This window comes from Triticum urartu, chromosome 3A, assembly GCF_056163025.1.
Source record: "Triticum urartu cultivar PI428250 chromosome 3A, HENAU_Tu73, whole genome shotgun sequence".
NCBI classification, from domain to species: domain Eukaryota; kingdom Viridiplantae; phylum Streptophyta; class Magnoliopsida; order Poales; family Poaceae; genus Triticum; species Triticum urartu.
The window spans coordinates 721,664,980-721,809,158 of record NC_141875.1 but is presented as its reverse complement, the minus strand read 5'-3'; the positions used below and the strand labels follow the sequence as shown (position 1 = coordinate 721,809,158).

The 144,179-nt window shown below is 44.7% G+C and overlaps 5 protein-coding genes, 1 long non-coding RNA gene and 3 pseudogenes across 8 annotated transcripts; 4 read left to right on the top strand and 5 right to left on the bottom strand.

Moving 5' to 3' along the window:
• Positions 1-11,603: 11,603 nt before the first annotated feature.
• On the bottom strand, positions 11,604-12,062 carry LOC147982171 (uncharacterized; annotated as a pseudogene).
• Positions 12,063-69,943: 57,881 nt separating this feature from the next.
• LOC147982170 (uncharacterized) lies at positions 69,944-71,125 on the top strand. The gene has a single exon (XM_087516224.1). It carries the CDS (start codon positions 69,944-69,946, stop codon positions 71,123-71,125), a length of 1,182 nt encoding a protein of 393 aa, XP_087372350.1.
• A 67-nt stretch (positions 71,126-71,192) lies between these two features.
• LOC147982169 (uncharacterized) lies at positions 71,193-75,352 on the bottom strand. The gene is made up of 6 exons (XM_087516223.1): positions 75,106-75,352; positions 74,595-74,877; positions 73,822-73,991; positions 73,529-73,653; positions 72,485-72,547; positions 71,193-71,198 (listed from the first exon to the last, which is right to left on the bottom strand). Exons 1-6 carry the CDS (start codon positions 75,350-75,352, stop codon positions 71,193-71,195), a joined length of 894 nt encoding a protein of 297 aa, XP_087372349.1.
• A 2,561-nt stretch (positions 75,353-77,913) lies between these two features.
• Positions 77,914-80,011, bottom strand: LOC125546198 ((S)-8-oxocitronellyl enol synthase ISY1-like). 2 transcript variants are annotated; one of them, XM_087514251.1, is made up of 2 exons: positions 78,658-80,011; positions 77,914-78,330 (listed from the first exon to the last, which is right to left on the bottom strand). In XM_087514251.1, exons 1-2 carry the CDS (start codon positions 79,820-79,822, stop codon positions 78,191-78,193), a joined length of 1,305 nt encoding a protein of 434 aa, XP_087370377.1. In that variant the 5' UTR covers positions 79,823-80,011; the 3' UTR covers positions 77,914-78,190. The 2 variants fall into 2 exon arrangements, with proteins under 2 accessions (XP_087370377.1, XP_087370378.1); XM_087514252.1 differs by lacking the exon at positions 77,914-78,330 and having other exon boundaries at positions 78,366-79,568.
• Positions 80,012-82,839: 2,828 nt separating this feature from the next.
• Positions 82,840-86,042, bottom strand: LOC147982168 (uncharacterized; annotated as a pseudogene).
• A 2,740-nt stretch (positions 86,043-88,782) lies between these two features.
• LOC125542192 (uncharacterized) lies at positions 88,783-90,928 on the top strand (annotated as a pseudogene).
• A 12,323-nt stretch (positions 90,929-103,251) lies between these two features.
• Positions 103,252-107,123, top strand: LOC147982167 (uncharacterized). Of its 2 annotated transcripts, XR_015600000.1 has the most exons (7): positions 103,252-103,530; positions 103,841-104,692; positions 104,920-105,012; positions 105,095-105,160; positions 105,250-105,714; positions 105,795-105,953; positions 106,362-107,123. It is a non-coding gene; the product is annotated as an uncharacterized LOC147982167 (long non-coding RNA). The 2 variants fall into 2 exon arrangements; XR_015599999.1 differs by having other exon boundaries at positions 103,252-104,692; positions 106,362-107,111.
• A 1,073-nt stretch (positions 107,124-108,196) lies between these two features.
• LOC125549412 (putative ascorbate-specific transmembrane electron transporter 1) lies at positions 108,197-110,719 on the bottom strand. The gene is made up of 4 exons (XM_048712830.2): positions 110,469-110,719; positions 110,096-110,144; positions 108,696-108,895; positions 108,197-108,567 (listed from the first exon to the last, which is right to left on the bottom strand). Exons 1-4 carry the CDS (start codon positions 110,631-110,633, stop codon positions 108,310-108,312), a joined length of 672 nt encoding a protein of 223 aa, XP_048568787.1. The 5' UTR covers positions 110,634-110,719; the 3' UTR covers positions 108,197-108,309.
• A 16,935-nt stretch (positions 110,720-127,654) lies between these two features.
• LOC147982166 (ervatamin-B-like) lies at positions 127,655-129,390 on the top strand. The gene is made up of 4 exons (XM_087517280.1): positions 127,655-128,053; positions 128,135-128,196; positions 128,448-128,623; positions 128,804-129,390. The coding sequence occupies exons 1-4, from the start codon at positions 127,655-127,657 to the stop codon at positions 129,388-129,390; spliced, it is 1,224 nt and encodes a 407-aa protein (XP_087373406.1).
• The last annotated feature ends 14,789 nt before the right edge of the window (positions 129,391-144,179 follow it).

Genomic DNA, 144,179 nt, shown 5'->3' with positions numbered 1-144,179 from the left:
AATGGTATATAGTCAGCAATCCGCAAAAACAAACCTTAGACAGTCTGCATTCACACATGCTATGCCTTTGTTCATAAATAATACGAGTCTCTTTGGTTTCCTCCAATCTCCTAAAAACTTACTTGTATTCTGTTTTTACATATGACAACTTATTGGCAGCCTATAGTGGATTTGGAAGAGCTGGGCAATTTATAATGATTACTAGGTCACACAGAACAAATGCAATTGTTAGATTCATGCACACTGTGTGGGGTTGTGCCATCACAAAAACTTCCCATGTCAATTTTTTTTTACCAAAACACCACCAACTAACTTGTCATGTTGATGGAGCACATTTTTTTTACTCGCAATTAAAAATATAAAAGGTTAACATCAAGATGAGGTATTGTCAAATGTTGCTCCAGGGAACAAAGACATTCAGAAATCAGTATTTTCTGAATCTAAAATCATTATTTTCCATCCATCTGTTGTTCATTCTTGTAAGGCAGAAGCATTACATGTGTTTGGTATTGCTGATCTGCTACTGTCGTCTGTAAAGTGTTATGCTTCAGTCTTCAAAACTGAGATAGTTTCCTTCAAAAGAGAAGAACAAAAGGTAACCATTTTGTTTTCCTCATCTCCATTGATTGGTAGTGCAAATTGGAGGCAAACGTAATAGCAGATAACAATGGAAACATGTCATTTTCAGCCAAATATTCTCAGGAAGTTAATGCCCAGAAGCAACAAACACTGCTATGATCCCCCGAAGCAACAAACGATTCCATGATCTCCAGAAGCAAAATATTCTGCCATGGCAGCACAATTTTGGATGATCAGTTTAACTTGCAATGTCCCATCTTCCTGTAGTTTAATTTTTTATTCCCGCAAGGGGGAAAGCATGGAGCAAATCTTCAATTCAGTTTCTGGTCAAGGAAAAACTAACACATCCCAACATTGACATCATTTGACTTGGTCTTAGTTCATAGCGTTCTGGGACATTACCCCCTTCGTCCTGTAATATAAGAGCGTTTTTGACACTAGGGAGTAATTGATAACCTCCAGCCTCTGGCCCGCACGGTTGATGATTGTTGATGTTGGCATGTTTCACAATTAATCCGATTTGGATTTGTCTGTTCTGTCTGCAACAATAGCCCCTAAAATGGGAGACCTTAAATCCATTATAGGATCAACTCCTATAATCTTTTAGGGGTTGCAGGGTGCTCCATCGTCTGAATCTAAGTATTGACTCTATATATTTCTTTCTACCTATACATGCGGGAGCGGGTCCATGCGACAGCCAATGTAACTGTAGTGCTGTTACATCAGAGGATTTGTACCCCTGACAAATAGACCCTGCCTGTCATACCGGCCGTGACCGTCACGGAGCCTGTGCAAGCCCCGGGGTGACGAGCTCAGCCATGGGCACGAAAATCGGGTGGACGACAGCTGAAACGAGAGCTGAGAACGGCTTGGCCCAGCCCAACTTGGTTGAGTCCAGTGAGAGAGGTTAAGGGAGATGGGACAGAGTGCGATGGCATCGATGACTTATCTGTAGCCTGAACTAACTTTCCCCTTCTACAGTTGCTCTTCCTCCCCCCAAGAACTGTACTGAATCCTGCCCTAAATTCGCTTGGTGTGACACCATTGAGTGAAGGCTGTGATACAAAAACCCGACAATTGGTCTCTCCAGGAACATATATGCAGTCCTTTAGGCTTCAGGTATACACAAAGTGTGGATTATTTTCGAGAGTGGCAAATATGGAGTTGGTTTCTCTTCTTCAATATATACTCCAAGTTGGGATCTAATCCCCCATTTTTATAATGACTCTAATCTTCTTAAACCCGACAATTAGTCTCTCCGGGGATCTAAATTTGAAGTTGTTGCATCGTAGTTCTCAGCTGTCACCTTTTGCCTGACATCAAACCTTGAACTCATAGGGGCCGTTGGAATCAGACCTTGAATTCTCAATTTCTGAAATTGGCACCTTGTACTAGTACACAACAAACCGTCGTTTGAATTTCCATATGTTTCTACACATGTTGCAATGTAGAATAAACTAGTTGAAAATAAACTAGTGCATTTGGCCATTATTTTCCATCCAATTGCCCGTTCATTCTTGTAAGGCACAAGTAGTACATGTGTTGTGTTTGGTATTGTTTATCTGTTGCTGTTATCTGTAAAGTGTCATGCTTCAGTCTTCTGAACTGAGGGGAGTTTCCTTCTCTGAATGAGATGAACGAAAGGCAACCATTTGTTTCCTCGACTCTGTCGGTTGGTAGTTCCAATGGAGGCAAACGTGATTTTCTGCCAACTATTCGCAGCAAGTTGATCTCCAGAAGCAACAAACACTGCTACGGCAGCACAATTTTATACGGCCAGTTTAACTTGAGCTGCCCCATCTTAATTATTGTTGTCCTGATATAACCTCTAGCCGAAAGCTGGCTCGTCTGATTGATTTCCCAAAATGATTGATGGTTGGAATTATCACTAGTTGGTATTGAAAGCCGATTTGTGATTCTTGCTCTGCTTGGCCTGTTGCATCGGTCATCTATAAACAGAGTGCTCTGCCCAGCCCACGCCTTCCCCTGTCTAGTGCTCAGTCACAGCGACACCACGCGTTCCCCTCGTCCGCCGCATCGGCTATTGGATGCGGGCTATCTGTCGTAAGTCGCAGCTGGTGCTCCGACTACACCGTCGACCGACGCAGCAACTGCACCGGCGTCGATATCCACTGCTTCCGCCGTTTGGCACTGAGTCATGCTAGACCAGGAGGAACTCACAGACGACGACCGCCACTTTGTCAAAGTCTGCTTGGGCAACACAATGTGCTTTGGGCTGGCTTTTCCTCAACATTTTCCCTCAAGTCATGGCTCCGTGGATGCGGCACAGGATGGCCCTTAGAAACTCTGCCACTGCTAGCCTGTCAACCCGAGCGGTCTATCTTTTTGATAATTCGTTCTACTCTATATATATATAAGAAATTCCTTTTTGGATATAGTGTTGTGTCACGCAAGGGCGTGTGTTCATACCACTATTGGTTCATATGGCGTGGCAAGATTCGTTGTTGTTATTGCTAGGGAATAGAGATGATTTTTTTTTTCTGTTTGTGAAAAGATATGATATGGAGTTTTTTTCTGTTTGTGAAAAGAGATAATATGAAGTTGAGTAAGGTGCATTTTCTCATGATATTATTCTCAGGAAAGGACCAACCACTATCGGCACGTCATTTTCCTTCTTACTGAATTATGTCGAGCCGCTTGGATGGGAGCCGTGTGTATCTCCGTCACCTGATGAAGTAATGATGGTGGCAAAAAGTTAACGGTGAGCCCAGCAAACCATCTTTTTAAAAAACTTGGTGAAACAGAAGACCGAGGAGAAGTGGAAAACGCTCCCATCACCCTCTCTGTGTTTTAGAGTTGCTTCATGTAGACTGTGCCTAGCAGATGCAAGAGGCCGTTAAGCATCATACTCTCCATTATCACGCAGTAGGCATCGACGCATCACTTCGTGTTGTCGTACTTGTACATCACCAAGAAAACTTGGGGGAAAGCTCTGTAAAATTGCTCATGGCTCCCTCTTTACTGAATTATGTCGAGCTTCTTGGATCGCAGCAGTGCGTACCCACGTCCGCGGGATGGTGGCAAAAAGTTAATGGTGAGCCCAGCAGACCAACTTTTCTGGCACCCGGTGAAACAGAAGACCGAGGAGAAGTGGAAAGCCCTCAAATCACCCTCTGTGTGTTTTAGAGTCGCTTCATGTGGACTGTGCCTAGCAGACGCTAGAGACCACGTTCCTGCACTCTATTTTGCCTCAATAATTTGAAGAAACAAAAGGCCAGCAACAAGCACCATCATATGCCTTGCCTTGAGTTCCTAAATCGTAGGCGTCTCTTTGGTTTCTTCCATCATCTCAACACCTACTTTGGCACTCTACTTTCTTTTTCAGTATGGCAACTTCATGACACATCATATACTAGTACGACATAAATGTGTAGGAGTAAAGATTTTGGAACCGTTGGTAAATTATAATAGCGAGGTCACACAAAACAAATGCAACTGCCACATTCATGCAATCCCCGTGTCAAATATTACAGAAACTGTTATTCATGCATTTCCTGTCCTCGTGTCTGTTTTTTGAACTCCGTGCCATGGGATATAGTTAGTATATTTTTCTCCGAAAGTGTTACTCTAATCTCAAGCACAAATGCACCCCTATGAACAGTAAATTCTAAAAAAATGTTAAAAATTTCAGAATCTAATTTATTTTTTCTGGATGAAATCAACAAGTTTCTGACATCCTTCAAAATTTCGCCTTGAAAAGTCATCTGTAGAGGTCTGTGCGAAAAAAATGAGTGCTTCAAAATGCGTCTTTTCTTAGTCCCGAATTTTTGTTTGTACAGGCCTCCACAAATGTCTTTCCAATGTGAAATTTTGCAGGATGTTAGAGCTTTCGTTGATGTTCATAAACAAAAAATCAGATATTTTTGATGGCCTTGGTCTTGAAATGTTGTTTTTTAGTACTTAAGAGGGGAAAAAGTAGCGCATCATTCAAAGTATATTTGTGCTATAAAGCATGATCCTATAGTACAAATCACATGATCCAACTATTTTTGATAAATCAAGTGAGCACCTCGCATTGTCCAATTAATGCGTCCCCTAGCGTTGTCGCCACGCCAGCAACTAGACCATAACTTTCCGCCGCCATTCTCTGGCTAGCCACCCGCCGCATGAGGTCCTCCGTGGTGACTGTGCAACCTGTGCAGCAAAGCTGCATCGGAGGCGGGCACCACGTCGTCGACAAAAGAAGCCAGGTCTGCAGTGGAGTAACCCACAGCGAGGGCCGTAGAGACAGAAGTAGTACTCGTGTTTGGTATTGCTCAGCTGTTGCCGTTGTCTGTAAAGTTCTATTCTTGAGAACTGAGAAAATTTTCTTCTCTCAGAAGGAACGAAAGGCAACCATTGGTTTCCTCAACTCAGTGGAAATGGAGGCAAACGTGATACATAATAACAACGGCAACATGTCACTTTCTACCAAATATTTCCAGGAAGTTGATCTCCACAAGCAACAAATGCTGCTTTATTTTCGGAAAGACCGAAAGCCATATATTAGATAAAATCAGCCCTTACAAGAACTTCTTAAAAAAATAGACAAATCCTTGAATAAATCAGCATTGTCATCCTATGCCATCCACCAAAGATACGCTGTGAGCAAAGCTCGTTGCAGTCACCGGGCATCCATCTCTGTGGAGCAATCTTGTTGAAACTGTTGGAACCAACACGAGGCTACACACGCGAGCTCGGTGGAGAGGAACGAAGGAGGGAGGAAGACGAACACAAGAATTTTCGAGGCCCAACTGCTTGCCTCTTTTCTTGCTTTCTTCTCTCCTTATTCACCTCGGGAGCCAAGCTCACCGTTACATGCATAACAAACCCACCTAGCGCAGCTCGATCCGATCGTGCCATCCCACGATCCGAGTCTGGCGGGTGACCAAAACAACCATCAGAAAAGATGCCTTGACGTGAACTCGCACGTCTCATGCTACATGCAAACAGACCTCAACATGCATGACTCTACTTGAGCACTATGACCCAACATGCACACGTCCATCCCCATGCGCAGCTAGCCCACTAGTACTTTGCTAACTTACTTCCATGCTAAACGTAACACCGGGTGCATGACACGACTAAACAAACCGCTGACTAAACCTACGACAAGATTAGAACTAACAGAAACCAATGAGCTTTTCTTTGCAGGGTGAAACCCAGGAGCTTGAAGATGCAGCGGCTGGGAACCGGAGGAAAAGAACATGGCGTGGCATCATCCCCTCCATAGGATGCCGTCAAGCACCTAGGCAAATAATGTACTTAAAAATACGAATGTACTTAAAAACCATGGAGAAACATCTTCCTTTCAGCAAGACTGTACTTAAAAATACGAATGTCGCGTCATTTGACTTGTGTTCACAGCCTTCTGGGCGGTTAATTGCAATGTTTGACAATTATATCACTGGTTGCTTATTGAAATCCGATTGGGGGTCATTTACATGCTCTGCTTGGCCAGTTGCATCTGCCGTCTATGAACAGAGTGCTCTGCCCAGATGCGGCCCTGTGGAGGGCTCAGCCACAGCAACACGTACAAGCTATAGATGGCGCTATAGATGGCAGATTGGTCGTCGCTTCTGCCCGCGCCGTCGATCACTACATGAACATGCCGGTTGTCTGTCACAATCGGCGCTCCAACACCGTCAACCCTCGCTTGAGCCGCATGCCATCTCCTCTGCTTCCACCTTCACCATCTCCACGAGAACTGCATATACTACGGAGTTGCTGGCCACTGTTGCTAGAAAAAAGGGAAGCAATCAGCAGCGTCACATACCGAGCCTTGAATTCCTAAATTCTAGGCGTCTCTTTGGTTTCCTCCATTGTCTCAAGTTCTCAACACTTACTTTGGCAATCTGTTTTCTTTCATATGCCTCTTGGCACATCATATACTCCCTCCGGTCCTTTTTACTCTGCACATTGGATTTGCCGAAAGTCAAACTTTGCTAAGTTTGACCAAATTTATATTAGAAATTATTAGCATCTATAATATCTAATAAATATGATATGAAAATATATTCCAAGATGAATCTAATGATATTGGTGTTGTTATGTGAATGTCTATAATTTTTTATATAAACTTGGTCAAAGTTGGATGAGATTGACTTCAGACAAACCTAATATGCAGAGTAAAAAGGACCGAAGGGAGTACTATTAAAATAGAGGATTTTGGAACAGTTGGGCAATTTATAGTACTTAGGTCACACAGAAAAAATGTGATTGTCTCATGCAGTCCGTGCCAATTTGACAAAAACTGCAATTCATGCATTCCCCGTCCCTAGTAGATCTTTAAGAACAAAACCTCTATGCCACAAGATATAATTAACATTTTGTTTCGAGCAACCAGCAAGAGCACCGGCTACTAATATAGAAGGGAAAAGGTGAAAAACCAATATATACAGAGTGGCACATGTTTTGAAGGGATCGTGACAAACCGTATAAATACAACTCAGCGTTAGCCAATGCCCATCGTGGGCAAGTGTCCGGCAAACGACCCTTCTCTCCGCTTGATGTCGTCAAAGGCCAACATCGCAACCTCATAGTGCGTCATGCGGTGGCCCGTAAAAAATATACATGTTCCTTTCCTTTCAAATTTCGAGATGGTATAGATGAACCTATCACTGGGCCGTCCGCGCCCTTTTTGACTCCTTGGTGATTAACTCATCCCATTAGTTGGAGAAATTGCCAGGGTCTGGCAGGAAACTCGTAACAGGAAAATCCTCGTGCGTCCAGGCGGAGACGTGGTTCCAGACTGCCACCAAGAAGGGATAGGCCTTGCACACGTGGGTCGCGGTTCCGGGGCCTAGAGACACAACTGGCATCTAGGATTGTGCGGCCATCCGTCAACCGCCAACATATCTGCCTTTTCTCAAGAAAACAATCTTATTTATGCTACAAATATATCCAAAAATTAAATATAAATGGTTAACATCAATGTGAGGGATTTTCATATTTTACTTTTGGGAAAAAAATTAGAACCCTAGAATTTGTGTGCAATTTCTTGATGGCACCGACTTTTACAGAAAAAATAGGAGGAAGGTCTTGTTCCTCAAATGTTCTTCTTACTTTAGAAGAAAAAGGTAGTGCATCATTCAAAAGTAGAGTTGAGCTGTAAAGCATGATCTTATAGCACAAATCGTCTGGCCAGCTATTTTTGATCAATCAAGCAACACCTGTATGTGTCAACGTAACTAAACGAATGACTCGTGCATTTGCGAGATCAGAATAATTATGTGTTATTGCATTGATGTTTTTAGAAATCATCATGACCAAAACATTAGGATAAATTATAATTAATGCATCTGCTCAACGACTTCATCCACGTCTTCTACGCCGCGTGGTCCAGCCACGAGACCGAGGACCGGAACCGGCATGTCAGTGCCGGCATGCTCTGCAACGTGCTCCCCGTCTTGGTGACCGGCTGCCCTGCGCTCGCTCACGTCTGCCTCCAGACCGGCCGCAAGCACTACGTTGGATCGTTCAACGTCATAGGCAAGATCCCGGCCCCCGATCCACCCTACACCGTGGACATGCCCTGCCTCGACCATCCCCAACTTCTACTACGACCAGGAGGACGTGTTCTTCGATCGACGAGGTCTTTTAAATCTCAGCCGTTAATATCTAATATTTACGGTCAGGATAATTTAGACTATGCGGATGGACGTGATGGCTTATTTGACTTCTATCTTAAGTATATAATAGATAATTCCTTTCTCATTTATCACTTTGTATGCTTGGGAAGATCACATGCTGTAATCTAGAATAAGCTGGTACAAAATAAATCGTTGTTTGGATTTCCATATGTTTCCATACATGTTAGTATAATCTAGAATATACCAGTAGTTAAGTAAACTAGCGCGTTCGGTGATTGTTTTCCATCCAGATGTTGTTCATTCTTGCAAGGCAGAGGTAGTACCTGTGTTCTGTCTGCTACTCCTTTGCTCATCTCTGGAAAGTGCTATTATGCTTCAGTCTTGAGAACTGAGGTAGTTTCCTTCACCGAGTGAGAAGGAACAAAAGGCAAGCGTTTGTTTTCCTCATCTCTGTTGATTGGTAGTACAAGTTGGAGGCAAACGTGATAGCAGATAACAATGGCAACATGTCATTTTTGGCCAATTATTTCTAGGGCTAGGAAGTTGATCTCCAGAAGCAACAAACAACTGCTATGGGTAGTACAATTTCAGATGATCCGTTTAACTTGAACGTCCCATCTTTGTGCAACTTTTTAATTTATCTTTTGCACGCATTTCCTGGAAGGGGAAACCATGGAAACATCTTCAATTCAGCTTTTCTTACAAGGAAAAATATCAATACTTAAAAATGAAAATGTGGCGTCATTTGATTTGTCTTTGTTCACAACCTTCTGGGAGGTTTAATAATTTCTTCAAAGATCTAACCTCTAGTCGAAAGCTTAATCGATTTCACTAAATGGTTGATGATGTTGGCATCCATGTTTGACAACTATCAGTGGTCTGGGTATTGAAATCCGATTTGGGATCGTGTTCTTGCTCTGCTCGGCCAGTTGCAAATCATCTATAAATAAATCAGAGTACTCTGCCCACACGTTGCAGCGCTAGATGTGACTCTGTCCGCCGCGTCGGCGACTGCTGCCAGCAACGTCGACCGCTGCACGTACACGGGCATGCGGGCTGCCTGCCGCAGCAGCTGCTCCGCCACCGTCGACCCATGCAGTAATTGCACCAGCCTCGAACTCCTCTGCTTCCGCCTTTGGCATTGGGTCATGGTAGACGAGGATGAACTCACGGACGGCATCTGCCTCTTTGCTTGTGCTGCTTTGTTTGTGCTAACTACATGGACCAGATGACGCAGAAACATACTAGTATATGTTCAAAAGTTAGTATTCTTGGTATGAAAGATGTACATGCTAGTGCTCTGGCATTATAGATTGTACTGGCGTTTTAAATCTTAACAAGTTTCTTTAATTGTTTATTCCCGGCCATGTAATTTACACCTATGCTCTTAGGAGATTGCTTGATTCCTATTACATTGATTGGACGCGCAGTCTACCTAACAGATATATCTTGGAAGGATGTAATTGTGGTTGTAATTTATCGCTGCTCCTACCACTGCCTTTTTTGTCATATGGTTACAAATGTAATAAACATGTTATGGAGATAGTCAGCAATCCGCAAAAACAAATGCCGATCGGTGTGCAGTCACACATGCTATGCCTTTGTCCCTAAATAATACGAGTCTCTTTGGTTTTCTCCAATCTCTCAACGCTTACTCTTGCATTCTGTTTTTCCGTATGACAACTCCTTGGCAGTAGTGGTCGTAAATCTCCGCTGTTCATTGCTACCACTGCCTTATTTTGTCATATGGTTAAAAACGTAATAAAAATGATATGGATGTAGTCAGCAATCTGTAAAAACAAATGATGATCCGTCTGCCGTCACTCATGCTATGCCTTAGTCCCTAAATAATACGTGTCTCCTTGGTTTCCTCCAATCTCTTAACACTTACTCTTGCACTCTGTTTTTTCGTATGACAACTTGGCAACACAATGTAATAGGAGAAAACACATATATTGATTTCAGAACTACCGGGCAGTTTATAATGGTTATTTGGTCACACAAAACAAATGTGATTGTCAGATTCATGCACTCCGTGTGGGATTGTGTTATCACAAAAACACCGTGTTGTCAATAAGATATTCTTCTTGTTGCCAAAACACCATCAAGCAAACTGTAATGTTGGTGGAGCCCATCTTCGTGCAGCTTTATTATTTATTATCTTTTGTACACATTTCCCGGAAGGGGAAATCTTGGAAACTTTCAATTAAGCTTTTATTACAATGAAAGACTTCAATACTTCAAAATGCAAATGTGGCATCATTTGAGTTGGTCTTTGCTCGCAACGTTCCGGGAGGTTTAATAATAAGGCTTAAAAGGTCAAACCTCTAGCCGTAATCCGGCATGTTTAATTAAGTTCTCTAAATTATTCCTGATATTGGCATGTTTGGCAATTATCAGTGGTTGGGCATTCAAATCCGATTTGCTATCGCGTTCTTGCTCTGCTCGGCCAGTTGCACCCATCGTCTATAAATAAAACAGGTCTTTTGGGGCGTGTTTGGTTGCCATTGTCAATAGTTCCTGCATCGCATGCACTTCTCAACCCAGTCTGGTTGAGCAAAAACAGGCCCTAATACGCCATATGCAACTTGATTGGTTGCCTGCATCCCTAGTCCCTGAATTAGGTAATACGCAAGTGCACTTTGTTTGGTTGGCTGCATTGGCCCTAGCGGCACATGAACACGACGTTTGGTTGGATACGGCGTACATGTTGTGCTTACCTTGTACCCTAGTTGGTGAGCTTACCCATAATGATCACACCTAGCACACTAACACCACAGCACAGCACTGGTGACGAACTGGGCGAAGATGATGAAGTTCTTCAGCTTCAGGCTAAACTGACGATCCACCTTAGCAGCTTCCACTTTGACAGCTCCAACCTTGGCACTGTCGACACTGCTGCCTCCGTGCTTTCGCACCCAGGCGGAGTAAGCTTGTTCTGCTGCCTGCTTAGTCTTGAACCCTCTATAGTTGTTATTGCTATACGATGCCACTTGTGCATTGGCTTCTTCCCATGAACTACAAACCCCTGGAACCTCACCAATGAACACGGCATACCACTTGCCCTAGCAATGCACAAGAGCAAGAGTTGAGGCAGCGAATCAATGGAGCACAAGTAGCAAGCAAAGTAGCACACAAACAATAATGGAGCAGAAGAGAAGTAAAGCATGCATGATCATACGACATAGCAAGTTCTTCCTAGCACTACCTTGGTCTTAACCTACCACCACATCCAAAAGAGGGTGTCGTCCTACCATCGCAAGTTCACCATCACCGTGAGGGGTTAGTATATACCACCTCACCAAAATATACAGACCATCAAATAGTTTTTGAACCCTAGCTACACAAAATGTCCGTCGTCATCGTCATCGTCATCGTCGTCGCCACCGCCATCGCCGTCGGGGATCATGCATGCTGACAGGCAGGACTACTCTAGTAGTAGTGCTTGCCCAACCAGCTCCTGAGCCACAGAACCCTGTGAGCGTCGGCCATGGCAACGAACCCAACACCCTGGGCCTAGTTGTCAAGCAGGTGGCTGAGAGCTGCCATGAGAGCCTCGTCGCTGAAGCCACCCTGGGTCATGACAGCGCCATACAGGTCAGGGTGGACATCGAGGGGCTTGCACTCCCTGATGGCTGTTGCCACCTCCTTCACCGCCTCAGTCATGCTGCAGAAGATATTGATCTCCTCCTCCATCAGGCCTCCTCTCTTCCTCTTCCTATCAACGGGGTCAAATGGCTTGTCGAAGGGCTTCGCAGTGGGCTTGTCAGGGCCATCAAGGATCTCGACGTCCGGGGTCCCAGGGAAGTCAGGCATGGGAGAACCAAGAGGCTCCCCCGAGCCCATGGCATGCTTCCCAGTTGCCAGCCCGAAGGAGAAGATGTGCTGCATCTGGTTGTAGTTCTGGATGGGTGTGTTGAGGAACTCAGCATCCCTTGGGTGCTCCTAAGAACGAAACACAAGTCTTGTTAGTTGCGATTAGGAGTAGGCAATGATGAAAAAATTCAAAAAATCCAGAGAAAAGAATCCTAGCTAGGTTTAGAATATTTATTAGTATATTTAGAATTAACATGGCAGGCTCTCATTGGCCGTGAAAAGTAGTCACACCCATAATTTAGTGAGAAATAGGGTGAAGAAAAATTGCAACGCAAGCGCATCATTGTATACGCCGATGAAGAGGACGTTAAGAAAATTCACATCTAAACGCTATATCCACACACCAAATCCCCTCATTGCATGATCAATGGGCGTGGCCACCTTGCCGACACGCGTTCCTCACAGCATATCAGTTTGTTTTTGTTTCTGTTTAGGTGCATGTTAATAAAATTACTTTGTCTATGGAAAAAGGAAAAAATGTATGAATAATTAAATATGAAACATAATAAAAGAAGAGAAAAAATTACTAAGTACATACAGTATATACATAATTCCGACTATTTGTTTCTCTTTACCACTTCATTATAGGAGCTAATCCAATGGGAGGCTACACCAGGATGATCTAATCTGGCAATGACTCGCGTTACGTTCGGCCAATATAAATCATCCCTACTAGATATGTGTCATCGTGTATTCCTCTGTTTGTCCACATGCGTTATCCTCCCATCTTTTTTTTCTACATCCATAGTTTTCCATACGATCATCTGGCATCCTAAAACAACACTTATTACAAAGAAGAAACACAATTCATATAACTGCACCGTATCGATGGGCACGGCGTGCCGCCGCGCGGGGATAAGCTAGTATAGTACTATTACAGAGCAGAGTCCTATATATGCCCACAGCCACACACATTCCCCTGCAGCCCACTGATCACAGTTCACAGTAACATACGCCATGGCCGACTGGTCGTCCCTTCCGTGTGACCTTGTCCGCCGCGTCGCCGACTGCCACCTGACGACCAACGACGTTGACTGCTACGTCGACATGCGGGCGGTCTGCCACAACTGGCGCTCTGCCATCGCCGAGCCATGCCCACTCGGCACCGGCGCTGACCTCCCGTTCCACCGCCGGCTCTTCCTGCGATTGTTCAAGGAGGAGAAGTACAAGGAAGACAGCGGCCTCTACGCAGGCACCGACTTCCTCTTTCGCCCTCGGCAGTGGGTCATGCTGGACGAGGAGGAAGGCGACGACGCTGGACGACGCCTCTTCCTCAACGTCTCCACCGGACGCTTCGTCCGCCGCCAAGTCCCGATGCTCCGCGATCACGTCCTCGTCGCCGCGGCCTCCGACGGCCTCGTCGTCCTCGTGGACACGAAGCGTCCGCACGCCTCCGTCGTAGTCAACCCCATGACCGGCTCGTTTCTGCGTTACCCTAAGATAATGGGATGTAGCACTAGCACTTCTCCAAGGAAATTTCCTCAGATCAAGGCGGCGGTGGGCGGTGCAGACACGTCGCTGGTCCTCTGGCATGAGAACTGCCAGTTCGATGGCGACACCGTGTGGAGTGCCGACCCGACTCGTGGTACCTTCCGCTTCATGGATGACCCAGGACCAGGCCCTCTCAGGTCGACCAACCTCGCGAGCATGGCCGCCCATGAAGGCCACGTCTACATGGTCACCTTGTGGGCCACCTTGTACGAGATAGTCTGGGATGATTTCTTCACTTACCAACAGAGAATAGTCCAGAGGCTGGACGAGTTCGTGTCTTGGTTCGGAATTTCGGATACGATCGGTCTGAATATCACAACAATTTCCTGGTGCACTCTTACGGGGAGCTGATCCTCGTCCGTCGTCCACGGCTCCGTCAGCAGACCATGCAGGTCTTCAGGGTCGACGCCGACCGCTGCGCCCTCGAGCCCGTTAACAAGATTGCCGGTAACCACGCGCTCTTCCTCGGCGAGAGGTCCATTGCTGTGAATGCAAGCAGGCTACCATCGATCGACAGCAACTGCATATACTACGGCACCGAAGACATCCATTCGATGCACTATGGCCTGCAAAAGCTTGAGGGTATTTACAGGTACGATCTCGCCGAGGGAAGCGAAGAGAGGATCTCGGGTCTGTTGGTGCCCGAGAGCGAGAGCTTTCTTGCCCGTCCTTTCAGCCTCGTTCAGGTGCTGGTCACCTACTGCGCCATCCTCCCTCATGTGGAAGCACAAGCCGTCTGCTCCCATGCTTCGCAATCTTCATGTGTTCCTTTTTAACCTACTGGCTAAGCTAGTTCGGGTCTTCTTTGTGACCAGTGTGCCAGGACTCTCAATCTCTCATATCTATTTCGAACAAATGCATGAGAATAAAGGAGATCGTTTATCATACTTGATATTTGAGGTAAATACACTGGTGATGCTTAAACTTGTCATTGATGTTTATTTTAGTGTTTGAACTTGAAAAATACATCGAACTGGTTCTAAAACTTGACACGAACGTGCAAATACGGTGCTAATCCTATCCATACAGGTAAAGCGCGTTGACGTGGCATCGTGAATGGCTGACATGGCACTGACATGGTGTAGGGCCCATTTATAGCTACAAAACTGAATTACTTGAGTACTATATATGACCCTATGACTAGTGGGGCCGCCTGTCGGTAAGTAATTAGTAAGAAATTTAACATAAAAATATACAAGATGGGCATCGAACCTGTGACCTAACAATTGGGAAATACCTGCGCTCACCATTCCACTAAACATGTTTTCAAGAGAATGTAACCCCATCATGCTTAATGTATGTGAACTGAAAACTCCTGTATACATAAATGGGTTGCAGCTTGTGCCCATTTTGCGCACATTATTTTGTAATGTAAAAAGTATGTCAATAATAATCATAATAATAAAAGCTAGATTTGAATATTCATGTGTTATATAATCCGTGAGCACACAAAATAAATATATAGAGGTTTGTAATAAAATATCTTACTTAAAAATGTTTCTGTAATTTTTAGAAATATTAAATTATTATTTTAAAATACTATTTTAAATATAATCCATGAGTGTTTAATTGTGTTTTAATAATAAAATTTAAAATATATTTTCTAAATAATAATTATGTTCTAAAAATAGTATTTTCTAAATAATAAGTTAATATTTCTATATATTACAGGATTATTTTTGAATAATTTGTTTTATTTTATAGGGTATACCTCTATATATTTACTTTGTGTGCACATGGATAATTGTGTGGCATGAGTACTTTCTTATTACACATGAATATTTGAATCATACTTTTATTATTACGATTATTATTTACGTATTATTTACTTTAAAAAAATAATGTGTGCAATATGGGCCGCTAGCTGCATCCCGTTTCAGGACACAGAAATTTCTGGTTAAGTATTATGCTTAAGGGGGCTAGTTTCACGTTAAAACTTGTTCTATTTGGTGGCTAGCGCAATCAGCGTGCAAGCATCAGGCTGCTGGTTCGATCCCTGTTTCTGTATTTTTCATTTTATTTTTGCTAAGGTACTGACAGGAGGGCCCATTAGTCATAGAGGCGTTTACTTATGTTTCGTAATTATAAGTGGGCTCCATGCCATGTCTGTGCCACATTAGCCACATACGGTGTCACCTCGACGCACTTTACGTCTACGGATGTGATTAGCACCATATTTGCACATTCATGCCAAGTTTTAGAACCAGTTTGATGTATTTTTTAAGTTCAGGCATTAAACTGAACATCCGTGCCAAGTTGAAGCACCACGGATGTATTTACCTCTTGATATTTTGTATGTGTGTTGATCAGACTTGTTCTCGCTATCAAATCCTCGTGTCCGTACGGTATATTTGACGTAAAATGTTCCACTTTTGTAGTGCAAGGAAGTTGCTTTTTATCAGAAAAATAAAATTGAGAAACGCCCTACAAACACTACCACAGGAAAAATATCTGTTGCCTTTTGTTCAGCTGTAACTGTAAGCCGGCTCATACCCTATATCTCTATACGCCGATGATAACCGAAAAAACACTTGGCGTAGCTAAGTCTGTCGGCCTACTCCGAGAAACATAGTCGGCCTATAGGGTGCACTCGGCGTACTTCCCTGTCAGGTAGCCATACCCCCTCCACTTGATGGCTCTGTGATGGCAGGCAACATAAGCCGAGTCAGTTTATCTAGAGTTATTTATCCAAAACCATTACATTTTGGGTTAGGGTAACCGGTCGGTACTAGATTTGAGCCATGTCATAAAAAACCACCGACTCTGAGACTAATCGGTAACGCGGAGCACTGACGGGCTGATTTGACCGCGGAAGCAGGGAAACCGACAGGTGGGACCCGCCTGTCGGGTCTACGTCGCGCGGGCTGACGGACGCCATTAGACGGAGGATGACGGCTGTTTCCGCGCCCGTTTATTAGGTCAGGCGCCCGCCGTTTCGTCCTCCAAATCCCCGATTCAGTTTCCTCCCGCGCGACTCATTCATGGCGACCAGCTCCGGCAATGGCGACGGCGATGGTGGAGAAGGTCTCAACGGCGGCAGTGCCTGTTCTTCCGGTGGTCGTCGCCCGCAATGCACTAGTAGAAAAAGGGGCTTTCGTTCGGGCCTGGCCAGCCCATTAGTCCCGGTTCTTCCACGAACCGGGACCAATGGATGCATTCGTCCCGGTTCGTGAGCCCAGGGGGCCGGCCGGGGCCTCGTGGGCATTGGTCCCGATTCATATGGACCCATTTGTCCCGGTTCTAGGCGCGAACCGGGATCAATGGGCCTCGCTCCTGGCCCACAAACATTGGTCCCGATTCTTGGCTCGAACCGGGACAGAAGGCTGAGCTTTAGTCCCGGTTCCAGCCTCGAACCGGGACAAATGCGTTGCCTATATATACCCCGTCGCCGCAGCAGAGCACTCCACAGTGCTCTGTTTTTTCTGGCCGGCGAGGAGCGGGCATTTGGGTGCTCTAGCTCACCTCCTATGCACACGAGGTGTTCGATGAAATGCCCAAGCCACGCTAGTTAAGATTTCTCCTCTCGAAGCTCGACCTCCAAGCTTCATTTTCCCTGAGATTTGTCTAGGTTTAGCGGTCCGTCACGTCCCGTCCCCGTCTCACCGTCGTCGATCGCCCGCGCCGATCTCGTCGCCTGCACCACCGTGGTGAGCCTCTTATCTTCTTCTGAAAGAAAAAAAAAGCTTACTTTAGATAGATACTTGTCTAATTTTCTTATTTTCATTATTGCTTGTTATTATATAGTGCGATGGTTTTGGCATCCGCCCCCGTTGGCCCTCGTCCTGGCTATGATTCGGATGTGGTATATATATATACACACACACACACACACTATATTTTATAACTATTTGGTTCATTTATTGTTTATGACAATTATGCCCATCAAGTTGACATATATTTTATTTATGTAGGAGGTAGTTGAACCAGAAATTCCAACCGACCATATTGTCGAGAGGTTAAATTTAGTTGAAGAAGAAAACAATTATTTGAAGGAAAAAATAAAAAAATTGAGGAGGAGAAGATGATATTGGAGTTGCATGTTGCGGATGTTGTCGATGGTCACAAGATCAAGATGGATGCAATGCGGTTGAAGATTAGAAAGATTAGAAAATATGCCATTCATACCAAGGCTTGGTATCATTATGCTGTTGGATCACTTTTTACCTTGGTTGTGATTATGATCGCATTTGTTTTGCATTGAAAGGTTTTACATAGTTTCAATGTATGGTTTAACTAGATGCTCTGGAGAGCTATATGTTGTTCAATGAGAACTATGTATGTACTTTGTTTTTAATGTGATGATGAACTTTTATTAATTTGGTCACTTATCTATTCATGAGAGCTATATGTACTAAATTGATGACGTGGCTTTGAATGGTGCATTTTATACACGAAGTGCATCCAGTTTTTGTCGTAAGCCTCTCTACTTTCTTGCACATGCTATGTGGGTGAAATGATGATACCATGCCAACTTTCAACCTTTTCAGAGTTCATTTGTAGTGTTTTTCAATTTCAGGGTCTTATAGCTCAAAATAATCAGTAAATGCATGAAAAATAACAAATGAAGTCAGAAAGGGTTGAAAATTGATGATGTGGTTTTGAATGATGCATTTTGAACACGGAAAAATTATGGAGTTCAAATAAGTTCAAAAAAATGAAACCCCTTTGTAACAGACGAGTTTCCGTATGAAACCCTGATACTTTGAAAGAGATTGTCCGTTTTGTACACGAAGTGCATCCATTTTTTGCCGTAAGCCTCTCTACTTTCTTGCACATGCTATGTGGGTGAAATTATGAAATCATTCCAACTTTTAACCTTTTCAAAGTACATTTGTAGTTCTTTTCAATTTCAGGGTCGTATAGCTCAAAATAATCAGTAAATGCATAAAAAATAACAAATGAAGTCAGAAAGGGTTGAAAATTGATGATGTGGCTTTGAATGGTGCATTTTGAACACGGAAAAAGTATGGACTTCAAATAAGTTCAAAAAAAATGAAATCCCTTTGTAACAGACGAGTTTCCGTATGAAACCCTGATACTTCGAAAGAGATTATCCGTTTTGTACACGAAGTGCATCCAGTTTTTTCCGTAAGTCTCTCTACTTTCTTGCACATGCTATATGGGTGAAATGATGATACCATGCCAACTTTCAACCTTTTCAGATTTCATTTGTAGTGCTTTTCAATTTCAGGGTCTTATAGCTCAAAATAATCAGTAAATGCATAAAAAATAACAAATGAAGTCAGAAAGGATAGAAAATTGATAATGTGGCTTTGAATGGTCCATTTTTAACACGGAAAAAGTATGGAGTTCAAATAAGTTCAAAAAAATGAAATCTCTTTGTAACAGATGAGTTTCCGTATGAAACCCTGGTACTTTGAAAGAGATTGTCCGTTTTGTACACGAAGTGCATCCAGTTTTTTCCGTAAGCCTCTCTACTTTCCTGTACATGCTATGTGGGCGAAATCATGATACCATGCCAACTTTCAACATTTTCAGAGTTCATTTGTAGTGCTTTTCAATTTCAGGGTCTTATAGCTCAAAATAATCAGTAAATGCATGAAAAATAACGAATGAAGTCAGAAAGGGTTGAAAATTGATGGTGTGGCTTTGAATGGTGCATTTTCAACACGGAAAAAGTATGGAGTTCAAATAAGTTAAAAAAATGAAATCCCTTTGTAACACATGAGTTTCCGTATGAAACCCTGATACTTCGAAAGAGATTGTCTGTTTTGTGCATGAAGTGCATCCAGTTTTTGCCGTAAGCCTCTCTACTTTCTTGCACATGCTATGTGGGTGAAATGATGATACCATGTCAACTTTCAACCTTTTCAGAGTTCATTTGTAGTGCTTTTCAATTTCAGGGTCTTATAGCTCAAAATAATCAGTAAATGCATGAAAAATAACAAATGAAGTCAGAAAGGGTTGAAAATTGATGATGTGGCTTTGAATGGTGCATTTTGAACACGGAAAAAGTATGGAGTTCAAATAAGTTCAAAAAAAATGAAATCCCATTGTAACTGATGAGTTTCGGTATGAAACCGTGATACTTCGAAAGAAATTGTCTGTTTTGTACATGAAGTGCATCCAGTTTTTGTCGTAAGCCTCTCTACTTTCTTGCACATGCTATGTGGGTGAAATGATGACACCATGCCAACTTTTAACATTTTCAGAGTTCATTTTTAGTGCTTTTCAATTTCAGGGTCTTATAGCTCAAAATAATCAGTAAATTCATAATATATACGAATTTCAAGGTCTTTCAGCAAAAAGAATTATCATAAAATAAAATAAATAAGTAATTCGAAACAAAATAATATAAACTTTACTAAAATATAGAAGTAGAAACAAAATAAAATAAAATTTAATAACATAAATAAAAATTTTGAAACTAAAATTATCAAAGTATTATTTGTTCAAAACTTTATAAGCAACCTCTAAAATTTATGAAACTAAAATTATATAAAATTGATGCAACTAAAATTATCAAAGTATTTTCTATTCAAAATCACTAAAGGCAAAAAGAATTTTCATAAAGAACTTTAATAGCAAAAAGAATTATCGTAAAATAAAATAAATAAGTAATTAGAAACAAAATAAAATAAAATAAATAAGTATTTTTTGTAAGTAGAAACAAAACAAAAAATAAAGAAAAAAAGAAAACAAAAAAACTGGGAAAAATAAAAAAATGCCACCTACTGGGCCACGACGGCCTGAATACGACTAGAAACCCATCCATGGGCCAGGATTCAGGCCCGTAGAAGGCCCAGTAGGCCCATCAGGCATAGCAGTACAATTAGGCCCGTAAGCCTGCAATGGAGAGGAGCTCGAGAGGGGTGCGGCAGTGGGGTTTATAGACCATTACGCGCCCCTCTCAACTAGCGAGGTGGGACTAAACTCCCACCACCTCCCCGCTGTGCAAGGCCTTTGGTCCCGGTTGGTGGTACCAACTGGGACTAAAGGGGTGCATTGGTATCGGTTCGTGGCACCAACCGAACCAATGCCCTCGCTTTAGTCCCGGTTGGTGCCACCAACCGGGACCAATGGCCGCCGCTTCCCGCCCTTTGGGCTGTTGAAAAGAGGCCTTTGGTCCCGGTTGGTGGCACCAACCGGGACCAAAGGGGTGCATTGGTCCCGGTTTGTGCCACGAACCGGGACCAATACTCTTGGTATATAAGCAGCACTTGTCAAATTTTTCATTCAATCCTTTGATCTGGCTCTCTGCTACCGAACGCCTCGACACCGACGAACACCTCGACGCCGACGCCGTCGCCGCTCCCTGCCTGCCCCGACGCCGCCGCGCCCCTGCCCTGCCCCGACGCCGACGTCGTGCGCCCCTTCCCTGCCCCGACGCCGTCGCGCCCCTACCCTGTCCCGACGCCGCCGCCGTGCGCCCCTGCCTCGACCTCGATGCCAACGCCGCCGCGCCCCTGCCCTGCCCCGACGCTGCGCCACGCCCCTGCCCTGCCCCGACGCTGCGCCACGCCCCTGCCCTGCCCCGACGTTGCGCCACGCCCCTGCCCTGCCGTCAACGCCGCCGCACCACTGCCCACCGGACAGGCCGGTACTCCCTCCTCCCTCCCAGCCCTCTCCTCTATCCTTTCTTCATGTATGTGATGATGGTGAAGTTGGTTCAGTGCATAGTTTCAGAGAATTGCATGTTTTCAGCCATGTCCACAAGGTGTTTGATGAAATGCTAGGGCTAGCTAGGGAACTTTGTTTTATGTGAAACTTGGCAGGATGATGTCTCCTTGGATGTTAGTGAAGATGGTCAAGTTGGTTTGATAAAAGGAAAAACTTGTTAGTGCAAGTTTTATTAAAATTTAGTGCTGGACAGAAACTACATGATTTTTTTTGGTGGACTTGCTATATGAAATTGGGGCTGCCCTTCTGGACTTAAGGGTTTAGTAGGAATGACTACAAGATGTAAAAAATTCAGAATTTTTTAGCAAGGAAAAATAGGGTTGTAGTTCAATGCCAAGATTGGACAGAAATTGAAAAATGGAAGTTGTGCTCAAAATTTTCAAATGAACAAAGTGGGTTTTTGAATAAAAATGATCTATAGGCATCAGAGGACTTCTCAAAAAATTTGTGGCATTTGAAAGGAATTATTTGAAATAGTTCTAGTGCAAAAAGGTCATTCTAGAGTTTGAAAATACTAATAAAAGAATTTTTTGAGGCCAAATCATTAAAAAAATAATTATTACTGATGTTTTTGTTCATAGTATTTTTTTGTCCATGTATGTATGTATAAATGGATGGATATGGATGTATATACAAAATATTCATATATGATGTTTTTTTGTTCATAGCAATTTTTTCCATGTATGTATAATTTATGTATGAATGTTCATATATGCAAATGTTACATTTAAGAAAAAAAATAAGAAAATCATATTTTTTTTATTCTTCTCTTCTATCCCGATAACTTCAACACGAGGGGGGGGGGGTCGATATACCCCCTCCCCGATAACATTATATTCCCATGTATGTATGTCGTCGTTGTCGATATAACCCACTCCCGGATAACTTCGACATGAGGGGCGGTCGATACATATACCCGCTCTCGACAGTGATAACTTATACCACGGGAGCACCCCCTGGCCCTCTCGCTCGACCAAAACTCGAGGACACCCAAACCCTAGAAACGAATGATGTCGGTCTCCTACCCCCTCCCGCCGCGCCCTACCCGCTCGACAAACTCTCTTGAGGCCACCCAAATTTACCAAGTTAAAAGAGTGTTGTCATCGAGGCCACCCCGAACCCTTGAAGCGTTGTTGAGGCCACCCCAAACCCCTGAAGCGTTGTCGAGGCCACCCCAAACCCTAGAGAAGCGTCGAGGCCAAGCCACTAATATGATTCCTTATTGTGCTTAGCTAGCTAGTTCTATGTTTGCCACTAATATATCCATCTGTCATGTTTGAATAATAATTGCCATGTTGTAAATATTTGCAGAAACTATGGATCCGCACCCCCTAGACGAAGCAACAGAAGCGGTGTTGGGGGAGATAATCGCACACGGAAGTGATGCCGTCTTGTCGTTTCTCAATGACACATGCACCGATGCTCTGGAAAGACATGATGAAGAAGCAGGCTACGATGTTGATCAAACAATGGAGGAGGAAGGACACCGTGATGACGGCTTCGATGACCGAATGGAGGGGGAAGGACAGCGTGATGACGGCTTCGGTGACCGAATGGAGGGGGAAGGACACCGTGATGATGGCTCCGGTGACCGAACGGAGTCCGGCAGTTATATACATTAATTAATTAAGCATGTGCTGACTATAGCTAATTGATGAATTAATTGTTTTTGGTATGTACACATATTAACTCTCTTCTTTTTCTTCTTTTCTAGCCCTCCGGATCGAGCAACACTTCGGTAATGAGACGAGGCCCGAAGATAAAGTTGCGCGCGGATGAAAGGTACACGATCATCGAAATTGATCGCGCTGGCCAACCGATTGAACCCCTCCGGACCAAGCAAAAATTTAATGCTCAGTGCGGGGTTCTAGTTAGGGACATGATCCCGATCAACATCGAGCAATGGTTGAAGCCTAAGGACAAAGACTCTCAGGTGTCTTATGCCAGCGATAGGCAAAAAGCTGATCTTTGGACTGCGCTGTAGGAAAATTTCACCTTCCTGCCAGAGGAGGATCCGGAGAATCCAGTTAAAAAGCCAATGATCAAGGCTTATGCTCTTAAGAAGATGGCTGAGCTATTCAGGAGGTGGAAGAATGAGCTGAAATCATCGTTTGTCGACCAAGACAAGACTCCAGAATTCATCGACCGATTTGAGAAGATCAAAGATCAGTGGCCCGCATTTGTCACCAAAAAGAAATCTGAGAGAGCAGCAAAGATGTCAGCGACAAACAAGAAAAATGCTGCAAAGAAGACGCATCACCATCGCACGGGGTCAGGTGGCTACCTGAAAGCCCGGCCATTGTGGGACAAGGATGAGAATGACCTCATTGATGAAGGGATCGAACCAGAGACGCGACACCGGCCAGACCGTTGCAGGACTTGGTTCTTCGGGGTTGGGGGAAAATTGGACCCTGTAACAGGGAAGTGCATTTGGACCAACGAGCAGCTAAACACACCCATCGAGAAGCTTCAGGAGTATATCGAAAAGGCGCAGCAAGGGACTTCGTTCCGGACAGAGAGAACGATGAGCTCATAGAGGCCCTCGGGAATCCTGAGCACCCCGGACAGACACGAGGCACGCCAGGCTCCCTTTCGTGGAAGGCTGCATTTCCCGATGCAGGCAGTTACAAACGCCAGGTGAGGAAGAAGAAAAAGGAGTTGACCCAACTACAGGCGCTGCACGCAAGGGTACAAGCGTTAGAGGAATGAGACGAGGCCCGCAGCACGCGACCTGCCGAAGCTGCTACACCCGAAGCTACCCCGCCATCTCAGCGGAGAAGCAACATGGCTTCCACGGAGCTGCTTCAGGAGCCTGTCTTCATGGCTCCTGCTAGCTACCCCGTGGATGCTATCACAGAGTCTCAGAATTGCCACCTTATGACGCAATGGATGGAGTTGAAAGTAAAGGCGGCTGTTGGCTTTGTTGCACCTCCTGAACCTGGCGTAACTTTTCACCGCCGGCCGATTCTAGAAGGATATGCTAGGGTGATGGTGGATGAAATCACAGAAGGATTTGATTACCTCCAGCTTGACCACCTTACGGGTGACGGGGAGACTCGGCTGGGTTCTTGTCTGAAGACTCCATGCCTATGGCGGAAGGAGCTCATCAACCTTACGAACTGGACGCCTCCGCCTCCTCCTCCTTGTCCGACGAGTCAGGGCACTCCGCCTCCTCCACCGCCTCCTCCTCCAGCGAGTGATCAGGGCACTCAGCCTCCTTGTCCGGCGCGTGGCGGCACTCCGCCTCCTTCTCCGCCTGCGCCGACTCACCCGAGCAGCCACCAGCCTCCTCCTTCTCCGACACGTGGCGGCACTCTGCCTCCTTCTCCGCCTGCGCCGGCGTGCCCGAGCAGCCACCAGCCTCCTCCTTCTCTGCCTCGCCAACAAGGGCGGAAGAGACCCGCCGTCGCCCTGGCTGCTCCGGCACGTTGTAATCCTTCTCCTCCGCCTCATAAGCAAGCACGAAAGAAGACAGTCGCAGCCGCTCCGTCTACTCCAGTGTCTAGTAGTACAGCCAGAGGCGGGAGGCAATACAGATTCGGTCCACCTCTCAAGCCTCTAGAGAAGTTACTATACAAGAGGACCGTGGAAGAAAACGTGAAGATTATGGAAAAAGAAGTGAAGGACTTCTTTGAAGGGGTGAAAGCAAAGAGACATCCACCTCCGGAGGAGAAGGTAGACTGGGTGAAAGCAAAGCGCACTATCGATGCCCTGAGGAAACCACCGAAGTCTCCGCTGAAAAACAACTATGAGCGCATTTCTGCAAAGGTATATATCGAAGCGGAGCGGTCGGGAAATACTATCAGTGATCAAAGGTTAGCAGAACGACGAATTGGGAAAAAAATTGCCCAGCTCGGTGAACAAGCGGACCAATCGTGCCCCCCGCTCAAGGTGTCTAGCGATATCATCGCTAATGATCCGGGGATGGTGCCCGGTTATAAAAATCTTGAAGATTACCTGCCTGATGATGTACATTATGATTTCTTGGAGGTGGAAGAACACCAATACCATTACGGGAAGCCTCTTGTCAAAGATGAAAAATCTCTAACAACGATGATGCGAAGATTCCATGATTGGTACATGAAAACCTGCAGAGAGTCTGGGGGGACGGATACTTTGTATCTGAGAGTTAAAGAGGAGCATGACCTCGTTGGAATTGATTTGTTGACTGTTCCATTTGAGGAGTTCTTCCAGTGGTTCAATCAAAAGGCCCTCGATAAATTAACGATCACTTGCTACTGTCTGTAAGTACTACTTCTGTCATTAAGTCTCTATATATAGCTCAGCTCTTTCATTGCATGTATATATGATTATCCTCACTATATTATGCAGATTGAAGATCGTCGAGTGCAGAAAAGCAGAAATGTATGATATTGGGTTCATTAACACAAATCTCATAGATCAATTTGAGGTTGAAAAGAACGCCGATGATGCTGAGGCCAACTTGCTCAAATCATTGATAATAAATCAAAACAAAGATAAAATACTCTTTCCTTACAACTTCGAGTGAGTGTTACTGTCTTGTGCATATTCGATTTCCCTTATTACTCGAGTGAGGTTATAGTAATGTAATTGATGAGTTATGCATGCGTGCGCAGCTTCCACTATATTCTCATGGAGATTAAGCTTGAGCAGGGACTAGTAACTGTCTTAGACTCGAGACGAAAATCTCCCGAGACCTATGCGGACATGACTAAAATGCTCGAGAAGTAAGTTCAATCGATCATTATCGCACCATATTGGCAAATTTTTGTTCATTTCCTGATATCAAGTAATTGTTTTCTTTGTCTCGCAGGGTTTGGAAAGTATTCACCGCACAAGCTCCGGGACTGCGGGGGGAGCTGCGATGGACATACCCAAAAGTAAGTAGTACTAGCTAGCTAGTTCCACGCATCTCGATCCCGTTGATTCTAGCTAATTTTATCAATGCCATTTATAATGCTTCATTATCAGTTTGATTGACCTCTATTTCTCGTAAAGTGTTGTGGCAGGAACAAGGGAATGGTTACTGTGGATACTACGTGTGCGAGTTCATCTACAACGCGACTTGCAAAGATAAGCGGGGCTACTCTAAAAGATAATTTGATGTGCGTAAGCAATAATATTCACAATTTCATTTTATTACACCATCATTTCTGTTGAGTTTCATTCATATATATGTATTAACCCCCTTCTTCAAATTAGATGTGGGAGATGCGGAATGAACTCCTACCAGAAGATCGCATGAAAGCAATTCAAGAGGAATTAGTGGGATTCTTTCTAGACCACGTCATCAATAAAGCCGGAGAATACCATGTGGAACTTGATTTCAGATGCTAGGGGATTGTAACAGATCTTACATATTGTATATGTATGTAGCCAGTAGCATCGGATATATAATATGAAAACTTGTTGTTCGACCAATCTCTCGGAGAAGGAGAGGTCGATCACTTCTCTCGGTATGCATGACGAACTTCTGTACTTAATGTTTCCTTCATTTTCTTACTAGCTAGCGTGTCGAGGGCCTCTCTATACGTATAGTACGTAGCGTCGACCAAGCACGAAGATAAGAGAGGACACTTCTCTCTATTAATTAATTAGCTACCAAACACAATATATGAAACACCTTAATTAACCATACAAAACCCCCAAATCCACCCCCCTTTCAGAAAAAAACAAAAACCCTAGCTCCTGAACAACTAACGCGTGGATGCCTATTGGTCCCGGTTGGTGCCACCAACCGGGACTAAAGGCCCTCATGCCTGGGCTCGCCACAGCGGCCACGTGGAGGCCCATCTGTCCCGGTTCGTATAAGAACCGGGACTAAAGGCCAAGGGCATTAGTAACGACCCTTTTGTCCCAGTTCCGCAGCCGGGACAGATGGGCCTTATGAACCGGGACAAATGGCCCTTTTTCTACTAGTGATGCGACCCCAATCGCAAGTTGGGCCCCAACCCCGATGGCATCTGCGAGCTGGATTCGGACTCGTCGGCTTGGGGAAAAGCTATCATGCCGCCGTCGTCCCAGTATGTGGAGGAGGAAGAGATGGCTGTGGTGCCGGCTGATTCGCTGGGGGAGGAAGTACCCCCCTTGCCTCCATGTCAACCCAGGTAAATCTTAGTGCAAAATACCTAGGGTTAGGGTCTAGCAATACTGCTTAGTTAGGATACCTAGTGTTAGTTCTAGTTGTACCTAGGGTTAGGCCTGGTTGATTGTAGCAATTTTGTGAGTTCCAATATTGTGTTGAATATGTCATAGTTTATATTGTGCTACTGAATGAGGAACTGCATTTTATTATCTGAATATTATACATAGATCTTAATGACATTTTATTATCCCCATACATAGATCTTAGTGAATGAGGAACTGCTTATGAATGACCATTTTCTGTTATTTTTGTTGTGTATATGTCATAGTTTTTATTGCTGTTATTCAGTGTTGTTTTTACTGAATATTTTTACTATACTGAAATTGTTGTTATTTTGTTTTGTCTTGTGTAGGCCTGAGGAGCCATGGTGTTTATATTTTCAGTTTCCTTCTAAAGATGCTGCCAGAAAGTATGCCCTTGTGAAGATGTATGAGAGACATCACTTATGGCAGTTTGCTTAATGTGATGGAAGTGATAACAGTATTTGCTACCCGAGGAAGGATGGCATAGGGCTGCAAGAAATATCTGTCATCACAAACAACACTGAAGTGGATGATATGATAAATCAATTTAAAACCAGTCAGGCATTGTGTTTGTATGTTAAAGAGGGGAAGTTAAATATGAAGCAACACCAGTAGAACATGAAGAAGTGGACCTAGCTGAAACAATTGTAGATTTAACAGTGGACCAACCTATTGTTTTTGTTGTTAATGAGTCAGGTGTTGTGCACAAAACAACAGATGATTATGTTGGCTCATCATATTTTGTTGGTACACAAGAAAGTGTGAACTATATGCCAATAAAATCAGCTCCTCCACCATGCCAGCTTCTTCTCGGGACACAAAATCACGCAATTGAGCCAGAGAAGGCACATGAAGAGGAGAAAAATAATGCATTGCAGCAGGTTAACACTCAAGTAAATGTTAATTATGCAGATTTCCAGTTTGATACAGATGAGGAGGAGCATGCAGCAAATGAGGACACATCTGATGAAGATGATGACTCAGTATTTGATGAAGACTTTGTAGCTGATCTGGACCTCCCAGATGCAGAAGAAGAATCTGATCCATGGACTATGAAGAAGAAGATAGTGTGGCCAGAGAGGAAGAACAGAGGAGGACAGTAGACAGTGATCTAAAAGAAACAATATCAGACATTAAGAGGAAGAGAGCTCAATAAATGAGTAGTACACACTGTGAGGGGGAGACAGACCCTGAAGATTTATATGACATAGACTTGGAGGAAGAGGGTGATGACTGTCAAGAGATTGCAGTTCCCGATCCCGTTGATAAGAAGGTAAAGAGGCCTGGGCCTACAAGCAGGTACCACTCTAGTGCTACCAGAAGCATGAATGAGGACTGGTATCCATCTTCATGATACAAGCTTTGAAGCTGATGATGATGGCAATGAACCAATGTCCTTTTTAATCCCCTCTGGTAGAAGGATCAGAGCTAAGAAAAGACCACCCAGGGTCTGGTATGATGAGGAAAGGCTACATCCAGAGCAACAATTCCAGCTCAGGCTTTGTTTCAGAGATGTTTACCAATTTAGAGAGGCTCTTGTGAATTTGCATGTGAAACAACTTAGAAGATACAAATATCACAGAAACTGTAGTGATATGATAATAGTGTGCTGTGATGGAGAGGGATGTCAGTTCCACATGGTTGCAGCAAAGATCGGTAATGAGCCCACTTTCTGCAGTAAGAAGATGATATTGGAGCACACATGTCCCACCCAATCTGAGAAGAGAAGGATTAGCTCAAAGTGGCTTGGCAACAAAATGCTTGAAACTATCACATCAGACCCCAACACAACTGTACCTGCTATAGTTGATAAGGCAAAGAGGCAGTTTGGTGTTGAGGTGCCGAAGATGATGGCATGGAGAGAAAAGAGGAAAGCAAAGGAGATTATGCTTGGAGATCACAAGAGGCAATACAAGAGGCCGAGAGATTATTTGGAGACTGTGAAAGCTACAAATCCTGGATCAAGATGCATTGTCAGTACAGTGAGTGGAAAAACAAGAGAAAATCAAACTACATGACCAAGGTTTCATGGTCTTTTTTCTGTTTGAATGCATGTGTTGAGGGATTTTTGAATGGATGCAGGCCATTCATAGGCCTAGATGGTTGTTTCATTAAGTTAACTAGTGGGGCACAAATACTAGCTGCTACTGGAAGGGATGCAAACAATAATATGTACCCCATAGTGATGACCCACAAGTATAGGGAATCTATCGTAGTCCTTTTGATAAGAAAGAGTGTCGAACCCAACGAGGAGTAGAAGGAAATGATAAGCGGTTTCCAGCAAGGTATTCTCTGCAAGTACTGAAATAAGTGGTAACAGATAGTTTTGTGATAGCATAATTTGTAACGAGCAACAAGTAACGAAAGTAAATAAAGTGCAACAAGGTGGCCCAATCCTTTTTGTATTAAAGTACAAGCCTGGAAAAACTCTTATATGATGTAAAGCGCTCCCAGGGACACATGGGAATATCGTCAAGCTAGGTTTCATCACGTTCATATGATTCGTGTTCGGTACTTTGATAATTTGGTATGTGGGTGGACCGGTGCTTGGGTGCTGCCCTTACTTGGACAAGCATCCCACTTATGATTAACCTCTATTGCAAGCATCCACAACTACAACAAAAGTATTAAGGTAAACCTAACCATAGCATGAAACATATGGATCCAAATAAGCCCCTTACGAAGCAACACATAAACTAGGGTTTAAGCTTCTGTCACTCTAGCAACCCATCATCTACTTATTACTTCCCAATGCCTTCCTCTAGGCCCAAATAATGGTGAAGTGTCATGTAGTCGACGTTCACATAACACCACTAGAGGAGAGGCAACATACATCTCATCAAAATATCGAACGAATACCAAATTCACATGACTACTAATAGCAAGACTTCTCCCATGTCCTCAGGAACAAAAGTAACTACTCACAAAGCATAAACATGTTCATAATCAAAGGGGTATTAATATGCATATAGAATCTGAACATATGATCTTCCACCAATTAAACCAACTAGCATCAACTACAAGGAGTAATTAACACTACTAGCAACCTACTAGCACTAATCCCGGACTTGGAGACAAGAATTGGATACAAGAGATGTACTAGGGTTTTGAGAGGAGATGGTGCTGATGAAGATGTTGATGGAGATTGCCCTCTCCCGATGAGAGGAGTGTTGGTGATGATGATGGCGATGATTCCCCCCTCCGGGAGGGAAGGTTCCCCGGCAGAACAGCTCCGCCAGAGCCCTAGATTGGTTCCGCCAAGGTTCTGCCTCGTGGCGGTGGAGTTTCGTCCGAGAAGATGGCTTGTTATTTTTTCCCATCGAAAGACTTCATATAGCCGAAGATGGCCACCAGAGAGCCACCAAGGGGCCCACGAGTTAGGGGGCGCGCCCAGGGGGTAGGGCGCGCCCCCACCCTCGTGGGCAGGGTGTGGCCCCCTGGTGAAGTTCTTGCTCTCAGTATTTTTTATATATTTGGAAAACGTCTTCCGTGAAGTTTCAGGACTTTTGGAGCTGTGCAAAATAGGTCTCTAATATTTGCTCCTTTTCCAGCCCAGAATCCCAGCTGCCGGCATTCTCCCTCTTTATGTAAACCTTGTAAAATAAGAGAGAATAGGCATAAGTATTGTGACATAATGTGTAATAACAGCCCATAATGCAATAAATATCGATATAAAAGCATGATGCAAAATGGACGTATCACATAACATTTGGAGTGGTTGGAGTTGAAGACACACCAAATTGGTCCTGGTTTTTGACTCAACTCAAGTATGCCCTAGGAGGGACTGAAGAGGGAAAATTTGGGAAGTACACATTCATGTCTGATAGACAGAAGGTGAGTTCATCTACATCTTCACTTGTCCCTAAATTTGTAGTATATCTTCTTCATTAATTTGTCCTGTATTTAGTTTAATTACTTCATTAATTTGTTCTTCATGTAGTCTAATTAGTTCATTAATTTGTTCTGCATTCAGTTTAATTACTAAATTAATTTGTTCTGCATGTAGTCTAACTAGTTCAACACTTAGTATAATTAGTTCATTAATTTGTTTTGCATTTAGATTAATTACTTCATTAATCTGGTCTGCATTTAGCATAATTAGTTCAACACTTAGTATAATTAGTTCATTAATTTGTTTTGCATTCAGTTTAATTAGTTTATTAATTTGTTCTGCATTTAGTCTAATTAGTTCATTAATTAGTTCAGCACTTACCCTAGTTGGTATGTGTCGAGGGGTAACGCGTCTTGTCGACACTTAGGTCAAGAGGGTCTAGGGTGACCCAAAAGGGCCAACATAGCCTAACCAACCTTTCATTGACCCCATCTACCCAAGATGGCATGTGTCGAGTGGTAACGCGTCTTGTCGACAGTTAGGTCAAGATAGCCTAGGGTGACCCAAAAGGGCCAACATAGCCCAAGCAACCTTTATTTGAACCAACCTAGCCTAGTTGGCATGTGTCGAGTGGTAACGCATCTTGTCGACAATTAGGTCAAGATAGCCTAGGGTGACCCAAAAGGGCCAACATAGCCCAAGCAACCTTTATTTGAACCCACCTACCCTAGTTGGCATGTGTTGACTGGTAACGCATCTTGTCGACAGTTAGGTCAAGATAGCCTAGGGTGACCCAAAACGGCCAACATATCCCAAGCAACCTTTATTTGAACCCACCTACCCTAGTTGGCATGTGTCGAGTGGTAACGCATCTTGTCGACACTTAGGTCAAGATAGCCTAGGGTGACCCGAAAGGGCCAACATAGCCCAAGCAACCTTTATTTGAACCCATCTACCCTAGTTGTCATGTGTCGAGCGGTAACGCGTCTTGTCGACACTTATGTCAAGATGGCCTAGGGTGACCCAAAAGGGCCAACATACCAATTAAATTGAATTAAATGAAAATAATAGTACTACAACAATTAAATTGAATTAAATGAAAATAATCGTACTACAACAATTAAATTGAATTAAATCAAAATAATAGTAGTACACCAATTAAATTAAATTTGTTTTGATAATTTCTTTCATTTTAACAAATTCAAAATCCTTTGCATGGTCTGCTGAATGCAGTCGCAACAGTCTTTCCAAGCTGCCCTCATAGGTACTGCTTGAGGCACATTTATGCCAACTTTTAGAGAGCAAGATTCAAAGGAGAGTACTTGAAGAAATGCATGGATGCAGCTACATATGCTTACACTGAACATGACTTTCAGTTGGAAATGGAGAGCATGAAGGCTGAGTGCAAGGCTGTTTGGGAGTGGATGTCAAGGATTCCTCCAAAAGCTTGGTCAAGACATGCAATGGATACTAACTGCAAAACTGATCTGGTGGTCAATAACTTAAGTGAAGTTTTTAATAAGTACATACTTGATGTAAGGAACAAGTCAATTGTCACTATGATCGATGGGATCAAGGACAAATTTCGGGTAAGGTATCAGCAAAAGAGAGAGGGTGGACTAGTTTCAAGATGGGAAATTGCACCAACTTATGCTGAGAAGTTAGAGATGAACAAGAGATATGCAAGGGACTGCAAATCATTTATAGCTGGACCAGGCTTTTCCATGTGAGTAGTGGGTACAAGGCATACTCTGTTGACACTAACATGAGAATATGTGGCTGTAAGAAGTGGGACATCTCTGGAATTCCTTGCAACCATGGTTGTTCTGCCATCTATAGATCCAAACAACTACCAGAGGACCATGTAAATGTGTTCTTCAAAAAGGCTATGTACTTGGAGTCATACAAGCCTATAATTTACCTATTTCCTGGTCTTGATTGTTGGGTGAAAACTTCAACTCCTGACATTGACCCATCTCAGATCAAAGAAGACAAGAAGGGACCAGCAGAAGAGAAAAGGAATAAAGGCGGGTTTGAGCCCCCTCAAGCAAAGCAGACATCAAGGATGGCTACAATAACTTGTAGTAATTGCAAGTTGCAGGGCCACAAATACACAAGTTATGCAAAGCCATTGAGGCCAGATCTGCAAATTAGGAAGAACAAACACATGGTATGTTCTTTTTGACTTCCTTCTCTGTCTCATCATTCATTAAGTATCACTGAAATTTATCCAACAAAAATAATTGCAGGAAAACAGGACATCCCCTGCATGGCAGCAAGGTGGAAGCTCAACATCTGGTACAACAACTCCTAGGGGTGCAGGCTCTACATCTGCTTCAAGGGGTTCATCTGCTGCTTCTTCAAGGGGCAACTCTACTAGAGTTGCTGCTACATCTGCTAGAGCTGCTAGTTCATCTGCTGGAGCTGCAAATTCTTCTCCTTCTGGTGCTGGTACTGCTGCTGCAAGGAGAGGTGCAAAAACAGGTGCAAGAAGCTTCAATCCTCCAAGAACTACTGTAGAAGCTTCAACTAGCCAGCCAACAGGAAATAGGTCCAAAAGGAAAAGATACATGAGCAATAGGATGGAGGGGTACTTCTATGCTAGTGGGAACTACTGAGAGTTCTTGTTTGACCATGTATCCAAGTGCATGTGTGCTCCATCAGGCACTAGAGCACTTTATCTATGCCAAGACTAAATTTGAACTTATGTAATGCTATGTTGAACCTATGTGTGGCACTAAGAACTACTGTTGTGTATTGCTATGTTGAACCTATGTATACATCTTGGTTTTATGCTATGAGGAACTAATATCTATAATTCTTGTGTACTGCTATGTTGGCTTGCATGATCATCATATATATATATATATATAATTCTATGCTTGCACTGCCATATTTACTCTGTACTGCTATGTTGTTTGCCTGATCATCACATTCTGTGCATAATAATAATGTTGTAAGTTCCTGGTATACTCATGCCATAAGTTACTAGTATGTCACCACATTCTGTGCCCAATAATTTGACTATCACACCAGTTTCACCTGGACTGATATAAATATAATACAAGAGACTGTATTGCAAATTAATTTCAAATTCATGCCATAAGTTCAAATTCTAGACTTGAAGATAAACTGCATAATTCAGTACAAATTTAACCATTACAACAGTACAGTGCACTTCTAGTTAGGTCTGATTATTCAGTGCAACAGAGCACAACTACACCAATACAATACCACATTACATAATTAAAACTCATCACAAATCTCCTTTAACTTCTTGATCTTGTCCTTGTAGCCATGCTTCTGTTTCAGCAAATCAAAAATGATGTACTCCAGCCTTTTCTTTTCTTCCTTTAGTTGGTCTTTCTCTGTGAGCACTTGGTCTCTCTCTACCACAAGCTTATCCCTCTCCTTCTCTGCCTTTGCCCTGAGTAATTGATGTAGATTTGTGCAACCATGGCCTGCCAGCTTCTTCTTCTCCATCTCCTCTTTCAGATCACTAAGAGCCAACCTAGCATTGCCCTGCTGAGTAATCGCCTCCTCCTTGTCAGCCACCATCTTTGCAAAATCAAGTTTGAAAAATCTCAGCTCTTCCTCCATCTTCCTCTTTTCTCCAACTAATTTGAAATTGTGGTCACCAAGCATAACATTGTCTCTCACCATGTCCTCGTTTTCTTTGTCATACATGCTCCACAATTCAGTTAGGCAGAACTGCAAAGCCACTGACCACTCAGGGTCTATCCACTCTAGATAGTTGCACTTTAGTTCAGGCTGAAATTCAGAAAAAATATTGTCAATCATACTACAAAAGAGATGTTCTCAATAAAAAATTGTAACCATTTAAGAGAAGAAACAATTATGAAAGCCTATAAAAATTAATATGTGCTGTTAATAAGAAATTATTGTCAATTTTAACAGCATATAACCTAAATATATGTTGTCAATAATTATAACAACAACTATATTGTGTCCACCAAATTATTTAATATAGCATAATTTCCTACTGGCATTAACAATTTTGTACACTACTAAATTATTTAGAGCATAATTTCCAACTGCCAGAGCATCATTTCCTACTGTCAGAGCATAACCACAAAATTATATCCAACTATGGGCAGTGACAATTCTTTACACTAATAAGTAGAGCAATATTTCCTTGTGGCAATTGAATGGAGCAGAAACTAACTAAGATTAACTAATTACAATACTAAGCAACATACCTTCTCCTGACCACAAGCAAGAAAACATCGGCCAGTGTCAGTAGATTGAAATGCTACTAGCCTGAGGCAAGGCTCTTGATGCAGACAGCGAGAGGAGAGCTCATAAGCAATGCCACTCCATTCATAGCATGGGATTGTCCTGGGAAGCTAAAACCCCAAGAGATTGAACAAATCAGCGAGTTGGTAAGAAATCCCCAAGTCAAGAACCCTAACCCTAAATGCTGGAATCCCCAAATGAACGTACCTGGCTAGTCACTCACTCATCGTCCAAAGAAGAAGAGCTTGACCCCTCGCTCCAAGAAACCATGGCGGAGTGGCGGACGGTGGCGGCACCGGCGGTCGTCGAGGTCGAGACAGAGCGGTCGGATGTGCTCTGGTGCGGTCTGGTCCGACCAGCGACCCGCGCGGCCCACTAATAAATGGGCGCGGAAATGGGCGTCACCCTCCGTCAGCTCGCACCACATAGACCCGAAAGGTGGGTCCCACCTGTCGGTTTCGCTGTTTCCGCGGCCAAATCAGCCCATCAGTGCTCCGCGTTACCGATTAGTCTCAGAGTCGGTGACATGGCTCAAATCTGGTACTGACCGGTTACCCTAGCCCCAAGTGTGGTGGTTCTGGGCAAATAACTCATTTATCTATTGTCATAGAGCATCTCCACTCGTTGGAGCCCCCAGGGGCGTTTCTTCTGCCGAATGAAGCCTGCGCCGGCGGTAATCTGGCCTTGGGGAGCAAAATCTCCCAGCGGTGGCCTCCCCAAGGAGCCACCTCGCCGCCACTTGTCCTCCCAGCATTGGTGGGGGGAGAAAAGGAGGAGAGATAGGTGGTTGGTGGGGGAGAAAAGGAGGAGAGGTGGGCGGTTGGTGGGGAAGAAAAGGAGGAGAGAGAGAGCGCATGGCCCTTTTTGCATGCAAAAGATCCTTGTCCAAAACCGGTGCTAATCGATGTCCTGGGGGCGTGACTGGGATCATTTTTGTCCGCCGGCGGTAAAAAAGGGCTCCTGGGGGCGTGGGTCGAGATGCTCTTATTTTTGTTAACCACAAAAATATCATCTCCCAAGTAAACTGAGTGCCTCAAGATTGGCACATGGCTTACTTTCAGATATATCCTGCGCACCCGCCATTGATGTTTACGATGTACATCACACAATTCTATCCTCCGCCTCCCAGGCACATGGCTTCCCACAGCCGCCTGCACCTCCATTTGCACGTGCTCTCCATCGGTCGGCTGATGCCTCCTCCACCACCTCAATCCAAACCCGACACCTCCACCACCGGCACCTCGATGACGGACGCGCCCCCACCACCTCGGCATCGGCCGCATCGACATCACCTCGACATCGGCGACCAGATCTACCCCATCGGATCAAGGTAAGCCACTCCATTTTCTCTTTTTTCCTATTACTTTATTATTAATTAGCGCTATATTTTGTATGTATGAAAAATATTAAAGCATGGAGCTTTTTTTTAGATAGTATGTTTGCATTCAAACCACAAAATAACATAAAGTCCTTGACCCAAACAAACACACCCTAACACACGCACAAAGAACCAGAATAACAAAGAGCACCCTAAAACAACCACTAAAACACGAAGTGTTGGGGAATGTAGTAATTTCAAAAAAATTCCTACGCACATGCAAGATCATGGTGATGTATAGCAACGAGAGGGAAGAGTATCGTCCACGTACCCTCGTAGACCGTAAGTAGAAGCGTTATGAGAACGCGGTTGATGTAGTCGAACGTCTTCACGATCCGACCGAACCAAGTACCGAACACACGACACCTCAGAGTTCAGCACACGTTCAGCTCGATGACGTCCCACGAACTCCGATCCAGCAGAGCTTCACAGGAGTGTTCCATCAGCATGATAACGTGTTGACGGTGATGATGTTGCTACCGACGCAGGGCTTCGCCTAAGCACCGCTACGATATGATCGAGGTGGATTATGGTGGAGGGGGGCACCACACACGGCTAAGGGATCAATGATCAACTTGTGTGTCTTGAGGTGCCCCCCTGCCCCCGTATATAAAGGATGGAGGAGGGGAGGCCGGCCAGCCCCTAGGGCGTGCCAGAAGTGTGGAGTCCTACTAGGACTCCCTACCTCCCATATGGAATAGGAAAAGGGGAAGGGAAAAGGAGAAGGAAGGAAGGGGGCGCCCCCCTTCCCTAGTCCAATTCGGACCAGACCATGGGGAGGGGTGCGGCCACCTTTTGAGGCCTTTCTCTCCTTTCCCGTATGGCCCATTAAGGCCCAATACGAATTCCCATAACTCTCCGGTACTCCGAAAAATACCTGAATCATTCGGAACCTTTCCGATGTTCGAATATAGTCGTCCAATATATCGATCTTTACGTCTCGACCATTTCGAGACTCCTCGTCATATCCCCGATCTCATCCGGGACTCCGAACTACCTTCGGTACATCAAATCACATAACTCATAATACAAATCGTCACCGAACATTAAGTGTGCGGACCCTACGGGTTCGAGAACTATGTATACATGACCGAGACACATCTCCGGTCAATAACCAATAGCGGAACATGGATGCTCATATTGGCTCCTACATATTCTACGAAGATCTTTATCGGTTAAACCGCATAACAACATAAGTTGTTCCCTTTGTCATCGGTATGTTACTTGCCCGAGATTCAATCGTCGGTATCTCAATACCTAGTTCAATCTTGATACCGGCAAGTTTCCTTACTCATTCCATAATACATCATCCTGCAACTAACTCATTAGTTACAATGCTTGCAAGGCTTATAGTGATGTGCATTACCGAGAGGGCCCAGAGATACCTCTCCGACAATCGGAGTGACAAATCCTAATCTCGAAATACGCCAACTCAACAAGTACCTTCGGAGACACCTGTAGAGCACCTTTATAATCACCCAGTTATGTTGTGACGTTTGGTAACACACAAAGTGTTCCTCCGGTAAATTGGAGTTGCATGATCTCATAGTCATAGGAACATGTATAAGTCATGAAGAAAGCAATAGCAACATACTAAATGATCAAGTGCTAAGCTAACGGAATGGGTCAAGTCAATCACATCATTCTCCTACTGATGTGATCCCGTTAATCAAATGACAACTCATGTCTATGGCTAGGAAACTTAACCATCTTTGATTCAACGAGCTAGTCAAGTAGAGGCATACTAGTGACACTCTGTTTGTCTATGCATTCACACATGTATCAAGTTTCCGGTTAATACAATTCTAGCGTAAATAATAAACATTTATCATGAAATAAGGAAATGAATAATAACTTTATTATTGCCTCTAGGGCATATTTCCTTCATGAAGATCTCTGGAGCTCCGTTGTCATCATCCCTGAACCTTGCGAGAAGACCCCTGCATCACAAGACTCTGGAACCAGACCCAAACAGGTCATCATTTTCAACCACATACGACATAATCACCGCCACGCTGCTCCCCCTTATCTTCCCTCTGATGCCAAAAAGATAAGGACACACATGTGCATCCAATACGCCCGCTCCAGCCTTCGTCGATTGTTGCTTTCTGTACCACTATATGCACCCCTTGTATAAGGATGTAGTGTGTATGGAATTGCAACTGAACACATTGGCAACTTATGGGTGGATTTTCACAGATAAGAGAAATGCATGTTCTACGCCTACTTCGCCTTGCTCGTCATCCCTTGAATAAATATTAGCAGGTTCGATAGGATCCTGTGGCAATCTTTGTTTACACAATGCAACTAAAATGAACATCCGATTTAAAAGAATTCTTGTTATTTATCCTTCATCAAGGTAAAAAAAACTTAATTGGAAGCACTAGATACTTGGGTATTGGACATCAATACAAAACTAGCAACACTTCTAACTAATCCTCTTCCGAAGAAGGATGCTAAGCATATTATCATGCATACTAACATGCATAACATAATCTTTGATACATTGACAAATTCAAGCACACATAAGTATATATATTTCTACAAAACATTCATTCCAAAAGACTAAATTGTAAGGCTCATCACATACTTCTAACTAAATAATGCATAACATGCATAGCTTAAATGAAATAGCTATTTTATTTACTAGGAATGGAGTTTAGCACCGCGACCAGCGTCGGGATAGAAGAATCAGGCAGGGTGTACAAGCATGCAGTAAGCATGGGATACAACAATGCAGGGCAGCTCAACCCCGTCACCACCATAACCACAACAGTGCCGAACAATGCGGGTGGAGCCGCTTGGGGTGGTCTCGGGGCCCGTCGGGACAGCGTGGGTGAGGCACGTGTTTGAAGAGGAGAGAGAAGAGAAGCAGGCTACAGATTCGGGCAAGTACAATAGTGACATAGCCCAAATGTTGTAATCTAGAATAAGCCAGAACCAAATAAAACTCCCAAGTTGTGAATGGATTGTTCGTGTAGTCATGTCTTCATTGTGAATTGTGAGCGCTAAATCACTATTTTCCAACCATCTGTTGTTCATTATTATAAGGTAGAATGTAGTAGCACTTGTGTTTGGTATTGTTGGCCTGTTACTTTTGTCTTCAGAACTGAGATCGTTTCCTTCACTGAGAAGGAACAAAAGGCAAACATTCGTTGATTGATAGTGCAATTGGAGACAAACATGATGACTGGTAACAATGGCGACATGTCCTTTTCTCCCAATTATATCCAGGAAGTTAATCTCCAGAAGCAACAAACATTGATATGAGCCATGATAGTACAGTTTTAAAATGATCAGACCAACAATAGGTGATAGCTAACTTGTACATGCTAGTGCTCTGTGATTGTATAGCATTGTTAATTCCAAAAAAGTACATGATCTCTTCATTTATTTATGCTTGGCCATGTGATTTACACCTCTGGTCTTAAAGAGATTGTTTGATATTGTCAAAAACTCGTTTGTCGCTTGCCGTCTAGCCATAGATGTATCTTCGAAAGATGTAATTGTGGTTGTAATATGCTGCAGCTCCTTGCTACTATTGCCTTCTTTTTCCATATGGTTGAAAATGTAACAAAAATTGTATGTATATAGTCAACAATCTGCAAAAACAAAACCCAAGAACTCTCCAATCATGCATGACGTGCCTTGGTTCGTAAATAATACCGCTCTCTTTGGTTTCCTCCATTCTCTCAGCACTTACTCTAGCATTCTGTTTTTTCATATGAGAACTTGGCAGCACAACTAGTAGGACAAAGCACACATACTGGTTTCAGAACAGCTGGACAATTTATAATGGTTATCAGGTCACACATAACAGATGCGGTTGTTAGATTCATGCATTCTATCTAGGGTTGTGTCGTTACAAAAACTCCATGTTGTCAATAAGATAGATTTTTTTACCAAAACGCCATCAATTAAACTATCATGTTGATGGAGCACATTTTTATTCACAGTTAGAAATAATAAATGATTAACATCGAGCTGTGTATTGTTGTTCCCTGAAGCAACTATTGTCTATCTATTGTTTGTTACACCAATATAACTCCTTTCTCATTTATCACTTTGTATGCTTCGGAAGATCACATGCTATAATCTAGAATAAGCTGGTACAAAATAAATCGTTTTTTTGGATTTCCATATGTTTCCATACATGTTATAATCTAGAATAAAGAAGTAGTAACTAGTAAGTAAACTAGCGCGTTGGGTGACTGTTTTCCATCCATATGTTGTTCATCTACTACCTCTATAAAAAGAAGAGAGGGGGAAGATCCAAACAATCAGACTCATCCATCAACAATATCTAATGGCCCTTAAAACTTCCATGGCTAACGCAACAAACCACGCATTAAGCCACTATCCATCCATCGATAACCCTGCCCCATTGTTCAGAAAAAAGCAAACAACGTACGCCCCCATGTCCGACCTCGACCTCTCGCCCCCTCCTCCTCTCGCGCCGTTCGCCGCCCCACCGTTCCTCTCGCAGCCGTTAGTCGCCTGAGCCACCAGCCACGCCCTTCGCCGCTGGAGCCGCCCGCCACGCCCTTTGCTACCGGAGCCGCCCTTCACTGGGGTAGCCCCATCACTGGGAGTCCGGGGACGAGGAGGACAACGTCGACTACGAGGACGAGGAGCACCGAGAGGCCAGACATTGTCTGATCCGCACCGTGCCGACCGTCGACTGGTTCGATGTTGAGGGCAACGAGGTATCCGACGCGCAGCCGCTCGAGGACCCCGAGGTGAGCGCCGCTCTGCTACCGGTGCGCCTATTTTCCCTCCTGCGTCCTTTGATTCCGTATGCAGCGAGGTGTTTGACGCTTGTTGTTCATGTCGCACGCGTGAAATGTCATGAGAGCGGTGACTGCCGTTTGCTGCTGATTTTGATTAGCTTCAGCGTCTTCTATTGGATTGGAGAATAGCGAATCTACACATCCTTATGGTTCAAGATGGCCATTCTTGGGCAAGGGGATACATATTTTGCGTTAGATCAGAAACATCAATTGTTTTCTTCCTTCATGCAAATTTCCATTGCATCGTAGAGAGTGCATTCTTTGGGAAAGTAGTGGCTGCACCCACTTTCGGTGCACCCACGGTGCACCCACGCAAAAAACATATCAAAACATTCCGAAAAAATATGAAACTTCGTGGAAATGATGATCAACAAATGTTATGAGGGCTTGCCAAATTTGGTGGGTCAAATAACATTCGAGAAGCGCTCTACAAAAAAGACAAAATTGCAAAATCTACTCAAACAATGCACGTACATTTTGACTAATTTTCAGTGATTTTGTCTTTTTTGTAGAGAGCTCCTCGAATGTTAATTGGCCACCAAATTTTTCAAGCCCCCATAACATTTGTTGATGATCATTTTCACAAAGTTTCAGATTTTTTCGAAATGTTTTGATATGTTTTCTTGCGTGGGTGCGCCATGGGTGCACCTTGCATCATATTGTGTTCGGTGCCATTGCCCACTGGACACCCATTTGCAAAAAATCTTGACCGGCCAAAATGGCTCGCCAAGTAGCAGATGCAGACCTCGGTGCCATTGTGTTCCAGAAATTGGATGTTGGAAATACCGGCATTTCAAAACGCGAGCACATAGTGAAGACGGGTCTGTCAACAACCTCCATCCTTGTTTGGCAAGGATAGCAAGATTGAAAAGGGCCATGTCACGGAAGCCCATACCACCAAGCGCCTTAGGTGTAGTAAGCCACTCCCAAGAGCGCCAATGCAATTTCCTTTTCCCATCTTCACGGCCCCACCACTCATCAGCAATAATCTGACGAAACTTCTCGCAAATATCAACAGGAAATTGAAAGCAGCTCATAATATATGTAGGAATAGCTTGAATAATGGACTTTAGTAAAGCTTCTTTTCCCGCTCTAGAAATTGGTCGTTCATACCATGCAAAAAATACTAGCCCAAGCACGATCAAGCAAAAACATGAAATAATTAGTTGGAGATTTTCCTATTTCGGTAGGCATACCAAGATAGTAGTCATTTAAAGCTTCATTTGAGATCCCCAACAGATTTTTAACTCGCTGTTTGACATGCTCCGGACAATGCTTCCCAAAGAACAAAGAAGATTTATCCTTGTTGACCAACTGCCCGGAACCCTGACAGTAAAGATTCAAAGTAGACTCCAAAACCTCCACACTATGTGTATCATTCCGTGCAAAGAAGATACTGTCATCGGCAAAAATAAGATGTGAGATAGGTGGGCCTAGTCGGCCATTCTTAATACCATGTAGCTTGCCGCAATTCTCCTTCTGAAACAACAGACTTGACAAACCTTCAGTACACAAGAGGAACAAATAAGGGATGATTGGGTCACCTTGTCGGATACCTCTAGAGGGTACAACTGGATTAGTAAGTTCTCCATTAACCCTGACAGCATAGCAAACATTAGTGACACATCTCATAACAAAAGCAATCCATCTCGGAGCAAAACCCAGCTTGGAGAGACAGCCATGAAGATAGTCCCATTGAACGTGATCATAGGCCTTCATCATATCAATCTTCATCACAAAGAATTGTTGCTTAGCTCGTTGTTTACAAATAGTGTGTAGGAACTCATATGCAATAAGAGTGTTGTTTGTAATCAAACGCCCAGGAACAAAGGCACTTTGTAAATCAGAAATAACAACGGGCATTAGAGCAGTTGTTTTCACAGCCATGCTACACTTTATCTACACCGACAAGCCGCCTTGCGTCGAAGACTATGTGGACTTCTTGGCATATCATGTACTACAACGACGGAAATGTGTAGGAGTAGAGATTTTGGAACAGTTGGATAATTTATAATAGTGTTGTCACACAAAACAAATGCAATTGCCACATTCATGCAATCCCTGTGTCAACTTCATGAAATTGTTATTCATGCATTCCTTGTCCTTGTTTCCATCTTTTCAAAATCCATGCAACAAGATATAATATATTTTTTATACCAAAACACCATCAAGTAGACTATCTCTTGTTGATGGTGCACATATAATCAAAATTACGATCTAAATATTTAGCATATGTTGTCAATTGTTGCTTTAACAACAACAAAAAAACTGCAACCCTAGAATTCTTTTGCAATACCTTGATGGCACATGCTTTTCTCTAGACTTGTTTAGGAGAAAAAGCTTCATTCCTCAAATTTTCATCTCACTTTAGAGGGGAAAAAAGCAGCACATCATTCAAACTAGAGCTGAGTTATAAAGTATGACCTTATAGTACTAATCTTATTACGCAACTAGTTTTGATAAATCAAGCAAACAACCATATCAATAAATTTGCGAGATGGGAATTATTATTTGTTACTCTCTCCATTCCAGAATATAAGAGGACCAATTTTTAGTCAAATATATATGCTTTTTTGCAAGGAACAGGAGCGAAGGTAAGGGGGGACGGGCGGGGGGCAGCCCCCCCCCCCCAATGGCTGCACCGTACTGAGGTACCGTAGCGTAGGTCCCAGGTAGATTAGGCAAGGCCAATTTTTTTGAGCAACTGCACCCTTTATTAAACGTTCAAACACATGGGGATAAAGATGATATCGGGCAAAATACTAAGCCACACATGGCGCCCGGGGCTAAGAGAGGCAGCTGCCTTTGCTAAAGCATGTGCCTCTCCGTTATGCTTCCTATTCTCATGAAGACACTTTACATCCTGGAAATGACTCCTCTCGTGCTTGATATCTTGTAAGATAGAAAAGTATCGGCAAGGAACTTCGTCTTGTATGTTCATCACTACCTCCAAGCAATCTGAGGCCAAACATATGGATTGAACCTGCAAATCCAAGGCGAGAGAGAGGGCCTCGCAACATGCCTGTGCTTCGAGTATAGTTGGGTCGAGGCGGCCTTCATAGATGATGGCCGAGGCACCCAAGTAGTTTCCTCGTTTGTCCCTGCAGATCACTGCTGCAGCTGCGCGGTCTCCGATCTTGGAAAAGCATGCATCAACATTCAGTTTAACATCATGGTGCTCAGGCGGGAGCCACGCATGCGAAGGTGAATCCCCCTGGCCACTTCTAGTCACATGCAGGTCCCTGGAAATCACATGCAGGTCCCCTGAAGTTACATGTAGGTCCTTGGGACGTGGTTTCTTGTACGGCATCATCTCGAGCTCTGCTAGAAACTTATCAACGAAAATATGGGTACTTAGTGGACTCTGGTACTGATCGTCATGGATGGCACGACGTCTCGCCCACCATATGGCCCACATTGTCACTAATACCCGTGCTAGGTCGACCGGACACTACAAGAAATATGTCAACTTATGACCTTCTGTCAGTGACCCTCAAAGAATTGGTCATAAATTTATGACCATTTTAGACCAATTGGTCAAAAGCTGTTCTGGGGGCTTCAAACCCTAAACCATTGCGACCATTTTGGTCAGAAAGGTCGTAATTTCCTTACACGAAATGGTCACAAAGCAAACAGTGCTAGTCCGCTGCCTTATTTCTAGTTGTTAATGACCAATATAGATGGTCATAACCTTGTAGATTGTGGTGGGTTGTGATGACTAGGCGCCATCTCATCAGTTTTGCCTATGTGTCATGTCCATGTGGCAGTTTTTGCCCTAGGTTGTGAAGCAACCTATATTTCTATCATTCCCAAAATTCCCAAAAAAATCTCATAAATTCTTTGGGTCATATCTTCATCAAATATGTAAAAATCCTTCCTTGCCTAGTTCAAAACTAATTCAACAATATTCATTTTCCTATTATGTTCACAACAACACTTTATGAAGGAAGTGCTATTTATATATTCTTGATTGCCCTACGAATTTTTGGGCACTCTTTCCTATCCAAATTATTACTGCATGACAAAATTCAGCTCCATTTGCCTAGCAAATCTTCCTCGGCAAATTTCCAAAGTTTTTGTCCACCTAGAAGCATTGTGAAGGAAGTACCTTTTTTATATCTCTAAATGACATGAAATTTATACAGTTTCTTCATATGCCCAAATTATCACCCTCCTCCAAATTGCAGCTCAGTCAAATCATTTATGTGAGCCCAGGTTCAATTTATATTTTATGGCCAAATTGGCACGTTGCAAAGCAAGTGTTATATAGACCCCTCCTATTACCCTCAAAATTTTCGGGCACTCTTCCATACCCAAATCATTGCCACATGATAATATTCAGCTCAATTTTCCTAGTAAATCTTTCTCGGGAAATTTCCAAAGTTTCTACCTCGAGAGAAGCTTTGTGAAGTAAGTACTAGCTAGGCTTACCCAAATGATCTGAAAATTTACCAGCGCATGACGATACCTAAGTAACTTACCTACACCAATTTTGAGCTCATTTCATTCATCCAATCTCTCTCACTAGTTTTCCCAAGTTTCTGTCCATAGAAGAGCATTGTGAAGGAAGTACTACTTTGGCATGTCCAAATGGTATCAAGTTTCTACAATGCTTTACTATGCCCAAATAACCATCATCCACAAAATTTCAGCTCAATCCATTCATTATTTTGAGCCCAGCTTCAACATTCATATTTTTGTCCAGCGTGGTACTTTGCAAAGCAAGTACCACCTAGGGTCCTCCTTTTGAGCTAAAAATTTGTGAAGACATTCTCCTTAGTAGATGATCATCCTCAGCCAAAACTCACGCCCATTGGCCATGTGCATTTCCCGTACCGCTAATCAAACACTTGGCTGCTAATTCATGTTTGAGCATCGATCGGTCTTCTCGTGAGAATCTTATGTTGTAATTTTCTTCCTAGCACCAACCTGGGGAGTGCCCAACCCACTAGACATGCCTAAGCCGCCCAGAACACACGGCAACATTACGGTCACGCGGTGACTACGCGACGGGCATGCGAGTTTACGCGCTCTAGAGTTGAGGCCCTCGGCCACTGCCCAAACCTCGACGTATCGCCACCAAACCATGTATTTATGATTAAATATGTCCTTATGTAACTAGAAATGATTTTTGGAAAAAATAAATAGCAAACTATGAGGCAGCTGCAGTTCAAATTTGACCCGCTTCCAACTGAATCGGCGGAAATTTGTCTTTTTCACGAGAGGTGGATCAAAATTTTTTACACCCAACCATTTTGTCAATTGTGCATTAAATATGGCCTAGTATTTTATAAAAATGATTCGGTCCAATTTTGCAACAATTATTTGGTAGTTCCTTCACAAAAAAACCTCCTTTCGGGGACTCGAAAAATGGAAAATGGTTTTTTCGTCCAACGAAAATGAAAACTTCCTTAGGCAACATTGTTTGCCATTCCAATATGCACCCTTGTGCACAATATGAGATCATTTGAACAAACTATGCCATGAATGTGGCCATACGATTGATCATTTGGCTTGAAAGCCATTGATCTCCACACATGATAGCTCGTTTCTGAGAACACTTTTTTAAAATAATTGCCGTATTACAAGTTTGTTATTTTTCCTAGGAACTTGGCCACATATGATGACACAATGCGAAGGTTTCCCAATTTTTTGATTTTCTTTTGAATTTTTTATACCCGTTTCAAAATGCGGTCAAAACGGCGGGAATGACCGTTCCTAGCTAGTGGTTGAATCTTGGAATTTTTTTGGTTTTTCTCTGATTAAATAGATACTTATGTACCTAGAAATGATTTTTGAAAAAAATAAATAGCAAACTATGAGGCAGCTGCAGTTCAAATTTGACCCGCTTCCAGCTGAATCGGCGGAAATTTGCCTTTTTCACGAGAGGTGGATAAAATTTTTTTACACCCAACCATTTTGTCAATTGTGCATTAAATATGGCCTAGTATTTTATAAAAATGATTCGGTCCAATTTTGCAACAATTATTTGGTAGTTCCTTCACAAAAAAACCTCCTTTCGGGCCCTCGAAAAATGGAAAATGGTTTTTTCGTCCAACGAAAATGAAAACTTCCTTAGGCAACATTGTTTGCCATTCCAATATGCACCCTTGTGCACAATATGAGATCATTTGAACAAACTATGCCATGAATGTGGCCATAAGATTGATCATTTGGCTTGAAAGCCATTGATCTCCACACATGATAGCTCGTTTCTGAGAACACTTTTTTAAAATAATTGCCGTATTACAAGTTTGTTATTTTTCCTAGGAACTTGGCCACATATGATGACACAATGCGAAGGTTTCCCAATTTTTTGATTTTTTTGAATTTTTTATACTCGTTTCAAAATGCGGTCAAAACGGCGGGAATGACCGTTCCTAGCTAGTGGTTGAATCTTGGAATTTTTTTGGTGTTTCTCTGATTAAATAGATACTTTTGTACCTATAAATGATTTTTGTAAAAAATAAATAGCAAACTATGAGGCATCCGCAGTTCAAATTTGACCCCCTTCCAGCTGAATCGGTGGAAATTTGTCTTTTTCACCAGAGGTGGATCAAAACTTTTTACACCCAATAATTTGGTCAATTCTGAATTAAATATGGCCTAGTATTTTAGAAAAATGATTTGGTCCAATTTTGCAACAAATATATTATAGGTCCTTCAGAAAAAACTTAGTTTGGACACTCAAAAAATGATTAAAAATAGCTAGAAAGATCAGAAATGCATACAAATTGGTGCTCATCCATAAAATGTGGTCTAGCTTGAGTGAAAATTTGTATAATGCCCTTTTGCAAAATATTTTTGATAGTTGCTTCACAAAATAGCTCTATCTTTAGTATTTGGAAATTATTTTAAATCACAGATTTCTGGGACCAATCAGAACACTTCTCACGGATCACCCCACTCTATGTGATCTGAACCGTCCATACCAGGCGAATCCAACGTCTCTCACTCCACTCCTCAGCGGGCCAACCCAAACCCTAACTCCACTCCTCTCCCCTCTCTCCCCCGATTCAGATCCACTCGCAGCCGCCACCTACCTCCCGCCCCCGATTCAGATCCTCTCTCTCTCCCCGATCCAGATCGACGCCGCCTTCCTCCCTCTCTCTCTCCCCGATCCAAATCGACGCCGCCTCCCTCTCTCTCTCTCGCTTCCCGTCGCCGGCGGCGGCGCCCTCCTTCCCTCACCCTCTCCTTCTCCCGTCCTCACGGCGCGTTCACCACACCATGAATCCCGGTGACCCACCCCGTCTCCGCGCCCGCCTCGGCAACCACCTCCACTACGCTGGCTCATCCACCCCTTCTCCCCGTCCCATCCATGTCCGCGCTGGCTCCGTCTCTGTCTCCTTTCGTGGGAGGTGACCCGCACCCGGCCCCGTGGCGGGGGAGGGGCGGCGGAGGCCTCGTGTAGATCCCATCGGGATCCCGTCAGGATCACGACGCGGACGCATGCCCAGACGCCATGACCCGTCTCCCTCCCTCCTCTAATCAGGAAGGAGAGGCCAGGCACCGGCCATGAACTCACTCTGCCCGGGAGGCCACTCGCCATCAAGGTCACCCCCACCCCCTCTTGGATCTGCTCTTCCTCCTTTCCCTTCCCTTCCCTAACGCGCGCCATTTTCTTCCTCACGCAAGGTTGCAGGCGATTCGATCAGGTCCGGGAGCTGGCAGACATGCTAACCCGCGAACCCGTCATGCAGCGCGCCTTCCTCCCCAAGGAGCGGCCTGCTCGGTCGTCGGTGGGTACGCGCAGTGGCCCGAAGGGGCGCATGCTCGCTCCAAGCACGAGGGGGGACGCGCCGGATCTCGCGGGGCAAGTGCGCCAGCGACCTGAGGTATACTTCCTTCACTTCCTGATCTGGAGACGTCCCTGTTTGAGCTTATACCAAAGAGACGTCCCTGTTTGAGCTGAAGTTTATATCCAAATAGGATGATTGAGATGTCACTTGAGCTACTAGACAGGCGGGATTAGTCTATGTGTGTACTAATTCAGCTACTAGATATAGATAGGAGTGTAGCATGATTACATTGACTAGTCTGTACGCGTAGGTACTACTGTATTTGGTTGGCGTTGAAGTCAACTTAGAAGACCAACGATTTTTCTACCTCAGTCAGGAGTATTATGCCTAGACAGAGCATGGTTTCTCAATCAACTTTCTTGCTGCACACACTACATTCTAAATAGATTTATTAACTTGATCTTAGAGCTATTTATGCAACAATATCACAAAACTGACAGTGATGTGAATTTGTTAAGGGAGGTAGCTGCTTTTATGTGATCAGAGGCATAAACAGTGCAGTTTTAATTTTCCAGTATGTCTTGAGGTAATAATGTCATGGAAGTCCTTGGTAATACTCATATGAGTGCTTAGTATACTCACATCATGGTCTACACGGTGTCAGTTATCAACTAGCTGTAACCCATATTAGTGCTTAGTATACTCATGAAAAGGGTTATTTCTCCACCTGGAGTTCACGGTTTATGCAGCAGCTGTTCTTCTACCAATCTGTTGCTCGATTGTGTTGCGGATTCATATGATATTGGTGTACACTCAATTTGGTTATTTCTTGCTAGTTCTGCTACTAGTTGCTGTGTAATCCTAGTACTACAGGTGGATCAATCTCCCCATCCCTCTCACCCCCGTCTCTGTCTCTGCAGGTAGGACAGGAGGAACAGCGACAAGCGACGGGATGAAGCCCGGCCATGGAAACCCACCGCAGCCTTCAAGACCTCGACGGCGGTCGGTGCTATGGTATGAATCCTTCCTCCACTTCAGGACCTCTACGTATGGCGGTCGGCAGCACGCGCGCGCATTGCACTCTTCCTCTTGCTCTGTTCCTGGGCTGATGCTGGCGGCGGTGCAGGGGATCCTGATCAACATGCAGTTCCCAGGGCCGCAGATCAACGCCGTCACCAACGACAACATCGTCATCAACGTCTTCAACAACCTGATCTGATATTGTTCTGAGATCCAGTGGCATCTCTATCCTCTTACAACTAATAACATTTTTTAACTTCTTTTGGCCGTGCTTTCACTTTCACTACAGACCAGATCAGTGGTGAACGAAAGAAACAAGTGCACAACTAGTATCAGTGGGCTTGTATTTTTCTTGTGTAGCTGCTCTGCACTTGTTGTACAGCAAGTTGATCACTATCTACCTTGCTAGGAATTTTCACTTTATATAAAAATTTAAGAGGCAAATGCTGGGAGTTCTAGTCTTGTCTGATGGCTAGGAACTCAACTCTGCTTCTTGTTGTTGGAGTTTCAGGCTTGTTGCATAGTTCGTAGCTTCAAGTGTACTCTGGCTTCTAGCCGCAGTGCACTACAAATTATTATAGAATTACAAAGTGTACACAACATTGCACCTTACACATTCTTCTCTTGTGAAATCAAATGCCATGACTGGGCATTCTTTTATCAACTTGTTGTACACTTGCTCTGCTTTAGGTTACTGTCACTAGTAGAAAACAGGGCTATGGTCCAGGCCGGCTCAGCCCATTAGTCCCGGTTCAGTCTAGAACCGGGACTAATGTGAGCATTGGTTCCGGTTCGTGCGGCTAAGGCATTAGTCCCGGTTCATCTAGACCTTTTGGTCCCGGTTGGTGGAATGAACCGGGACCAATGGGCCTCGCTCCTGGCCCACAACCATTGGTCCCGGTTCGTGCCACAAACCGGGACTAAAGATTAGACCTTTAGTCCCGGTTTGAGGCACGAACCGGGACTAATGGGGATGAGACCTTTAGTCCCGGTTCGTGCCACGAACCGGTACTAAAGGTCCCATTTTCAAACTATACCACCCCCCCCCCCCCCCCCGTGGATCCCCTTTTCAGTTTTTTTTAAAAAAAGAAAATGATGGAAATGTCAAAAAAATAAAAGAAAATAAGTTTCATATGTGATATGTGGTCTAGTTGTTGGGAAAATTTACAAATATGAATTTTGACTTTATTTACAAAATCTCTCTGGAATTTGTAAAATGGGCATAACTTTTGCATACGAACTCGGATGAAAAAGTTTTTTATATGAAAAATCATCTACTCGAAAAGTTACATCCGATGGAGACCGCCTACGGCCTGTTTGCAAATTTCTAGAATCCTCAAATTCCAAAAGGAAAAAAAGTTATGCTCAAACTTCAGTTTTTTTAAATTTTCAGTAAATCTCGTCAAACTACTTATTCAAGAAGTATTAGTGTTACTAAATAATTATTCAAGAATATTAGTGTTATTAAATAATTATTTCACCTTTTTTGAATTTTGGTCAAATCTGGTCAAACTATGGTCAAACAATGGTCAAACTACTTATTCAAAAATATTAGTGTTACTAAAAAATTATTGTTTTTTAGAACAATAGTTTTAAACTCAAACAGTGAAATATGTGACTTCATGCTCAAGCTAAATTCCTGAGGGTTAATAGGATTGACATCTTACTATTGTGAGGAAAACAACAAGTGCAGACTTGGAAACGAGGGAGAATAGAACCCGGAAGTTAAGCGTGCTCAGGCTGGAGTAGTGAGAGGATGGGTGACCGGGCTGGAGTAGTGAGAGGATGGGTGACCGTTCGGGAAGTGAGATGATTTGGAATGATGAGGGGTGATTAGAGATTAAATTGAGCAGTGATGAGGGGTGATTAGAGATTAGAGGTTAAAATAATTCAGAAATTCGAAAATAAAAAAATTCAAAAAAAAAATCAGGAAATTTCCTTTAGTACCGGTTGGTGTTACCAACCGGGACTAAAGGTGGACCGGCCACGTGGAGGGCCTTTAGTCCCGGTTCTGGATTGAACCGGGACTAAAGGGTCAGGGCATTAGTACCGACACTTTAGTCCCGGTTCCAGAACCGGGACTAAAGGCCCTTACGAACCGGGATTAAAGGCCCTTTTTCTACCAGTGTGTATAAATTGTGCCTTTTAACTTGATGTACATAGCATGCAATTTTTTACTGTATCACATTCACACTTGCTGTACACTTGCTCTGCTTTAGGTTAATGTAAACATTATGCACACTTGCTCTGCTTTATGTAAACATTCACACTTGCTCTACACTTGTGCCTTTGTAAAAGCAACCAATTCATGATAAGACTTGGTGTGGCTGATGCACATAGCTACTTTCAGTACCTTGTTAACAGTGTTGAGGACAAGTTAAATCCTGTATTGGTGTCCTGTTCTTGTAAACATTATGTAAAGCTAAAATTCTTCTGTGTCTTGCTTCCTGTGTCTTGCTCATTTGATATAAACATTATGTAGAGCTCTGTTTCTTCTTCTTTTGCTTCCTGTATGTATGTATGTGTCTGACGACGAAGTTGGTTTCTACAGAATTGATCGAGTCTGACCAAGTTGTTCTGAACATTTCTTGAAACAGGGCGAGGCCGGTGATGTCCATGCGGTGATGTCCCTGGGGTGGCGCCACTGTGCCCGACGCTTGCCCTGGTCACCGCGGTGGTGCTTCGGCGGCTTCCAGACCCTCTCCTGGATGTGGTGATGGTCACACCACAGCCGTGGTGTGGCTGAGCCTCTGCTACGGCTACAATGTCCCTCTAGTGAGCTCCTCCCCATTCCTTCTTCTCTGATGTAGCTCCTGCATGGCCTTGGCCATGATTTGGGTTGGACGTGGGGCTGTACTAGTTGCTGCTAGATGCTGTAACCAAGCATCAACTCCTACTGGAGCTCTCTGGTGATAAATTCATGTGGTTCTAGGGTCTGTCAGTAGCTGCCCACGTGTACTTGCTTTACATATGTGCCCCTGTGATGCTCTGGTGATATGGAGTGGCTGATATCAAAATCATGGTGGTGTTGATGCTTATCTTGCGTGTCTCTGGTGGTGGTGGTGTTGACAGCAGTTACACACCTAGCTTGTAACTAATATCATTACTGCTAATTTACCTCAAGTTAGTCTGAACATGGTTGAAATGAGCGCTGCTAATTTTGATGTCTAATATCAATTTTTACCCCAAGTCCTTAAGTAATTATTTTCATTACATCAAAGTTAGCTGAGAATATTGACTAGAATATTTTATGTATGACATGATGCATGTACACATACGGTTGAGAAAATACCGAGCTGCAGTGGAACAACCTGGAGTTAGAGAACTTCCAGGACAAGATCAACGAGGTGACCGGCGTTATGGTGGCTGTGTACGGCGGCGACCACAAGTTCTTCGGTGAGCTGGCAGTGTCTGTATTGTGTGATATATGATGCTGCTACGTTGTGCATCTCTCTTTTCTTGTGTGTTGCATCATTGTTGCTTGATAGAGTAAATGATTTCAGTTTTGGTTGTGTCCAATCTTTACTATGTACCATGCTTAGTGTTTACTAAACTGAGGCATTGGGCATTGGAATTTAGGCATTTATGTATAATTTTAGTTTTGGATGTGTCCAATGCAAACATTGCTGTCAACTGTCAAGTTGATTTTAAAATGTCTCGTTAACTTCATTATTCTGTTATTTATTGTTAAATATGCTGTTAGATTTACTTCTATTTTGTTCCTAAACATTTTGTTCTGTAACATGCAGATGCTGGGCTTTCATGTTTCTTCGTGAGCATCGGGACAAAGAAGTCGGAGGAAGCATAGTTCTAACATTGCTGTCAAGTGTCAAGTTTTGCATTAATGAAGCCCTTTATGCTGCTCCTATTTGTATGTGTGTATGATGTAGCAGAACCTGGCTCATGTGATTGTACACTTGTGGAGCTTGTTATCTGATTGTAAACTTGATGCTGATCACATTTGTATGTGTGTTATATGATGTAGCACTTTGATGGTTGATAATATTTGAAGTATTTCGTGTGTTTTCTGTGTTTTAAATACCAGGTATTTATTTGCGTGAAATAAAAAAATGAAGAATATTGCCCTGATGGCTAGGACCCAGTACTAGAACCTGACAATGGGGACCCACCTGACTAGTGAACCCAATTTATAAAAAAAAGAAAAAAATGAAACTGTTGAGACAAAAAGGCCATGGGCCAAAAATAAAAAGGCTGCAATGTTGGGCTTGGTCCATGAAGCTGACAAAAAATTCACAGAAAAAAATATAAATGGGCTGAATTAATGGGCTCGGCCCATATAAACACCGAATTGGACCGGGCTGAATCTTGTGCCACGTCAGATTGCCACGCTGGATGCCTACGTGGCCTGGGGAGGTTGCTAGTGACCAAAACGCCATAGTAGACGTATTTTGGTCATAAACGTTTGCGACCATTCCAGAAGAAAGGTCGCTATAGTCAGTTTACGACGCCCAGTTTTTGACCTTATGTTTTTGGTCACAAAAAGGTCATAAATGGAAATTTGTGACCTTTCAGTGACCAATAGTGGTGGTCATAAGTTGACATATTTCTTGTAGTGGAAGGTAGGGTATCAAACAATCATAGCATCCAAAGCTTGGCATCCTTCTCCCTGCTTGATATGATTGTTTCCGTCAAATCCTCGTCAGTGAGGGCCCAGACGCAGCGAGCCATGCGGCAGTCAAAGAGGGAATGACGCCATGTATCGACCGCCACGTGACAGATAGCGCACTCCGTTGAGTCAGCCATACTTCGGTGTTTTCGGACCTCTCCGGTTGGGATCAAGCTCTTGGCCAACCTCCAGGCGAAGACCCGTACTTTTGAGGGAACTCCGACACCCCATAGTCTAGACCAGGACCGGTGATCTGCATCGGCCCACGAGTGCCCCTCGGTGTGTTCAAGCCAATCAGTGCGCTGCTGTTTTGTGGAGGACAGAAGTTTATATGCCGACCTCACCGTGAAAACGCCCTTGCGTTCATAATGCCAAGCCCAGAAATTGTCGTGGACTCGAGAGCTGAGAGGGATGTTGAGGATTTCTTCCTTGTCCATTGCATAGAGGTGCGTTTCAAGCACATCAACATCCCAGGAAGAGGTGACCGAGTTGATGAGTTCTGACACCATCTGTGGAGGGTTGGTCGTCTTCGGGCACACCGGTCGGAGCTTAAAATCTCGTGGTATCCAGTTATCCACCCAAATGTTGGTGTCCTCGCCGGAGCCGATACGTTTCACGAGACCAAGCTGGAATGTGTCTCGGCCTTCAATCAGAGAGCACCGGACTTGAGATGGGTTCCTGCCCAGCTCGGCTTCAAGGATCGACGATGTAGGTGTTGGGGAACGTTGTAGAAAACAAAAACTTTCCTACGGTTTCACCAAGATCCATCTATGAGTTCATCTGGCAACGAGTGATCGGATTGCATCTACATACCTTTGTAGATCACACGCGGAAGCGTTCAAAGAACGGGGATGAGGAAGTCGTACTCGACGTGATCCAAATCACCGGAGATCCTAGCGCCGAACGGACGGCACCTCCGCGTTCAACACACGTACAGTCAGCGTGACGTCTCCTCCTTCTTGATCCAGCAAGGGGGAAGGAGAGGTTGATGAAGATCCAGCAGCACGACGGCGTGGTGGTGGATGCAGCAGTCACCGCAGCAGGGCTTCGCCGTTCTCTACGGAGAAGGAGGAGGTCTTGGAGGGGAGAGGGAGGCGCCAGGGGCATGGGGTGCGGTTGCCCTCCCTTCCCCCTCTATATATAGGGTCCCCAAGGGGGGCGCCGGCCCTGGAGATCCAATCTCCCAAGGGGGCGACGGCCAAGGGGGGTGGAGTGCCCCCCAAGGCAAGTGGGGCGCCCCCACCCTAGGGTTACCAACCCTAGGCGCAGGGGGAAGGCCCAAGGGGGGCGCACCAGCCCACTAGGGGCTGGTTCCCCTCCCACTTCAGCCCATGGGGCCCTCCGGGATAGGTGGCCCCACCCGGTGGACCCCCGGGACCCTTCCGGTGGTCCCGGTACAATACCGGTGACCCCGAAACTTGTCCCGATGGCCGAAATAGCACTTCCTATATATAATTCTTTACCTCCTGACCATTCCGGAACTCCTCGTGACGTTCGGGATCTCATCCGGGACTCCGAGCAACTTTCGGGTTACTACATATACCTCTCTACAACCCTAGCGTCACCGAACCTTAAGTGTGTAGACCCTACGGGTTCGGGAGACATGTAGACATGACCGAGATGGCTCTCCGGTCAATAACCAACAGCGGGATCTGGATACCCATGTTGGCTCCCACATGCTCCTCGATGATCTCATCGGATGAACCACAATGTCGAGGATTCAAGCAACCCCGTATATAATTCCCTTTGTCAATCGGTACGTTACTTGCCCGAGATTCGATCGTCGGTATCCCAATACCTCGTTCAATCTCATTACCGGCAAGTCACTTTACTCGTACCGTAATGCATGATCCCGTGACCAGACACTTGGTCACTTTGAGCTCATTATGATGATGCATTACCGAGTGGGCCCAAAGATACCTCTCCGTCATACGGAGTGACAAATCCCAGTCTTGATCCGTGTCAACCCAACAGACACTTTCGGAGATACCCGTAGTATACCTTTATAGTCACCCAGTTACGTTGTGACGTTTGGTACACCCAAAGCACTCCTACGGTATCCGGGAGTTACACGATCTCATGGTCTAAGGAAAAGATACTTGACATTGGAAAAACTCTAGCAAACGAACTATACGATCTTGTGCTATGTTTAGGATTGGGTCTTGTCCATCACATCATTCTCCTAATGATGTGATCTCGTTATCAATGACATCCAATGTCCATAGTCAGGAAACCATGACTATCTGTTGATCAACGAGCTAGTCAACTAGAGGCTTACTAGGGACATGTTGGTGTCTATGTATTCACACATGTATTACGATTTCCGGATAACACAATTATAGCATGAATAAAAGACAATTATCATGAAGAAGGAAATATAATAATAATCCTTTTATTATTGCCTCTAGGGCATATTTCCAACAGTCTCCCACTTGCACTAGAGTCAATAATCTAGTTACATTGTGATGAATCGAACACCCATGGAATTCTGGTGTTGATCATGTTTTGCTCTAGGGAGAGGTTTAGTCAACGGATCTGCTACATTCAGGTCCATATGTACTTTACAAATCTCTATGTCTCCATTTTGAACACTTTCGTGAATGGAGTTGAAGCGACGCTTGATATGCCTGGTCTTCCTGTGAAACCTGGGCTCCTTGGCAAGGGCAATAGCTCTAGTGTTGTCACAGAAGAGAGTCATCGGGCCCGACGCATTGGGTATGACTCCTAGGTTGGTAATGAACTCCTTCACCCAGACTGCTTCATGTGCTGCCTCCGAGGTTGCCATGTACTCCGCTTCACATGTAGATCCCGCCACAACGCTTTGCTTGCAACTGCCCCACCATTCAAAATATACACGTATCCGGTTTGTGACTTAGAGTCATCCAGATCTGTGTCGAAGCTAGCGTCGACGTAACCCTTTACGACGAGCTCTTCGTCACCTCCATAAACGAGAAACATTTCCTTAGTCCTTTTCAGGTACTTCAGGATATTCTTGACCGCTGTCCAGTGTTCCTTGCCGGGATTACTTTGGTACCTACCTACCAAACTTACGGCAAGGTTTACATCAGGTCTGGTACACAACATGGCATACATAATAGAACATATGGCTGAGGCATAGGGGATGACACTCATCTCTTCTATATCTTCTGCCGTGGTCGGACATTGAGCTGAGCTCAATTTCACACCTTGCAACACAGGCAAGAACCCCTTCTTAGACTGATCCATATTGAACTTCTTCAATATCTTATCAAGGTATGTGCTTTGTGAAAGACCTATGAGGCGTCTTGATCTATCTCTATATATCTTGATGCCTAATATATAAGCAGCTTCTCCAAGGTCCTTCATTGAAAAACTCTTATTCAAGTAGGCCTTAATGCTGTCCAAAAGCTCTATATCATTTCCCATCAAAAGTATGTCATCTACATATAATATGAGAAATGCTACAGAGCTCCCACTCACTTTCTTGTAAACGCAGGCTTCTCCATAAGTCTGCATAAACCCAAACGCTTTGATCATCTCATCAAAGCGATTGTTCCAACTCCGAGATGCTTGCACCAGCCCATAAATCGAGCGTTGGAGCTTGCACACCTTGTCAGCATTCTTAGGATCGACAAAACCTTCTGGCTGCATCATATATAGTTCTTCCTTAAGATAACCGTTAAGGAATGCCATTTTGACGTCCATTTGCCATATCTCATAATCATAGTATGTGGCAATTGCTAACATGATTCGGACGGACTTCAGCTTTGCCACGGGAGAGAATGTCTCATCGTAGTCAACCCCTTGAACTTGTCGATAACCCTTAGCGACAAGCCTAGCTTTATAGATGGTCACATTACCATCCCCGTTTGTCTTCTTCTTAAAGATCCATTTATTTTCTATGGCTCGCCGATCATCGGGCAAGTCAGTCAAAGTCCATACTTCGTTTTCATACATGGATCCTATCTCGGATTTCATGGCTTCCAGCCATTTTTCGGAATCCGGGCCCGCCATCGCTTCTTCATAGTTCGAAGGTTCACCGTTGTCTAACAACATGATTTCCAAGACAGGGTTGCCGTACCACTCTGGTGCGGAACGTGTCCTTGTGGACCTTCGAAGTTTAGTAGGAGCTTGATCAGAAATATCTTGATCATCATCATTAACTTCCTCTCTAATTGGTGCAGGCACCACAGGAACATTTTCCTGAGCTGCGCTACTCTCTGCTTCAAGAGGCAGTACTTCATCAAGCTCTACTTTCCTCCCACTTACTTCTTTCGAGAGAAACTCTTTCTCTAGAAATGATCCATTCTTGGCAACAAAGATCTTGCCTTCGGATCTGAGGTAGAAGGTATACCCAATAGTTTCTTTAGGGTATCCTATGAAGACGCATTTTTCCGACTTGGGTTCGAGCTTTTCAGGTTGAAGTTTCTTGACATAAGCATCGCATCCCCAAACTTTTAGAAACGACAGCTTAGGCTTCTTCCCAAACCATAATTCATATGGTGTCGCCTCAATGGATTTCGACGGAGCCCTATTTAAAGTGAATGCGGCAGTCTCTAAATCATAGCCCCAAAATGATAGCGGTAAATCGGTAAGAGACATCATAGATCGCACCATATCCAATAGAGTGCGATTACGACGTTCGGACACACCATTACGCTGAGGTGTTCCAGGCGGCGTGAGTTGTGAAACTATTCCACATTTTCTTAAGTGTGTGCCAAATTCGTGACTCAAGTATTCTCCTCCACGATCTGATCGCACAAACTTGATTTTTCTGTCACGTTGATTCTCAACCTCACTCTGAAATTCCTTGAACTTTTCAAAGGTTTCAGACTTGTGTTCCATTAAGTAGACATACCCATATCTACTCAAGTCATCAGTGAGGGTGACAACATAACGATAGCCACCACGAGCCTCAACACTCATTGGACCGCACACATCAGTATGTATAATTTCCAATAGGTTGGTTGCTCGCTCCATTGTTCCTGAGAACGGAGTCTTGGTCATCTTACCCATGAGGCATGGTTCGCACGTGTCAAATGATTTGTAATCAAGAGACTCTAAAAGTCCATCTGCATGGAGCTTCTTCATGCGTTTTACACCTATGTGACCAAGGCGGCAGTGCCACAAGTATGTGGGACTATCATTATCAACCTTACATCTTTTGGTATTCACACTATGAATATGTGTAGCATTACGCTCGAGATTCATTAAGAATAAACCACTCACCATAGGAGCATGACCATAAAACATATCTCTCATATAAATAGAACAACCATTATTCTCGGATTTAAATGAGTAGCCATCTCGAATTAAACGAGATCCTGATACAATGTTCATGCTCAAAGCTGGTACTAAATAACAATTATTGAGGTTTAAAACTAATCCCGTGGGTAAATGTAGAGGTAGCGTGCCGACGGCGATCACATCGACCTTGGAACCATTCCCGACGCGCATCGTCACCTCGTTCTTCGCCAGTCTCCGTTTATTCCGCAGCTCCTGCTTTGAGTTACAAATGTGAGCAACCGCACCGATATCAAATACCCAGGAGCTACTACGAATACTGGTAAGGTACACATCAATTACATGTGTATCACATGTACCTTTTGTGTTGCCGGCCTTCTTGTCCGCTAAGTATTTGGGGCAGTTCCGCTTCCAATGACCACTTCCCTTGCAATAAAAGCACTCAGTATCGGGCTTGGGTCCATTCTTTGGCTTCTTCCCGGCAGCTTGCTTACCGGGCGCGGCAACTCCCTTGCCGTCCTCCTTGAAGTTCTTTTTACCCTTGCCTTTCTTGAACTTGGTGGTTTTATTGACCATCAACACTTGATGTTCCTTTTTGACTTCTACCTCTACTGATTTCAGCATTGAAAATACCTCAGAAATGGTCTTTTCCATCCCCTGCATATTGAAGTTCATCACAAAGCTCTTGTAGCTCGGTGGAAGCGACTGAAGGATTCTGTCAATGACCGCGTCATCCGGTAGATTAACTCCCAGCTGAGTTAAGCGGTTATGTAATCCAGACATAGTGAGTATGTGCTCACTGGCAGAACTATTTTCCTCCATCTTACAGCTGAAGAACTTGTCGGAGACTTCATATCTCTCGACCCGGGCATGAGCTTGAAAAACCATTTTTAGTTCTTCGAACATCTCATATGCTCCGTGTCTCTCAAAACGCTTTTGGAGCCCCGGTTCTAAGCTGTAAAGCATGCCGCACTGAACGAGGGGGTAGTCATCAGCACATGTCTGCCAAGCGTTCATAACGTCTTGGTTCTGTGGGACGGGTGCGTCACCTAGCGGTGCTTCTAGGACATAATCTTTCTTGGTAGCTATGAGGATGATCCTCAAGTTCCGGACCCAGTCCATATAATTGCTGCCATCGTCTTTCAGCTTGGTTTTCTCTAGGAACGCATTGAAGTTGAGGACAACGTGGGCCATTTGATCTACAAGACATATTGTAAAGTTTTTAGACTAAGTTCATGATAATTAAGTTCATCTAATCAAATTATATAATGAACTCCCACTCAGATAGACATCCCTCCAGTCATCTAAGTATAACATGATCCGAGTTAACTAGGACGTGTCCGATCATCACGTGAGACGGACTAGTCAACATCGGTGAACATCTTCATGTTGATCGTATCTTCTATACGACTGATGCTCGACCTTTCGGTCTTCTGTGTTCCGAGGCCATGTCTGTACATGCTAGGCTCATCAAGTCAACCTAAGTGTTTGCATGTGTAAATCTGTCTTACACCCGTTGTATGTGAACGTTGGAATCTATCACACCCGATCATCAGGTGGTGCTTCGAAACAACAAACTGTCGCAACGGTGCACAGTTAGGGGAAACACTTTCTTGAAATTATTATGAGGGATCATCTTATTTACTACCGTCGTTCTAAGTAAACAAGATGCAAAAACATGATAAACATCACATGCAATCAAATAATAATAGTGACATGATATGGCCAATATCACATAACTCCTTTGATCTCCATCTTGGGGCTCCATGATCATCTTGTCACCGGCATGACACCATGATCTGCATCATCATGATCTCCATCATCGTGTCTCCATGAATTTGCTCGCCAACTATTACTTCTACTACTATGGCTAACACGTTTAGCAATAAAGTAAAGTAATTTACATGGCGTTTCTCAATGACACGCAGGTCATACAAAAAATAAAGACAACTCCTATGGCTCCTGCCGGTTGTCATACTCATCGACATGCAAGTCGTGATTCCTATTACAAGAACATGATCTCATACATCACATATATATCATTCATCATTCATCACAACTTTGGCCATATCACATCACAAAGCACTTGCTGCAAAAACAAGTTAGACGTCCTCTAATTGTTGTTGCAAGTTTTACGTGGCTGCAATAGGGTTCTAGCAAGAACGTTTTCTTACCTACGTAAAAGCCACAACGTGATTTGTCAACTTCTATTTACCCTTCATAAGGACCCTTTTCATCGAATCCACTCCAACTAAAGTGGGAGAGACAGACACCCGCTAGCCACCTTATGCAACTAGTGCATGTCAGTCGGTGGAACCAGTCTCACGTAAGCGTACGTGTAAGGTCGGTCCGAGCCGCTTCATCCCACAATGCCGCTGAAGCAAAATAAGACTAGTAGCAGCAAGAAAGTTGACAACATCTACGCCCACAACAAATTGTGTTCTACTCGTGCAAAGAGAACTACGCATAGACCTAGCTCATGATGCCACTGTTGGGGAACGTTGTAGAAAACAAAAATTTTCCTACGGTTTCACCAAGATCAATCTATGAGTTCATCTAGCAACGAGTGATCGGATTGCATCTACATACCTTTGTAGATCACGCGCGGAAGCGTTCAAAGAACGGGGATGAGGAAGTCGTACTCGATGTGATCCAAATCACCGGAGATCCTAGCGCCGAACGGACGGCATCTCCACGTTCAACACACGTACGGTCAGCGTGACGTCTCCTCCTTCTTGATCCAGCAAGGGGGAAGGAGAGGTTGATGAAGATCCAGCAGCACGACGGCGTGGTGGTGGATGCAGCAGTCACCGCAGCAGGGCTTCGCCGTTCTCTATGGAGGAGGAGGAGGTCTTGGAGGGGAGAGGGAGGCGCCAGGGGCATGGGGTGCGGCTGCCCTCCCCCCCTCTATATATAGGGTCCCCAAGGGGGGGGGGCGCCGGCCCTGGAGATCCAATCTCCCAAGGGGGCGGCGGCCAAGGGGGGTGGAGTGCCCCCCAAGGCAAGTGGGGCGCCCCCCACCCTAGGGTTACCAACCCTAGGCGCAGGGGGGAGGCCCAAGGGGGGCGCACCAGCCCACTAGGGGCTGGTTCCCCTCCCACTTCAGCCCATGGGGCCCTCCGGGATAGGTGGCCCCACCCGGTGGACCCCCGGGACCCTTCCGGTGGTCCGGGTACAATACCGGTGACCCCGAAACTTATCCCAATGGCCGAAATAGCACTTCCTATATATAATTCTTTACCTCCGGACCATTTCGGAACTCCTCGTGAAGTTCGGGATCTCATCCAGGACTCCGAACAACTTTCGGGTTACTGCATATACATATCTCTACAACCCTAGCATCACCGAACCTTAAGTGTGTAGACCCTACGGGTTCGGGAGACATGTAGACATGACCGAGATGGCTCTCCGGTCAATAACCAACAGCGGGATCTGGATACCCATGTTGGCTCCCACATGCTCCTCGACGATCTAATCGGATGAACCACAATGTCGAGGATTCAAGCAACCACGTATACAATTCCCTTTGTCAATCGGTACGTTACTTGCCCGAGATTCGATCGTCGGTATCCCAATACCTCGTTCAATCTCGTTACCGGCAAGTCACTTTACTCATACCGTAATGCATGATCCCGTGACCAGACACTTGGTCACTTTGAGCTCATTATGATGATGCATTACCGAGTGGGCCCAGAGATACCTCTCCGTCATACGGAGTGACAAATCCCAGTCTTGATCCGTGTCAACCCAACAGACACTTTTGGAGATACCCGTAGTATACCTTTATAGTCACCCAGTTACGTTGTGACATTTGGTACACCCAAAGCACTCCTATGGTATCCGGGAGTTACACGATCTCATGGTCTAAGGAAAAGATACTTGACATTGGAAAAACTCTAGCAAACGAACTATACGATCTTGTGCTAAGTTTAGGATTGGGTCTTGTCCATCACATCATTCTCCTAATGATGTGATCTCGTTATCAATGACATCCAATTTCCGTAGTCAGGAAACCATGACTATCTGTTGATCAACGAGCTAGTCAACTAGAGGCTTACTAGGGACATGTTTGATAATACGAGCGCTCAGGGATTTGGTTCCTGGAGGAGACGCCAAGCTTGCCGCGCAAGCAAGGCTAGATTAAAGAGTTCGATGTCACGGAATCCCATACCCCCCCCCCCCATGAATTTTGGCTGCGTCATCACTTCCCAGGAGACCCAAGCCGTTTTCCTCTCGCCATTTTTTGATCCCCACCAAAATTTCCTCAAGATACCATTGATGTGTTGGCACTGGCCTCGTGGAATCTTAAAACAGGCCATGGAATATGTTGGGATTGCTTGCGCCACGGACTTGATGAGCACCTCCTTCCCTCCAACCGAAAGTGCCTTCTCCATCCAGCCTTGTACTTGCTTCCAGATCCTATCCTTCAAATATTTGAAAGCCCCTCCTTAGCTCTTCCCACATCGGCAGGGAGTCCAAGGTACTTTTCAGAAAGCTTCTCATTTTGAACTTGGAGAAGTTGTTTGGTCTCTTGCCTCGAGGATTCAGAGCAGCCCTTGCTAAAGAAAATGGAGGATTTCTCCTTGTTGATGTGTTGCCCTGATGCCGCACAGTACTTTTGAAGAAGGGTATCCACTCTATTTGCCATCTCCGGGGTAGCATTGAAAAATAGAAGACTGTCATCTGCAAAAAGCAAGTGATTTACCTGTGGTGCACCTGCCGCCACCGTGATACCATTCACACTCTCATCAGGTCTTGTGGATTTCAGAAGACAGGAGAGCCCCTCAGCAGACAAAAGAAATAGATATGGGGATATAGGGCAACCCTGTCTGAGACCGCGGGAGGGCCTGAACTCCTCCTGTTTGTCACCGTTGAATATGACCGAAAAAGACACAGATGTGACGCACCTCATAACTTTCTGTGTGAAACGTGGGTTGATTCCCAGTTTGAGCATAACTCTCGCCAAGTAGTGCCACTCAAGCCTGTCATAAGCCTTCATCATATCCAGTTTTAAGGCACAATACCTATTGCCCTTCAGCTTCCTTGTTTTCATATAGTGTAGACATTCGTAGGCTGAAATGAAGTTGTCCTTAATAAGACATCCTGGTACAAATGCTGATTGTTCTTCGGAAATGACCCGGGGGAGAATAAGCTTGAGCCGATTTGCCAATGCCTTGGATGCAATCTTATAGATCACGTTGAAAAGTCTTATCGGTCGAAAATGTGCTAAATTTTTTGGGCTAGCAATCTTGGGAATTAAAACAATGAACGTTTTGTTAATCTCCTCCGGGGAATCCTCTCCGTTAAGAACTCGGAGCACCATAGCAGTAACCTCATCACCACACAACTCCCAGTGTCGTTGGAAAAAGTGTGCAGGGAAACCATCCGGCCCTGGAGCCTTGGTCGGGAACATCTGAAACAAAGCAGTTTTTACCTCGGCGTTGGTATAATGTGCATTTAGTGAGGCATTCATGGAAGCGTCCACTCTCGAGGGTATATGCGAAAGAACTTCCTCAATGCCCACCGTCGTTTCTGAGGCATACAGGTTGCTGTAAAAGGATTTGGCCATGTCCGCCATCTCTTGCTCGTCCGTGCAAGTAGAACCATCCGGCCGTTGCAGCTCGGCAATGCGGTTCTTTGCCTTTCGCGCGCTCACCTTGCGGTGAAAAAACTTGGTGTTGTTGTCTCCCTCCGCTAGCCACTGGATTCGAGCCCTTTGACGCCACATGATCTCCTCCCTCAGACAAAGTTCTATCATGCAGGTTTCCACCCGCTCCTCTTCAGCCGGCGGTCCGGTGCGGTTGGGTAGCGAACGCAGCTCTTCAAGATTCTTGCGTAGACGGCGGAGTTCAGCCCGGACTGCTCCAAAAGTGGACTGTCCCCAGTGTTGCAGCCTTCCAGCTACCGACGCCAGCTTATCTGATAATTCTGTGACTGTATGTGCTCTTCCTGTTGAATTCCAGGCCTCGATAAGCATGTCGCCGAAACGTGTGTCCCGCTCCCACATACACTCATAGCGGAATTGTTTCTGTTTTGCGCGCACACATGTAGCATTCAGGCCAGTCTGCAAGAAGATCGGGCAGTGATCCGACTTTGCTGCGGTAAGATGCTCAACTGAGGCAAACGGGAAAAGGTTAGACCAGCAAGGTGATGCCAAAACACTGTCCAGCCGAACGCGGCAATAATGTCCTCCGTCTACCTTCTTCTCCCAAGTCCAGTCCAAACCGCGGTAACCCAAATCCGCTAGACCACACACGTCCACCGCTTCCCGAAAAGCTTCGATCTAAGAGCTGTCACGCTCATTGGGGCCATGTTGCTCTTCAGGCTGCAAAATCTCGTTTAAATCGCCTATGCACATCCACGGGAGGGTGCTCTCCCCTCTCAAGCGCTTCATAGTATTCCATGTCTTGTAGCGCAAGCTCCTGGTCGCTTCCCGTAAAAGCATGTCATCCTCCATTGCTCCTTCCCAGGTTCCGCGACCCAGGTGTCAACATGATACTCAGAATAATTTTTTATTTCAACATCCACAGAGTTCTTCCAAAAGATACGAAGGCCGCCACTGCGGCAACTACTCCCTACTCCAAAACTGAAATCAAAACCTAAAGACGTCTGAAGACCTTCCACACGACTCTTTTGCAATTGAGTTTCAACTAAACATAAAATAGATGGCGAGCTAATCTCCACGAGATCACGGAGCTCACGAACTGTCGCGGGATCGCTTATCCCGCGACAGTTCCAGCTTAATATTTTCATTGGGCCTAGCGGCGCCCCGCGTCGGAGCCCGCCAATGATGCCATCTTGTTGGTGTTGTACTTCTTTGGTGAAGTTGTTGTTTTTGCCTAATCATGTACGACTTCACCGCCTAGCCGCCTGTGGAAGTTAGACGAGGGCATCCGTACAGCAGATTAGCGCCGCCGCCGTCGCCCATGGCGGAATAATCTTACGGTGAGTCTTCTTGGTTCCTTCATTGATTTATATATATATCATGGAATACTGATGAACTGATCCGCATCTTTCTCCAAAAGACTAGAAAGTTTTTTCCTTTGATGGGATTAATTAGGGCCGCAATTTTTTGTTAATTCTAAAAAAAATAGGTATGCACTGATTCTATAATCTTAGTTTCAGAATTTGCCCTTAGGACAGCTCAGCAGGACTCACCTCAAATCTAAGGCATATCATCGGCTCATGTCTACGTCATCGCAAGTTATTATTATTGTTAGAATTCCACAAACTGATAGATTCTAGTTTCTACTTTTTAGTCTGGTTAGAAAATTACATACCAGTTTGTATACATGATAACTTAAATCCAAAATTGCCTTATACAGAAACGACTGATCAAATATTCTGGCATGAGTAAAATTTACCCAACAAGCTAGAATTGGAAACACACCATGTAAGATTATACATTTTGATCTGTGAGTTTTAGGCATAAGAACCACATTCAAACTAATGAAAATCTACCATTTTCTAATTGCAAAATCCATATTATCTTGTGTTCCTCATAGAATGGTCATTGTTAGGAAAAAAAAAACTTCAATATGTTCATTGAAAACTTCGCCCCCCCTATCGTCAAATCCTGGCTCCGCCCCTGGGAACTTCAATATATATATAGTAACGCTAAACTAAGCATGAGTGTAGAATAGCTTATTCTACACCCCAGTAACGGTACATACAAAATATAGTAACACACTAGGTAAAATATAGTAATTTTCGTAAAAATGTAGTAAATTAGAAACATAGATGATAAAAAAAATATTTTCCGAATTACTACATTTTGTACACCGTTTTACTAGATTTTGTACATAGAGTTGCTAGGGGGTGTAGAATAGCTTATTCTACACTCACGCTTAGAATAACTTATTCTACACCCTAGTAATTGTACATACAAAATGTAGTAATGCAATATATAAAATATAGTAATTTTTCTGAAAATGTAGTAAATTACAAACTTGGGTAGTAAAAAAAATATTTTCTGAATTACTATATTTTATACACCGTTTTACTAGATTTTGTATAGACCGTTACTAGGGGGTGTAGAATAAGCTATTCTACACTCACGCTTAGAATAGCGTTACCCTATAAATATAAACTATCAATATTTGCATTACAAAATAAATAAATACTCCCTCCGTCCTGGGATGGAGGGAGTACTAAAGTAGTTTTCATGATGGATCTAAGAATAAATGTTTGGTATTGTACATATCGATTTTTTATTCTTCTAAAAACTAGTGCATGTTAAAGCAACTAGATGATGCCCCGCACGTTGTTGCGGGAATATTTAGCAACATATTTAAATGTGTTTTGTTGTATGACGCATGAATATTTGAAGTAATAATATAAAAAGTTAAAACTGAAAATACATATAATTTATTGTGTTTCATTACTATATAGTTGTAAAATGTTTATTAAATATAAATAACTTAATAGAATGAAAATTCTCATGTATGCTCATGTTAGGATGAGTCTTTTTTTCATGATGTTTCATGATGAAGTGGTATGCTTGCATGTTGAGAGATATATGATAGTGGAGGTGGGCCTTTTGTCATGCATGTTGTCTGATGATGTGGCATGCTTGCATGTTGAGAGAAATAGTTAGTGGGGGCTAGCTATTTAGATATAGTAGATGACTTCAACCCCATGCTTGAGGTCCCATCTCCTATTCTACATGTCATGCCACCAAGGCAGTCAACAATAGTCCAAAATCGAAAAACTCATAACGCAGCGGCCTCCTCCCCTAAGAACAACTTAGGGTTGGTCTGCCTCCCGTTGATGCCTCCGTCGGTCCGCCTCGTCTCTGGTGGCCTTAGGGCCATGGCAGCGTGGTAGATCCCGACCCTTGCTGGCGGGAGGACTTTGTTTTTGGATGTTCCTTTGAGTTTTGTTAGGGTTTGTGTTCTGCCTAGGGAGATGAGATGGCGGCGGCTCCCTAAAGATGGAATCAGGTTCTCCCGCCTAGCCCCCATCCAGATGATATTTCTAGCATCGACGGTGGGCGTGTGGAGGTGTGTCTCCGGCAGATCTGTCCTTAGTGGATTTGCTCGGATCTGATTGTAGTTCATCTACGTTGGTGTATCTTCAGGTTGGATCCATCCGTTCTATCGATGGGGGTTGATGTTTTGCTGCGCTGGTCCTATCAGGCCTTAGCAGTTAGCACGACGACTGTCTACTACAACTAGTTTTGCCCGGCTCCAGCAAGGGATGGGAGATGGCGGTGGCACACCTTCGACTCACTTTAGTGCTTGTAATCGTTGCTAGGTGGCCTATAGATATGGATGTAATTTCTATTATTTTTGTTGTTCGTTGTACTTTCATGATGAAGATGAATACAATGAAAGTTTTCTAAAAAAAACCAATTGTCCAAAATTGGACATGGTTGTTATGCCCCCGACCGTGTACAAGTCCAATAGTTTATCCCACATGGTTGTTTTGATCAGATTGTGTGCAAGTTCAAAGTACATTGCACACGTACTTTTTTTTCGTTTTTGTGGGATATATAGTTCAACCAACCGTTGGCTCTTTCGGTACGTCTTCCGAGTCCATTGAACTCCCTTCTCCTCGTTTAACCGGCCGAAGGTAGTAGTGGTGATTGATTGGTGAAGCAACCAAGCGGCACCTAGCATGCAGAATTGATGATATCTAGCTAGGCCCCTTTCAATTCCAATGCCGGTTTGCATCCATGATCCTGCATCGTATATAAACATATCCCACTCCAGTGCTCAGTCACAGCAGCAGTATCAATTCCACGATGGCGGACTGGTCGTCCCTTCTGCCGGACCTAGTCCGCCGTGTCGGCGACTGCATGCTCGTCACCAGCGACCTCGATCACTACATGGACATGCGGGCTGTCTGTCACAACTGGCGCTCCACCCTCGTCGACCCGTGCAGCGACTGCGCCGGCGTCGACCTCCTATGCTTCCGCCCTCGGCACTGGGTCATGCTAGACGAGGAGGAGGAACCCACGGACGGCGCCCGCCTCTTTATCAACGTCTCGACCGGGCGTTTTCTCCGCCGCCGCGTCCCGGTGCTTCAGGACCACATCCTTGTCGGCCCTTCCGACGGGCTCCTCATCGTCGGCGACAGGAAGCCCCAGCATGCTGTCCGCGTCCTCAACCCCTTCACTGGCTCGCTGCTCCATTTCAAGGTGATACTCCCTAGTTACCGGGCTAGGGCAGTGGTGGGCGGCGACCATGCGTGCCCAACGTCACTCGTCTTCGGGCTCGACTGCTGCTACGATAACGACGACCCCGTCTGGAGCGCAGATCCGGCCAGCGAGCTTGTCCGCATCACCTACGCGACTCGCCCGGTCTACCTCGGAAGCATGGTCGCCCACGCAGGCCACGTCTACATGGTCGACTGGGAGTGGGAGCCATCCGTGTACGAGATCGTCTGGGACGATTGCCTCACCTACCGACAATGGATAACGCAGAGGCCGGACGCGTTCGTGTCTTCTGATGAGGACTCGGAGTCATGGCCGTGGCTTAGAAATTACCTAGTGGAGTCTGACGGGGAGCTGCTCCTCGTCCGTCGTCCGCGGCTCCGTAGGCATAACATGGAGGTTTTCAGGGTGGACCTTGAGGGACACGCGCTCGAGCCCGTGAACCAGATCGCCGGTGGCCGCCACGCCCTCTTTGTGGGGAAGAGGTGCCTGTCCGTTGACGCCGACAGGCTCCCCTCTGTCGATGGAAACTGCATCTACTACGGCATTGCTAACATATACACAGAAGACGGCAGTCTGGAGAAGTGTGAGGGCATGTACAGGTATCATCTCGGTGATGGCAGCGAAGAGAGGATCTCAGGCCTCCTGTCGCCCCAGAGCGAGAGCTTTCGCGCTCGTCCTTTCAGCCTCGTTCAGGTGCTCATTACCTACTGTGCCGTACTCCCTGATGTGGAAGCGCAAGTCATCAAGGGATTCAAAGATGAAAAATGACATATTCCCCAACCTTAGTGAAGTACTGCTACTAGCTAGTTATTGCTCTCAGTAGTTTTATAATTTATTATATCTGCAAGAGTTTCATATCCAGTGGGAACATTCAGAAGAAATTTTATATTAGGCTTTGTGACTTGTTCTTAGCATCGAAGTCCTTATATTAATTCATCCCCAAAACTAGAAATATATATGTTATCACAGGCTCTAACCTAAGGATTAACATATTTGCTTGACAACAATATCCCTTCAACGTCAGCTCATAGGTCTTCAGCCGCCCAACCACCTCCATCATCGACATCTTCCTCACATTGCTCCACTGCTCTATGGTACCGAATATTCAGACGATGTTATTACTTAGTAGGGAGAAAGATAAAAAGAAGTACCGTAAGTTCGACAAATCCAAAGTTTGTTGCTACAATTGCTAGGACTATGGACACTATGCTCGAGAGTATCCTAATCCACGGAAGGGGAGGCAAAAAAGGAGCACGGAGTACTACAACTAGCTGAACTGGACATGGATGACCACCCAAGGTTGCTTTGATGACGAAGTGGTGGTTAAAAAAATTAGTCATGTCTTTTGTTTTGTTTGTGTCTGAGTCGCCCATGTGTACAATATGTCTTTTTTAGATACAAAGTACACACAAAGCTAGATATACAATATGCTTCCTTCTTCTTTAGATACACAGTACATACAAAGCCTAACAAAAAAGTATTAAGAAGAAAAAAGATACAAAACATTTATGGTGGAGAGCTATCCGAAAAGAAACTGTGCTCACTGCGATCAAGATCTATCATGTGCTGCCCCCAGAGTTTCCCCCATGAGTTTTTAAGGCCATCATAAAAAAAATCTTGAATTTTTTCTGGACATGTTTCAAGGAAGCGAAGGGTGGCCATTGGTTGGTTGCGTGGGAGCATATTTGCAAGGCGTTGAGCCTTGCTGGCCTTGGGATCCATTACCCTGACTATCTTAACAATACTCTTCAAATTCACTAGCTTTGGCTCCAAAAATTAGGCCCAATTAGGGTGTGGTCAGGGCTTCCGCGTACTAAATCTGAGAGGGGGGCGGGAGCACATGCTATTTGTCGCTGCGACCAAATGCACAATCAACAGAGGCGACCGGGTCATTTTTTTGCACGACATATGGATAGTGTTGTTACGGAAATATGCAACATTATCTTATTAGAAGACCAAAGCCATCATATATACATGTACAAGAGAATGCCAAGAGGCTAGAATACAAAAGGCCAAAGGCCATCAACAATATAACTCTAACACCCCCCCCCCCCCCCCTCAAACTCATGGTATATCAACAACACTGAGTTTGGAGAGGTGAAATCCATGCTGCGCTCTAGTCTGTGCCTTCGTGAAGAAGTCTGCTAGCTGTAACTCGGAAGGCACATACTGAAGACCAATAACATGATCCTGCACAGCAGCGCGCACAAAAAAAACATCAACACCAATATGCTTGGTAAGCTCATGCTTCACCGGGTCTCGTGCAATACTGATAGCACCTGTACTGTCTGACAAGAGGGTGGTAGGTGTAGTAACAGAAACACCAAAATCCTCCAATAACCATCGTAACCAAGTCACCTCTGTCGTCAGAAGAGCCATAGCTCGCAACTCAGCCTCTGCACTTGAACGAGAAACTGCGGTCTGTTTCTTCGTCTTCCAGGCAATGAGAGAACCACCAAGAAAAACATAGTAAGCAGAAAGTGAACGGCGGTCCGAAGGATCACTAGCCCACGTAGCATCTGAATAGGCCTGGAGCTGTAATGAGCTGGAACGGGGGGAAAAGAGACGACGAGAGATGGTGCCACGAAGATATCGTAGAACACGAAGAAGGTGACTATAGTGAATTGAAGTGGGAGCAGAAACAAACTGACTCAGAATATGGACAGGATAGGAGATATCCGGACGTGTGACAGCAAGATAGACAAGACTCCCAACAAGATGACGATAACATGTCGGATCAGACAATGGCTCACCATCTGAGGCACGAAGGTGAAGATTGAGCTCCATAGGAGTCTCAACAGTGCGCTCATCACTAAGAGCCGCACGAGTAAGAAGATCCTGGATATACTTTTCTTGGGAAATAAAAAAGCCATCAGGGGTGGATGAAACCTCAATCCCAAGAAAGTAACGAAGAGGACCAAGATCAAACATTAGGAACTGCTCACTGAGGCGGGCCTTGACAAAGGCAATGTACTCAGAATCGTCGCCAGTGATGATCATGTCATCAACATATAGAAGAAGAGTCCTACCACGAGCAGAAAGGTGGACAAACAACGCTGGATCATGAGCACTGGGCAAAAAACCAGCGGCAGTCACCACAGAGGCGAAGCGCTCAAACCAGGCACGGGGGGCTTGCTTAAGGCCATAAAGAGAGCGACGAAGATGACAAACCATACCATCAGGAACAGAATACCCAGGTGGTGGCTGCATATAAACCTCCTCGCGTAACTCGCCGTTTAGAAAGGCATTCTTCACATCAAGCTGAGACACAGACCAATGGCGAACAGAGGCCACAACGAGAAGTGTACGGACAGTGGTCATATGGGCCACGGGAGCAAAAGTCTCATCGTAATCGCGACCATGCTCTTGCTGAAAGCCACGAGCCACAAGACGAGCTTTATAACGCTCAAGAGAACCATCAGAGCGGGTCTTTATCTTATAGACCCACTTACAAGTGATGGGACGAACACCGGGAGGAAGAGAAACCAGATCCCACGTGTCGGTGCGCTCAAGAGCAGCAATCTCCTCTGCCGTCGCAAACTGCCATTCAGGATGCACAATAGCATCTTGATAAGAAGTCGGCTCAAGAACGGTCGAAAGACCATAGCGAGAAGGAGAATATCGGTCAGGGGGCGGACAAGGCCGAGAACGAAGACCATAAGCCGGCTGAGAGGAGGAAGATGACACACTAGAAGTAGAGGGCACATCAGTAGACTCATCCACAATACGTGGACGACGAGTATAATGTAAAGGAAAGGAGGGAAGAGGTGGAATGACTGGAGACGGAGATGGGGAATGTATCGATGAAGGTGGAGAAGGGGAAGGTATCGGTGATGAAGGTGGAGAAGGTGATGATATCGATGATGAAGGTGGAGAATCATGTGATGAGGGAGGAGAAGAAATCGTTGGAGAGGACGACGTCGAATCTGCAACGGCGGGACGAGGAGTAGGAATACTGGGCACAGAGGGAGGTGTATCGGGAAAAGTAAGAAAAGAGATGTCCTCCGTGGAAAAGGTCGAGGAGGATGGACGCGGGTAGAAAGGACGAGACTCATCAAAGGTCACATCCCGGGAAATACGCATCCGACGACCGACAGGATCCCAACACCGATAGCCCTTATGCTCATCACTGTATCCGAGAAAGACACACTCAACAGACTGAGCGGTCAGTTTGGTGCGTTCACGAGGGGCAAGCAAAACATAGCAAACGCAACCAAACAAACGAAGCGCCGAATAATCAGGAGAACGACCAGAAAGACGCTCGAGAGAAATACCACCCTGTAGAGCAGCAGATGGCTGAATGTTGATGAGATATGTGGAAGTGGTAACAGCCTCAGCCCAGAAGTGAGGCGGAAGAGAGGCGGCGATCATCATTGCACGCGCCGTCTCAAGAAGGTGACGATGCTTGCGCTCAGCCACACCATTCTGAGCATGAGCACCAGGGCAAGAGAACTGAGTAAGAGTACCTTGCTCTGCAAGGAATCCTCGCAATGCATGGGAGATATACTCACCAGCTGAATCTGCGCGAAATACACGAATAGGAGTGGAAAACTGGGTATGAACCATGGCAGCAAATTTTTTTATATATGGATAAGACCTCACTACGAGAAGACATGAAATAGATCCAAGTGTACCGAGAAAAATCATCTATAAAGATAATATAGTAGCGATGACCCCCTTTCGAAGCGAAGGGAGCTGGACCCCAAACATCAGAGTGAACGAGATCAAAAGGGCGCTCGGACACTGACTCGCTGTGAGGATAAGGTAGCTGAATCTGCTTACCAAGCCGACAACCCAGACAATCCAACGAAGCGTTACCAGAGACAGAACCCAGAACACCGCGATGAACCAAAGATGAGAGACGAGAACCACATAAATGGCCAAGACGATGATGCCACTGCTGAAAAGAGCTGGTAGATGCAGCAACAGGGGCTGCGATACTGGCGGCGGTGGCAGCAGATGGAAGGCGAAGCCAGTCAAGCTTCCAGAGACCATCAGGGCATCGAGGGCCAGCACCAATCAGAGCGCCCGTGCGACGATCCTGAACGGAACACGAATCAAAGTCGAGAATGACCCTACAACTAGAGTCAACAATCTGACCACCAGATATTAGTTGCATGGTAAGTCGAGGAACATGAGCGACAGAGGGAACATGAAATGAAGAAGTGCTAAGTGTGCCTCGACTAGCTACGGGGAGTGGAGTGCCATCAGCCGTAAGAACACGAACATGAGAGTCGACAGGTCGAACGGAGGTCAAAGTGGAAGAATCGTAAGTCATATGAAAAGATGCTCCAGTATCAAGAATCCATGGGGATGACCTGAATGAGTAGACGGTGGTTTCTCAATGCCAGAAGGGTCAGTCACAGAACCCGCAGAACCTGTCGATGAAGAATCCCAAGCAGCAAGCAGGCATCGCAGTTGCGCAATCTCACGCGCAGACAGAGACACAGCGGAAGAGGTCGAAGTAAAAACACCCGTGGAAGCCGATGATGAGCAGTCGCCACCATCCGTGGAAGCCGTGTGTAGAGTCGACTGAGAGTAGTCACTGTCGCGCGCGGAAGCCGCGAGAGGTGTCGGTGTAGAGCAGGCACCGCCTCTGCAGGCAGAAACCGCGAGAGGAGTCGTTAAATAACCTCCATCACAGTCTGCTGAAGACGTCGTAGATGACAATATCACAGATGGACCAACACCAAGCACCGAGCGACGGCGTATGTGCGAGACCGGATCAATATATGGAACACCGTCAGAAGTGTGCGGACAGCCACGAAGACGCGGGCGAAACATCATATCAGGTTTTCCTTCTTCTTTTTTTTATTAAACAGCCAGATCACGAACGCAGTGGCGGCGGCGGCCCACGTCAAGCCCCGATCACGATCGATTCAGGCAGCGATCGCACGGCAGACGTGAGGGAAGACGCGGGCGTCGTTGGCTGGCCGCGCGGGAGACGCCATGACCAGCGTGTACCAACCGAAGCACGGGAGGCCAGCCAAACTAGGACCAAATCGATCCAGAGGAGCAGACCACAGCGACTCGATCCAGAGGAGAAACGGCAGCCGGCGTCTGGATGCGGAATCGGTGGCCAGCAGCTTGGATGTGGAATCGGCGGCCGGCGGATTGAGGCGGAAACGGCGGCCGACAGCACCACACGAGCGGGCGTGGTGGTGATGCACGGGATCCGGCGGCCAGCAGCAGCAAACGACGGCCGGCGGCTGGAAGCGGAATCGGCGGCTGGCGGCACCACACAAGCGGGCGCGGTGGTGAAGCACGGATCCGGAGGCCAGCAGCAGGAATTGGTGGACAGCGGCCAACACAAGAATCACTGGCCGGCTCGATCTGAAGATTGGAACAGAGAGCAGCTTACTCGGAGCAGCAGCGTTTGACAAAATTTTTGAAGGTGTGGCAAGCAGCAGTCACCGGAGCAGAGGAACGGCCACGACGAAAGTGACAGCCGGCAAAGAGAGAGCACGGCGGCGGAAGGAAGCGATTAAGCACGAGTTGCGAGTGCTAAAAAAAACCCTAAGCTCTAATACCATGTTACGGAAATATGCAACATTATCTTATTAGGAGGCCAAAGGCATCATATATACATGTACAAGAGAATGCCAAGAGGCTAGAATACAAAAGGCCAAAGGCCATCATCAATATAACTCTAACAAGTGTGACATACTGCCCGTCATATTGCACCCAATTTATTCCCATTCATGAATATGTAATGAAGGGAAGGAAAATCAGTTGTTGGAGCTCTTCATGATGGCAGATGGGTCAATGATACCAGGGAAACTCTGACAAGCAGTGCGGCTCTCGAAAATAGCGCCACAAAAGGAGCATTTTATCACATGACTGTGATACGAAACCGATGTTGAACGACAGATCGTCTCGCAAGGCATGGCTTGCAACACCCTCCACGTTGCTTGATGTGCGATCAGGCTCTTGAGTGCATTGATCATATAGTGGTGCAATGTCCATATGCCAGGCGTTTTCAGTTTCTTTTTCTCCTTGGCGTTGCTCTTGGCCGCTTAACACCAAACATGGATTACTGTACCAAAGAGTGGTGCTGCTTGATGGACCAAAGGCTTCCCCGCACAAGAGTTAGAGAGATGGTGGCGATTATGATTGTGGGTTTCCACAAGTTGTGGTGTAGAGAAACGCCATAGTCTTTAAAGGTAAGGTGCCGCCAGTCCATAGAGTTGTCACATTGGCGGTTGAAGAGCACAAGCAATGGAAATCGGCCAGGCGGAAGGAGACAGAGATTAGTGAGGAGTAGCTCTAGTTGTTTTAGGGCAGGGCCGGCTTTTTACTTTCACTGGTGTAACAAGAGCTTGTATTTAACTATTTCTCTCTCTCCTTAATGAAAATGACAACCGACTCTTGCTTGTTCTTACAAAAATAAGAAAATAAATATAGAAAGGAAAAAAAAGGACCACAAGGCACAGCCAAGATAGGAAGGTTTTTTTGGGTAAACCACACATGTATTCATAAAACAACAAAGTTACAAAGAACACAGCGGCTACGACAAGAGTGCATGAGAGAATACTATTGTGCTGAAACTTTGGAGAGAACACCGCCATCGATTTGGATGACCAGCATTCGCCGGGCTCCTGAAACTATCTTCACGGGATCCACCACGATGCCGCGGGGGGCACGCCGTAGTAACGGGTTTGGAACCAGAAGATGAGATTAGCTGGTACTGCCTTCGCCGTCGCCTGGCCGGTAGCATTCCAACAAACTAGATTCATTGTCCTAGTGGAACCGCATGGTCCTAATCTTAGATTGCACAGATATTTCCGTTTTGGTCCCGCTGCTCAGGAATGCTAGGGAGGCAGTCACCGCTCCCTACACGTGTCCATATATATTTGGCACAATAGGACATACATTCTTATCTGCTATCACCATCTGTACTATCAACTCAACAAAGATGAGGAAACAGATGGTTGCCAATTGTTCCTTCTGAGTGAAGGAAACTATCTCAGATTCTGAAGCACACCACATCAGGGACAAAAAAGCGACATATCAGCAAATAATGACCAAGTAATACTTCTACCTTAATTACAAGAATTAACAGATAAATGGATGGAAAATAATGACCAAGTGTGATGTGTCACATTAGATAAGATAAGGCATGGAACATATGGAAATCCAGACAACCATTTATTTGTGTTCTACTAGTTTTGTTTAGATTACAACATATTGATAAATGAGGAAAGAAAATGGGATGCATGGGGAAAGAAATAGTTTGTTTTAGATTACAACATATAGACAACAGAAGCATCACGGAACAATCTTGGAAGCCTTCAGCTTACCGATCCATGCGTTGAAGGAGTTGGCCGTGTTACGGAAGCCAAGGAATCCATGCTCCTTGCTCTTGTTCATGCTATCCAAATGCTCAACCTCGAAATTTAACACGGCGTCGACAAACCACCAGTTGGTGATCTCCTTGAGCTCAGTCGTGACAAGCTCGTTCTCCTGTACGATCTCCGCCCACACCGCCTCCTTCCGGGCCATGGCGTCGGCAATGATGAACCGGCCGTCCTCTCCCTCGTACCCTGCCCATTCCAACCCGAAATGATCAGCCAGCATCGGCCAGAGCTGCTTCCACTTGAATACATCCCCATTGCTGCAATTGAAAGCCTCGTTCTTTGTGAACGGATCAACGGCAGCCCAGATCTCGTGCTCGGCGACGAGGTCCGCGTCGGAGGTGTCGGTGAAGCCTTCCCAGGCGACCCTGCTGCCAGGCCACCTCGGCGTGGCGCCCTCCTTGCAGCAGATGGCGGCGTAAACGCAGAGGCTGCCCACTACGTTCATGGCGCTCCGGGGGGAGAACCCAAAGATTAAGGTGGGACGGTGCACGGACCAGCTGACCGCGCCGTCGCGCCGGGATACCTCGTCGAAGAGGACGTCCTCCTGGTCGTAGTAGAAGTTGGGGCAGTCCAGGCGTGGCATGTCCTCGGTGTAGGGCGGGTCCGGGACGCCGGGGATCTTGCCGATGGACTCGAAGGGGGCAACGTAGTGCTTGCGGCCGGTCTGGAGGCAGACGTGGGCGAGCGCGGGGCAGCCGGGGACGACGACAGAGAGCACGTTGCGCAGCATGGCGGCGTTGGCCTCCCGGTTCTCGGCCTCCGTCCGGTGGCTGGACCACGCGGCGTAGAAGACGTGCGTGATGTCGGTGAGGGGCGCGAGGGCCTCGGCGACGGCAGCGGGGTCGGCCAGGTCGACTCGCAGGTGCGTGACGGCGCGGGTGGGCGGAGGGGTCCAGGGAGGGAGCGCGCGGCGGGAGACCGCGCGTACACCTTCCAGGGCCCGCCGGGGGTGTCGTGGCGCGGGAGGATGTCGAGGAGCGATGCGCCGACGATGCCCGTGGATCCGACGACGAGGGCGACGCTCTAGAAGGCGGGCTCGGCCGCGGCGGCGCTGTCGTCCTGGCGTCTCCTGGCGGCGCCGACCGCGCCCGCCCACCACCAAGCTCATCGCGGGAGGAGGGAGGCGTAGCAGCAGTGAGTCTGTGACTGTTACTGTGAGTGGTGCTTGTGTGGATCGGCCGGCGTTCTCCCCTCTTGCTGAGAAAGTGAGAATGCAGCAACGGACGGCGAGGAACGAGCAGCAGTTTCCCGACAACGGAGGACGTCGTTGTGGCCTGATAATGACATTTGACCAGCAGGCGTGCATCATCGTCATCCCCGTGGTTGTCTCTAGAGTCTCCACCGTTGAGCATGCATGACCCGTGACCGGGCACTCTTTAGTCTTCCAAGTAGAGCCCAAGTAGATATAAAAATAAAAGTAGAGCCTGCAGCCAATTCGACACGGAAAATCTAGACATTGTTTGTTTTAAGAGGATCATCTAAAACCACATTTCACAGATTCGGACGCCTATACGACCGCAGACACGTTCAGGTATATTGGCCAACAGCCCCCGGACACCCCTCATTATGCCGCGTCTACATCTGTCACCCTCATATCAAAACTCGTAAATCCATACAACGGCATGCAATGTGATCAAATAATATGTGGATAATAGATCGGATATAGTATAGAGCACAAATCGAACATAGCAAGTTTTCCTGCAAAAAAGCTTAAAAAAAAGCAAACATAGCAAGTTTAATTGACAACCGCGCATAGCATATATTCCTTCCATTTTAGGAATATTCCCAAAGCTTCCAGTAATTTTCTAAAATTTCTCTATTCTTTACTGACTTTACTCAGTTTTCCTTCTTTTCTTTTGCCTTTTATATTCATGAACTTTTTAACATCATGAATATTATCAAACAAAGAAATCACCATTATTTTTTAAATTGTGATTTTTCTAAATTCATGAATATTTTTTAATCTGGCGAACATTTTTTAATTCATGAACCTTTTTCACAAATCCACAAACTATTTTAAAACTTGTCAACTTTTTCAAAGACAGGAGTATTTTTCAAATCTACAAATAATTTGGACATTCATGATCCCAATGCTACGCCTTGAACCACTCGGCCATCCCTCCTACATAATCTTATTATTGACCAAAAACTGAGTGAATAGCAAGTTTTCGTATCACTAAAGTACAGGTACAACTGATCACAGGTTCCATAGGGAGTTTGACTTCCTTTCCAATTTCTTCTTCAAATGCATGATTTAATAAATTCATATATTTTGTTAGACTCCTGAATTTTGTTACAAAAATTATCACTTTTTTAAAAAAATATGAAAAATTTCTTTACATTGTATGATTGTATGATTTTTGAAGTCGGATATGTTTTTTGTTCGTTGAACTATAGAGGCTGGGGAGCAAGTGAAGCTAAAGCCCCGCGGCCTGCCTAGATTTCACACGAGTGCCAGCGGCCGGTTCCATGCCTAAAGCAAGAGCTTGTTTTTGCGGAAAACTTTCGATCAACGCCTAAACCTAGTAGGTGGCTCGCTCAATTCTCCCACACGATTTGGTCCGCTTGTTCGCCCCTGCTCGATATCCTATTTTCTCATATATATTTTTCTTGCTGGTCTACCCTCTTATAAAGACCTGGTAGGTTTTTTTTGCGGGTGAAAGAGCTGGTTGGTTTTTTCTATTAATTATGAAAGTTTTGGTGTCCTAAATATATCCTTGAAATCAATAAGATAATCATGAATTATTTTATTTTTTGGAAATAAAAAAACAAATTCCTGAATTTGAAAAAGTATACAAATTTTTAAATTGTTCATAGATTTGAAAACTATTCCTGAATTTGAAAAAACTTCACAAATTAAGTAAATTTTCACAACTTAATTTTTATTGAATTTTAAAATGAATCATGGTTTAGAAAATAAATAATTTGATTTTTTTCATGAATTCCAAAGAAAATCATGACTTTATAAATGTTCAGGGATTTGAAAAAAGTTGTATATCTAAAAAAGGTTCATAGATTTAAAGAGAGTTCACGAATTTAGAAAAAAAATCATGAATTTCAAATATGTTAATAAATTTACAGAAACGTTCACAAATTGTGTTAAAAAATCATGTTTCAAAAATGAAAACAAGAAGAAAGAAAAATGAAAGAAAAAGTCCGAAGAAAAAATATTTTGAATCTGCCTTTTCCTTCTTTCCCTTAAAAAATAACTCAAGAAAAATCCAATTATTTACTCTACAAGAATGAAATGCTTGTTATGCCTAATATACTTAGTTTAACCTGTATCTGTTTTAATTCTGTTCTTTATCCTACTAGTTTTTTCTTTGCCAAATTACCCGAAGCTTATGCTATTTTCAATCCAATCGTGGATATTATAAAAATACAAAAGAAAAGAAGAAAATAAAACTGTAAAGAAAACCATACCAAAAAACAGAAGAAATCACAAAAGAAACTGGCGGGAAAATCATCCTACATGAGTCGGTCCATATAGGAACTACGGTATTAGGCTGTGAGCGCTATGTACCAAATGACTTCTACTAGGTGTTGGGGCGCGCCCGTTGCGTGCCTCTTGAGGGGGAGCTGGACGGTGCCAGCTAGTGGTCGACCCTTTAACACACTTTTATGTTCTGATTAGCATATGTGATGATTGTCTTAATTAAAAAAATTAAGATTTCAAGCAGAGAATAGCAGCAGAAATAGATACATATATGCATAGAAGCCCCATTATGGATCTTTACATGAATAATCTGACTGTGAACAGTGCACTTTACATAAGCAACGGCATAGGTACAAAATGAGAAGTTTGTTATGTGCATGACTTCTAAATTTTTTAGTGGTGAGCTTTTGCCTTTTCGGAGACGTGTTATTAATTTTGCTTGAATGGACAGTCTGCGACTGAACCTATTGTTGAGATTGATGCATCCATTTTATCACATGCTAGATCAGAGACTTGGGATACCTCTCAACTAAGTTCATGAGGGATAGAGCATTGGGACGATGGTGAGCAACAATAAGGGCCTCGTGAGCGATGATGAACAGCTCGTTGAATGCAGTGGAGTCCCTCTCCTCCGGTGGAGCTGGCCGCCTTGAGAACGTGGCTAACTTCTTGCGTTGGCCGGCACTACGTCATTTGTACCTGGACAAGCATATATATTGAGATAATCAGAAGACAGATATCTCTAATTAACAATCTAGCAGTTATATAAGGAATGTGCTATCGTGCATTTAAATAAGAGAAACGAGAGTTTGGGATTAAGCTTTCAGTACATTCCTCTTATCCAGCTCTGACAACTCAAATCTGTCTTTTACCTATTCAAAACCATGTATGAACTTTCACTGCCCCTGAAAATTAATTTGTTCTTTGGACAATTTTGAGGAATGGAGAGTTAACTAAGAATAATAAGCTTAAAACGGATGGAAAGGTAGCAATGCCTGTGAATTTTGTGGTGCATGTCGCAGAATCTGTCAATCACCTGTTATTGATTTATTGACTTTCCTACCTACATCTATTTGGTCAAATTTGTGGTTGTGCTTCTGGAAATGGGAATTATACCTTCCGGACAACTTAATATGTCGATCAACCATTTGGTAGTTTGTCGAGTTCATTCCAACAAAATAGTAAAAGGTTGGCCACCAGAATGCGGCATATTTTCAGCATATAAGATCACCTGACCCTTCCATTGGTATTATTCACAACGTGTAACTGGATTGACTATTGGTATAAACTATTGAATGAAAATAATGATGCCACATTGCAGCATAAATGCAAAAAATAAGGGCACTTAGGTTATCATTGAGGAGAGTCTCATAGTGATGTACTTGAATTATTTTCCCTATTGTCATCATTGGGTCTAGGAATAACGAGAAATTGTTCATCTACTGGTTTACATCCAAACTTTAACCAAGCAAGCATTTACCTTTCCTTCATTTATATATGTATACAAGTTTTGTCCATGTATGAAGCAGAATGAGTGAACATCTACGCTAGATATTGTCAGTATTCCAATAGTGTTGCATTGTACTCCTTCCACCCCGAGTAACTTGTCAGAGAAATGGATGTATCTAGACCTATTTTAGTTCTAGATACATACATTTTAATCCATTTCCGCGACAAGTAATTCTGGGCGGAGGAAGTAGAAGATTGGAATGGTACTTCATACCTACAGTTGTAGCAGAAACCAGTGCAAACAAAATTGAAACCTGCAAAACAAGAAAATCAAAGAATCAATTCAAAGAGAACCTAATACAGACAATGGGAGTTTTCAATGCTTTATAAGTAATATGGAAACATGTATAAGAACTAACACTACTAAAATAAGATGGTAATATTTTGGCTTCTTTCTGGTTATTTGACATGTAACACCGCACATAACAAGGTTCATACACGATTACAGATGGCAACAGTATGGAGTTAACAATTTCCTAAATCATTGATATGTCATTTGCTGCGAGATGTCTGCTAAAAAGAAGGGACCTGTATCGTAAGAAGAGTAAGATAGTCACATGCTATCTGTAACGGATCTAGATGATAGTTTTCTCAATCAAAATGGCTGGATAGAGCATTGCATTCACCTATATGGATACTGTCTACCAAGAGTACTGGAACCATTCATTCGCCATATGTCGATAAACTTCAACTGCTATATAATGCCGATATATAATAGACTTGGAAGTTGGAACTGCTTGATGCATAATTGTTACTAACTAATTTGTGCATTACAGAGTAGTTCAATCCAAAATCCGAATTGATAGTATAGGTTTTCGAATAATAAAGCCAGCTACAAACATTCAGTACATTGTTGTCTCTCATTTTCTCTTCATCAAATATGGGTTGTTCGAACAATTGTCGACATACGCCTGAATTTCTAACAACTATATTCTACTAATTAGTTTGAGATTTTTCAACATATGCCCAATAGCTCTATAATGCATAAATACATTACAACTGGAAATATAAGTAGCATGAAGAGTGCCAACAGTTTAACTCACATCCAGATCCAGGAATTTTGCAAGTCTCTTGGACACTAATTTGCTCAAGGTGTATGCCATACGTAGTCAGAATCTTTAGAATTTTGTGAACCCTACTATCGATATTTGCACATTTGATTTCAACAATCTCAAGACAGTTGGATGCAATTGACTGTCCCAATGGTTTGTATATTCCTTCTGCTTCAGTTACATATGAAGGTCCCTAGCACGCGCACAAAAATCAATCAGGATCCCCAAAATGATATACAACTCTCGAGCTCAAAAATCAATACCTGAGAAAGTTAAAGGGTAAGCTTCTCCAAAATTGGCGAGTGTTGGAGAAAACAAATTAGTGCATTGTGGTCAGCTGCCAAACACCAATCATTGAGTAGCAAAGTCTTTAACTTAGTAAATGTAGGACACCACTTCAAATCCCTGTGGAAAACAGTCCAAGGAAAGTGCAAAAGAACCAGATCAAATTAGGATACATTTGACCTTTGAAGACAAAGTGCAATCAGCTGATGTGTGAAGTAAGTCATATGTAAAGCAATTATGATCTGTGATGATGAATATGGTTTCTACATGAGAAATGATGAAACATATATAGCATGATAATAAGAGAGAAGCGGCTGCAAGCATACCATACCACATCAGAATTAGCTGACAGCTCCAAATCTCTGGCTTCTGACAAACCTTTGAGAAAGATGGAGTTGTTGCGGTCATAATGAGGCCCATGTTCAGGATCCCCATAATAATAATAATAATAACAACAACAACAACGACCACACATATCACTATCAGCACAACAACTATCAAACCGACGCTGAGAGCATTGATCGGCACAACTCTCCTTAAGCACAGCAGCAGGTCTTGCTAACCACGACATGCTCCCAAGCAATGGAATCCTTCCTTGGCCCCATTCGATCAACTCAAGCAAAACAAGATTTGGTAGAGAAATAAGAATGCGGTAATTTTCAGGAGTATAGGAGCGGGCAATTCGCAGGTGTTTCAAGGATGGAGACAACAACTGTATGACAAAGACGTCGCAAGCATCCATACTCAGTTCCACCAATGTTGAATAGCCTGTAAAATCAATGACGGAGATACTGGGAGAAGAGATGCATGTAAGATATTGGCGAGGCTCCCGGATCCTCGAGAATACGAAGCCAGAGCCGGAGCGCCCGGACACGAGGCAGGGCCTTCTAGAGCCAGTTGCTCGCATGCCGCTGGTTAGCGGGCAACAACACGAATCCGTCGGAATCAAAGTCGAAATCGCGGGAATCCAGAGGCGCGCCATAGTCCAAGCTTCCCGCCCCAGAGCGGCGTTCCGTCGAATAGGTGTTGTGCGCCGACGACCGCATCGACCTCGTCTGGGTTCTACTCGTGCTTCCGCGGCTTCCTCGGGACGAGAGCTCGCGGCACCACTCACCTTCTAGCTCTTGCTACCACCTTCCTTCGGTGGCGAACGCCTGAGGAGCGATGGGGCGGTGGCGGTGGCAGCGGCGGCAACCCTAGCTAGGGAGAGAAGAGGTTGTGTGTGGGACGATGGTGGCCATGGCCGGAGCAGCAGCGAAAGACGATGGCCATGGCCGGAGCAGCAGCGGACGACGGCGGCCATGGCCGGACCAGAAGCAGACGACGGTGGCCATGGCCAGGCTCTGGCGGGTGGCGCGCGGACGCGGGCGGGCTTCGGAGGGCGGCTGCTGCTTCGGTGGTCGCCGGGGTTGCCAAATCCCGTGGAGGTCTGAGGAGGATCTCTGGCTCTCGGGGCAGAGAGGAGGAGTCCAGCGAGGGGCGCCCGCGGTGGAGTCCGGCGGGGGGCGGAGGTTGGGGCAGAGGAAGAGAGAGGAGACGCGTGCGTCAGGAGAGGAGGAGAGGAGAGGGCTTTCTTCGCGACGAAGCGAACGACACAGCCTTGCCAACGTGTAACAATAGCGTCTCTGCCCACGTGGCACGCGCAAGCAGCCATCCTTGATGCACACCTTTTTCTTTAGCATCAGTACAGACACAAGCGTTCATATACACGCGCATACACTCACCCCTATGAACGCACACACGCACACCCTACCCCTATGAGCACCTCCGAGAGACTGAGCCGGCATATCATCTTGAGATTTACGAAGTCACCGTAGGCACCTCGTCGTCGACGGGAACGTCTCCCACTGAAAACATATCGCCGGAAATCCTGAAATAAATCCAGGAATAATGCGAGCACCAGAATTTGAACCCTGGTGAGTTGGGGATACCACTGTCCACCTAACCAACTCAACCACAGGTTGATTCGCATCCTTGATGCACACCTTAATGGGTTTAATTTGGCGCATAAGGATTTGCCGAATAGGAGCACTAGTGGGCCAGTGGTCAACTTCTAGATAACAAACCACAATCCCAATAAGAACACAACCTAGACCAGCGCAAATACAATCTAAACATATACAAACATACCCTGGTACATATAGACTGGTTTTTCATGTGGACAATAAGTTACCTACGTACGGTGAAGTAGATTGACTGAGAACTACTAAAATTATTCAGTAAACCTATTCAGTGATTAACAAAGAGCAGGCTGTTTCTCTAATTAAAAGAAGAAACAATCTATCAGTGACACATGGAAATGGCCTCCCATATACAATCTGCTGGTCCGAACTGTTGTGGACTCAGAAGATCGAAGAGCATAGTAGGTATTTTCATGTTACCACTTGCTTCTTTTGCGATATAATTGAACTTGTAATAAAATTTGAAACGAAGTGTAAGTAATCCGTGACATCACAAACTATGCGCTAAGTTCCTAACTAAGAGCATCTCCAACAGCCACGTCAAACTAGCGCCGCGCCGTAAAATTGCCCGTTTTAGCATGCGCACAACCGGTATAGTTGCTCCAGCGGGCGCGCAAAAACAGCGCGCGCGGCATATGTAGTTCAGCGCGCGGGCCGAAACTCAATCGCGCGCCGCTTATTTGTTGTGCCCGCTCCTGCGCGCTGGACTCTCGCGCGCTCGCTCGCAACTCCCACCCCCCATGCAGCCACGCCGCTGCCGACGACCGCGCCAGCCGGTCCTGGCATGCTTGGCTCAATAGATTGCATGCATTGGAGTTGGAAGAATTGTCCAAAGGCATGGCATGGGCAATTCCACGGCCAAAAAAAGGGTTCCACTATTTGTTGCCTCATATCATGCCATTCGACGTCCCACAGCGCATAATGATCTTCAGAAGGATCTCATTGAGGAGTGGTGGGCATGGAATGGACGACAAAGAGCATCATGATTTGTGCGTTCGATATTGTATTGTTGAACTATTTGTTGTATTTATTGCACTATTTGTTGTATTGAAATGATAAACTGTTTGTTTGAGTTGTAATAACGAAATTGAACTATTTATTTTGATTTATTTTTGTTTGTGTTTGATCTTTTTACTTCTGTTTTGGAATGCATATGTTGTTTGTGCGAGAGTCGCGCGCGCTGCCGGAGCGGCGCGCGCGCTGCTTTTTAGCGCGGCTGCTGGAGCCAGCGCTGCGCGCCGCGCCAAACCAGGCAATGGACGCGCGGCAAAGCATAGTAGGACTCTCTTTGGTTTCTTCCAATCTCTCAAAACTGACTCGCGTTCTGTTTTTTGAATTCAATTGACAACTTTGTGGCACAACATTGTATAATACAACAACAGACATGGAAAGCGCTTTTGGAACAATTTGTGCAATTTATAATAGTTAGGTCACACTAAATAAATGGGATTGTTAGATTCGCGCATTTTCTATGTCAATTTACAACTGTTATATTCATGCACTTTCTGTTCTCCTTCACAAAAACTTGATGCTATCCACCAGATATAACTAACATTGTAGCAAAACACCATGAAGTTTTTGCATTTTTTTTCTACCTAAATCTGGACTTTTTTTGGACTTGTTTTAGGCAGAATCCAGCTATGTTTCATGCTATCCACCAGACATCAATGTATCGAGCGGAACCCACCAACCAACCATTCAATTTCTCTATCGTACGGCTCAAAATAAAAGGTCTGTATCGTGTATATAGGGATCGATCTTGTTGCACCGCGCAGCTAGTTCACGGTCAGATCGATCGATCATGGCGGCGCCGTCGCAGAAGACGCGGTCGACGCACAGGTCTGCGTTCGCGCAAGCCACGCACCAGTTAGACATCGCCGGCTACAGCACGGCGCGGAAGGCGCTCGTCGGATCCGTCCGGTCCGGCAGCTTCCACGCCGGCGGTTTCATCTGGGCCCTCGTGTGCCGCCTCCAAGATCGCAGCGGGCGATGCGGCGTCGCGTCCATCTCCCTGGAGCTCTCCAAGAACGAGACCGACGAGGACGTCGTCGCCATGGCCAGCCTCCGGATCGACGAGCGCAGCGGCACCGGCAAGTTCCCGGCCGCCGTGTGGCGTAGCGACAAGCCCAGGACCTTTCCCGCTTGGTCCACGGGCGCAGTCGCCTGGGAGCTCGCCGTCCCGGTTGCGTTCCGGCGCCATGAGTCGCGCTACGTCGACACTGATGCTGACTGCCTCAACATACACTGCACAGTCGAGGTCCTCCTCCAGCAGCAGGAGAACAACTCCGCCACCAGCACCAGGAACTGCTTCGTCTCCGTTCCTCCGCCCCCCAGCATCTCTCAAGACTTGCACAGGCTTCTCAGGGAGAGGCAGTCGCCGGAGCCAGACGTGACATTCGTCCTCGAGGATGGTACCGAGATCGAGGCGCACAAGCTGGTAATGGCCATGCGGTCGCCGGTATTCCGCGCCCAGTTCTTATGCGGGGACATGAAGGAGCGGAGCACGCGCCGCTTCATAATGGACGGCATGAGCGCCTCCACCTTGAGGGCGATGCTCTACTTCATCTACACCGAGGAGCAGCCTACACCCAGGAGAGGAAGATGCCGTGTGGCTATGGCGCAGGACCTGCTCGTGGCCGCGGATCTCTATGACCTAGAGAGGCTGAGGATCATGTGCGAGAAGATACTCTCCGAGGGCATGGACGTCGGTAATGTCATGACGACGTTGGCGCAGGTGGACGGCCGGCAGAGCTGCCAGCAGCTTGAGGCATCGTGCATCGAGTTCATGGCGTCCGACCCCGACGTGTACGACGCTGTGGAGGCCACCGAGGAGTACAAAGAACTCGAAAAGACATGCCCATCTTTCATACACGAGATCACCAAGAAAGTAGCCAAGAGCACAATGGCCCGCATTAGATCTCCAACTAATTCTTCTTCCATGGGCACTAGTGGTGGCAGCGGCAGTAGAGAGGCAACCAAGAGCGCGTCGAGGTATACCCCACCGGCGGTGATGATCGGCACACACGAGTTCACAATCCAAAGCTTGAGCTGGGTGAGGGAGACGCACAGTGCCGGTCAGTACATCCGATCTGGCAGTTTCAAGGTGGCCGGTTATGAGTGGACCATAGATGTGTACCCGTCGGGACAGACAGAGGACACGTCGGAGCACATTGACGTATTTATTCGACCCACCATTAATGATGATGATATCAAGGTGAAAGATTCGGTGGCTATGAAGCCCGTCCACCCCACGGACAAGTCGCCGCCGTTTCCTCCCCGTAATCTTACACACACATTTGCCGGCAAGGCATGCAGGGGCCATGGGTGGCCAAAATTCATCACATTCGCATCTGCAAACTCACACTGTGTGGGACACGATGGCTCTTTCACTATACAATGCCAAGTCGCGGTTGCCACGAACTCCTCCACTAGCAGCACAATTGGCACCTTCATCCCTGGACCCGTGCTCGTGCCACCGTCCAACCTGGTATGGCATCTCGAGCGGCGAGGACTGGGATGTTAAGTTCCTGGTTGAGGAGAGCGAGATACACGCCCATGGGCTCGTTGTTGCTGCACGGTCGCCGGCACTGCATGAGGCGGTGCATGAGTCGGCAACCAACCATGTAAAAATTGATGGCATTAGAGCCGTGGTTTTCAAGGCCATGCTCCACTTCATATACACTGACAAGCTGCCTCGCGTCGAAGACCTAGTTGCTCCTGCCGTCCGGCATTCCACGATGATCGTGGCTGGAGAGTTGCTGGCAGTGGCATGTCGGTTCCGTTTGGAGAGGATGGCGCGGTTGTGCAAGAACCTACTGGCCGAGAAGATCACGCCGGAGTATGCGCTGGCCACACTGAGGCTGGCTGGGTGCCACGGTTGCACGGAGCTGGAAGCCTACTGCATCGAGTACATCTCACAGCCACACGTGGTCAAGGATGTGATGAAAACTCTCAAGTATTTTATAGAGTGAAACATTTGCCCGTGAAGACAAACGTCTATTACTTGCAAACTCGTGAAGACAAAGATCTATTTCTTGTGCTGCTTTCTTGCCTCTCCAACCTCTCTCCATTGCTGTAAAGATACAAGAATAACAATGTTGAAAAGTTCGTATTCCTGGGATGAAAGAAAATATACACACGAGTGCTCTCCCATTGTACTGGCAATGTGAAATCTAACGTAAGTATGTGATCCACTGATATTTGCCCCGCGCATGTGATTTACACCTGCTTTTAGCAGGTTACATGATCTTGACATAGCTGTATGGCTAGCAGTTTTATTTTGGGTGGGGGGGGGGGGGGGGGGGGGGGAAGCAGAGCTCTGGGGCGAGGTGTAGCTGAGACCTGAGAGCAGCTAGAAAACAAGAAATCACATGCTAATTACTCGTGATCAACCTGGCCGCATCAAAGGAGGCCGAAGAGTTTTCAAAAATCCTGCAGCAGGGCTTCTTCCACAAATGTGAAACCACATATGTCTCCATTGACACCATCTTCTGGAACTGAAGATTTTTTACAGCATGAAAAGATTTTCTCCAACATCCAGTGATGGAAGAAGATCTCAGGGCGATGGCAGCAGACGCTCTAGGTGGAGAAGGCAAACCAAATCTGCGTGGCAAAAGAGCAAGCCCTCGCTGATTTCAGGACCTGGTCACACATAGGTCACACATCATTGTGCAAACATCCTTTCCAATTATGCCAGGTGTACACTCGTTATGATTTGTATCCACTTTGAGCTACATTATTTGTTAATAAGAACCCCCTTTATCTAAAAAATAGGTAGCTGGACATGACCTCCCTTACAGTTTAGGCGCGGGATCAACATTTTAGTCCAAGTTTGAAAGATGAGTAGATGACACAGACACATGATATGTTGGATAGTTAGCTTTTCTTAAATGTGCTTTGTGCTCAGTGGAAAACCCAACTTAATTCAAATGCCTACACAACTAGTCGCAATTTTCCAATACAGAAATGTAAGCAGGTATGTCCTCTCACACTTTCACGACTCAACATTAACATACCAGTGGTAGAAACATACAACTCGGGCTGATGAGTTGGGATCTTCATATTTGGGACCTTGAAACCGGAGCGGAATAGTACAATGCCATGGGATTCAAGTGCATCATCCTTAATGAGAGGAGAAACGTCGGAGAGCCGGTGGCTGCATGCAGCAATGCTTCTGTCAACTCATGTAAACTTTCATTTAGTCTACTATAAAAATCAAAAAGAGAAATAGGATAGAAAATTCCACTAAAATAAAAAATCCAATCGTTTATTCAATAGATTAAAAAATTATAGCCATTAGGTAACGTTTAAGTGAGAAAATTGCCCACCATTGCCATGAAGTGAAAAAACTATTCACTCAGGGGTCACAATTTTTTATTTTTTGACCGTAATGGCAGGTGCTCTGCCTTTTCATTAAGAGAGGGAAAACTGTACAACGGACTAAAGAATCAGCCGGGGAAACAAAACATTAAGCCAGAGATGCGACATGCATCCTGGCGAAGACATATGGTACTACTCCCATGCCTCCTTCAGGAGGCCTAATTCATCCCTAATCAAATAACATACCCCCGCAGCAGAGCGCCGTTGATTCTGAAAGATCCGCCTGTTGTGCTCGTTCCATAGGTTCCAAGCCACGTATACAGCCCCCGTACACTCGTCCAGCAAAACACCTTTTTTTTCTTTAGTTTGAACGTCTTATCCCACCATGTGTTGATAGAGGAGGATTGGAGCGCAGTCGTCGCAGCATTACTGAACTGATTGGCCATCAGGTGCCAAACCTCCTTCGCAAATGGACAACCCAGAATGATGTGGTTAGCCGATTCAAGGACCTGGTCGCAGGCGCAACAAGGGGCCTGATGCTCCCATCCTCTACGCTGCAAGCGATCGACCGTCCAGAGGCGGTTCTGGATAAGGGTCCAGATGAAGAATTGGACCTTAGATTCGGCCTTAACCTTCCACACTCTTAATAAGCGCGGCATTGGAATACGCGCAATGAATTGCTGCTCATATGCAGACTTGGCCGAGTAGTTCCCATTGGCCGAGATGTTCCAAATGATCTTATCCTCCTCCCCATTTATGCGGAATTGCTGAACTTTATGCCAAAGAGAAACAAATGCCTGCAGCAGTTCAGCCGAGGCCATGCGCTGCAGCCCCTTCATCCATCCACCCTCGCGAATAGCATCAGCCACTGAAATCATCTTGTGTCTCGCAATGTTATAGAGGCCAGGTGCCAATTCCATAGGTGCCACTCCATCCAGCCAACGATCAGTCCAAAAAGTGGTCCTCGCTCCATTTCCAACAATAATTTTTGTGCATGACTGAAAGAGTTGTTGATCAGCAGCGTCACACGGTGTAGGAGCCCCCTTCCACGGTCTATCTGTATCGTCCCACTCAAATCAGGGCCAGCGCAGCCGCAGGGCCGTGCTGAAGGCGGAGAGGTTTTTGATGCCTAGTCCTCCAACTGCTTTGGGTGCGCAGATTCGCTTCCAATTCACCAAACATTTGCCCCCATGAGCTTCCTCGTCGGCATTCCACAGAAAGTTTCTTCTTAGTTTGTCAAAAAAAATTATGAACCACTTGTAAGGTGCAAAGATCGTCAGAAAGAAGGTCACCGTGCTAGTGACCACCGAATTGATGAGAGCCAGCCTCCCGGTTCGGGGGTCACAATGAGTTGGCTCTCGCGTCGCCCCTCTCGGGCAGCATGGGAGCGACCCAAACCCTATCTGCCGCCACCTCTCTTCCCTCCTCCGCCCCCTCCTGCCACCCGAGGATCCCGTTGTCTGTTGCATGTCTACCGGTGAAGGAGGGAGTAAAAACAAAGCTATGTGCGATGAATTTCAAAGAGAAAAACTGTGTGTCCTCAAAGCAAAAGAAAAACAAAGCTATGTTGGATCCTCCTGTATGATGCATGTATTACAAAAAAGCTACGTGCCCTCAAAGAAAAAAAGAACTATGTTGGACCTTCCTATATGCATGCATGCATTCTTCCTATATGCATGCTATGTGCCGGCACTAGCATACATATCTGTGTGTTGGAACAGAAGAAGTGTCGGTGACTATGAAGCTCGGCCCGTCCACCCCACCAACAAGTCGGTGCTGTTTCCTCCCGAGAATCTTAGACACATCTTTGATGGCAGGAACTCACGAGTATTTAGGTAGTTAGAAACAAACATTGCGCCATGCAAAAGTAGATGATGCAGAAGTAAAGTTGACGTACAAAATGTGATATCACATAGATTATAAATCTCATGACCCAGCTATTTGATCAATCAAGCATCCAATTGTCATGAATGTAGATATCTAACTAAGTGACTCATGCATTTGAGAGATGATATTTAATACGTCTTATTCTATTATTTTTTTGAGTTTACACTTATTAGATATACATTTTAAATTAGAGAAAACCTTATACCAAAAAGCAATGGCCTTCTATATAATATGGGGATAGAAGGCAGGTCACAATTGGACTTGAAACTGTATGGTGTGTAGACAAGGTACATGGTCGTGTTCAAGTAGAACACCTCTATCTTAGGCCTTCTATATAATGTAGAGTAGACACGCGACGTATCATACGTATATAGCAACATAATAGCACATGTGAACAAGGAAAGCCAACAAGTGCTCGGATGATCGGTGTGAGGTATTGTAGTGGTATCATGGAGAGAAGCTCTCGTAGTCATGCGCCAGGGATGTAGCTGAGTCGATGACCTCGTTAACAATCTTGGTGTCGTGGCTAGTGTGATTACTTGGTCCTTTATAGATCTTTATGTGCATCAAATTATTAAGCACCTCCCCCATCCATGTCCTCCTCATCTCCTTTACATGATTTGTGCTCCGCTTTGCCACCACCAAATACATCAGTGCTATGCTATAATTGTGGCGGCGACTAACCCATCACTAACTCTGGTCTTTCGTTTTTTATTGTATACCCTACAATCATGGCCTACGCGAGGCATGACATTCTCCTACATGCCTCTGATCCTAAATGATATGCCAACCTTCGCAATCCGCCAACAGAGGTGGGCACTAGGCGGATCAGCTTAGCTTTGGACCTCCACAAATTCCGTTTACAAGTCACCAAGAAGACTCCAACCTTGCTCATTAGCAATCATGGAGCACTCAATGCAGCTTGTCCATGGAGAGGGTGAAGAAAATATCCGACCGTGCTCTTCCAGCCCCTTGGGTACGCGTTAAAGGCCATTCCTCGACCAGCAAGTGCAAAAGTCCATACACCGATAGGTTCCACTTGACCACATTCCCCGTGCCCATATCAGGATTTGTACGACTCCATCTCGAGTCCGGCTACTTCAGGTTGGGATTCGGTGATCGGTGGTAGAAAACTAAGTGTATGACTTAGGATAGTCGGGGACCATTGCCGAGGATTAAAAAGATCAGACATATTTTATTATTCCTAGGAGCTTCTAGTCATGTAATGGAAACTCTTGCTTTTGTACAGCCAGGGCTTTGAAAGGAAATCAACAAATTAAAGGACCCAAACTCGTTTTTTAAATAAAGAGAACCCAAACTCGCGTATGTAGGAACTTGATCCCGATTGGCTGGATTGTACATTCTCTCTCCTAACCAAGTTGGCAAGGCTCACTCGTTGCCATAGGGTCTAAACTCGGGGACCAAAGGCTCTCGTTGTATACTTGAGTGTAGCAACATAAAGGACTGCTCATGTTTTGTGGTGAATTTGTACAACCTTTTTGCAGAGTGTCAACACTACAAGGATTCCGGTCTATTGCAACAAAATTTATTGCCACAGATCTCTTCTGTTGCAATAAAATGCTATATTACCACAAAATTCTAGTTCATGGTAATAGGATCTACATATTGCCACAGTTTCGTTTCATCGTGCTAGGTACTCACTTTGTTGCAATAGAAGCCATGTATTGCCACAAGCTGCATTAGCGTTGCAATATGGTAGTGATATTGCGACAGTTGTGTCCCGTTGCGTGAATTGACCATTTTGTTGCAATAAAGACTAGGTATTGCAACAAAGTAAATCTTCGTGGCAATATTTAGACATATATTGCAACAATTCTGATATGTGGCGCTAGCCATAGATACTGTTGCAAAATACACTGCTTCTTATTGCAACAAAACATGTATTGGTTGTAATAGGGCGATTTTTTTGCCTCAGTTTCGTTGTGTTGCAATAACTATTACATATTGCGACAACTTGTGCATCCATGGTAATACGTACAACATATTGCAACCATCCTCTAGTGTTGTGAAAAAAGGAGCAGGATATTGCAATGATATTCTCTACAGTGCCCCTGATTTTTTTCATTTATTTATTATACTATTTCTCAGGATCCGGTTAAAGGGGCGTACTAGTTCATAGAGGTATTAACACATTTGGTACCACAAATTGCACCTACGTTGTATTTTAGTCAGATATCTTGCAAAGTGGACATCGGTGGTACCACAACTTGAAGGTACGTGCGCTTGCTCGCGGACGCCCTTCACTTTAGGGTTTCTTGCACCGCCAGGGTCTCCTCCACTCGCCCTACTAACCTCCTCCGGTAGCAAGGTCATCCTCGGCACCGGAAAGACAGCAAGCTCACTGCCCTTCTCACCAAGGTGAGTCATGAGCACTGGGCAGCAAATTCTCACTTTCTCTTTCCTTCCTAATTTTTCTGTATCTTTCTTGATGTGATTGTATGTATTTATGTGCTGTTAATAAAAATGTATAGCATCCAAAATTCTCTCACCCAAGGTACAACACGCTTCTCTACATAGTTTAGTTGTCTGATTTGTCATGGATTACTTCCTGCACAATGTCGTATTGTTAGACAGGATGGGTCGCGCTATTTGTCACCCTGGGTGAAGAATGCTTATTCCTCACCCCACCGATAGAGCGCACCATCCAGAGCCAGCCCGTCCATGGGCTTCCAGCGACATGATTTTGGATAACCACCACCGTAAGAAAAGCTGCGAGAAAGCTAAAGAAAACTTCCTTCGCCCATTCTGACCAGCCAGGCACCAAAGTAAAAAAGCTGCGAGCCTAAAGTAAGAAAATATCGTGTGCGCCCATTCGAGCCAGCCCACATTTTCCTTTTTTTGGCTAGAAGCCATCCCACATTTTATAACCCCAAAAGCAAAATTACTCTTGTAACTTTCTTATTACACACTGTAACATAGATATAGGGCTGACGTCTGACATAAGTAACATATTTAAGGCATGATAAATTGCAGCAATCTATAGACATCAACCTTGTGAGACTGCAATGTAAGACTTGCCCCAACATAAGAACTATCAGAATGACCAGATGAGACCAAAATTATGCCACATAAATAAACATGTTTTTGTTAGAAATAATTGACGAGAGAAAATGTAATTTCAAAAGAAAGATCAAAGGCTTACAAGTTAGTATACTCCTAAAAACTGTATGCTTGCCTGCCAAAATCAGTACAATCTAGGCTTTTTCTGTACCAATATACGCACCGCCTTTCAAAAGACTAAACAATATCTGGATCACGTCAACTTTTCACTCTGTGCACACCCGCGTTACCCAAAGGGGACTACAGAAGTATGTCTTAACAAAACTCGAGTAAGTATCAAGTCAAATACATTAGGAAAAAACAGGATGCTACTCCACTGAACTATACACATATCAGCCAGGATTCAGCCTGCATTTCACCTCATGAGATCAGCTTGTGTATCGCCTCATGTACAGTGTAGAAGAGATTAGTTCCTTATGAATTTCTATATTTGTCAGGCGAACAAAGCCATACATTTCTCATTTCAATGGTGAGTAATTTTCTTTTAGTGCCTACAATGGCAGAAAGTATTCCGTAAGTATCCCAAGTATATATAACAAAATGAGTACACGAGGAGAGAAGTGTATAATCAAAGGGAGCACATAACAAATGAGAATCATCTTCTTCATGCTGTTTTACGCATATGGAGTTCATGAGCAGGAATACAAAACGGGCTGATTTTCACTGAACTTGTGTAGAATCACATATTTTGAAATGGCAATAAGACATGGCCCACTACTTGAAACTGTAATCAATATTCTTCAGACACCACACTGAGTCCTTCAGCAACCATACAGAGTTCAAACAGACAGAATATTACCTATCTATTTCAGGGATTGCCTATTTTCTTCAGCAAGCCATACAGAGTTGAAACAGACAGAATATTACCTATCTAGTTCAGGGATTGCCTATTTTCTATCTAGTTCAATCATGCGATTTCCTTAACTTTACTGCCGACTCTTGGTAACATAAATATAACAGTAGTGATCCGTGATGAAAAACAGACAATGTCAATGGTTAACCAATTAATAAACCCCTTCACAGTTCAAAGACCACGTTCCCTTAGGACGAAATAGAGAATAGGAAATTTATTCAAAATCAATTCTGCAGTACTAATACGTGATGGAGAACAGCTATTGTCAATGTGTCAACAATTAAATAAATTCACATGTGTTTTTCACCCAGAGAATCCAAGACAGGAGCAACAAGTCAAGCAGCATGCACCAATGGAGTAATTAGATTAGGATTGAGAAATATTAGTTACTTATCCGGGAAGTTGTCCACCTTTTGATGGCTTTTCCGTTCAAATAAAGATGGCTCTTGCTAGCCACTGTGTTTTCACCCTCACGCTATATCGCAAATCTTCTCATTTTCAGTGGACTTCAACTAGACAAAAGCGATCTTTCATAGGATTATTGCATACAAGTAAATTTTGATGTCCTAAGCAGAGAAATACACAGGTAGGCGGTCACTTATCACAGGTCAAAGTTATTTTTTTGGAATCAAGAGTATGTTTTGATTCAGTTCACCAGCATCAAGTATTAGATTATTGGTCAACTATACTTGCAACTAAAGTGGCTCCTAATTTGCAATTCTAACTATTGATCAACTACAACACGTGAGCACAGCTGTATTTGATTTCCTTGCAGATTGCAAAAGGAAACACAGACAAGCAAATATAACTGGGCCTTTATTTACATTGATTATTAAAGAACTAATACCTGTGCACTATAGAGAAATCAAACTGGAACCTGGTCGTAGCATCAATGATTTGGGCTCTAAACAAATTTGGCAGACAACAAGTGGAATTGTAATTGCCCAGGTAAAGGCTAAACATGCTGCACCGCCGCTCTTCCTCAGTCATCAATAATTCCTGGTTGTGCTCCTGCCTACCAATAGCTAGTAGTGATCAACAAGCCAAGAGAACACTAGTGCAGAACCGGGCAATAGCACCGGTTCGTAAGGCCCTTTAGTGCCGGTTCAGGAACCGGCACTAAAGTTTCGGCACTAAAGCCCCCCCCCCTTTAGTACCGGTTCAGCACGAACCGGTGCTAAAGGGGAACCACGTGGCACGAGCCAGCTCCGGGGGCCGGGAGCCCTTTAGTACCGGTTGGTAACACCAACCGGTACTAAATGGTTGTGGGTTTTTGTTTTATTTTGTATTTTTCAATTAAATTTGTATTATCAATTTAATTTAGGATTGTTTTACGTTATAATGAGTTGTAGTCGTCATCATCATCATCAGCATCGCATATTAATAAATAAATAAACTCTAGCTAGCTAAAAATCATCATAGTCGTCTAATTACCACTATTTAATCATCATAGTCATTACCGCTAGTTATCTAATCATCATCAACGCTGGCTAGCTTAAAGAGGAAACATTCACTTTGTAACAGAAGCAAAGATATCATCAAGTTCAACATAATCATCACCAACATCGAAGTTCAGGACACGGACATGAAACAAGTACTAATTAAGAGCATGAACTAGTAGCTACTGATCCTGCTGCTCCCTTTCAGGTAGAATAGCATAGAACATGTATAGCTCTCCTGATTCATCATACTGGAGCATGCAGATGAATCTGTCTCCTAATCTTGGGTTGCGCTTCTCCTTGCTGCCCCCTAGTACTTCTCTGCGATCGTTAACAATTTTGCTCCAATCTTTCACTATTAAGCATTCTTCGCTTTCAGAAATCCTGAATGCACTCATGTGCAATGTAGGAAATCTTGGTCGTAAGCTAACCATTGACATGCGACCTTTTGTCTCGATCCACTGAGGCACAACTGTCATCGGAAGTCTCTGTTGAAGAACTTGAAGAATATTTAAGCAATGAAAGTTTAGCTTTAAAAATAATGTATGCAAAAGATGCACTAATTAAGGACAAATATTTAAAATCTTACCATCTTTCAATTATAGTAATTAATATACTAAGCAATGAAAGTTTAGCTTCAAAAATAATGTATGCAAAAGATGCACTAATTAAGGACAAATATTTAAAATCTTACCATCTTTCAATTATAGATGTGACCGTAGTTCAATACGATCACCATTGGTCGCACGTTTTGAGTACTAACATTTCTAAGTTTAGGAAAAAAAATTGTCTTGACAGTATTAAGATCCTCAAGCCATGAAACATAATGACTTATCTCCTCGTAGTTTAGTTGAGCCCCGGGGCAGTAGTAGGTCCTGTCTACCAAGCGCCGGACATGTTTGCTTGAACCGAAATAAGCTGACAATAGAAATTAGTTGTCAACTATTTTTGAATAAACTGTATGAAAGACATAAACATATGCATGCATGGTTGAGAAAAACTCACCAAATGGTAGAACTGGAGGCGTTTGCACATCGACCCAGATGTCTATATTACCTTCAATATCATCTTCCGGACGAATATCAAAGGTGATAACCATATCAGGCTCAAATGCATAAGCCTTGCATAGTGCTTGCCAAGTTTTGCATTCAAAATGGGTGTATGTGTCTCCATTATATAATTTGATGTTGAAAGTATACCCATGCTCCGTCTTCAAGTAAACTCTCTTTACCTCCATATCATCTATAGCACTAAAACCTATCTTATCCAAGACAAAAATTCTTGCATGGCAGGGGATGCGCTAGTAGAATAGTGAAAATTTAAAATTATAAGTTGAAGCAAATGAAGCATAAGTTTTGCATTCAAATAATAATTGACAGAGTGACTTACTGTATCAACTTCGAATGTCTCATCCAGCTTGATGCTGAAGCGCCTACCATCAACAAGGAAATTTTGGTCGCACAGGCCGCGCTGGTCTTCACAGTGTTCGCACATAATGAAATCTTTTTCGTCGTAAGATGACATTTCCTATGTTCATATAGGTGAAACATTAAACACCTATATCTAGCCAAATATATATTCATCTAACATTTGACATTAATATATCTAACTATATTCATCTCTAACAATTGACATTACTATATATTTAACTTTTCTATCGAATTCATCTAACATTCGACATTAATGTAACATTTATATAAACTAAAAATATATAAAAAATTAAATAAACAGAAAAACTCATTAACAAATAATATTTTAATTAGATCATCAAATCTCAGATACCTAAATTTTTTTACTAAAAATAAACTAGTTATATTAATTATTCAACTAGTTCAAATCTCATATACCTAAATAAACTAGTTCGACAATTTTCTTACTAAAAATAAACTAGTTATATTAATTATTCAACTAGTTCAAATCTCATATACCTAATTAATATCTAGCTATATTCATCTCTAACAATTGACATTAATATATATTTAACTTTTCTATCTAATTCATCTAACATTCGACATTAATCTAATATTCAATCATCTAATTAACTTTTCTAAAAAACAGAAAACAGAAAATATGTAAAAAAATGTGTGTGTGTGTGTGTATGTGTGTGTATGTATGTGTGTGTACGTGTGTGTGTATACTGCAGTGCCGCCCCGTACGCCGCCGCCCCGTACGTACGAGCGGGGACGCCGGCGTACGGGGCGGGGGCGGCGGCGTACGTACGGGCCGGTGCGCGCGGCGCGGGTGCGAGAGAGACGTACGGCCGCGGCGATGATGACGGACGGCGGCGGCGTTCGGGGCGGCAGCGCGAGACGACGACGACGACGACGGGCGGCGGCGGGGACAGCGACGATGACGACGGACGACGAGCGACGGGCGGCGACGACGGGATCGAGCGGCGCGCGCGGCGATGTCTCGCGAGAGGTTGGAGACGAAGTGGGGAGATGAAACTGAAATTTTCGTAAGTGCTATATATATAGGATGGGCCTTTAGTATCGGTTCGTGGCTCGATGATGAAACAACACTTTTCTAATTGGCTGTGGGTGGTTGGCGGGTCGGGGTTGCGGCGGAGGGGTTGAAGCACCGTGGTACATCACCTACCCAGTCCGTGCACTGATCGACGGCGACGACGTCCGTGGACGTCGTGTTCCTCCTTGCAGGCTCCGTTGTGGTGCTCCCACTCCTGCCGTCTTACTCCGGGTGAAAACTTGATCTTCGGATCGGACGGTGAAAACGTTCATGGCCGTGCCCTTCCTGAAGGCGTTGTCTTGGAGTCCTTGGTCCAACGTGTCTGTCGCACATCTTCGCGGATAATCACTCCTCGTGCTGGTGGTCTCCATCGGCTCTAAGCGGATTCGTTTTTTGCACATCTTATAGGTGCTTGGTAGTCTTTAAGGTTGTGTGTCGGTGCCCGACATTCATGTATCCTGTCTTGGGTGTGTGTGGCATGTGTTTGTATCGGTTGCTTCGATGTATGTGATGGTTGCTTTATACTAAAGCGGGGAAACTCTTTTTAATTCGTTAATTGGCTTTCTCAAATGGCGATGACTATACAAATATCGACGACAAGAACGTTATGGGAGAGGGTGCCGGATCGCCCCTCCATAATTCTTGGATTTGGTGGGTTTGTAACCATGATATAACTTTTACAAACAAATTTTAGTATTTCCTCTGTCTCAAAACAGATTTACAAACTAGAACATTCCCTCAAAAAATTATTACTTTTTTAAAATAAAAATAATTACTTCCCACCACCTAATTTAGGTGTACCGTTGTTTGCGCCAATATTTTTTAACCTCTCGCTAAAAGGTCCTAAATTAGCGTCTTTGTTCCCACCAAAAAATAGCTTATATTAACCTTCCCCCTAAATACCCTCCTAACAGAACCACTCCACGGCGTCTTCACGGGAGATTGGATCTGAGCTCTAGTCCGTGGTTCCTCTGTGCTGCCGACGTGATGACGGCGTCAACACGGCGAACCACACCCGAGTTAGCTGCACGGCGTCAAGTTATTCCTCCCGATCTCCTCCCTTCCTGGAACCTCCGCTCCTCGATCTCGCCCTCCTCCCTCTCCTCTGCGCCCGCCGACGTGGGCCACGTCTCCGTGTCCTCGGCCATACCGGCGGCAGCAGCGATGCGGTCTGGCGTCGGCGCCGACGGAGTTCCCGTCTCATCCCCTTGCCCATTAATCTCGTGTCTGGACCAAGCATGACACCACCTCGGTGTTGCACGCCGCGACAATGCCCGCCCGGGCTCAAACCCCCCTCCCCCACGAGCTCTTCCTCGACGTGCCGCTCTTTTCGTCCCTTCTCTCCTCCGCTCGCCGCTTGGTCGTAGAACTAGTCAGGGCAGGGGACAACATGGCCGCCGCCAAGCAGCAGCCGCCGCTATACATTGCCGTCGCCGACGACCGCCAGAGGAGCACCTTCCCCTGCACGCGCCCCATCCTGCAGAGCGCGCTCCAGCTCATGGGCTGCAAGCCACGCCACACCTTCAAGGTCTGTCTTCCCCCATCTTGCTTGTCCCACAATCTGTCAGCTCACTTCTTTTCCCTTGGGTTCAGTCTGAATCTTTAGATTAGACTCAGTATCCTACCATCTCTGCCGCATCCCTGAACCTCCATAGCAAGCGATGTAGATCAGTTTTTTTTGGTATTCCATACTCCTCATATCCTACTTCAATTGGCTGATGGGATCAGTCTCATAGTGTTTTTCGTTACAATTAGCGAGCGCTGTACATCTGCCTCATATCCTGCTTCAATTGGCTGAACCTACAGAGTGTATTTAATTAGTATGATGTTCACAACAGGGGTGGAGCTACTAGGAGCCTCTGATGCACAGGCATCAGGGTCGATGTTGATTTCTTCAAGCGATTGTGTAGAGTTGTTTGGCCGTGCACCAGGTTAGGCTGACAGCGCTGCATCAGGTACAGAGACAATCCCATGGCGGCCTTGTTCGGAACTGGTTCATGGGTAGGCCAGGTCTTGTTCAGACGTGGCCAGGCCTTGGCGTAGCCTTGTGGGCTGTAGCCTTTTGGGTACGTTTGGTGTGGCTGGGCATCAAGGCGTCAATGCCCTTAGGTGTTGTAGGGTCACGCCGACACGCGATCACTCGACGAACCACATCGGATGGGCGACGCTGCGCTAGGCTCGGTCTTTACACCTAGCATCATCCATGCTAATCCGATCAGTCACTGACCTCAGCTCTAGCTCAAAGGTAGAGTATGACATATAGATGTAGTAAATCTTAAATCTCGGGTTAACCATTGCAAAAATTGTGCTTTTAGGCGGTATCTTCTTAGATTTTTTTTTAGTTCTATGTACAGGGGTATTCTGAAGTTGAGAATTCAGTTCATTTACTTGACTTTATCAAATGTGGATAGCCACAAGACTGGAGACGCGAGACTTTGTGTATAGTCTAATAATGTTGCAATAAGTCGCTCCATCGTCGTATTTTCCCTCCTTTTTTGCAATAATTGTTCATTCACATTTTTTCAGAAACTATTGCCAATGTACTAAGTCTTATTCAGAGATTGTCAATATTGTTGGGCGTGTCCTGCTCTCCCTCTTTTATATTTGGTTGTTTGGTCTCACACTGAAGGTGCTAGATGTAATGTGGACTCAGGGCCAGAACAGAGAAGAACCAGAGCAGCTAGACTCGGGTGTGTGTTCAAGGCAACAAATGCCCTCTTTTCCACTGAACCACCAACACATGCTAGCTCTGCTCTTTTGATGTTCACTTACACAAAAAAAGACCACACTGTATCCATACCCGTGCATGCACAAGCCCACACTGTACTACACTATTTGGGTACACACTCAGTACAATATCTTCAGCTTCTACAATGGCTTGTCTGACTGGTTATATTTGGTTTCAATAAATTGATAGGAACGCAGCCAAAAGAACGCCGATAACCGTAAGAAACAGAAGACAAAACAAAAAATTGGATCAAAATCTTACTCGCAAGTAAGCTTTGAGAAGGTATGAGTCTAACTAAATATGTATGCCTCGCTGCTAAATATGGTTTCGTGTTTCAAGCATCTCATTGTTATATTACTTGCAGAGAAACTTGGAACTCACCCACACGAACGACGGAACATGGTCTAACACAGAGTCCTAGAAAGTTTGCGTAAGTACACTGACTTTTGGTTATTCTATAGTTATTTTATATAGTGTCAATATTGGTGCCGTACCTATAATTGTTATTTTCATTTTTAGAACAAAGCACGTCAAGAGGTTCAAAACAAAGAAACTGAAACTGAAGGTCCACTTTCAAGTGAGCAGAAAAACAATATTTTCCAGACCGCATACAAAGAGACTCTGAAATGCAAGTCATCGTAGCCTTGTGGGTACGGATACATGGCCAAACCTTCAACTGGTTCTCAAAGGTTTCGTATCCAGGTTGAAGAGCAAGCTCGTGCTACAGCAGCCACCCAGCAGCAAAACTCTGAGCTCAGCCAGCAGGTCAACGAATTACAAGATCAACTACAAGTTGAACGTGCAAACACACAAGAGAGGATTAACTTGGAGTGTACTGAGAGAGAACAACTTGAGGAGAGGTTAAAAGAAGAGCATGCTGAAAGGGAAAGATTGTTGGAATAGGAGCGAACATCAAGACCGGAATTTGAAAAAAACATGATGCCAAAGTTTGTAGCATTGAGCCAACAGATGGGAACCCAACAGGTGATTACAGTCATATGCTTGCGACCTTGTAAGATTTATGTTGCTTGCTTGCATTGCTAAAAGTGCACTTATATTTACAGGTGCCTAAGGATTGACAAAGAAAATAGTAACCCAAACTTGCAAAATACACTTTTATAGAGATCTAGTCCTAATAAGACTCCAGTTCAAGGCCAATTATTATTTCTTCAAATGCGCTCATACAAGCTGCAACAAGGAATTCTCGAATGTTTAAAGCAATGGTAAGTCACAACCTTACTTTCTCTTCATGTTCACTTGCATTTTATACGTCATTGGCATTCATAACTAGCTAGCTGTTTCTTCTCTTTCACCATGTGTTGTTGCTGCATTGAGTCACAACTTAAACAAAAAATGAATATGTGCTAGCTAGGAACATGAACTTAACTGAAACTATACATCGGGTCACAACTTAAATCAGTAGCAGAACCTTTTAGTAGATGTACTTGTGCTTATGCTTTAGACATTTACACTTGTATGATTGTTCTAATCCCTCAGTTACATGCTTGTTGACACAGTATTAGTCTAGTTAGTCTGGCGATAGTTCCTTTTAACTATGGGGCTGGAATAATTGTATGATGTATGTTATGTTGGACTCATTAACTAGAACTTTTTTTATTTCTTGATTGCAGGATCCAAAGAACTAGCTGGCCTGGACTCTAGATCACGGACCGTTTAGTCTTTGCAATTAATTAGGATGGCTAAATTATATCTGAGTTTCATTTGATGGATATTTGCTACGAGAATTATGAACTTTATGAATCTACATATTATACGTATGGTTTTGAAATTGTAATTGAATGCATGTATTTTTTTACGGTTGCAATATGCTACAACCCACTTTGGGTTGCCACATGTTAGCACCACCAAAAAAAGTGTTGCGTCATATCTCAGTCGATATGCCTACTATTTTGTTGCACTAGGATGTTGTAACGGATCACTTCATAATGTCTGGCACCACAAATTTTTTCATGACGCGATAACTGTTCGGTGCTACCAAAGTAATTTTTGTTGAAATAGAGTATCACCATGGAAATTTTAAATTGTCGCTATAGTTTCTCGCTACAAACATTTCAACTGTTGTGATACCTATTTATCACCACCAAAACAAGTATGTTGCAATTTCTTATTACGACGACAGGAATATTTGTTGCCATAAGTTAATGCCACAAGTGTAGTGGGTCGTGGCAACATGCCTAATGCGGCGAAACCAAGGATTGTTGCCATAGTTTATTGCCACAATTGTAGTGGGTCGTGGTAACATGCCTAATGCTACGAAAACAAGGATTGTTGCCATAGTTTTTTGCCACAAGTGTAGTGGGTCGTGGCAACATGCCTAATACCACGAAAATAGGGATTGTTGCCATAGTTTATTGCCACAGTTGACTATTGCCACGGAAGAGTAATGCGCCATGAAACGAGCGTCGTTGGCATAGGTTGTTGCCACAAATGTCTATCACCACGAGATATTAGGCGCCATGATTCGTTGCATGTTGCATTAAAGCTATCTCCATAAATATAATTGTGGCATCAAGTGAGTGTTGCCACGGGAAAACATGTGGCAACTTCCAACATGGATGTTGCAATAGCACACTTTATTGCCACGGTTGCTTTTTCGTGGCAATAACCTAGTACCATGTGTCCAGTCGCAACAGCTGCCAACGAATGCCGTTTCGTGGCAATAGGTACTTATCGCCACGAAATGACATGTATTGCAACAAACGATTTTGTTGCAATAGACCCGGATGCTTGTAGTGCAACCAAATTGATTTGTCCTCCTTTTCTAAAAAATCGATTTGTCCTGCCACTCTCCGCATGTAATTAGGTTGGCTGAGATCTCAAGCAAATGTGGGATATATTATCTGATTTCAAAAGGTTTCACAAAACCATTATGGTTGTGCGCACATCGGTTCATAAGTGGAATTTTGGGACATAGTTAATGACGTGTGGACACATCCTTGTGTTCTACTCTAACACAATATATCTATTGTACTTTCAAAGTACGTAGGTTGCCGAAGATATTTTTAGAAACCTATGGCAATACTTTAGAGGCAAAATGAGCTTTAAGGAAATAAACCCGTAGAGCCTTTTTCTTGACTAATCCTTTTGAATGTACTCGCATTACTGTTAACCTTTCGGTGTAACTTGTGAGTACATTCATATACTAATCTGCAACCTGTTATGTGCAGAAAACTACGATGAAGACGTCGAGCACAGAGTAGAACCAACGACCTCCACCCAACTAGCCTGGTGTTGGTATGATTCCTTGCATAGAGTACTTTTGGGACTTCCACTATTATTTGAACCAGCCTACGGGCAGAGTGATGCAATAAATACGCTGGATCTGCATTTTGATGGACTATATAAATGACGTGTGGTTCTTATACTACTACTGCAGCTACTACTACCACGAGACACCAACCATACTAGACATGTAAAAACATGTGAAAGTTTTCTGATTGGACGCTTTACATTTGCTCATTAAGTGAGATCCACCGATGAATAATTAAGTCAGCAATTCTTTTTCTTCTCCACCTGACAGATGCCTAGGCTGCACCATACTCCGCAAGCTGCAGTAAGCTAGTATCTTGACGGAAGGATGACGGCTAGGACAACGGTAACACCAAACACGAAGATGGAGATCCCAAGGAAGTTGATGACGAACGCCTCGCTTGGATAGTCGTTGCCGGGGAAGATGTACTTGGCGAGGCCGGTCTCAGCGGTGCAGACGGCCATGAGGAAGATGACGATGCCGAAGAAGATGTGCCACGGCGCGTAGTCTGCCCTCATGGTCATCATAGCCCCAGGGAACACAAAGTACACGAAAGCCACCAGCCACTGCACAACCAACCACGATCGACACGTCCATGAACTAAGCAAGTATTTTTGAACTGTGATATACTGAAATGACTTGTTTATGTTGTTTGAAATTTAAAGGAATGACAAGATGCAATTGATTGGCATACCTGAAGGGCATAGAGGCCGATGGTGGCTATTCCCAGCCAGGAATGCAAGGAGTGGATGTCAGGGAGGCCGGCGTCGCGGTGGAACTTGACGGCAGCGTACAACCCGACGGCTGCGAAGCCCAGGGAAAGCAGATGCAGCAAAAGGTGCACCGCCTTCCTTGCCGCACGCGGGCCCAGCACGATCCTGTACGCCATCACCGCTGCACATCAATCGTCCAATGCAAGCTATCTTGGTGAGCCTTTTTAGTTTGGAGGAAACAAAACATCATATGATTGAACAGTACATGAATATAATAGAATGATGCAGTTGCCGAAATGAGGAATTGCCTCGACTTATTTCTACACAAAAATGATATTTGATTTTTTTTTAAGATAAAGAGAAAGATATTTGAATCAATATGCAGTTCCCTTTAATATCCGAGTTGTGAGTTAGATAATAGGCAGTTTTTGTGGTTCTATCTAGATGTCTCTTTTACAATTAACTTTCTAGTTTGCCTGTTTAATTAGTAGGCTAGTCTTTTGAGCTATGTTGAGCTGATGTTTAGTGTTAACAGGTTTCATCTTGTGGAAGGTGTTCCGATATCAAAAGAACTATTTCGATATCGAACACGTTCAATGGATTTCTTGTTAATGCTCCAGCCCCCCCACCCCCCTCGCCCTCTTTTTTTGACGGGAAGGCCTTCACGGCTAGCTTTATTAATCAATCACACTTACATCGTTTGCTAGGAATTTAACAATAAACTCAAGGGGTGCACCTACCCACACAGAGGGAAAATTCGTACTTCCCCAACTAGTTAGCTCATGAGCAACTACATTTGAATCTTGATTACAATTCTCAATAGTTACCTTCTCGAACTCACGAAGCAAGAATCTAGATTCTTCTAAAACTGGGGCTGCCACCATAGCATGACCTTCGTTCATCCGTAGGGCATCAACCACCACAATATTATCCATTCTCAGCATCACATTGTTGCATCCTAGGCTTTGGAGAAACTTTAGGCCTTCTAACAGGGCTGCAGCTTCCGTCGAGACGACATCCGGGATTTGCATGAGATAAGTTGTAGATGCCCCGATGAATTTCCCGCGACTGTCTCTCTCTATTGCTCAACACCCGCCTATATGATCTTCAAAAGGAATCCCCCCTCCCCCCTCCCCCCCTCGCCCTCTTTGTTGGTTGGTGTAACAAACATTATATTTCAATTAAGCAAGTAATGGAAAGAGGGTTGACCCGGTTGGAAAAAAAATGTAGTTTCCTCTAAAAACGTAAGAAACGAACAGTATCACCGAGAAAATATTGTGCTTGTTTCCTACAAACTGAATGCATCTGCATGGACCTTTCCTTTTAAATCATCATTCCTACAATTTTTCCTGTGAATATCCTCCAGATTGAATGAGTTTACCTTCTCCGGTGCAAATGACAAGGCCGATTACCATGAAGAGGGGGTGAGCCTATCAAAATAAAATAGACAAAGCATCATTATGACTTTTCCAATGCATTGGTTCTTAGATGAGTTGCTAAGTGCATTAAAAACCTTACGAACAAATCTCTAGTAAAAACACTATTCACAAAAAAAATATTATTGTATGCCACTTTTTTAGCTAAACCCGCCAACAAGAAGCTAAACCAAAGTGGAATTTAGTCCCTATCTGGTGTGTTCAGAAAATAGGATTTTCTCTTGGACTATCAGCCTCACTTAGGTCCAGATCGGCAGAGTTGTGCATATCTCGGCCAAACATATCCCCTCGAGAGTTGAGCAGAGTTCTGAGTTTTACCGTGTAAACCAGCTGAGCGATAGAGCCCATCTCCCAGGTGACGCCCTCCCTGAAGTGCAGCACCCATACGAGGGTGAGCGTGAAGACGGCAGCGGCGAGCAGCTGCGCCACGACAATCATCGGCAGCGCCGTGAGCCGGAAGCTGGCGCCGCTCTTGACCGGCATGGCTTCCCTGTCACTTACTCACTTGGCACGGACGTCGCCGGCACGGCAACAAGCCGATTAGTGTCACGGCAACAGAGGTGTGCTACTACTGCCAAAACAGTCTCTGCGTAGCGCAAGCGCGACGAAGGGTGGTTAAGTAGAGGGCTCGTGAGGGTGGAGGAGCCTCCAAGGCAGAGCCGGGTCAAGGGACAACTTTTCTGCGTGTGTGCAGTTTTGGCCATTTGGCCGGCCCGCGAGCTGGAATAGCAGGTGGATGTAATTTCTTTTCTTTTCTTGCTGTCTGGTTGTGTTTGGTGTGACCGTCGTCTGGTGTTTGGACGGCAGAGAAACAGCAACCGAGAGGGCTGCGTCATCTAGGTAAGACAAGAGGAATGGTGATGGTTTGATCGACAAACGTTGAGCCCACACAAGCTGTTGGAATATCTCGACAACACCGGCTGCCACACGCGCTATTCCTAGGCCGTACCAGGTGTTTTTTCCCCCATTGACGCAGACAAGTTTGCATCCATCCATATCGCAACTGCGTATACATTCAGGTCATACATCCTGTAATTAGTAATTGAAGAGCCTGTACAGAGTTCAATGTATAGGTGTGTATAAGTTTAACCTCCGTAACGAAGGCGAGCAAGAGGACAAACTCGGGCGACCTAAAAGTGAGCTCCGGCGACCTCCTTGCTAATTTAGTAGTGGCAAATCGGCCCAAGTCAAAGACGAAAAAATGACATAATTTATGAGAGTGGCAATAGAGCACACGAGCTCGCTTGCTCCTGTTAGCTGCACCAATGGAACAATCAGGCACATGTATTAAGTGTGGGTGTGCAACACAGGGAAGGATACGCAGCATCCATATATATTGCAAGAAATACTATTTATTATAATTTTCGTTCCCCAACTTTTGTTGGATTCTAATTTTTTTTGTGGGGATTCTAAATTTGATCCCGCAACTTCGAAACCGGACAACTTGCACCCTCAGCTATTGAAACTGGACAACTTTCACCCCGGTTTTGATTGCGCTGACTCCAATTCATCTATTATTTTCAAATTCGTGAATGTTCTAAAATTCGCATACATTTTTCAAATCCGCTTAATTTTCCAAGTTTTCGCAAACTTTCCAAGTTCGCGTAGTTTTTTATTCAAATCCATGTTTTTTTCTGAAATCCCTGTACTTTTCAAATCCATGTATCTTTTCCAAGTCCGAGTATTTTTTTAAAGAATCACATACCTTTTTTCAAATGCATTAAATTTTTAAAAATTCGTGAACTTTTCAAATCCATGTACTGTTTTCAAGTTCACATACTTTTTTCAAATTCACGTACTTTATTTGGAAAAATCATGAATTGTTTTTAAAAATCTGAACTTAAAAAAGGTATGCGGATCTGAGAAAGTATACTAATTTGGAAAAAAAAACATGGGTTTGAAAAATTAGATGAACTTTAGAAAAGTACGTGAATTTTAAAAAATTACCTGAACTTGAAAAAATTAAGTGGATTTAGAAATAGTTCATGGATTTGAAGAAAGTACGCGGATTTGTAAAATTGTCCAAACTTGAAGAAAGTATGCAATTCTGAAAAAATTATGTGAACTTAAAAAGTACATGAATTGAAAAAAAGGCCGCTCGATGTTACTATCAGTTCACACCTTGGACACGTACCTTGCACGTATCGATATACAAAACCAAAAATAGTGTCTCATCTGATGCATGGACGCCCGTCGCTCTGTGTCGTACTAATGTTGCCTCTTCGGTCCCAAGCGAAGCGACGCCTCATGATTCCATGATCGGGCGAGTTTGTCCACGTCTATGGATATTCGACCAATCATGCTCTTATGTCTACATGAATTTAATCTGCATGTGGGAATTTATGCAATGTGACAATGTGTTAGAATAGACTAGATTTCAGTTGTTGATGTGTTGGGTAAAGTATCATGAAACGAAATGAAATTTAAACATATAGTGGGTGAGGACAAGTTGCTGTTTAAAATTGAAATGAACGGAGGGTCGGCTGATGATTCATGAAGTGTTGCAGCAATTCAAACGAAAGTGCGTTCCAGATGCACTAGATGACTCTCCCAACTAGCCATGCCTTTATCTGGTGTATCGACAGATAGACTGAAACTTTAGTTTTTCCTGCTGGAGCTCGTCTTCGTTTTCTTTTTTGAGAAAATAATGGTGGGTATATAAGCAGTAGTACTACACTGTTGTCTTGGATGCCTCGTGAAAGGGTAGTGACTGGGCTCTCGGCAACTTATGACCTGGACTACGGGTAGAAGACGGAGCTTACCGTGAAACTGCTGTTACCATGGAACGAACGTTACTGTGCTAGGTGGGCCAGCTGGGGAATTTATGGCAGCGTCCCTTTAGCAAATCTCGATGATGTCTCATGGTGTATGATATCATGACCAGGCGAGGACGGGCACTCCTGTGAGTTTTCGATAATTTATGTAGCACTTTAGCTATATCCTGTTGTAGCGTGAACTCTCTTCTAGGGTTTCCTGCCACTCGCCGCAACGTCGTCGATCCGCCTCGTCTCCTATGGACTTTGGACCATGGAGGCACGGAGGATCTCAGCCTTTGTTGAACAGGAGAGCTTCGTTTTTAGGTGTTTGTATGAGTTTTTTTAGAGTTTGTGTCATACTAAAGCTGATGAGGCGGTGGCGACTTCTTGAAGATGGAATAAGGTTCTCCCGCCTTGCTCCAGTCTCGGTGATGCTTTAATTGTTGTCGGAAGGCGTGTGGAGACGTGTCTCCGATGGATCTCGCGGGATTGGGTCGGCGTTTGTCTTCGGTGGATCCACCTGGATCTGATTTTCGTTCGTGTACGTCTGCGTGTCTATAGGTTTGATCATTCCAATCTACACTTCTCTTCATCGGCGGCGGTTGTTGTTCTGGTGTGCAGGTCCTATATATGGCCTTAGCTGGACGACTTCCCGACTGTTTACTAAAACATTGTTTGTCTGGCTCCGACTAAGGAGGGCGATGACACTAGCGCCTTCGGCTCGCTTTAGTGCTTGTAGTCATCGCTAGGTGGTCTACGGACCTAGATGTAAACTTTACTTCTAGTGTTCTTTGTACTACCTTGAAATAGATCGAAAGTTTTCCCGCAAAAAACTTTACTTCTAGTTGATAAATAGATCGAAAGTTTTCCCGCAAAAAAAACACTTTAGCTATATGTAAGCTGCCAGTTTTTAAAATTTAGGTAGGACGACTGTTCTGACTGTTGAAGCTTGTTACCTATTGCTTGTTTTTTTAGTCGATTTTTCTTTTTATGGGTATTTTTAGGATGTTGGGTGAGTGTAAATGTATACACACAAGTACCGCACAATTAGTATCTAGGTTATAGTGAGGTGCAAAATTTTCATTATTATACGCTTATTCTTTGCATATTACAAAAAGTTTAATTTCAGTGCAAAGTTGTGTGCAAGATTTTTTTTAGTTTTGATTTCATTTTATTTCTTATTAAAGGGTTAGGATAGATGGATTGAAACTTCAATTTTATTTTAGTTTCAATTTTCTTTCCCCTTTAAGGGTAATACCGATGTTAGTAATCTATTCTTTTTTAGAAAAGTTTTTTTGCTAAAATTCCACTATTATATGCTTACTCTTGTATTTTAAAAAATCAAAAAAATCAAAAAGATTGGATCGCTCAAGAAAACCTGCGCTAATTTTCGTGCAGAAACTAATACGCCTAACATTACGGAAAGGTGGGAGTACTAGATTGTGAAAATTCAAAACTCCAAAGAAAATAAAAAATCTGATATTTTTGGGTGCAAACTTTGACCAATGCTCTCAGTGCTTTTCAAATTTCATCCCGAAACAATTCATGGAAATCATGAAAAAAAACAAAATCAGCACTCCAAAAATGCTTTCGTATATACCGATTTTGGAACATCGATTTTAGTTTTTTTACCACGACTTCCAGAAATGTCATTTTATGATAAGTTTTTGCAAGCACAGCAAACATCTGTTGAAGTTTGCACCAAAAAAAATCAGAATGTTTTGAATTCTTTTTACTTTTTTAGATTTTACTGTTCATTAGGGAGCATTTGAGCTCAGGACTACATACGCCGCGAATGCGAAAATTGCACAATTATAGGCTTATTTCCATATTAAAAAATGTGCATTTTTAGCGCAAACTTGTGTGCCTTTTTATTCTTCTTAATCGAGTTGTGTGCCTTTTTTATTCTCCTTAATAGGTAATACCAATGCCACTAATTATTATTTTTAGAAAACTTTATTATTTTGATGTTTAGTTTTGTTACATTTTACTTTCTTCTTGAAGGTCTATATCATTATTTTACTTTATTGTTTAGTTCTGAAAACATCATTAATTTAATTTCTTATTTATGGTTAAACGCCACTAATTCATTCCTTTTCTGAAAACTTCTTATTTGAGAAAAATGCACTACTATATGTTTATTCTTACACATTATGAAAACTCCTATTTTTGTGTAAATTGTGTGCAAATTTGGTCATTATTTGTTTTAATTGCTTTCATTTCGTTTGTTTTAAAAGGGTAATACCAATGCCAAAAATTCATTCGTCATTAGAAAGCTTTATTTTTGTGTTTAACTTATTTTTCTTCATTTTTTTGTCTTTGTCTTGTGTCTTCCAAGGTATTTGGTCAATTTTTGCTTTGTTTCAGATCAAGACCAAGTACCTGTTGAGCTTCTATTTTTGCAAAGGGCAAAATGGTCCTCTAGGAAAAGGTTGACAAAATTTGTTGTTAGTTGATTTTGCAATTCTACTGCATGGAGAAAAAAATGGACTGACCCAAAAAAATTTAGGCAATTGTCCCTGCTTGAACCCTTTACTTAATATACTAGTGTTTTCTCTCCCTTCATAAGTTATGGCCTTCTTATTGGTATGTTGGAATATAGTAGCAATTTTGCAAAAATACCCCAATGTGGTAACTACAATATCTAAATACCTATCAACCCATGTTTTGTAGGGGAACGTATCCGGTGCACCAACACTTGTGGTGCTACCGGTGCACCGGATGCCGTACAACATTTTTTAAAATCTGAAAAAAATTGAGCACATTGACATAACATCAATGTGCGTCGTCACAAAATTTTGTATCAAAATTTGAAATATTTTTTGAGATACAAAAATGACAAAATTGACATCAGTGTGATAATGGGCCAAATCTAAAGCCCAACTTACGTTATGTACTATTTAGTGTTGAATTTGCCATTTTTGTTTTAGGAGTTGTGTTTCGATTTTCGACTTGAAATTTTGTGACAATCTACATTAATGTTGTGTCAATGTGCTACATTTTTTTTGAAATTTCCAAACATTTAAAATTTGCGACTTGAGTTCGGTGCACCGGTAGCACCACAAGCACCGGTGCACCAGATATTTCCCCTGTTTTGTAGTGACCACTCTATGGGTTACTGGTGTGTGCAATTTGTAAGCAGGGAGGGACGGAGAGAGAGAGGGAGAGAGGTTTAAAAAGATTAATTAACTGTCACTTAATGGTATTTATTGTTTAACACTGTAGAATCCTTGATGTTCCATAGTGATGTCTGGTCTTTTGCTTCACCCATCTAATCCGAATGACCAGTACCTTCATCCATTTCAGCCTTCTCTGCTGCATTTTGTTCTGACAAGGAGACGGTATGCCAACGTACTGAAAAACAGCCCCTCCGGTATGCAATCCAAGTGCAAAAATCATCTACTTTCTCGGTACAAATCGGGATCCTCAAAATCACTTCTACATCCACCAACAAGAAAACCTCATCATACATTAGCATTTTCCAAAATTTTGGTTGCCTGCTTTTTCCAATAACATTTATACATAATTAATGGTCAACTCGTTATGAGAAGCGTTAACTAGTTGACCATTAACATTTTCCAAAATTTTGGATGTCCACTTTTTCAATAACCTGTATACATTATTAATAGTGAACTGGTTAACTTTTTAGAAAGGTTGATACTTTATTTTGAAAATGTTAAACATGTATATAATTTTTTTCCTCATGTATACAGCAAATATATAATGTGTATGGAAAAATTAGATATCAAAAATATATGTTTTTTCAAAAAATTATCATCTATTTCAATTATGTTAAACATTTACAGAAAAGTTCCTTATGTATACCGGAAATGTTGACATTTATCAAAAAATTGAACATAAAAAAATATTGTTTTACAAAGGTTGAGCTTCTATCAAAAAATGCTAGTTATATATTTCAGAAATGTTCAATGTCTATAGAAAAATGTCCTGATGTATACCCAAAAATGTATACTATATGAAAAAAATTCTCATCAAACGCAAAAAATTGAAAACATGTTAAACAACAATTTCAAAAAAGTGAATCGTGTATAAATTTTTTTTACAAATGTATAAGAAAATTTTAGAAAGTGTATTAAAATAATTTCCAAAAAATTGATCCTGTATAAAAATGTTAATCATAAGTTTGAAAATAGTTAATTATGTATTTAAAAAGATCCTGATATGTACCAAAAACATACAATATGTATGAAAAGGTAATCAAACTTAATTTTTTGAACATATTATTCACATATTTGAAAAATGTTCCAGATGTACACATAAAATCTACAAATGTGTATAGATATGTAAACATGTGTTGAATAAAAAAGAAAACATGAAGAAAAATGATCAAAACGAGAAACGAAAAAAAACTTCGCAATTAAAAATTAGAAAACCCATAGAAAACCGAAAAACCCTTGAGGAAACCAAGAAAAACAAAACAAAAGTGAACAAAAACACGCAAAAATTATGAAAAGAAAGGAAGTACAAAAAACCCAAAGAAAATAAAAATAGGAAAAAAAGAAAAATCCATAAAACGGAGAAATGAATAAATTGAAACCAAAGAAAAATGAAGGAAATGAAAAGGAAAAAAACAAGTAAAAACCTGACCAAAACAAAAAAAATGGTGAAAACACAAAGGGCAAAAATTAAGAAGCGATGAAGAAACAAATAAAAACAGAAAGAAAAGGAATAAGAAAAATTAGAAGAAAACCTGAGCCGAACCAATGAAGAAATAGACGATCAAGCAGTGCGAAGCTAATGATTGCAAAGGGCAATGAATATGGGCCAGCCTAGAAACAACGGAAAGAGGGAAACCCTTCGTGCGAAAGCTGCTCTTTCCATCTGGTGAGAAGCGAGATATAGGCATATAGCTCTTGCGGGGTATGACCTTCTCCTTGCGCCTTAGAGCATCTTCAGCCGTTGGCCTCTTAGGAGGCGCTAAAAATCGCCTCCTGAGAACGTATCGGCGTAAAAAGCATGATGGGAGCGCGTGATGCCACCCAGTCGCGGCGCCCATTAGATTTTTTTGAACGGCACAAACACGACGAGTTCATGCATATTTTGGCGACTTCAAACCAAATTCAACCAAACAAGGCGCAAACACGCCCGCTCATACATATTTAAAGTATTTTACAAAAAGAAAAAAACGCAGTACTAGGCCCGCCCGCCGTCTCGCTCGCCTCGCCGCTCCACGCCGGCCGCCGCCCTTATAGTTCTACATACCGAGGAGGCTGTAGAACCGCATCGTCGTCGTCGCCGCCTCCATCGTGGCCGCCGTCCCTGCTGCAACCCTCCCCCGGTTGGCGCAGCGGGTTGGACGATCCGGCGGCGTCCTTGTCGTCGTCGCTGTCGAGGATCACGACGTCGTGCTCGTCCTCGCGCCCACGCTTGCGGGTGGCGATCTCCTCCAGGGCCCGGGTCTGCCGGGTCATCTCAGTCCGGAGGTAGTCGTCGCGCGCCCACCGCAGGGCGTCCGCGTCGGTGAAGCCGCGCCGGGCTATCTCCTCGTACTCCCGGGGGGGGGGGGGGACTGGGCTCTGGTTTGGGCGCGACGAGGACGAGGCGCCCGGAAGAGGGGGTGGAGTCGGCGATGCGGATACCGGAGCTGCGGGTGCGCCGGCTAACAGGCGTGTCCTGGGGCTCCGGCTTGACGGGCGTGTCCTGGGGCTCCGGCTTGACGGGGCGGAGGCAGGGAGAGCCGGTCAACTGACCGGACGAGGAGGAGGACGCCTCGGGGTCCATGCGCCTCGGCGTCCACAAGCTCCCACGGCGGCGAGAGAAGGACGGGGGGGAGGGGTACTCCAGCCTCGGCGTGTTGCCGCCCTCGATGTACTCAAGGACGGCCTCCAGCGTGCGGCCGGGCACGCCCCACCATTGGCGCCGCCTCTCGGAGTTGAGCCTGCCGGAGGGCACGACGCCGTTGGTGGCCTCAAGCTGCTCGGCGTGACGGCGGCGGAAGTACGGCTCCCAGAGCGGGCTGTCGGGGACGTAGCACGGCCCCTCCCTCGCCGCCCGCGGCAGAGAGGCGCGGATACGCGCGATCTCCGCACGACACGCCGCCCCGGTGGGCGGTGGTGGCACCGGGACCCCGCCGGTGCTGATTCTCCACGCCCCGGGCACCCGCATGTCCGGCGGGACCGGGTACTCGGCCTCGAAGAAGAGCCGAGTTTCGTCCTCGTGAAGGTGGCGGCGGCCGAAGCCGTTCGCCGCCGCGCCGTCGCCTGGGAATCGTTCGGCCATTTTTTTAAACTGGGACAGCGAGGGGAGAGGGAGGAAGGGGAGAGAGGGTGCGTCAGCGGTGGATACTCTATGCGTGCCACCGGCGCACTGGGGTCGGCTTATACAGGCGGAGGCGGCGCGAGCACGTATGGACGCCTCGTCTACGTGTGGCATGCGCGGGGACGCACATCGTCACGCCTTCACTGTGCCGCCCGTGAGGCATCAATGACGGAGGCTGACCGGCGCGGCAGCGCGCGGCAGATTTGGCATTGATTTGTCGCGGGAAACGAGACGATGAGGACGACGAAGCGGCGAGAAGCGAGACGAGTCGCTGGCAAAGAGGGCCTGCGGCTCTTTCGCGCCAAAAACGATTTGCCCGGAGTCCCCGAGTGCCCCCCAGCGCGCCGGGTTCGGGTTGGGTTCCACGACACCAATTTCGGTCCGAGCCAACGAAAATTAAGCCTTTGAAGACACGACTGAGCTGATTTTTTTGATACCAACGGCTAAAAAATCGTCTGGGATGCCTTGCTTGGGGGCGCAGGTGAAGATGCTCTTAGCGCCCCGAAACAGATTAGCGTCCAGGCGCGATGTGTCGTGCCTCGTCCCATTAGGTAGCAAATTCACTCACTCGCTCACTCACCCAAATAGATTGGCGGTCTCTATTTTCGCTCACTCACTCAGTGTTGGCCATTGACTGTTCCCTCAAACGTACTAGTTCAGGAGAAAAACAATATCATTGAATTATTATTTTGTATAATATTTTTTTAAATACTATTTGTGAAATTTTTCAAAAAATCATGATTTTAGAAAGTGTTCATGGATTAGATAAAGTTTTAAATTTAACTTTTTATTGAATTCGAAAGAAATCATGGATTCAAAAAAATAGCGAATTTGCAAAAAGTTCATGAATGCACAAAATGTTCATCTATTTGAAAAAATAATTTTAATCCAAATTGTGTTCATAGATAGTAAAAAACCGTTCACGGATTGGAGAAAACATAATGGATTTAAAACATGTTCATGAAATTATAAAAATACACTAATTTGGGTGATTTTCAAAAAGTTCATGAAATTTAAAAAGTGAAAAAGTAAAAAAGGAAAAGGTGAACAAAACCCGTCCAAGAAAAAAAGCCATCGCAGGAAAAACCATTATATATGAGCCAACGCAGTATGGAAGCTATTATAGGCGTTGCATAGGCATTTATCTGTGTTTGGCTTGCCACGCAAAAAAAATCTGTGTTTAGTGCTATAAGTGCGAAATAGGATTTGTCCTATCGGCTGCAGCAAGAGGCAAATAGGGTTTGGTTCAGTAGATTTGTTTTTTCCAAAAGTACTTAGTTGAGTACTTGAGTAGATAGGAACATTGGTCACCATGATAATTTGCATGGTTATTGATCGGCCAGCACAACACATGCATTGCCTTTTAACGCATGCATGTAGCTTACATGTGCAGCACATACGTCATAAACAACAATTTTCTAGATTAAAGAACAAGTACTCTCTTTGTAAACTAATATAATATGTTTTAGACCACTAATGTAATAAACCTTTTGTAGGCCAACGTAATAATCAATAACGCACACAGAGCGTAGTCTATGGTATTGGGCCGTCCAATAGTATCATTTTCAAAATATTATTTTTGTTCTTTTGCCTTTTTTCCGTTCCCTTTCTTTTTGGACGCCGATAAGTGCCACACGTATGTGCGTAGGGAGTCCGCCCACATATTTTGTGTGGTGTATAAGAGGAACAGCCCATACACCTACGTATGGGCAAAACAATTAGCGCCCACACGCCTCTTTTTTTTCCTCCCGATCCCTCTCACACGCGTGCATGTGGGCGAAGTTGATAATGCCCACACGCCCGTATGTCAGGCCTCGTACCTCCTGGTCCCGCACGCCACGCGTGACGGTCACCGCGCGCCCGCAGTTGCCATGGTCCAGACCCTCGTCCATGTTCATTTAATTGCAGTTGCCATGTCGCTGAACTACGGTTGCCATGTCGGACAACTGCAGTTGCCATGGTTGCTCAACTGCAGTTGCCATGTATGGTCTGATCTAATGTAGTTGCCATGATTTCATAACTTTAGGAGTTGCCACATACTAACACTAGGCAGTTGAGAGAGTTGCCATGTGCTCACAAGCATGCTAGGGCAGTTGCCATGTAAAAAGAAAGAGTTGCCATCTGCTTACGTGCACGTTAGGGCAGTTGCCATGTACATGCACGTTAGGGCAGTTGCCATGTACCATGAAAAACATATGGCAACTCGGTAAAAGAGAGTTGCCATCTGCTTACGTGCACACTAGGCAGTTGCCGTGTACCCTGCAAAACACATGGCAAACTCAGGTAAAAAAAGAGAGTTGCCACCTGCTTATAAAAGCACACTAGGGGCAGTTGCCATGTGCAGTGCAAAAACACATGGCAACTAGCAGCTTGGGTGTGGGAGAGGAGAAGGACGTGTGGACAAGATGCCAAATATGCCCACACACTAGCCCTTGTGTGTGTGTGCAAAGTGGCGTGTGGGCGAACTGCTGAACGCCCACACACCAGCCCCTCCTATGTGGTGAAACGGCCGTGTGGACGACCGGCTGAACGCCCACACATCAGGCCAGTCCTACGTGGCACTAGAAACATGCCAAGATGCGTGCGCTCACGAACGGACGCGGATCCATGCATGTGGGCGAGATGCAAACGCCCACACGTGTGGGCGTTAACATTTTCGTTCTTTTTTTGAGTCTTTCCACCGTGTCCAAGTCGCATTTAATAGTAAAATATTTCATAATTATACATGATATTTGTATATTGCTCATAAAATTAGTTGATTTTTCTGTCACATCTCCCTTGTTGTCGGTAGCCCTCCGCCACATCGACCTGCCTTACACCGTTGGTCCAACTGCCATCTGAGCTATCCATGGTCGACATCACTTCCGTTCACCTTGCCGCCCCAGCATCTCTTTAACCCTCCCTCCTTCTCTGGTGTCCGCAACGCTTCGCGCTGCACAAAACCCGCACCATCAGCTTTCTGCCCCGCCTTCGTTAGTGATGCTAGGGCCAGTCCCATCGTTCCCTTCTTCGGCATGGTTCTGGCTCGACCTCGCCAGGGACGCCGTGTCGCCCCCATGTCTGCCTCAGTGCCTCAGGAACTGATTGACACCCTGAATCAATTTGACGTGACTTACAAATAGCAAACGCGAAAATTATTTTTTAACAATTAATAAATTGATAAAAAATGCCAGAGGAGAGTATATTAATTTAATTAAAACTAGTACAAATGCCCGTGCGTTGCAACGGGAGAAAACACTGGTTCTTATTATTCAATTGTTTTGGGAAAATGGTTAGACATGTGCATGTTTTAACTACAACATTTACGTAAAAGAAGCACAATCCATAATACCACGTTCGCTAGAAGAAGTAATTGTGCATAAGAGCACAAACTTGCTGCACAATAACACGATCTCCAAAAAAAATAGCCATTTGTTTTATATATACACACAGGAAATAGCGAAGTAAAAATTCTTCACAGAGAATGCACATTGGTACTTTTGGATTTTTTGTTAGAGAAATGCTTATGACTGACCGATATATGCACATAAGATGATTATAGGCAGCTAATTGTCTATTTTTAATAATGAACTAAGAGGGATCATCCTGATGTTTTTTTTTTGCGGTTTGATGTACTATTTTTTAATTAAGAACTTTAGGCAAAATAAGAAAAGGAATGCTTTGGATGGATGGGAAAATCAATTGGAGAAGCAGATGATTAGAAGTTGTATCTAGGCCATTGGTGTATCGTGCGTGTTTAGGCAGCAAATCAAAGTTTGTACGTGGGAGCTCCGGCGTGCAGTACTGCATCAACATGTGTCTTCGCCGCCGTGTCCGCCTACAACTCCGGCGCAGCCCAGCGTCTCGTTCATGCCATGTCCACCTACAACTCCGGCGTGCAGGATTGCATGGACACGTCTTCGTGCCACTGTGTCCGAGCAGCCCGGTGTCGTCCTTGCCGTGTCTGCCTATAACTCCGACGTGCAGGACTGCATCAACGCATCTTCGCGCCACTGTGTCCGAGCAGCCCCGCGTCTCGTCGTTGACGTGTCCGAGCATGGTGTTTCGTTTCCTTTCTTTCAGGATCATGGTTTCGCTTCCTTTCTCTTTCTCAGCTCATTGTTTATATTTCATGAGGTGGCTGCTTGATGTTACAAAGAACTTTAAAACATATATAAAGTGATGAGAATTGATTTAACAGGGCAAGGTGGGACTATTTCTCATGGACATTTTATTCTTCTTCTTTATTATTCATTTTCTTCCTTTTCTTCTTGTTTTTCTCCTTCATCAAATTATCTCCTCCTCCCCAGTCCAAGATTTCCACCACCCTCAGTTGCACATCTGGCGATCTTTCTTTTTAGTTGCATCGGGCGATATGTGCAGATTGATTGCGTTTTATTTGGACGGGGCGTTTGGCAGCAGCCATGGATTGAAAAATTATTGTATGTATACACATTGATTAAAGCATAATCATATTTCACAACGATGAAAAGAACTACTCCGTATTTCACAATATCGTGCACCCGTTCCATCCCTCCCACCATGTGTGTGTGCACGGGCATGTGCAACGCGCGTGCATGTGTGTATTCCACGTTATCCTGTTATGAGCTTGTTCTAATTCCAACGATTCTCTGGAAAATCGAGCGGTCTCATGCTGCAGATTAAGGCAGTTCGTGTCCCTCTCGTCTCAGGTGGATAATGATCGATAGACGGAACACGAAGGAAACAATTTTCGCCAACATTTAGCAATACCCAAACGGGGGTTGGGGAGGAGACAACATAGAAAAATATGTGCGAGAACACGATCATACAATCAATTTAATGGACTGCCATTTCATGCTCATCACAATAATTCAGTGTAAAAGCTCCAGTAGTTATGGATAATATATGGGCACCCAGCTGACTAACATGTGTTGTTACCACGAGATATAGATAGTAGTTAGCACTAAAATATAGGGAACCCACACCAACTAATTTGTTTCTACTACAAGCAGATCAGGAGAGACGCGAATATCAAAATAACGCATAAAACTATTTCTCAAAACCAATCATGCACTTACACTTATGTAAAGAGGAATCAACATTCAGTAGTACTGTCTACTGCCTTGCTTGTAAAATATTCTTACATTATGGGACGGAGGGAGTACAGACTACTGCCTCCTTCAGATGCTCTACAACTTTGCTTTTACTGCTATATCAAATTCTAAAATGTTTATACCTAGTTTTGATTTTAAAACCTTTGTATTCAGATTCTAATTAGCAGTTGCCTTAACCGGGCAGTAATTCTCAATCCAAACATCAACCTATGATCTTAGGATTAAGTACAAGGTTACCCTTGAAGTGAAGACGGATCGGATCATTGGTCAACTCTTTATCCTCTGCTTCTTTTCCCTCTTTTCTGTTTTTATCCATTGGTTATCGTCTCGGCTGATGCGGCAAAATCTGTTCCTATGCTTTCTGGTCCTCAATTCCCTTCTCCTTGGCCCTTGCCTCATCTATCATGTAAACGGGGCTACCAAATAGCAGTCAGTTATACACAGCTGGCAAGTATGATGTGAACTACCAAGTCTGGACATGAGAAGCAGACAATACGCTGATTTACCGAATCTGTGGATACAATGAACAGGAGAAGTAGATGGGGATACAATTCTTTTTTATATAAACTCACTGTCCATCTGGTTTTAGCTAATACAGATGTTTTGATCGTCAAGCCTGTTACTATGTTCTAGTGTATGCCAATATGTACTCCATCTTTTAAGATAAAGACCAAGTGACAAAACAATGGTGATTATTTCAAGAAAATAACACATACTCAAGATGCCACCTGGTATCATTATCAAGTACAACTTTTAGTGTTAGAAATGCAACAGCAACATACCACTTCCAATTTCCTAACTTACTAAAAGGACACCTCCATACAAAAAAGTTAAAGTAAAGCAGTGTCTATTTGCCATCAAAACTATTGGATATGGGATAAAAATGGTCTGTTCAAAACATGCAGTCCCCATTGATGATAAGAAACGACCCCAATGAGTTTACAGCCCGACTTTGAATGTCTTACATTCAAAACCTGATGCTAGTCAAATAGTAATCAGTGCTATACCCATGTAATATACTCAGGCGATTGTGTTAGTGCTTGGTACTATTGTTTTCGGCAATACCACACTAATCAAAGAGTAATTAGTGCTGAACCTGGAGTATGGAGATGACCCATTGACTGCTGCCTTCACCCCTACCTAAAGGTGATTGTGTTACTGCTTAGTACAATTGTTTTCGGCAAAGGATTACGTTTGGTTTCGCACCTGTGGCAGAGAAGCTAGCAGCGGTTGCCTTTACCTGAATTCAGACGTGAGGCACAAATCATTAGACTTAGGAGTACAGAACCTTGTTTTGTAAATATCACACAGCTACTATCTCATATAAAAATCTTACATGTACTGGAATCTTACAACAGATGTTTGCATTTACTTTCTGAAGAACAAGAAGCTACTACCATTTTGAAATATACTGGGCACGCATACTGGGAGAGTGCCACGTATGATTTGTTTTTGCTACTGCAGTGTTGCTTCTTTGACTGCTCCATTGATGGCCCTGTTCAGTGCGAGAAGAGGTACATCTGAAACGCCTACATAAAAAATAGAACTAAGACATGAATATAAGGAGACGGAAAAATAGTTCAAAGAACGAACAGTCAAAAAGAACCTTACCTCGGAAGGATCTTCATCAGGTTTTTCATTTCATATATAGACAGCAAGAACATCTTCACCCCCACCCCACTTATAGCAATTCATATATAGTCAGTAAGAACATCTATCTGAATTGCTATATGAAAAGCTCCCAATTTCCAATCTGGTCAATATCACCAGTAACTCTCATTTTCATATAGCAATTCGGATAGATGCAAGGAGCAACACGGCCTCGTCCATCTCTTCCTTGGTGGATCTGAATTGCAGAAAATTCAGATAGATAAATGAGCAGCCGCAGCTGGTGCATGTCCTCCAGCTTCCCGGCAACCTTTCTCCTCCCAACGACCGCCGCCTTCTTCATCTCTGCTAGTTTCATCCCATGTGGCTGCTGTGGCCTAGGCGCCGCCATCATCTTCGCAGCCGGAGCCGGGCACCTCGAGAGAGCCAAATTAAGTGATCAGTGCACAGCGGGATAGGCGCCCCCCGTGTGGAACCGCCCGACTGTGGAACCGATGACCAGAGCTCCGATGACAAGCGCTCGCCACGGCAGGACGTCGGGCCGAGCAGCAGCGGGCTCTCGCAGGGCGCGGCCACCATCGGGATCGCATCAGGCTCAGAGAAGTCGGCAGGGTGGAGGACGTATCCGTGGAGCTGCAGGACGCGGCGTCGTCCGCGGCGGAAGGGCAGAAGGAGGCGCGCGCGGGCGTGGGAGGGCGTGGGTAGCCCCTGCGCACCATGGACGGGGCCGGCCCGCTGGACGAGCGCGGAAGTGGCGGCAGCAGGGGAGACGGAGGCCCGCGGGTATGCGTGCCGGCAACGGCCGCGGCGTGGGGTGTCGCTGGCGGTAGAACGCCACAGGCGTGGGGGAGCAATTGGGTTAGGAGTGCCGGCGGGGTAGGCGGGGGCGGCGCGCTGCGGCGGGGCCGGGGCCGGCGCCTCGCGGCAGAGGGTGGCCGCGCGCTGGAGGTAGAGATGTGACTGAGAGTTTTATTTTTCTATCGCTCGTGGCTGTTCGCATTGACTTGATCGGACTGTGGATTTATTCGTATAAACTTCAAGGGCTTTTCTGTAAAAGTACTAATGACGGACGACCAGAAGCAATAACTGCTTTATTATTATAGGGAAAGATTTAAAACTTGATATTGGCAAACTCCGCCAATCGACGGAACGCTTATTCGTCTTAGGGCATCTCTAACAGGCGTGAGATAGGTGTTGGTAAATTTGCCACCTAAGACATAGTGATGATGTGGCATGTATTAAATGTGGGGAAAGAGCAAAGTTGTATGTAGATTAAGCAACAACCTTTGCACAAGCTCCAAAATGAAATAGAGAGCAATCACATTTATTGTCTCACCATCTATTGGATAGCTTACATACAACCCATTGGAGTAGTTGTATGATAGCTTGCTGGTTGATGACATGGACATTTTATCAACAAAATTAACATACAACTTGTTAAAGATGCCCTTAGGAGTGTGGCTGCTAGCTGAAGCCGGGGTCCTCCTACTGCGGCGGCTCAGACGGAGAGAAGGGAAGGTAACGCCACAATGGTCCCAGGCGGCATGCAGCCGTGTTGGATCGGAGGCGCATGCAACCTTTTGCGACTCCTATTCAACCACGCTGGTAGATGCGTGAGGTCGAGTCGAACTCGCGCTCATACGAGTTTGGTTCCGCTTCCGGTTCCGGCAAGTTGCTGGCACAGATTCCAAAATCCGTTGGCCAAATCCTCCTCCTACTCTTCTACGGAGTAGTATATACATTACGTCCATGGCTAGGCGGCCGATGAAGATTCCGGGTGCAGGCCATGTTTCGTCGGGTATTTGTCGCCGCCGGGAGGTCCCTGCTACGCCGGTTCTGCAACCAGTCCACGGCGGCCGGGTGGCCGTCGAGGCATGCCGGAGCAACCATGTTACCCTGGTTCTACAGCCAGACGGCACAGCCTGCGGGATCTACCCTGTTCCGCCGGTTCCACAGCCAGACAACAGCGGCCGGGTCGCCGTGGAGGCCTGCGGGAGCAACTATGGTACGCCGGTTCGGCAGCCAGGCCGCGGTGGCCAGGTCGCTGTCGAGACCAGCTGAAGCAACCATGGTACGCCAGTTCTGCAGCCAAGCCGCGGTGGTCGGGTTACGCCGGTTCTGCAGCCCTGCCGTGGCGGCTGGGTCGCTGTCGAGGCCTACCGGAGCTAGGCTGATGCAGCTACAGGTACGTACGCTTCTTCCAGCAGTCTCCCTCTCTGTCGGTGTGCGTGGGTGATGAAACTGAAAGGTGGTCGAATTGCTGCAGTTTCAGAGAAACCTTGGGCATGTTGCAGCTACCGCTGGTCACCGCTTGGGCTTCTTTCGCAGGTGAATTCCTTAAACTTCTTCAATTATATAATCTTAAAGTCTCGGGTATTTTCTTTTTCCTCACTTAGGCATAACTTTGGTCTTAATTATATGGCTTTGCTATTTGCGGGCTAGTATTGGCTTACAAAATTTACCCTTTTTGTAAAATATAATCCAAAAGTCTGGTTAGTGTCGCGATGGTTGCACTTGCCAAAATAAACATGCATGCATGCATCATGTTTTCTCAGCAAGAACTAAGAACGTGTTTGCAGATATGCTATACCTATAGCAATAGCCGTTGGTGTTGGACTTTGGTGTATGAAGAAGAATGCAGAGCTTGTTGAGAGGAGGAAGGCAGAGCTTGCTGAGAGGGCTTCCCGCCCGTCGCAGATTGATTGGGTTGAAGCTGGAGTTGTAACTCGTGCCGTGAGGAATCAAAAGAACTGCGGTAAGTGTCTTGAGCTTATTCTCTGCTACTAGTGTCATGAGCTTATTCTCTGCTACTAGACTCTATGTAGCCGGTGTTTCAAAACTGTATATTTTTTTGATAAGGAGAGGAGAATAGACCAAGCCAGCAAGCATCACTTAGGAAAAATCTCCACAAACTTAACGTGTGTATTTGTTGCAGGCAGCTGTTGGGCCATGGCAGTTGCAGCCTCGGTCGAGGCAGTTCATTACCTTAAGACCTTCCAATCAATCGCTTTATCAGTTCAAGAGCTCGTCGACTGCAACCTAGAGAACCATGGGTGTAATGGTGGTGACTATTTGTATGCTTTCCGTTATGTACGGAAAAACGGACTATTGGCAGAATCTTCCTACCCATACAAGGCCCGGAAGAGTATATGTCGCAAATTGGACAAAAAGGCAGCGGCAAGGATATCAGGCTTCCGGTATATCCGCCCAACCGAGGATGATCTGGAGAAAGCGGTAGCGAAGCGGCCCGTGATCGTCACTGTGCAGGGCGATCCATTGGAGGAATACACAGGAGGCATCATGGATTGTAAATTTGATAGGAGGCTTACCGGCTGGCATGCTGTCCTGGTCGTCGGTTATGGCACGGACTCCTACGGTGTCAAGTACTGGCGCATCAAGAATTCATGGGGGAAACATTGGGGCGAGGGGGGATATGCGAGGATCCGAAGACACGTTGCCGACAGGCGAGGTGTGTTGGGCATTTTCATGTTTGAACCAGTATATCCCGTGCTGACGACCTAACTGACCTCTTTTGATTGGATCGATCTTAAACATGTGATACTGTATTTTTCTGTACAGTTTGATACTGTTTTTATTTTTCTACTTTTTTGACGAATTGCATGCAAGTGCTTTCATTTGCGTTGTGACTCTGCTTTCTTATCTTTATCTCTTTATTTCTATATTTGGGATCTTGGACGTGGCTAGCGAGCGCCGCTGCGCCCGTTCGCTGTTTGAAGCGCATTGCCATATATAATAAAAGCATGTACTTGTGTCCAGCTGCTACACTAGAAAAAGGAAATTGTTTAGCTACATGCCGTAACGCACATGGCTACCACAAGAATCAGGCTAAATCTTGTTCCGCGTGCATTTATTTGGGGTTTAAAAAGTCGTAAAAGTCATAACTTATGATTCAAGCATCGAAATCTAGTTCCGTTTTCATCATCAGGTTTCTCACGACGAGTTCTTCAAAACAAGATCCCATATGAGTAGGTTTTGTCAAACTTTTTTTAGGGCAACTCTGGGTGCAATAGAGGCAACTTTAGTGCTATAGGAAAGCAACTTCTTCTTTTTGACCTAGTAAGACTGACTATTACGTTGGTTTGTGTAAAAAGGAGAAAATCACACAAAACATAAGGCTTCTTTAGTGATATATACAAATCAACTTTGCTACACTATGTCTATCTATGAATTTTGCTATAATTATCCCAATTTGCGTGTCATGGCTGTTCAATTGCCTATTGTTGATGGTCAGTTGCCTACAACTGATGTTCAATTGCCTAAAAATGTTATAAATTGCCTACTATTGATACCGTTGTTGCTATCGATAATTAGTTGCCTATAATTGCTGCTCGGTTGCCTAACTTTACAAAAATAGTTGCCTATAATATTATAAACTTATTTATCATTGTTTTTTCCAAGTTGCCTACAAACCCTCTGAAGTGGTCTATATTCACTATCATGTTGTCTACCATAACTAGCAATAGCAGACACAAGAGCATCACTAGTAGATGACTTCATAATATCATAGGCAATTTAGAAACAACGACATACGATCATGAATAATAGGAAAGTTAGAAGTACCTGTGAGGAAGTTAGGAGAATATTAGACAAAATTAACTAGGACATGAAATGTAATCAAGTTGCCTGCTTTTAGCACTAAAGTTGCCTCTTGTGAAAGGAAAGTTGCTTATGAAGGTGATGTGATGTTATCTTTCTCTGTTTCGAAGTTGTTATGCATTATTTGTTAGTTGCTTATCATTGCTAATTAGTTATTTTTAATGGAGTGAAGTTGCTTCTATTGGGCACTAAAGTTGCCTCATCTATCATAAAAGTTGCTTTGAATTTTTTTAGGAAACACATCCATGTGGGGTTTAGTTTTGAAGAGCGTGTTGCGACCTAGCTAGCCAACTCATGTGTGCTTTCATCATTATATCTGAAGATTTTCAATGATAGTTGCAGGCAACTCGACCGAAAATTAAGAATTTACATAGGTTTGTGGACAATTAGTTGATCAACCCCCTATGAAACTTCTGGTTACCCCCTATGCAACTTCTTATCTAACACCCGCGACCTGGATAGCCAACAACCGCGCCCTCGGTAGCGTTGGCAACAGAGGTCCTCTGGTGGACAACTTTCATAGTATATTAGGCAATTAGGGATCACCCGTAGGCAACTTTGTAGTGACATAGACAACTTAGTTTCTAAGGCAGACAATTCAGAAACCATGTTAGAAAATTTCTCACTTTACGGTGAGCAACATACTTGAGCGTGCGCTCGCGATGTACAACTTATTTCCGATGTATGCAACTAAACTATGTACAACTTATTTCCCATGTATGCAACTTAGCAGCATGGCAACCACCTATTACAGTATTGCACACAACTAAGTAGGAGGCTACTAGGCGAAATTCACTTATACATTGCTGCAGTTCTTCTAGCATCAAAGTTGCTCACGTTTAGCACTATACTTGCCTCATCTAGCATCAAAGTTGTTTTTTCAAAAAAATCATCAAAACATGTTCATATGGAATCTAGTTTTGAAGAGCTCGTCAAGAGGAACCCGACGGTGAAAACGGATCATAATTCCGGCACGCGGTTCAAAAGTTATAGCTTTTTGAATTTTCTTATACCAGAATAAATGCACGTTACGTCATCACTGGGTTCACACGGTCGGCCGTACGAGGTAGAGAAAAATCAATGCACATGAATCTTACCATGTATAGAATGGTTTGGTGGGCATTTTCCAAATCTGGGATCAGTTTGCCGCGTCGTTTGGTCCTTAAGCGTGCGCTCACGACGTCCATTGAGCGCAGCTGCACGATTTAGTATTTGGGATCTTTCTTTTCCTCTATTTATTATGTTTAAAAGCACCATGTCAGTTTGGTGTCCAGCCAACCTTAGCCAGTTAGCCCGTACATATATTCTCATCTGACGGTTCATGATTTACGTTGGACCCCTGCTAATTCATCACTAGATCGTTATTTAATCCTCAATATAAAAAGCACCGGTGTGTGCTGAACCTAGCCAATCTTAGCTTGTACACATACTCTCTTCTGACAGTTCACAATTTAAGTTGGAGACCAGCTAATTCATCATTTGGGCACCATATTTAATCTCTTAGTTCATTTTCTAAAAAAAAGTAATCTCTTAGAAATAAATGTGATTCAACTCCAATTGTCACCTGTTTTATTGCTACAAATTAGGCACTTGGCCCAGATTTATAAGAAACCTCAAAACTAGCCTTTGTGTTTGTTGGAGTAACCAGCTTACAAGGAAGCAACATAACAACCCAGTTGTCACCCACTGCTGAAATTTGGGATGGGCTTTAGGTCCATATAGCAATTTCTCAAAAATCTCTAAGGGCCCATGTGGGTTTATTGGCACTAGGTGGAGTGGGAACTTTAATCCCACCCCGGAAGTGGAAGAGCAGTTGGACCTCCTTATAAGGGTTTCTCTTCTACATGCTATTGGAGCTTGAGAAGAGATGAGGTCCTCGCGCACTCCTCCTCCGCCGCCTGCCACGCCTCGGCACGCCACGCCGCGGGTTGCGGGATTGAACCGAGCCGAGCTCACACCTACGCGCTTATTTTTGCCAATCACTAACAGAGAGTTCTCTGACGGCTGGGCCACGATCCGAGACATCGGGTCGTGGGCTGTCACGGACTCGGACGTGGGTCGAGCCCACGTCCCTCCACACGGCTGCGCCTATATAAGTGTGCGGTGTCTCCTAATCCTAGCCGCCATGATCAGATCGCATCGCATCTGCTCCACGTGCACGCCCACTGTCGTTCCTTTGCTGCTGTTGCCGCCGGTGACTCCATCCCGTCCGCCGCGTACACGGTCGACGGGAGAACAGGTCTCCGAAACCCCGTTTCTCCGGTTCCTGTACGGGAGAGAGGCGAATAGGTTTTTGGGAAGCGACTACTCGACTGCTCGCTATTCGTCTACTTCCTCTACGCCCGCGTCGCCCTCATCATCACCATGTCCACCGACGCCGAACGTGCCGCCGACGAGAAGCTTGAGGCCGAAAAGAAGGCCGCCGAGGACGCCGCTGCTGCCGCCACCGCCGCGGCGGCTTCTGCATGGCCTACTGAGCATCCCTATGGTTGCAAACCATTGGGATGTAAGTGGGTGTTCAAAAAGAAGCTTAGGCCTGATGGTACGATTGAAAAGTACAAGGCTAGACTTGTGGCCAAGGGTTATGACCAGAAAGAAGAGGAAGATTTCTTCGACACTTATTCACCTGTGGCTAGACTGACCACCATTCGAGTATTACTCTTGTTGGCGGCCTCGCATGGTCTTCTCGTCCACCAGATGGATGTTAAGACGGCTTTTCTGAATGAAGGGCTAAACGAGGAAATCTACATGCAACAACCAGATGGCTTTGTGATAGATGGTCAGGAAAGAAAGGTGTGTAGGTTGCTGATATCTTTATATGGCCTGAAGCAAGCACCTAAGCAATGGCATGATAAGTTTAATACAACTCTGACATATGTTGGCTTCGTTGTTAATGAAGTTGACAAATGTGTATACTATCGCCATGGTGGGGGCGAAGGAGTTATACTGTGCTTGTATGTTGATGACATACTGATATTCGGAACCAACCTCAAAGTCATTGAGGAGGTCAAGTCGTTTCTGTCTCAGAACTTTGAGATGAAAGACCTTGGTGTGGCTGATGTTATCTTGAACATCAAGCTACCGAGAGATAATGAGGATGGGATTACACTTCTGCAATCCCATTATGTTGAGAAGGTGTTGAGCCGTTTTGGATACTCGGACTGCAAACCATCTCAAACACCCATATGATCCTAGTGTGTTGGTTCAAAAGTTCGAAGGCACAACTAAGGATCAACTGAGATACTCTCAAATCACTGGTTCACTCATGTACCTAGTGAGCGCAACGAGGCCTGACATCGCGTTTGCTGTCAGCAAACTGAGCCGGTTTGTTTCCAACCTGGGTGATTTGCATTGGCATGCTATTGAGAGAGTTATGCGCTATCTGAAGGGTACTATGAACTACGGACTTCACAACACAGGATACCCATCGGTACTTGAAGGGTATAGTGATGCAAATTAGATCTCTGATGCTGATGAGATGAAGGCCACAACTGGGTATATGTTTACGCTTGGAGGTGGCGCTGTTTCCTGGAAGTCTTGCAAGCAAACGATCTTAACGAGATCGACAATGGAAGCAGAATTAACAGCAGAATTAAAATGTATGTGTCAATGTGTGTATATATAAGAGCATCTACAACCACGAACATCAAATCCGGCCCCACAAATGCCCGCGGACGCGACCGGGCGCGTTCGCGGACAGTGTCCTCCTCTTTCCCTAGATCTGCCGCGTCCGGACATAGGCCCACGATGCTTCAGACTTCGTGCCTTACCCGGATCTTCTCAAGGAGTAACAGCCGACGCTCTGTGTTAGATAAGGGTAGCTCCTGATCCGTCGGCGTGGTGGTGTGACTACTTGATTGTTGTGGCGGCCGACGAGTGAAATGTGGACGTGGATGGGAGGGGAGAAAATGTGGATGGGTAGGGTTTCGGTGTTGGCGTTCGCCTTAAATAGTCAGGCTAGGGGCCTTGCACAGGCGCACCAGAGCGCCAACACGCGGCGCTATCGGTCCATCGGAGGAGACGCATCTGGTTTTGCGTTTGCTGGGTGTCCGACATCTGAGTGTGCAATTACGGGCTCTCCGACTCTGGCTGGGAGTCATCCACTTGCCTATCTTTGTGTAAAATGTTGTTGTTGTGGATCATGTTTATCAATGCCTTCTCCGCATTCAACGTCACGCCAAGCCCCTTACTGACGAACTCACCCACAACAGATCCGCGACCACCGCACCCCCACCTCACCACACATAGTCACGACCAGAGCATAATCCGAGCACCACCATGAAACCTGTAACACCTAGATAATCTTGCTACAGTAATTCCACGCTAATCGTGCCACGTCACCTCGGTTACTGTTGCTAGGCTTTCGTTAGATCAAACCGCGTCGAATTGAAATCTAAATTAATGTCAACAATAAAAGTTTTTGAAAGATGAAACAAAAATGTTCGGTGGGTGCCGAATATTACAAGGGTAATTATAATAAAGCAAACACATTTTTATAAAATGTCTAGATAATTTAAAATGATTTAAAAACAGAAAAGAAAATAAATAAAAGAAAGTAAAAACAAAAGAGAAAATACAAAACAGAAAAGCTAAAACCTAAAGCTAACAAAAAAAAAGAAGTGAAAGAACCCTCTCCCTGGGCCGCGGCCCAACTGGACCAGCCCACTGGCCCAGACCGGCCTCCACTCCCTCCCCTTATCCCCCCCACCCCCAGCGGAACCCTAGCCGCCACCCACTCGCCCCCCCACTCGCTCTTCCCCCTCCTCTCTCCCGATTTGGATCGGGATCCAGAGGAGCCGACGGAGCTCGCCGCCCCCCCACGCCATGACGCCGCCACCTCGCCGCCCTCCTCCGCTCCGTCACGCATCCCCGTCCCCTCCCCACGACGCGCCCCCTTCCCCCGATCCAGATCGGATCGGGGCTCGCGGCGCCAACCGTCGCCTCGCGACCGAACGTCGCCGCCGCCGAAGCTCCTCCCCGGAGCGCTCCCTCGTCGGTCTGCCTCGTCTACGTCGACGCCATCGTCTCCGACCACCACCCCGACCCCCGTTGCCACGAACCCTGCTCCCCGCCGTGAGACCCCCTCCTCTCCTTGCTACCCCGCTCGGCGCGCCTCTCTCCGTCGCCACGCGCACGTCTGCCCGAGCCCTGCCTGCGGTCACCCCGCGCTGGTCGTGCCCAGCTCGCGCGCGCCCGCCCCAGCGGCCACTCGCGCCGCCCGGTGCTCGTGCTTGCGGTGAGCACGCGCACACCCGTCGTCGCCCGCACCTCACCTCACCATGGTCGTGCCCCGCGCCCCGCGCCCCGCGCGTGCCCAGGCGCGAGTGCTCGTGGCCCCGTGCGGCGCTGCTCCTCGCCCCGCGCTGCAGCTCCGCGCCAGCCAGCGCTTCGTCGCCCGCACTGGCCATCCGCCTCGCTCAAAGCTGGCGATGCTCCGGTCGTCCTCGGCGCCGGCCGTCGTCACCATCACGTGCACGATGCCGGACCGCACCCGTAGGTCCAAACCACAGGCCCAGAGACCCCCCCTTACCGCGTTTCCGGCCATCTCCGGCGAAGTGCCGCCGCGGGAGAGGCTTGCCGGAGCTCTCTCCGGCACCTACCTACGTGGCACCGCCCGCGGCCACCCGCTGGGTTGCTGACCGGTGGCCCCAATGGCCCCGCTAGCGCCCCTGTGCTCGCACGCCCGTAGCACGCCCCGCCCCATAACGTTTTTTTTAAAGGAAAAGGAATTAAAAAAATAAATAAAATAAATAAATATAATTAATAAAAATAAAAATGATTAAATAAAATTAATTATTAATTAATTAATTAATTAAGAAATTAATTAAGTTAATTAATCCAGTTTAATTAATTTAATTAACTAGTTAAGTTTAATTAAACTGTAATTAGATTAACCTAAACCCTAATTAACCTAATTAGAGGATGACAGGTGGGTCCCCACTGGACCCACTGGTCAGGTTGACCAAGTCAACTCTGTTGACTGCTAATGTCAGCATGACATCATGCTGATGTCATTAATCTGTTTTTTGAATTAATTTAAATAATTAATTAAATTCCAGAAATTAATAAAATCTTTAGAAAATCATATCTTTTAATCCGTAACTCGGATTAAAAAAATTTCAACATGAAAGTTGCTCAGAACGACAAGACGAACCCGGATACGCATCCCGTTCGTCCGCCACGCATCCCTAACCTATCGAACTCGCAACTTTCCCCCTCCAGCTCCTCTGCCCGAAAACACGAAAACACCGGGGATACTTTCCCGGATGTTTTCCCCCTTCACCGGTACCACCTCGTACCGCGTTAGGGCACCTCTAACGTCGTTAGTTGTCATGTCATGCATCACTATGCATATGCTTGCTTATATATTTATTGTTTCTCCCCCCTCTTCTCTCGATAGACACCGAGGCCGACGCCGCTGCTACCCAGTACGACTACGGAGTTGACGATCCCTCTCTCTTGCCAGAGCAACCAGGCAAGCCCCCTCTTTGATCACCAGATATCGCCTACTCTTCTCTATACTGCTTGCATTAGAGTAGTGTAGCATGCTACTGCTTCCCGTTAATCCTATCCTGATGCATAGCCTGTCCTTGCTACTACTGTTGTTACCTTTACCTGCAATCCTAATGCTTAGTATAGGATGCTAGTCTATCATCAGTGGCCCTACATCCTTGTCCGTCTGCCATGCTATACTATCGGGCCGTGATCACTCGGGAGTTAATCACGGGTATATACTATATACTTTATACATGATACATGTGGTGACTAAAGACGGGTCGGCTTGAGGAGCACCCGCGAGTGGATCTTTGAGGCGGAGCGACAGGGCAGGTTCCGACCACCTAGGAGAGAGGTGGGCCTGGCCCTGGTCGGCGTTCGCGGATACTTAACACGCTTAACGAGATCTGGGTATTTGATCTGGGTCTGGCCATATGGTCTATACGCACTAACCATCTACGCGGGAGTAGTTATGGGTATCCCGGCGTCGTGGTATCAGCCGAAGCCTTCGTGACGTCAGCGACTGAGTGGCGCGCGCCGGATTGGAACGTAAGCCTGCTCTTGTATTAAGGGGGCTAGTTCTGCTTCCGGCCGCGTACGCAACGTGCAGGTGTGCTAAGGGCGATGGGCCCAGACCCCTGTGCGCTTAGGTTTAGACCGGCGTGCTGACCTCTCTGTTGGTCTAGGTGGGGCTGCGACGTGTTGATCTTCCGAGGCCGGGCATGACCCAGGAAAGTGTGTCCGGCCAAATGGGATCGAGCGTGTTGGGGTATGTGGTGCACCCCTGCAGGGAAGTTAATCTATTCGAATAGCCGTGATCTTCGGTAACAGGACGACTTGAAGTTGTATCTTGACCTTATGACAACTAGAACCGGATACTTAATAAAACACACCCTTCTAAGTGCCAGATACAACCGGTGATCGCTCTCTCACAGGGCGACGAGGGGAGGATCATCGGTTAGGATTATGCTATGCGATGCTACTTGGAGGTCTTCAGTCTACTCCCTTCTACATGCTGCAAGACGGAGGCTGCCAGAAGCGTAGTCTTCGAAAGGATTAGCTATCCCCCCTCTTATTCTGGCCTTCTGCAGCTCAGTCCACCGATATGGCCCTTTACACATTTACCCATGCATATGTAGTGTAGCTCCTTGCTTGCGAGTACTTTGGATGAGTACTCACGGTTGCTTTCTCCCTCCTTTCCCCCTTTCCTTCTTCCTGGTTGTCGCAACCAGATGTTGGAGCCCAGGATCCAGACGCCACCGACGACGACGACTCCTACTACACCGGAGGTGCCTACTACTACGTGATGCCCGCTGACGACGACCAGGAGTAGTTAGGAGGATCCCAGGCAGGAGGCCTGCGCCTCTTTCGATCTGTATCCTAGTTTGTGCTAGCCTTCTTAAGGCAATCTTGTTTAACTTATGTCTGTACTCAGATATTGTTGCTTCCGCTGACTCGTCTATGATCGAGCTCTTGTATTCGAGCCTTCGAGGCCCCTGGCTTGTAATATGATGCTTGTATGACGTATTTTATTTGTAGAGTTGTGTTGTGATATCTTCCCGTGAGTCCTTGATCTTGATCGTACACGTTTGCGTGTATGATTAGTGTACGATTAAATCGGGGCGTCACAAAACCCACACCAGATCTACATCGAAGATGTCCGTACTGCCACTCAGCCGACATGCCACCATGCAGACGCCCCACCGTGCCACCCTGGGCCACTGCCTGCCCGTCGCCATGAGCGGCAGAGCGGCTCCCTGCCGGACGTCCAGGGGCCATGTCTCACGCCATGCCCGCACGCCCTGTCTTCCGCCCTACCTCTGAGCTCCGCGTCTACTCGCGACCAAATTCACTGTTCTAACCCTTCTGTCAAACTTTAGGACGATTTGACCCCGTTCTGAAATCTTGTTCAGATCTGAGCATTTTTCTACCGCCATCGTCCTTGGCGGTAGGTTTACACTGCCTACCGCCGAAGTCGATGACGGTAGGATTTGATCAACATTTAAACGGATGTCCTACCGCCATAGCTGGTGGCGGTAGCTAGTTGTAGCTTACCGCAAGCGACAGTGGCGGTAGGCTTCCATCGTTTGCAAGTGTGTGTCGTTGCATACATGCATGTTCATACAGAGCACTCCATCACCTTGTTGTACGCACGCACGTAGCCTCACTAATGCAGGCACATACTACGTATATGTACACCGGCCGGCCGCACATATTACATATATGTAACTAGCGAAGTAGCCCGGGCATTTGCGCGGCTAGATTTATGGCACATTAACCTTATAGTTTATCATTTTCGACACCTACACTTAAAGTTTATATTATGTTGTAATATAAATTATTAGATTGCTTACTACATAAGTGTCATAAAATTGTGTTGCATCCTTCGTGTTCTATGTTCACATGCATACAAATCACATTAGCATTAACCCGCAATTGTACTCGCATGATTTAATGGATACCCCGTAAGAAATCCATATACATGTATATATACTTCCAGTTCAATATGATACCATGCGGTAAAGAGATGATCTAGTCACATCCATTCTAACTCTTTTGTTGTACCGCTAAATCCAATCATGTCAATGTATCTAATGCATATTTCATTTTTGTCCTTCGAAAAAACTACATAAGCAACACATGCATGTCAACACTTTTATTATACTTTTCTTCTTGATTTATTATTTCTTCGTCTCTTCTGGTTGTCCTTTCTATATAGTTTCTCTATATATGGAGTTTGTGCCCACCGTTTTATTAATATGTACATGATTCTTACTCCTAAGTCCATGTTGGTAATATTAATGTGTTATTTTCAAATAATGTTCTGTATGTGTAGTTTACTACTGATTAAGGTTTTTAAGTTCCTTCAAGTGAAAGTTTGTTGCATCTGTATATGCTTGGTTCGCCTTTTTGCACGCGGATACTAATCCTGCTTGATTGATATTTCTTAGTCCAACTCTTATCTTTTATATTCATTTTATTTAATATTTGTATTTAAATCTTTGTCAGTATAATTAGGATGCATGAACACAATTAACGGCCAACATTTTAGTTTATCTAGAGGATCGTGGTGGCTTAAACAAACTCTATCTACCACTAAATTTCCATGTAGACTTTGTATGCTTTTCCTAACCTTTAAGGGTCGCGAGTACTATCATTTTAGAAATAATCCAGTTCAACAACGTCATTTTTTGTACTCTATTTGCGCGGCTAGTTTTGTGACATTCTACGTCATGTCGCTTAAATTTTGAAAGGTCTTCTGAATACAACGTCAACCATTAACATTCATATTGGAATACTTGTAAAGAACAATAAATGGTACTATTGCCAGAAAAACTCTATGAAATATTGCATCAATTTTGTTTACTTAACCAATCCAAATATATTTCTAGACATCTAATGTAGTGCAATTTTGACTGTGCGCATTCACGCCTCCCATGATTTGGTCTTTTTTTAGATTAATGTTGTGTAGTTTTTATCTAGTGAATCCGAGGTATTTATTTCTTCTCCACCAACTAACTTCCCCATCTCAAATTGTTATTTGTAGTAAGAGAAGTATGTCTTAAGAAAAATGTTTATTTTTCCTAAAAATATTTTTGTTAGATGTACTACACTTTATTCCTTAAGTGTATTGCATTTTTCATGAGGTTTTGGTGTGTGAAGACTGAAGACACCAAGGTCGAGAACTCACCATGCAAAACTATCTATTCTTTTGCTACTGTGCACCGTGAGTTTTATGTTAGTTACACACCAGGAAGGGAAAACCTGATACGGTGCTTCTTTACATCTGTCAGGGGATTTGCTTCCCACAACCAAACTTAATAGTGATAACATGTGAGCCTTATAATGTTATCTTTCTGTACCCGCCCCATCATTCGTGTTAGCATGGTTATGCTATGTCAGATGCTTCCAGGCGTACTTATATTCTTATCTATAGTATTCAAGGTGCATTACTACGTACATGTTTGTAAGAGTGGCTTAAATATCCAAACCATTGTAATCAATAATGGAGATAATTTAGCCTACGTGGAGGATACTACATATGTTTACATTTGGAGTCTGTTCTTCATCACTATATTACGGTTTATACATCTCATATTTTAGAAAATTATCGAGGCAAAAAAATGACGTCTCAAGGAAAATTACTATACTTTGACATAAATATTACATTCAATATTAGGGTGATGGCAAGAATTTTGGTGTGCAACAATGAACAAACAATGGCAGTGAGCTATGTATCTTGTCACGTAAAACCATATATTTGAATATAAATATATATCTTTTCCATCTATCATTCCTTCCAAAAATATATTTGTTGATGATGAGAATTTCCAGCAAGGATATGTGTCTGAATGTTGATGGCTCATACCTAAATGGCATGCATTCATATGCTCCAAGCAAGCTCTGATCACATTAATATGTATGGGAATATAAATAACAATGTGTATTCATTAAAACTGCTACAATTTCTTATCTTACTCACAGACCCCATATCTTATTTACCATATGCTAGCTCTCGCTCATGGTACATTTAAGTGATCCCGTAGTTATTCTTATTAGATAATCCCTCTGTTTCATAATATAAGAACGTTTTTCAAGCTAACATAGCTTGAAAAACATTCTTATATTGTGGGACGGAGAGAGTATTTATCATACCTTGTTGCACGCATATACCCTCATAATGTTTCCATGCTAGTGCCCGCTGTTCATGCAAATCTCAGCTCATCTTCGTCATGATCATATTAGGTTGACCAATTTTAGGAACGATTCATGCTCGACACTATATATTGCGTGTTATGAGACAGCTAGCTATGTGTCCAGTAGGCAAGACTTTGTACGTATTCTTGTAGGTGTTTTGTAATACGTATATATTCTTGACTAACCGTGGCTCAAAAAAACACTACTCGTTTCCGATGCACCACACATGGTGCGTGCTGCAACACTATGCAAATTGCTCCTTGCTCCTCGTGACTTTTGAGTCGTGACAGCTGTGGCTCAGCACCAATCACATATGAGAAGGTGACCGCCAGCGCAGCGTCACGGCAGATGCTTTCCATCTCGGCCTGTGTTTTCCGCCTTCCAAGATCTATCTCCGCGCGCGTGACCTGAACCACTCCCAGTTGAGACACAACAGCTGCAGCAGGTACTCGCGATGCCCGTGGGCCGCCTGCTGCTCCTGTAGCACACCATGCACCGTCGTCGTCCGGCACTGCAGCCAGCTCGCTCTGTAACAGCTTCATGGCGGATGATCCTTCCTTGCTTACCCACGGCCTCCTGCAAGCATGATTATTCTCGTCCTCTTCTTCTTCTTCTTCTTCTTCTTCTTCTTCTTGAGTTAATCTTTCCTGAACGCTGCTTGTAGTATATATTGCTCTGTTTTTAGAAGCGATAGCTGTTTGAGCTGGTGGTGCTCGCAATCCCAACATAGCTGGTGGCGCTGCAGACAGCCGGAGCTTCTCGCCTTCCGCCTGTTCGGCAGTGAAGATAACAAAGAGTTTGCGGGATACAGTCTCGTCAGCATGTGAGAGTCGTATAACAGCGGCGATGTCGTGTTGAGTCGAACGAAGCCTCAAGGGGAGACGGTCCACTGCAAGGTTATGGCTACAATGGCAGCCTCGCCCTTGCCGGAGATCTTGCACGTATGGATTTGGATGATGTCCTTTTTCTATAGACCATGCTCCCGTCGGGAGCGGCATCTTGTCCGGGATGCCATGATGTTCTTCCTCAGTCATATGGAGATGGATCTCTTTGGATGTGTTGCTGTCGGCGCCGGCGAGATGCCATGATGTTCTTCCTTGGTCATATGAAGATGGATATCTTTCAAGGTGTCGCCTTGGGCGCCGGCAGCCTCACCGGCTCCTATGCGTGATCTGATTTTTTAGGGCTATACGACGTGATCTGCTGTGTATAGGTGGATTCATTAATATTGACCAATCCATGTTTGGTTAATTGTTTGGGCTTGCTGCTTCAGATCGTGGTTCTGTCCCGTATATGTATTGGACTCTGAGAGGTGTACATGCGAGTCCGTTAACTTCCCATCATCGTGCAGCACATGCCGATCCAAACTCCTCTATTCTTTTCAACTTTTTTTACTTGGTTCTTTCCAACTCTTTATACATGTATGTTGTACGTGTCAGTCCAACATATATATGTTTATAATTTTAGGTGTGTAACGTAATATCTTTAAATCTCAACCGTAAGTATTATTGATCAACGATATATATTATTTTAGCATACGTGGATTAACGTGATGGCTTGTTTTACTTCTGTTTTAATTATACAATAGATATTTTTGTCTCCTCTACACATGGGTATTCAGAATGTATGTGTGTGGCCAACCCGTGCAGGTATTTGGATACGTATTTGTTTTTGTTGCATACTTGGCCTTCAACAAGTACAAGTACTTGTATGTAATCCCAAAAAAGATTACCAGTAATTCTACACCTTTGACACATGTGTTAAGCAACTCAAACTTAGTAAAAAAGTGGGAGTGGGTGACAGATATTTCAAATCGGGTCGGTCGATTAACTGTGGACGTCGGATGAAGATCTAACAGCCCGCGACCCTTCTTCGTCCTTCTTCTCCTAGCGTTCCACCGGTCGCTGCATTGCCACCCACCCTCCCTAGAACAACCACCCCCATCCCACTGGTCTTCCGTCGCCCTCAGCCATCCCTTTAGAACCCCCTCCCCCCGCGCCGAGTTTTTTCTTCGGCGAAGCCCCACACCACCGCCCGCACCCTCAATCCTAGGGCAGATACTAAGTAGCCTGCCCAACGAGCTTCTTCCTCCCCTCCGGCTGTTTCTTTCTCAACCAAAATCGATTTACCCAAATTCGAAATTCAGGCGATTGACATGTAGCTATTGTGAAAAAGTAAACACCTTTGACATGCATGTACATGCAAGCTAATAAGTAAATCAACTAGTGCATGCACCTAGTACTACATATACTTCCATGATTAAAATGTATGTGTGTGTATATATAAGGGCATCTACAACCACGAACATCAAATCCGGCCCCACAAATGCCCGCGGACGCGATCGGGGGCGTTCGCGGACAGTGTCCACCTCTTCCCCCGGATCTGCCGCATCCGGAGGTAGGCCCACGATGATTCGGACTTCATGCCTTACCCGGATCTTCTCAAGGAGTAACAGCCGGCGCTCCTGCGTTAGATAAGGGTAGCTCCTGACCCGTCGGCGT

What these genes read in the sequence shown, in the direction of transcription:
- LOC147982166 (XM_087517280.1), top strand. Translation starts at nt 127,655, where the DNA reads ATGTTTCGTCGGGTATTTGTCGCCGCCGGGAGGTCCCTGCTACGCCGG. An exon ending in CTAGGCTGATGCAGCTACAG is followed by an intron (nt 128,054 to 128,134) that starts GTACGTACGCTT and finishes GAATTGCTGCAG; the next exon opens with TTTCAGAGAAACCTTGGGCA. An exon ending in CGCTTGGGCTTCTTTCGCAG is followed by an intron (nt 128,197 to 128,447) that starts GTGAATTCCTTA and finishes ACGTGTTTGCAG; the next exon opens with ATATGCTATACCTATAGCAA.
- LOC147982170 (XM_087516224.1), top strand. Translation starts at nt 69,944, where the DNA reads ATGGCGGACTGGTCGTCCCTTCTGCCGGACCTAGTCCGCCGTGTCGGC.
- LOC125546198 (XM_087514251.1), bottom strand. Translation starts at nt 79,822, where the DNA reads ATGAGCTTGGTGGTGGGCGGGCGCGGTCGGCGCCGCCAGGAGACGCCA. An exon ending in CTCCTTCAACGCATGGATCG is followed by an intron (nt 78,331 to 78,657) that starts GTAAGCTGAAGG and finishes GGTGTGCTTCAG; the next exon opens with AATCTGAGATAGTTTCCTTC.
- LOC125549412 (XM_048712830.2), bottom strand. Translation starts at nt 110,633, where the DNA reads ATGCCGGTCAAGAGCGGCGCCAGCTTCCGGCTCACGGCGCTGCCGATG. An exon ending in TGTCATTTGCACCGGAGAAG is followed by an intron (nt 108,896 to 110,095) that starts GTAAACTCATTC and finishes ATTGATGTGCAG; the next exon opens with CGGTGATGGCGTACAGGATC. An exon ending in TCGGCCTCTATGCCCTTCAG is followed by an intron (nt 108,568 to 108,695) that starts GTATGCCAATCA and finishes TTGGTTGTGCAG; the next exon opens with TGGCTGGTGGCTTTCGTGTA.
- LOC147982169 (XM_087516223.1), bottom strand. Translation starts at nt 75,352, where the DNA reads ATGGTCTCTGGAAGCTTGACTGGCTTCGCCTTCCATCTGCTGCCACCG. An exon ending in TTCTCTTCCTCCCGGTGTTC is followed by an intron (nt 73,654 to 73,821) that starts GTCCCATCACTT and finishes GTACACTTCTCG; the next exon opens with TTGTGGCCTCTGTTCGCCAT. An exon ending in ATTCTGTTCCTGATGGTATG is followed by an intron (nt 72,548 to 73,528) that starts GTTTGTCATCTT and finishes GCTGCTGTGCAG; the next exon opens with GATCATGTTATTGGTCTTCA.